General features: G+C 47.4%; 5 protein-coding genes across 9 annotated transcripts in view; 3 read left to right on the forward strand and 2 right to left on the reverse strand.

Annotated features, from left to right (window-relative positions):
* Nsfl1c (NSFL1 cofactor) overlaps positions 1–1,054 on the forward strand; it is a 15,650-nt gene extending 14,596 nt beyond the window's left edge. For both annotated transcript variants that reach the window (XM_042694630.1, XM_042694631.1), the window contains one exon: positions 649–1,054. In XM_042694630.1, coding sequence (XP_042550564.1) covers positions 649–811 — 163 coding nt within the window. In that variant the 3' untranslated portion in view covers positions 812–1,054. The remainder of the gene's footprint in view (positions 1–648) is intronic.
* An 11,268-nt stretch (positions 1,055–12,322) lies between these two features.
* Positions 12,323–37,416, forward strand: Fkbp1a (FKBP prolyl isomerase 1A). Of its 2 annotated transcripts, none has more exons than XM_042694586.1 (5): positions 12,323–12,481; positions 12,558–12,605; positions 27,869–27,981; positions 34,321–34,485; positions 36,338–37,416. In XM_042694586.1, exons 1-4 carry the CDS (start codon positions 12,445–12,447, stop codon positions 34,447–34,449), a joined length of 327 nt encoding a protein of 108 aa, XP_042550520.1. In that variant the 5' UTR covers positions 12,323–12,444; the 3' UTR covers positions 34,450–34,485; positions 36,338–37,416. The 2 variants fall into 2 exon arrangements, with proteins under 2 accessions (XP_042550520.1, XP_042550519.1); XM_042694585.1 differs by having other exon boundaries at positions 36,341–37,416.
* A 7,000-nt stretch (positions 37,417–44,416) lies between these two features.
* On the forward strand, positions 44,417–64,260 carry Sdcbp2 (syndecan binding protein 2). Its single transcript, XM_042694794.1, has 9 exons — positions 44,417–44,484; positions 54,577–54,649; positions 56,346–56,433; positions 57,192–57,292; positions 59,346–59,504; positions 60,299–60,474; positions 60,545–60,716; positions 63,483–63,574; positions 63,793–64,260. Exons 2-9 carry the CDS (start codon positions 54,596–54,598, stop codon positions 63,845–63,847), a joined length of 897 nt encoding a protein of 298 aa, XP_042550728.1. The 5' UTR covers positions 44,417–44,484; positions 54,577–54,595; the 3' UTR covers positions 63,848–64,260.
* A 2,340-nt stretch (positions 64,261–66,600) lies between these two features.
* Positions 66,601–104,022, reverse strand: Snph (syntaphilin). Of its 3 annotated transcripts, XM_042694793.1 has the most exons (5): positions 103,926–104,022; positions 77,314–77,410; positions 76,671–76,778; positions 72,403–72,552; positions 66,601–69,709 (listed from the first exon to the last, which is right to left on the reverse strand). In XM_042694793.1, exons 2-5 carry the CDS (start codon positions 77,361–77,363, stop codon positions 68,530–68,532), a joined length of 1,488 nt encoding a protein of 495 aa, XP_042550727.1. In that variant the 5' UTR covers positions 77,364–77,410; positions 103,926–104,022; the 3' UTR covers positions 66,601–68,529. The 3 variants fall into 3 exon arrangements, with proteins under 3 accessions (XP_042550727.1, XP_042550726.1, XP_042550725.1); XM_042694792.1 differs by lacking the exon at positions 76,671–76,778 and having other exon boundaries at positions 103,926–103,978; XM_042694791.1 differs by lacking the exon at positions 103,926–104,022 and having other exon boundaries at positions 77,314–77,495.
* Positions 104,023–113,799: 9,777 nt separating this feature from the next.
* On the reverse strand, positions 113,800–138,877 carry Rad21l1 (RAD21 cohesin complex component like 1). Its single transcript, XM_042694762.1, is given in 13 exon segments — positions 113,800–113,988; positions 117,183–117,260; positions 120,784–120,870; positions 123,423–123,537; positions 124,961–125,070; positions 125,269–125,495; positions 128,363–128,470; positions 129,366–129,461; positions 130,191–130,361; positions 132,771–132,877; positions 134,960–135,053; positions 137,047–137,176; positions 138,734–138,877. Coding segments are annotated over 13 exon segments (1,656 nt in total).
* Between the last annotated feature and the right edge of the window lie 2,437 nt (positions 138,878–141,314).

Genomic DNA, 141,314 nt, shown 5'->3' on the forward strand with positions numbered 1-141,314 from the left:
GACATGACCCAGCTCACTGACCTGAGATGCTGCCTCACTCATCACCCAGCATGGCTGCTGCTCACCCGAGGTGCAGCCTGTACAGAGTGGAGGAGGGAGAGAGCAGGACTACATTCCATACATTGTACAAAAGCAAGAGGCTGTTGGAGGGAGGTGGCTATCCTGCCATTGCAAAATTGAGGTCATAGGCACCTTGGTAGATAAAGGGATTCCTGGACAGCTTGCTGTCATTGTCCTGTGCCATTCTGGTCTACTGAAAGAGACAGTAGTCAATGATTGCCTGGAATTGTTTGCTTCCAATTCAGTGCCCTAGAACAGGGGAAATGCTGCCCTGTGGAAGTGTGGTCAAGATTAGAGGAAAGGAGACAGGGCTTACAGATCTGCACAGCAGAGGGTAGCTTGATGAAGCACTAAGTAAAATGAGAGAAGAGAGAATGAAGGAAGGAGGCCTTGGACACAGTAGGAAGTTGGGAGCTTTCCACATGGGAGTGTGGCTAGTCTGTGATGCTTTCTGGTGACAGCTTTGCCAGCTCTGGAGGAGTAGGCAGAGAGGGGGCTTTGTAGGTAGTCATCCTTCCTCCCCAGGGTGGGAGCTGTGGGCATCAGCAAAGGACTCTGTTCACTGCTTCCCATTTACCCCTTCTCCAGGATCAGCGACATCCGGCTCTTCATTGTGGATGCCCGGCCAGCCATGGCTGCCACCAGCTTTGTCCTCATGACTACCTTCCCCAACAAAGAGCTGGCTGACGAGAGCCAGACCCTGAAGGAAGCCAACTTGCTCAATGCTGTCATCGTGCAGCGGTTAACATAACTGCCCGGCCAGCCTCCCCTCTCTCCTGTGTTTCCCATGGCCAGCAACCATGCCTGTGGGGACACCCTCCTGCCCCTCCTGCATACCCAGCAGTCCAGTGCCACGTCTCCTCCGTAGCTCTGGGTTCTTAGACTTTGGTTGGACATTTGTTTTTTTTTTTTTTCCTTAGTTGCGTTTCTCGAGTTTTTGTGATGATCAATGGACTTTAAAGAAAAAAAAATAAAAAGAACCAAAAAAACTGAAGGGCTGTCACCACATGTTGTATGAGTATCCACAGAGGCAGCTTGATAAAGTCTTGCTTATCTTGAAGATGGGGACCTTTAGCTTTTGTAAAAATCTTTAGGTGCATGCTGCTCACCTGCTGGCATAGCCTTCCACCACCCCTAAAGGTGGCTTGTGGGGATCCCCTTCCTAGGGAAGGAAGTGGGGAGATAGGGGTTGCGGCTTTGTAGCTCTCATTCCACAGGAGCACACTCCCCCTAAAGTGTGAGGGCAGACCTGGATGCACACAACCAGACACTGCTGGGCCTGCACCCGCCAAGGTACTGCCCTACCCACCCCGCCCTGTTCTCACCAGCTCTCCCTGGTGACTCAGTTGCTGTCGTTGCTTTCTGTGTACAGTTCAGCCCAGAAGAACCAAAATGCCACTGAGCTGTTCACCAGTGATCTGGGAGTGGGTGTCCTCTGCCATAGCACCTCTGTTGGTGTCTGCTAGAGCTTTCAGTCAGACAGCTGAGGTGAATGTGGCATGAGCCTTTGGCTATGGTGTATACTTTTTCTCTCCCCACTTCTGACCAGTGCCTTAGGCTGCAGTTCTGGCCTGGTAAAGACCCTCTACCTGGCAGTTTGCTTCCTTGCTCAGGTCAGGGGTGGGGAGCCTCTTTCACCTTACTGTAATGACCCAGGAGTGAATGGATCCTTGATACTTACCATGTTCCCAGCCTCCTGTCCTCAGCCATTTACTTTTCTGCATTACTCACTCCAATCCAGGACCCTGCACAGGAGTGTACTCAGCTGCAAAGACTCATCCTGAGAACAGGCCTTGGCTTGATGCTTCCAGCCCAACAGCCACAGCAATTGCCTCCCATGTTTATTGCAGCAAGGTGGAGGTGACTGGAAAAACAAAATTGTCATCTTGACTATAAAAACCAGAATAAGAGTTGGATGCCAATGAGATCTGAGGATCACAGTTTGGAGCCAGCCTGGGCAGACAAGTCTGACTCTTCATAGATAACTATCAAAAAGCTGGAAGTTGCCGGGCACTGGTGGCTCACGCCTGTAATCCTAGCTACTCAGGAGGCTGAGATCTGAGGATCGCGGTTCAAAGCCAGCCCGGGCAGGAGAGACCTTGAGACTCCTATCTCCAATAAACCACCAGAAAACCGGAAGTGGTGCTGTAGCTCAAGTGGTAGAGTACTCGCCTTGAGCTGAAGAGCTGAGGGACAGCGCCCAGGCCCAGAGTTCAAGCCCCACGACCGACAAAAAAAAAAAAAAAAAAAGCTGGAAGTGGAAGAGTACCAGCTGTGAGTGGGAAAGTTGAAGCTCCAGTACTAGCAAACATAAAAAAGACCAGGAGCCAGGTACTGGCTCACACCTATAATCCTAGCTACTCAAGAGATCGAGATCTAAGGCTGATGGTTCAAAGCCAGCCCAGGCAGAAAAGTCCACAAAACTGGAAAGGAAGCTGTGGCTTAAGGTAGTAGAGTGCTAGTCTTGAGCAAAAAAGCTCAGAGACAGCACCCAGGTCTTGAGTTCTAGTCCCACAACCAACAAATTTTTTAAAAAAGCCAGGCGTCAGTGGCTTACACCCGTAATCCCACTTTCTCAGGAGGCTGAGATCTGAGGATCGTGGTTCAACGCCAACCTGGGCAAGAAACTCTGTGAGACTATTATCTCAATAAACCACTCAGAAAATCAGAAGAGGCGCTGTGGCTCAACTGGTAGAGCACTTGCCTTGAGCTTAAGAGCTCAGGGATAGTGCCCAGGCCCAAAGTTCAAGCCGCACGACCAACAACAACAACAACAAAAAGATGAGGTTTGCATATTTTATACTGAGCTCATTGCCTTTCTAAGTGCTATAGAGCTTCCCAATGCCTCACTTGGCAGTATCAACCTAATAGCCAGGGCACAATTGCTAAGTAATAAGGTGCTGCCTGGCAGCTCCTGGAACCCATGCTCAACACACCTACTCAGGCCCTGTGTACACCCTGACCCCTGGGGGCAACTGCAGGGTTCCCACATCACAGGGCAGGGGAACAGACTCAGCCAGTGAGGGAGCCTCAAGACTGCTAGCAACCTCAGAGACTCCACAGTGCCAGGCCTCTGCCTCATACCTGGCCACTTCAAGAGCAAGAGAGGCTGCTAGAGTAGAGAGAACTGAGCATTTAGAGGAGCCCTACACCCCAGGAGTCTGTAGAATTGCAGTGTCTCCTAAGGGCCAGAAGTAAACAAAGCAGCTGGACTAGGCTGTCTTGCATCCTGCTGTAGAAATGGACTTGGATAGAGGATGGTCCTTGGGTTCCACCACTCGAGAGAAGCAAGCAGTCAGGACCTCCAGGAGAATATGAGCCAGTGCTTCTAGCAGTGGACCAAGACCTGAAGATCCTGAAGACACCCCATTGCGAGGGTCAGAGCATCTTCCCAGCCACAAGAAGCCAAGAGTTGCTTTCCTACTCCTTCACCTCTCTGGCACCCTGGGCCTTGATATGGCAGAAGCTGTACCTTTAAGAGAAGTTCCAAGTCAACTGGCATGGGAATGAGGTGTGTTTTAATTTACATAATGTATGTACAACCTAAATATATCGTTTAAGTTGGTGTTTCTTTTCTACCTCATCCATTTGAGAGACACCCTTCCCTCCCCACAATGTAGTTCTTAGGCAGCCATCCTTCCTGACTTCCTGAATATAAACCAATAATTGATGCCTACTCTAAGACATTAAATTCCACTTTTACCTGAAGCCTTGAGAAGGACAAGCTCGAGACGATCACAGCACAGTGACACAGGGAAGCATGCAGTGCTCTTGGTTGTGTCTGAAGCAGCTGTGAGCAGAATGGTTACAGGAAGAGAGAAGGGAAGGCCCCAAGAGCTCTGGACAGATGGCCAGTTCCCCAACAGGATGGCAGGGCCCAGCACAATGCCTGGCACAATAATTAGTCATCATTACTAAAAACAGTTGACCCATTCCTGTGTTTGTCCAACAAGTATCTGCGTACAACTGTTGGGTAAGTGAATTTATGAATGGTGAATAGCTAACAATAGAACATCAGCTGCCATTATAAGCCCTGGCTACATGCCAGGTTCTAGTTTGCAGTCAGGTGAAGCAATTCATTTCATCTTAACAATGGCCCTGGGAGACAGGTGTGTTAATCCTGCTTTAGAGATGAGGCAGCAGGTTGTCTGGCTCAAAGCCAAACAGACATGGATGGGATTTCAATCTGGTCCAGGGAACTACAGACCTTTTGAATAATAGTACCATGGGATATTTTCCCTGGTGGCATACCCAGCTCCTTCCTGGGGCACTGTCGGGGCAGCAGTTAATCTCCATATGTGTTCAGCCTGTATGTGAGCCCCAACTTTGCCATTTTGCCTATGTAGTTTAGCTGTGCCTCAGTTTTCATCTGAAAAAATGACATTGGTGGTAGCAACACCTGACCTCCCAGATGTTGTAAGGCATTGAAGAGGTTGAAGGGCCTCTGGTGGCCCAGAGTCCTAGAGTAGGAACAGTTGGGGAAATGGAGCCGGTGGAGATAGCAGCATCAGAGGGCACCAATGTAAGCTGGACGCAGCCATTGGATGGCTAGAGAGATGACAGTGGTCAGGCACCCGGCTGGAGGGAATAGCAACTGGGGGGGCGGGGGGCGAGAGTCTAGAGTTTTCTCTAATGACCCCATAGGGCAGGCACTACAGGAAACAATGTACTGCTCCATTACTTCCTGTGAACCCCAACAAGACTGGAATTCTCCAGCCAGACTCTCCACCCCTCAGTCCTCATGGACAGCTAAGGCCCAGTGAGCTGCCTACTGGCATCCACTCATCCATCACCCCCACCAGTCTCCTCTTCCTACCTCACATGCAGCCCTCATGGGTGACAGTTGCATTGACCCAGCCCCAGAAACCCAGGCAGATTGAAGTGGGGGTGTTCAGGTCCTGGACATAGTCCCTAGCACCTGCAGAGACGTGAAAAAGGCACATGTTCTTTAGAACACCTTAAGTCTGGTGTTTGTGGGTGTGAAGTGAGTGTGAATCTGTGTGACAGCGAGCTTCAGTGTGTGTATGTGTGAGGGTATATCTGAGGTATGTGTACCTCCCAGGCAGCTCATTGGCAGGACATGAATGTGCACAAGGGCACTCAGCGTCACACAGAGGGCTGTCACACACCTGGCCAGGTGGCTTGAGGTCACAATCAGGCAGACACAGTGTCTTTAACTCAGATAGTGTTGTTTGCAATTTCTCTTGTGATTTGCACAGCAATGAAACCCCCCCCCCCTTTTTTTTTTGTCAGTTGTGGGGCCTGAACTCTGGGCCTGGGCGCTGTCCCTCAGCTCTTTAGCTCAAGGCTAGCACTCTACCACTTGAGCCCCCTCACCACTTCTGGCTTTTTCTGCTTATGTGGTGCTGAGGAATTGAATCCAGGGCCTCACGCATTGCAAGGCAAGCAATCTACCATTGAGCCATCTTCCTAGCCCGTGTCATTGTTTTTTGAGGGATATGAGTTTATTTTTTAAAATTGTGCCACACATTGGGCTGGGTAGGTGGCTCAGTGGTAGAGCGCTTGCCTTGCATGCATGAGGCCCTAGGGTCGATTCCTCAGCACCACATAAGCAAAAAGAAAAAAGCTGGAAGTGGCACTGTGGCTCAGGTGGGAGAGTGCTAGCCTTGAGCTGAAGAGCTGAGGGACAGCACCCACGCCCAGAGTTCAGGCCCCACGACCGGACCCAAAAACAAAAAAATTGTGCCACACTGATGCTGATGACTAGTATACATATATGATCATGGCTTTTCTCTTGAGATTAATATTGTGGTGTTTCTATATACTAAAATATTTCAATAGGACTAAGACCGTTAAGAGAATAAGGATCTTAGATGAAAATGGTCACTAATGGCTCTGGTGTTCTAACTCATGGAATGAATTAATTAATACTGAGCACCTGTGAATTATGTAGTATGGAGAGCACAAGGGTCTCTTAGAACTTAAGACTAATTCTTAGAACTTAAGACTAGTTCTCAATGAACTTAAGACTTCTTTGCATATTAATCCTTTTTTTTTTTTTTTTGTCGGTGGGGCTTGAACTCTGGGCCTGAGTGCTGCCCCTCATCTCTTCAGCTCAAGGCGAGCACTCTCCCACTTGAGTCACAGTGCCACTCCCAGTTTTCTGGTGGTTAATTGAATATAAGAGTCTCATGGACTTTTCTGCATGGGCTGGTTTTGAACCGTGATCCTCAGATCTCAGCTTCCTAAGTAGCTAGGTTTACAGGCATGAGCCACTGGTGCCCTGCTGCACTTTAATCTTAATTTTTATAATTTAACTTCTGTCTACCCTGGCCACCATCATACAAGACACCTCAGATAATTTCCATACTTAACTAAATCTATTTTAGAAGAATTCTATTTTTAAAAGAACTGTAGCGGATTAGTGTACTAAGAAAAAGAAAGAGGAGGAAGAGAGGGAAAGGAAGGAAAGAAGGAAAGGAGAGAGGGAGGGAGGCAAGAAAGGAGAAAGGGAGAGAGGAAGGGACGAATGGATGGCTTGAAAGTGCAGTCTGAATTTGTTTTTTATTTTTATTTATTTTTTATTATTATAAAGGTGATGTACAAAGGAGTTACAGTTATGTAAGTCAGGTAGAATACATTACTTTTTAAAATGTTTTTATTGCCCGGCACTGGTGGCTCACGCCTGTAATCCTAGCTACTCAGGAGGCTGAGATCTGAGGATCGCGGTTCAAAGCCAGCCCGGGCAGGAGAGACCGTGAGACTCCTATCTCCAATAAACCACCAGAAAACCGGAAGTGGCGCTGTAGCTCAAGTGATAGAGCGCTCGCCTTGAGCTGAAGAGCTGAGGGACAGCGCCCAGGCCCAGAGTTCAAGCCCCACAACTGACAAAATAAAATAAAATGTTTTTATTGTTATTACAAAGGTAATATACAGAGCGGCTACAGTTCCATACGTCAGATAATAAGTACATTTCTTTTTGGACAATGTCAGCCCTTCCCTTTCTCTCTCACAGGTTTTCCCTCCCATCCCCACTGAATTAATTTGTTTTCATGTGTCATTTTTGTCCCCATCTTTTAGTCTGTGTTTATGATGGCAACTAAGAAGTCTGATGGTGTCTGTTAGAGACTCTAAGCACCTCCCTGGCACCAATTCTTGCTTCAGCCACCATGATGAGCCTGTAAGAAAATGAGTCCTAAACAAACAGCATTGGACATAACTTAATCTATGCCTGAAATTCCTAGAAATAACTGGCCAATGTACTTGTAGCCACTGAATTTTTACATAATGCAAAGCTCTTGAGCTCACCTTATGAGCACTTAACATTTTAGTGTGCTTAACTAAAAGATTTTGGCATGTGTTTATGCACAGTTGAATATCTTTCGATAGTTCTTATTGTAGGGTTAATACAAAGATCCATTTCCAGAAAAGTAATTAAGCTGAGCAATAAAAATGCTATGCTTTTTGTAAATTTATGACCCAGAAAAATCCAAGCCCCAGATTCCTCTCCAGGAAAACTTGGGACAGAGCCTGTAATCCTGCTACTACGGAAGCTGAGATCTAAGGATCATGGTTCAAAACCAGCACAGGCAGCAAAGACCACAAGACTCTTATCTCCAATAAGCCACCAGAAAACGGGAAGTGGTGCTGTGGCTCAAGTGGTAGAGCACTCTGCTTGAGCTGAAGAGCTGAGCGTCAGTGCCCAGGCACAGAGTTCAAAACCCACTATTGACAAAAAAGAAAAGAAAAGAAAAAGAAGTTACCACAAAAATAGCAGGCATTGCATCTATTCTGCAGATGACATTTCATTTTTCCTTGTGGCTGTGTAGTATTCCACAATGTATGTGTAGCATTTTCTTTACCCATTCATCTGTTGTTGTGCACCTAGGTTTCCATCATTTATCTACTGCAAATTGTGTTACAATAAACATGGATATGTGAGTGTCTTTCTCCTATTTTGACTTACTCTCCTTGGGATAAGATAATGGCAGACATTTTTAAAGGTTACCTGAGAATGTTCCTTTTGGGACACACACCCTATGGTTCTTTCCTGTGGAGGCTCCATCTTTCTTTGTCAGGCTCTGACTGCTAACATTCCAGGCATCCAGTGTGCTCTCTCCTTTCAGGAATCCTTGCCCATTACACTACTAGTGCTCCAATTCCCAGGCCAGCAGCGTCACTTGGAAACTTGTTAGAAAAACAATTTCTCTGGTTACACCTCAGACTACTGAATTAAATACTATGAATGAAATCCAGCACTCAGTTCTACCAGAATGGCGCATTTCAGATAACCTCTGAGAGCCCCTGTGCCCTACAAGTGCAGACTCTTCGGGTCAAGATCTGTGAGCATAGATCGTATTACCCCAGAGACTTCTAGTTGCAAGTATCAGAAAGTCCAGTTCAAACTGGCAGCAAGGAGAATTTATTGGCCCACAAAATGGAAAATTTAAGAAGCTACTGAATTATAATCAGGGTTCTCTCTGAGTAACTGCACACATAAGGATGTGGAATTTCTTACCTCTGTGATATGACTGAATTGTGTCACCCCCATCCCTACCTCCACCCCCAAATTCCTCTGTTGAAGCCTGTTCACCAGTGTGGTGATGTTTGGCAATGAGGACTCTGCAGGGTAATGGGGCTGAGGTCAGGAGAGTGAAACTGACCCCATGTCCAGATCCATATACCCTTAGAAGAGGTACCTGCATTCATTCTCTCCCTGCCTCTCTCCCCTTCCAGTCCCCCTTTTTTCCCACACACTCACAGATGCAGCTGAATCTAGATAACCCCCCTTCTCCCCTCACCCTCCTTGTTCTCCTGTGGCAGATGACAGTAAGCTAAGAAGGGAAACTTATCAGACCCAACTGTGCTGGAACTCTGCTCCCAGACTTCCAGACTCCAGAAACATGAGAGACTGAAAAAGAATTATGTATAAAATAAGGACAAATGGAAAGGTAGAAAGCTTGACATATAAAGAACAAAAATAGCCAGGTGCTAGTGGCTCAAACTAGCAGTTCTAGTTACTTGGGATGCTGAGATCAGAAAGAGTTCAAGGCCAGCCCAGGCAGAAAAGTCAAGACTCCATCACAGCAGAAAAAAACTGGATGTGGTCACACATGCCTGTCAGGCATCTATGAGAAGCCTGAAATAGCAGATCATGGCCTAGGCCCTGACAGGAAGTAAGACCCTATCCTAAAACCAAACAGTACAGCTGGGCACTAGTGGCTCACACCTGTAATCCTAGCTACTCAAGAGGCTAAGGTGGAAGGTGGCTCAGTGGTAGAGTGCTTGCCTCACATGTGTGAGGCCCTGGGTTCGATTCCTCAGCACCACATAAGCAGAAAAAGCCAGAAGTGGTGCTGTGGCTCAAGTGGTAGAGTGCTAGCCTTGAGCTAGCGCTCAAGGCCCAGAGTTCAGGTCCCACAACCAACCAAAAAAAAAAAAGAGGCTAAGGTCTGAGGATCACAGCCAGCCTTGGCAGGTAAGTCCCTGAGCCTCTTATCTTCAGTTAATCACCAAAAAGCTAGAAGTGGCGCTGTCTCAAGTGGACTATCCTTGAGTAAAGACTATATGGAAGGGGAAGAAAGGGAAATGGAGGGGGCAAGGGGATTATGTAGATTCAGCTGGAGCTGAGTGTTGTGGGGGGACAAGGAAGGAGAGGAGGACTGGATGGGAGAGGGAGAGGCAGGGGGGAGAATGAACTCTGGTGCCTTTTCTCCTAATGACATGTGGATCAGAGATGGGGGTCTGTTTCACCCTGACCCTGCTTAGGCCTTATCTCCAAACATCACTATACAATACCCAAGCCTTGAGTTCAACCCTCAGGACCTGTGGTCCCCTCCCCCCTCCTTGTGTGTGTGTGTGTGTGTGTGTGTGTGTGTGTGTGTGTGTGTGTGTGTGAGCACGCGCACACGTGCTCTGAGTTCAAACCCCAGCACCACCACCAAAAAGGAGAAGGAAGGGAAGGAGGAGGAGGAGGAGAAAGAAGAAGAAAATATTAAAACTAAAAACAACAAATACGTCCTTGGAGGCTGGGGGTAGAGTGTGTGGTTTAGCAGACACAGGTCTTGGGTTCAATCTCCAATATCAAAAACAAAAGCAAAAACCTTTATACATGTTTATTAGGCAGATGTTCCTTGTGCTGTGTAACACACATCAACCCTAGAGTCCAACTCATCTCAGGCCTTGCTGCACGTTGTCACAGGTCACTGAAATGGTAGCCTCGTGCCTGCCTTCCTTTCCCCAAAAGCAGTGAGGAGGGAGTGCACATGTGAGGTGGTTAAGAAATCTTCATAGGAAGACATAAAGTCGACGTGGTGGAATGGCCACAACCTCAAGGGTTTTGACCAGATGCCCAAACAGAGCCATGAAGAGAACCTCCAGATCATAGGATGAAGATGAAGCAACCATCTTCCTGCTCCAGCTAGGCTTGGGGGAAAATGGAACCCAGGAATCCTCTTAGCTCCTGGCTGCTCTCTCGCTTCATCAGGTATCTTCTCTGCGTCTGATTTTCTCTGTGTGGTAGGGGCAGGGTCTAGGCTATGTTCCCTCATTTTTTTCCTTTTTTAGGGGTGGTGGTGGTGCTGCTGCTGCTGCTGCTGGTCCTTAGATTTGAACTAAGGGCTTGGGTACTGTCCTGTCCCTGAATTTCTTTTGCTCAAGGCTAACACTCTGCCACTTGAGTCACAGCTCTACTTCTAGCATTTTTATTTTTATTTTTTGGTAGTTCAGTGGAGATAAGAGTCTCAGGGAGCCGGGCACGGGTAGCTCACGCTTGTAATCCTAGCTACTCAGGGAGGCTGAGATCTGAGGATTGTGGTTCAAAGCCAGCCCAGGGAGGAAAGTCCATAAGACTCATCTTCGATAAACCACTCAGAAAACTGGAAGTGGCACTGTGGCTCAAGTGGTAGAACGCTGGCCTTGAGCTGAAGAGCTAAGGGACAGCGCCCAGGCGGAGTTCAAGCCCCACGACTGACCAAAAAAAAGTCTTGGGGACTTTCCTGCTGGGGCTGGCTTCAAATAGCAATCCTCAGATCTTAGATTCCTGAGTGGCTAGGATTAGTTGTGTGAGCCACTAGTACCCAGCCTATGTTCCCTCTTTTAAATATTTTCTCAATATTTGTTATAGACAGACCCCCAATTTTCACTTAGGTGTGTGTCCATCTAAAATGAAAAACGTATTCCCAAGGCTTTCACTTTGCTAAAGATGGCCATACAACTAAATTGTAGTCAAGCCAGGTGCTGGTGACTCATGCCTGTAATGCTACCTACTCAGGAGGCTGAGATCTGAGGACCATGGTTCAAATTCAGCCCGGGCAAGAAAACCTGTAAGATGATCTCCAATTATCCATCAAAAAGCTGGAAGTGGAGCTGTGGCTCAAGTGGTAGAACACTAGCCTTGAGCACACCCCCCTCCCCCAACCAGGCCCTGAGTTCAAGCTCCAGGACTGGCGCACATGCGCGCGCACGCACACCAAGCTAATGAGGTGTGAAGAAATGTAAGTGGCTCTGATTTTATGATCTAGAAGTTTCTAATCCATGTTCTTAAACGGGAAAGAGCTATGCTCTCTCCGTCCTCCTTTCCTCCTTCCCACTGTTGGATGAAACATGGAGCTGAGTAATCTTGGACCACACATATACCTCTAAGGATGGAGAGATACAAGCAGAAGCAGCCTGTGAGCTCCTGCCTGCGGGGAACACTCGAAACTGTTAAGAACCTTCCCTCTCGTTCCAGCGGATGATTTGTATCCTAACTAAAGGGCAGATTGCCAAGGCTCCCTCAAGCTCTAGGGAAGAAAGGAGACAAGGGATGGGAGGAGTGTCAAGAAGTTTCAGATGGAGTTTGCCTTAAGCAAAGAAGCTCTGAGTTCAAGCACCAGGCCTGACACAATAATAACAACAACAAGAGATCACAGTTTGGGTCAGGAGCTGGGGGCTCAAGCCTGTAATACTAGCTACTCAGGTTCGAAGCCAGCCCAGTCAGGAAAGTTCTAGAGACCTTATCTCCAACGAACTACTAAAAGTCGGGAGTGGTGCTGCGGCTCAAAACCCACCCCAAAACAAAATGAAACCCGCAGGAGCAAGTGCCGGGAGCCGGAGAAGCCTCAGCCCACACCTGCCTCCTGAGGAAGTCGCCATGAGGCAGGCAGAGGAGCGCGACACCACCCCAGCCCAGCCCAGCCCAGCTGCATCCGGGGCCCTGGGGCGTCCTGACTTCCGGCCCTCCCTTGCGGCAGCCGGGACTTCCGGGACGTGCGCGCCGCGTGGGGGCGAGCACGCAGGGCGGGGCGTGCGGGGGCGCGCGCGTGCGCAGGCGACGCGCGGAGGGAGGAGGCAGACTCGCCGAGTCGCCGCCAGGTTCGCTGCTGGTCCTCTCGCTCACCCGGTCTCGCCGCCCGCCCCGCATCCGCCACCGTCGCTGCCGCTATGGGAGTGCAGGTGGAGACCATCTCCCCCGGAGACGGTGAGTAGACGCCCGCGGCCCCGGGCCTCCGCGCATCCTCTCACCCGCTCACCGTGCCGTCTGTCTGTCTCCGCAGGGCGCACCTTCCCGAAGCGCGGCCAGACCTGCGTGGTGCACTACACCGGTGAGTCGGGCGGGCCCGCGGGGTGGGGGGTCCGGGACGGCGCCCCCTACCCCAGGACCTTGGGCGACCGGCCGCCGAGGCCCGGGGGAGTTGGGGCGTGGCGGCCGCGAGGCCCGCGTGGCTGGAGGCCGAGGCCTGGGCCACGCCCGGAGGGGGGCAGCCTGGGGCCTGCAGGACCCGGTCAGTGTGAGCCCCGCCGTGGTGAGCGAGGCTGCGGCTAGGTGTGGCCTCGCATATCCTCATCCGGATCTGTGCCCGGTGTGCTTTTTTATCGCACCCACTGCCGGGATGGGGAAACTGAGGCTTGAAGCGGCAGATGCTTGGGAATGGACAGAAACCTACTCGGAGATCCGGTGGGAAGGATTTGATCTACTTCTGTATCCCGATTGACTCTAGCCCCGTGTGGGCTCAGCGATGAGTAGGGCGAGGTAACTTCAGGCTGTAGAGCTTCTTGACCTACCCACCCCCTCCCCCTCCCAACTTAGAGTTCCACCTTCTGCCGGCTCGGAAGCAACCCACTTCCGAAGTCTTCACTGGGGCAGCACCTGGCCTTGGCGGGAATAGATGACCTCGGTCTTTTTTCCTGAACTACTCAGCAGTCCAGACCTCGCTCACAGCGATGGCCCAGGGTGGACCAGAAGCGAAACGTGCCACTGAACACCCCCAAGCCTACTGGGAGGGGAAGCTTTTCCTCATCTTCATGTCAAAGATAAGAAAACCGGAGGCCCAGGGAGGAAGTACATAGTGATTAAGCCAAAAGAAAATTTAGGTTTCTCACCCTCCACCACCACCACCCCGCGCCAAAATTTAAATATCAAGACTTGGGACCATCTTTTTACTCCATGCCCTTACAAGGTTGTATGCTGGGTTGTATGCTGTGGGGAAAGGGGGAGGGCTGGGAGCTGGCTGTGACTCCATAGCTGTGGGCTGCTGGCTCCAGGAAGGGGGGGGGCATGTTGCTGCCACAGTTGTTATGAATAACTTCCCTCCCCCTCCTTCCCCTTTCTTCCCCATCCCACCCTTTCCTCTGTTCCCCCTCCCCCTCCTTCCTCTGTTTCTTCTGCTCTCCTCCACCCTTCCTCCACCTCCTCCTCCTCCTGGGCAGTTCTGGGCAGACTGCTTGGGGACAACCCCTGTCCTTCCCTCCTTCATCTCAGGAGACTCCCTCTTTTTTCAGAGATGTGACTTCCATTGCAGGGGGAGCGACGGGGAAAGCTGCTAACATCTTCCCTTCCCAAAGCCTTTTTATTTCTCTAGTTCCTGTCCTTGAGTTGAAATGGCTGGGATGAAAGGCGTTAAGGGCTAGCTCCTTTAAATGCTGTCAGAGGAGGTGGGGTGTGGAAACTGCCTTTGGAGGGAACCTTCTTGAACAGGGCTGGAAAGTGGTTTGGATGTTTAACCAGCAGTCATTGTGGGACCACAGTCACCCTCTGAGGCTGGAAGCAGATAGGAGAAAAGCTCACCAGTTTGGCTGTTTATTTGATCAGCAAAGTGAGACAGTAACCTTTGATTTGCAGTGATTAGATGAGTGGACCGTTCTTCGAATCTGCAGCCCCTCTGCACCTCTTTGTAAGTAGCCACATGAGTCTACTGGCTACTCTTGTCCTCCTCACGCTTGGCTGTTTTGGTGCTGCTGAAGGCTGGACACCATTGTGTGGGTAGAAACACATTTCACCACACTGCTTGGTGAAAAGGCCCCACACAGCATGTCTGGAGCCTTTTCCTAGAAGAACAGATGGTCGTGGGACCCAGAACACCATCAAGGCTCCCAATGCCTCTTCAAGTCTGTGTTTTCCTCGCGGGTGGCACCCACCCACACGTTCCCAGAACAGCAGGACCCTGGCATGCATTAGGACAAAAGCCTTCTTTTTTACTTCATTTTGATAAGCCTTACAAAGACGTCTTAGTGGGAAGCCAGCTTTGCCTCATGCTTACAGAATAGGCTGTTCTGCTAGCGGCCCGGCAGCTTTGTTCCTGTGGGTCTTGCCCCCAGCCTCCCAGGAAGAACCTGTTTGAGACCTGTGGGGGAGTGAGAGGAAGGGTAGGCTCTGTGAGATTTCATCTGTAGCAGTTCAGGTTTTTAAATTACTGGGAACAGAATCCATCTTGAGAGCACAAGATCAGATGGGCAGGTTATCATAAAGATTTAGTGAGAGGGCCTATAAAGGCAGAAAGCCCATAGGCCCCAAGAAGCAGGAGAGACTCTGTGATGGATGCCTCTACTTCTCAGCTCGGGTTTCTTTCCCTGTGACCTCAGTCCTGTTAGAGATTTGTATTTTTCTGCTCTCCCAACTGGAGAGTGGTGAAAACCCACCCCTGCCCAGGTAGGTGTATGTGTGTTTGGCTCCATTTGACTATCTTGCTCAGATTACTAACTTTCCGAGAGTGAGGAGCTGGACTGGCCTGGGTTTGTCAGGTGTGCTCTCTTGATCATGTCTGCTCTGGCCAAGTGTCCCCTCTTGCTGGTTTGGGGGTGGGTCCAAAGAAAGAGCACTAGAAATAAGGTACTGGAGTTGTCTTCCCCTCCCCACCCCCTATGGCCACCAGTGGATAGAGCAGTTTGACTTTTATCTCAAGGATATTTAAATGCCACTAGTGGCTCCCATTGGTAGCCTTGATGTCATTCTCAAGGCTCCTTTGGTGCTTTGCATGACCTCTAGCAGAGCGTGGCATGAGCAGGGCTGCAAAGAAAGGCCTCCACCCCCTCCTTGTGGTGCCAGAGGGAAAATGTAAGCTTCACTGACTATAGCTAGGCAGCTCCAGGGAGGGTGACAGGCACTGATGGAGGTGGGAGGGAAGAAGTGGGAAGGTAACCTGCCAATTAAGCGCCTAGAGGATTGAGTAGATTCCCACGGCCCCTCCCTGGCTCCAGTAGCTTGTCATCTTTACTGTGGAGCTTGTTCTGACACACCACGAGGTTCGTGTCCCTTTTACTCAACATCAGCAGGCTGCGTGCCTGCCATTGTGAGAACAGCCTCAAATGGAGTGGAGGAATTCTTTTTTTTCTTTTTATCCTCTTAAAAAGCAGTTGGACTTCTTATCCTTGGGGATCAGGCTTAAGACATCCACAGCCCTTTGCCTTCTGACAGGAAAGCCAAGAGTCCCTCAGCCTCATCTCTGCAAAGAGCCACCTGCTGGCCTGCCATGGCTTCCAGAGCAGGTGTGGCCGCTGGGCTGCAGCCCCCCAATCCTCTTGCTCTTCCTTAGCCTTTTCAGTCCCTCAGCAGCTGTTTCTCAGTAAGTGACAGTGTCTGGAGGGTGGTGTTGGGGCAGACTGACTGGAGCTGTGTGGATGGGCTATGAAAAAACAACCATCCAGGGAGGGGATGAGACCAACAAACTAAGTGGACTAAGACCTGCTGTGGTGAGGCTTAACTGATGGAGAGGACGTTAGTATGGCAGCCTATGTAACACATCAGGTACTCAGAGATGCTGGGGAGAAAGTAAAGCTGGAAGGGGAATTTGCTTGTAATGAGGATGGTAGGAAAAGGGCTGTCACAAGTCATGTCTTACCACTCAGAAGGAAGTTAGAGACTGCATTGTGGCTATTGGAAGAAGAGAATTTGTATAGGGCACAAAGGCTGAAGTAGATTGTGTAAGGTGAATGTGGTGGGAAGTGAGAGATGGTAGAACCTGGTAGGTTGAACAACACATTAGACTTCCCGAGTCAGGTGGCAGCCAGTAAGAAGTACACGGCCTTAGGCTATAAACCTTTCCTTTCTGGCTCTTGTGGGGGTTGTGGAGGACCCAGGAGTCTGGTTGTATGTGTGAGACTATGCCAGCCCAGATCTTGGGCAGAAGTGGTGCCAAGTGAACAGTGACCCTCAAAGAGGGTGCAAAGGCCCTTTGCTGGGTTCAAGTCCATTACTGCAGAGTTGTGGTCTGGACAATGAAGTTCCCTCAACAGGGTCCTACATGGACCTGAGATGGATGGAGTTAGCCAGGGCTAGGACTGCCTCCCACTTCACATGTGGAGAAATAGATATCCAGAAAAGGGATGGAGTGCTGTGTGGCTGCATGTATGGATGGACATGGCCTCCAGGTTATGTTTGTGGCAAAAGCTATCGCTTTTCCCTTACGTTTGGGGCCAGAGGAGGTTATTTGTAGGGCTGGGGTTGGTCAGTCCTGTTTCTCCTCCAGTTCATCTTAGCACATTGTGGTGTTGGTACTGTGCAAATGCTATGTTCCTCTGGGAAAAGTGCCCATATCCTTCTCTTCCAGAAAGAGAGAGGAAGGCTCCCTTGTCTTAAATGAACCAAAGGCTCAAAGTATTCTTGTGTGTGTGCAGCTTGGTGTGGGAAGGGTTTCAGAGAAAGAAAAAGGAGACTGGAACAAATCTGTGTGCTACCACCTAAATTCTGCAGTTTGGGGCATCTTGTCCTCCATGCCATTTCTTTCTACTTGCAGGATGTGCATTCCCATAATCTGGTTTGTAAACATCCTGGCACCTCACCTCAGAAGACTTGACCTCACCCTTGGAAAGGAGGGCATTCTCTTCATCCTCCTACTTTTGTCCCGTCTGGAAAAATTTAATACGCTCTAAAATCAGACTCTGAGGCTACCCCAATTGTAGTTTTTTAAAAGGATCATTATTTTTGTTCATACCTTAGCTGTACAAGGAGGGTTTCTCTGTGATATTTCAGTTCACAAATACAACATACCCCCACTATGACTCTTATCCTCTGGTTCCAGAGTTGTGCGTGCGTGCGTGCGTGCGTGTGTGTGTTGGTCCTGGGGCTTGAACTCAGGGCCTGGGTGCTATTCCTGAGCATTTTTACTCAAGACTAGCGCTCCACCACTTGAGCCACAGCTCTACTTTGGCTTTTTGGTGCTTAATTGGGAATGAGAGTCTCATGGACTTTCCTTCCTGGGCTGGCTTTGAGCATTGGTCCTCATATCTCAGCCTTCTGAGTAGCTAGGCTTACAGGTGTGAGCCACCAGCTCCTGGCTTACACAGACTTTTTTTTTTTTGCCAGTTCTGGGGCTTAAATTGAATTCAGGGTCTGGGCACTGTCCCTGAGCTGCTTTTGTACTCAACCACTTGAGCCATAGCACCACTTCCAGCTTTTCTGTTTTGTAGTACTGAGGAATCAAACCCAGGGCTTCAGGCATGCTAGGCAAGTACTCTGCCACTGAGCTATATTCCCAGCCCACTTCACAGACTTTTTAACAGTCAGAGCTGGTTTTCATGAAAGCTTGTGGAGTTACTGGGCCTTGGAATTTTCCTTCCTGTCCCAAGAGCTCCAGTCACGTTGGCCAGTGATGGTTTTCATCAATGTACCAAGCCTTTTTTCCTAGGGGCAGGTGACCCCACACTGCCCCGTTCCCTGTCCCATGGCAGGCTTTTTCCTAATCTTACATCACCGTTTACATGACACCTCTGGCCCTTGACTGATGTTATTCCTTATACATACGTGCACACACGCGCCTCTTATTCTCCCAACAAGAGAATTAGAGTCGGAGCTAATCTCTTACATTGCCTTTGTCCCCACCAGTTCTCAGTTCCCCAGAGGCCAGAACCCACTAGTGCTGTCCCTTGGGGTCACCCTGTGCTTGCTGCTAATGAACAGCATCTTAGTGGGTGTTTGAATGGGAATGGGAGAGAGGAAGCCCACCTTTCTGTCTTGGTGGTACAATATTTCTGGTTTTTTTTGTTTGTTTTGTTTTGTTTTTGGTCGGTCATGGGGTTTGAACTCTTGGCTTGGGTGCTGTCCCTGAGCTCTTCAGCTCAAGGTGAGCCCTCTACCGCTTGAGCCACAGAGCCACTTCCAGTTTTCTAGTGGTTTATTGGAGATGAGAGTCTTATGGACTTTCCTGCCCCAGCTGGCTTTGAACCGTGATCCTCAGATCTCAGCCTCCTGAGTAGCTAGGATTACAGGCGTAAGCCACCGGTGCCTTGGCTTATTTCTATTTCTTTTTTTTTTTTTTTTTTTTTTTTGTCCAGTCATGGGCCTGAACTCTGGGCCTGGGCTCTGTCCCTCAGCTCTTCAGCTCAAGGCTAGCGCTCTACCACTTGAGCCATAGCACCACTTCCGGCTTTTTTCTTTTTGCTTATGTGGTGCTGAGGAATCGAACCCAGGGCCTCAAGCATGCAAGGCAAGCGCTCTACCACTGAGCCACCTTCCCAGCCCTATTTCTATTTCTTTTAGGGTAGAATGTGTAAGAAAGGATTTGCACCTCCTTGGGCTTTGCTTAGTCCCTTCAGGTTAGGGGGTTGTGTCCAGGCACCCACTACGCACAGGTCAGCAACCAAAGCCTGCCCTCAGTGACAGAGTTAGGAGATGGAGCCTCACTTTGCCTTAAAGGACATATTCAGCTACAGAGAGGTACCTGGAGTACAAATAACAAACAGTGAGCCTGATTCATGTGCAGAGATGTCCATTAGCCAGTAAGTACTGGGGAAGGGGCAGGGAAAAGTTGAGACGGGATTTTGGACCAGCAAAGGCCTCCGTGAGAAAGGAACCTTTAGGCAGAGACATGAGGAATGCTAAGTGAATGCTGCTGTTCCACTTGACTGTTGAGAACAATGTAGGCAATGCAAGTACAAAGGTTCTGGGATGGGAGATTTCCCGGTGTGAATGCAGAACATAAGGAAACCATGTTCTGGGGTAGAGAAGTCTTGAGTAATTCGGTGAGGTCAGAGAAATGGTGGTGGTGGAGGTGGAGTGGAAGCTGTAGTAAGGTGTCAGCCACTTTAAGGGCTTCTTTTTTGAATGAAATGGGAAGGGTTTAATCCCACAGAAATCCAGTCTGATTTGTATTTTAAAAGAGTATCTAATTGGGCACCAGCCTGTAATCCCAGCACTCAGGAAACTAAATTCTTTGGGGAATGGAAAGTTGAAGGTCAGCCTGAGCTATTTTGTCTCAAAGGAGAAAGGAAAAAAAAGAACTGGGAGAGTGAGGGAAAGGGGGACATTGTCCAAAAAAGAAATGTACTCTTTACCTGACTTATGTAACTGTAACCCCTTTGTATAGCACCTTTATAATAACAATAAAAAAATTTTTTTAAAGCCAGTCCCTGTTGGCTCATGCTATAATCCTAGCTACCCAGGATGCTGAGACCTACAGGATCAAAGTTTGATGTCACTCTGGGCAGAAAAGTTGACTGGACTTCACCTCTAAAATAACCAGCAAAAAAGCAGAGCTGGAAGAGGGATTCAAGTGGTAGAGTCCCAGCCTCACAATCACAAGGTCCTGAGTTCCAATCCCAATACCTATGAAGAATGAATGGATGTTTGGCTGCTATATCAAGTTTATGTTGCAGGAGAGCAAGGGCAGAAGCAGAGACTGGAGAGGGGTAATGATCCTCTGGAGCAAAGAAGCATGCTATAAACCATTAAACCCTACCTACCATTACACTTCCCAGCTAGCTGCTGTTGTGACACAATGTAGCAGTCATCTTCTATGTATTAGGATTAAGAGGGAAGTTGAAAGACTTGCCTAAAAGTGTGCATTCCCCTCTGTGTTCTTTGTATTGCTGTTGGGATCTTGCCCGTTTTTCCTATCTTGGGTTTTGCCTTGGAAAATAGACTTTGGGTCATAGAATCTGAAGGGAGTTAGCCATGCCCCGGGTAAGAAATGTGCTGTCAGTCCTTGCAAACTCCAGAAAATGACAGTGAGGGGGAAGCTGGTTCCTCTCAGGTAAACCCTTGAGCTTTGGCCACACCATCGTGGAAGGTCCTCAGCCCCAGTTGAGAAGGTTACATTAGAATTCACTTGCAGAGCCTCAGAAATGGAACACAGTAACCTTTAAAGCCTTTTACCTGCCTAAGGGTAAAATCTTTTCCGCCATTATGATTGGACAAGTGCATGGTGATCTGTTAAACCTGAAAGCCGTGTGACTTCTCCAGGCAGAAGCCATTTCCTTTCCTTCCAGTGTGTGGGGAGGTGGAGTTACCCACTTGTCTTTGAATTGGCTTTTTTTTTTTTTTTTAACTATAGTGAGAACTCATCCAAATACCATATCTTGTCAGATGTGATGCCAGAACATACAGTGATCTCACTCCAGTGGTCATTCACCAGCATATTTGGGTGACTCACCTGTATTACATCATTCCAGTTGGTCGGCTCAGACCACTTCTCGTCATACAAATAATTCTTGAGTTATATGCTGTTTAGTTACTTCATCTGGTCACAATGAGCATAACCACCGTGACCAGGTTGGGAAACAAATGCAGCTAACTGCCCCCTTGGAGAATGTAAAACTCACTGTGGGACTTGAGGAGCCAAGAGGGGGTGGGAGCTTTCTGCATAGCACTGGGCTGGGGTATGCAGGCTGTGGGCAGGCATATGAGTTTCTAGAAAGGCAGTTAGGTGAAACGTGGTTCAGAGAGCTTGTGTATCTGATTAGGAAGGGGATCAGCTGTGAGGCCTTGGGCCGAGCAGCCATCTGGGAAGGTACTGAGTGACTTCAAATGCAAATCTGCAGGCTCAAGCTCCTCAGTTTGGCTCTTCTACCCCACTCAACAGTTGCCCTGATTGTACTTTGGAAATGGAACTGTATGTTGAAAGTGGAATTCCTCTCCTAACTGCAAATGATAGAGAAATTTGGAAGGTATGGGGCTTGGGATGCTTTATTGTTTAGGGTTAAGTTTTTGCTTTTTAAATCTTTAATAAAACCTTCCAACCAGGCACTGATGAGTCACATCTGAAATCCTAGCTACACAGGAGGCTGAGATCGAAGGATCTTGGTTCTAAGTCAGCCCGGGCAGGAACAAGTCCACGAGACTTTTATCGCTAATAAACTACTTAGAAAAAGCCTAAAGCAACAATGTGGCTCAAGCAGTAGAACACCAGCCTTGAGCACAAAGAACTCAGGGATGGTGCCCAAGCCCTGAGTTCAAGCCGTAGGACCTATGTAAAATGTGTCTGTGAGAAGCTGATTGGTGAATAGCTGCACACTGCATTGTGACTTGTGTTTTCTCTACAAGTGCTGAAGCCATGAGGTTCTAACTGCTGCCTTCACTCACCTCCCGTGACCTGTGTACACTTAGGAGAAATCCCTTTCACCAGGCAGAGTGCGCTGGAAATGACTGCCATTTCTTTTGGGTTATTAGTGAAATGGTAACCCAATAGTCATAGTAAATTTTAGGCCTGGGCCTGGGCCACTGCTTCTGTTGGCTGGGACCAAGAGCCAGGAACAGCCAGTCTGGGATTAATCTGTCTGCTCAGTATCATCTGCCCTGCCTTTGCCTTCTGCAGATTCCTTCTGAATCAGAACCTGCTCAAAAGCTGGAGTGAAACCTAGCATGGAGAAGGCCCTGGGTTCCAGCCCAGCACTGAAAACAAACAAGCAAACACAGAACCTATACACAAAAAGAAGTTAGCTTCAGTGGGAGAGACAAGCTCTTCCCATACCCTCTTTTGTTTTATTTTAAGCCTTGTTGCTCCTTCTCCAAGGATTTGAGTCTGGTTCTTCACCTATGAACAGCTAAAGAGTTTGAAAGGAGACCCAGGCATAGGTGACCTCAACCCTACATGCAGCCAAAGCTTTCGGTCTTTGGTCAGAGATCCCTATATGTTCACAGGTTCCCCCCGATAAGTGACTAAAGGTGCTGAAAGAAAAGATGACCATTCTGGGATTCCTTCTCAGCTGCTTTTTTACCATATAGGGAAGAAGGTCTAAATATGGAAGCCTCCTGCTTGTCCTGCTGATTCTTAAAAATCATGCAAGTGAAGCAAATCCAAAAATGCTTGAGTGCCAAGGGTTAGTTCAGCTGAGTGCCACGGGGACGTAGTGCCGAGCCCAGCCCTGTTGTGACCCCGAGCTGCATTCAGCCCCACGAGCCAAGATTTCATATTTGCAATGAAGGAGATGAGCTCTTTGAGGGCAGGGCTTCTTGGTCATACGGCCTCGCTTGTGCACAGTGGGAAAGGAGGGGGACGGTGATCCACACAGGGAATGCTGGTAATGCGTTCTGCTAAGCTGGGCCTTTAGCGCCTGAAGAATGCCAGCTGTCATGTGGGGACCGTAGCCTTAGTTGCCTCCTCCCTGCAGATCATACTTTCTCTAGGAAATGATGGTACTAACTTGGCAGGTGGCTTCATAGTTCAAGGGCTCCAGGTTCTGGCGCAGAGATGTCCAGAATTAAAATTGGAGCAGTTGCTGCGACTTGACCTGCTGCCTGCTCTGCCTGCTCCCTCCCAGATAGAGGAAACTCTTTTTACCCATTGCCAGGGTGGGTGTGAAGGCTGAGCAATCACAGGGTTTTAGTAAATGTCACTACATTTTAAAGTTTTCTTGAGGCACAATTGACATCTGGTAGACTGTACCTATTTAAAATGTATAGCTTTATAAGTTTTTCCCCTAGTCCTGGGGCTTGAACTCAGGGTCTGGGCACTGTCCCTGAGCTGCTTTTGCTCAAGACTAGCACTCTATACCACTTGAGCCACAGCACCATTTCCAGCCCTTTCTGTTTATGTAGTACTGAGGAGTCAAACCCAGGGCTTCAAGCATGCTAGGCAAGCACTCTACCAATAAGGCACATTCCCAGCCCTATAACTTTTTTGCATGTGTCAGTACTGGGGCTTAAACTCAGAGTCATACCTTCAGCTTTTTCATTCCTGGCTGGCACCCTCCCACTTTAGCAACATCAGTACTAGTCTGGGGTTTTTGTTGTTTTTTTGTTTTTGCTCGTTAATTAGAGATGGAATATTGTGGGCTTCTCTTGCCCAGGTTGTATCAAACCATGATTCTTAGGTCTCAGCCTTTGAGTAGCTAGGATTACAGGCACGAGCCTCTGGCCTTTGGCCAGTTTGATGACTTCAAATATATCTCTTTCCCTTTGAAATACCCCTTTCCTGTTCTCTCCTAATCCCCTCACATGTGCCTTTCTATTCTCAGAAGTCAGTTTGCATTTTCCAGGTAGATGGAATTATACAGTATGTACTCTGTCTGGCTTCTTTTACTCCCTATAACTCCTTTCTCTTCCATGTATCAATTTTTTTGTTTCCCCGCTCTTTTATTGCTGAATAATTTTCTATGTATGAATATACTTACCCACTCACCAGTTGGTAGATGTTTGGGTCGGTTCCTAGTTCAGAGTTCTTATGGCTAAACTTGCTTTGCGCATTTGCGTACAAGCATTTGTGTGGATACATTCTCTGGAATAAATAGCTAGGAGTGGAATAGTCTGGACAGGGGGAGAGGTGTGTTTAAACTACCAGGCTGTTCTTTAGAGGAGGAGCTCTGTGTTGCATCCCATGAGCAGTGGAGAATTCCTGAGTCTCCACATCCTAATCTATACCTGATGCAGTCCATCTTCTCAGTTTGATGGGTTCTGATGAAGTGATAATACATTTTTAGATTGTGTGTGTGTGTGTGTGTGCGCGTGCCTATGCCTGTGCAGGGAAGGGATCCTGAGATCCTGAGTACCAGTCTTGAACTCTGGGTCTAGGCATTGTCCCTTAAGCCAGTGCTCTACCAATTGAGCCACAGCTCCACTTTTGGCTTTTTGATGATTAGTTGGAGATGAGTCTCACAGACTTTCATTCCTGAACTGGCTTCAAACTTTGATCCTTAAATCTCAGCCTCCTGAGTAGCTAACATGATGGGCATGAGCCACTGGCACCCAACTTTGTTGATTTTTTTTTTTTTTTTTTTTTTGTTGGTCGTGGGGCTTGAACTCTGGGCCTGGGCCCTGTCCCTCAGCTCTTCAGCTCAAGGCGAGCGCTCTACCACTTGAGCTACAGCGCCACTTCCTTTGTTGATTATTTAAGATAGTGTCTTGCTTCTTTTTTTGTTGTTGTTGCTGTTCAATTCCTGGAGTTTGAACTTAAGGCCCCAGGTGCTGTCCCTGAGCTTTTTTGCTAAAGGCTAGCTCTTAGCATTTGAGCCACAGCTCCATTTCTAGCTTTTGTTTTTGTTTTTCTTTTTTTTTTTTTTTGGTCGGTCATGGGACTTGAACTCTGGGCCTGGGCGCTGTCCCTGAGCTCTTCAGCTCAAGGCAAGCACTCTACCGCTTGAGCCACAGCACCACTTCCAGCTTTCTAGGGGTTTATTGGCGATAAGAGTCTCATGGACTTTCCTGCCCGCGCTGGCTTTGAACTACGATCCTCAGATCTCCCTCCTAAGTAGCTAGGATGACAGGCGTGAGCCACCAGCGCCCGGCTGCTTTTGTTTTTCTTTTGGTAGTTAATTGGAGGTAGTCTCATGGGCTTTCCTACCCAGGCTGGCTTTGAACTGCAGTCCTCAGGTCTCAGCCTCTTGAGTAGTTAGGATTACAGGCGTGAACCTCTAGTACCTGACCTAAGGTCTTGCTGCTTGTTGGGGCCTAGACCACAATCTATTTCAGGCTTCTCAGAGATGCTGGGATGACAGGCATACGTCACCACATTCAGCTTCCCTCTGTTGAGATGGAGTCTTGCTAACTTTTCCAGATGGGCTGGCCTTGAACTGTGATCTTCTTGATCATACCAGTTATGGTGCACTCAGCTGCAATTTTGACTGAGAATCTATGTCAAAACAAAGCCGCTTTTTTCTTTTTTACTATAGGTAAGGTTGTGTGGTTTTTTTTAAAGCCGTTTCAAGTTCTCAGCAAAATGGAAAGAAAGGTAAAAGGATTTCTGAAATACCTACTAATCTTCAATATGTATAGTGACAGATCCACATCATAATCACCCAAAGTTCATACATAGTGTTATGTTAGGATTTGCTCCTGCTAGACAGTCTAGGTTTACACAAATGTGTGATCTGTATCTACTGCTATAGAAACATAAAAGTTATTTTTACTACCTTAAAACTCCCTCTGCTTCACACTTCCCCTCCTGGCAACCACCAGTCTCTTGGCTATCTCCATAGTTTGGAGATTGTGGAAACCAAGTCTTGAGGGAGATAGTTCGGGGGTGGTTCACTGGAATGACTATCCTTTGGTGTTCCTGATGTCTGGTGGTCCCAGGGTGGCTGCTGTGGCTCTAGACCTCACATCATCACACAACATTCAACAAGAAATAGAGGTAGGTCTTTTCTGGAAGAGGTGTACATGGTAGGTGAGGTGTAGTACCTAAGCTAAATAGTTCCTTCTACCCAAACTGACTCACCTACACCAGACCTGGTATAAGGAAAGGCTTAGATCATTTCTAGTTCATTTCCTAGGCTGGAAAGGTAATCAGAAAGAGGAATGAAGGGGGCTGGGAAGATGGCTCAGTGGTAGAGCACTTGCCTTGCATGCCTGAGGCCCTGGGTTCGATTCCTCAGCACCACATACGCAAAAAGAAAAAAGCCAGAAGTGGCGCTGTGGCTCAAGTGGTAGAGCGCTAGCCTTGAGCTGAAGAGCTGAGGGACAGCGCCCAGGCCCAGAGTTCAGGCCCCACGACCGGACCCAAAAAAAAAAAAAAAGAGAAACGGGGGCTGTGGATCAGGACTGCTGTAGCCTTAGCACCAGATGCCTCTCTGGGCATGTCTTGCTGGGTTTTATCCAGCCAGTCTGCAGTCAGTCTCAGAGACCTCACTTCTGTCCTGGGCCTCAACTCAAGGTCTCCTGAGAAGAGCAGCAACCAGTAAGAGGCTATTTCTGGTTATCGGCCTCCTTCATGGTTCATAGTCCCCATTGCGCTAAATAAAGCTGGAGTCCAGCCCCACCGGTCACAGAGCCGGGCACTGGTAGCCTCATGTCTGTTAGGAGCGGTCTCACAAGGTGCCTGTACAGGGGAGGGATCCTGAGGACGTGTCTGCCTCCCACCTTGGCGAGTGAAGTGGAGCTCAGAATGGGCTGGTGTGCAAGGAGAGCGGAGCACTGAGGCCTGAGAGAGCCGCTCTGGCCCTGCCCTCTGCCGCCGCATCTTGTGTGTTAGTAAAAGAACAAGTGTGTACCTCATGTCAGCGGTTCTGGGGTGCTGGTCCTGCTTCTGGCATGGAATCAGGGGTAGATCTGCCCCTGATATCTCCCCTAGCCCTCAGCTGCCCCAGGACATCTGGCTCCTCTCCTGCAGCCCTGCCTCCCATTTCCTGTGTTGTGAAGCCTGCAGGTCTGGTGGCTGTGGTACAGCCTTCTTCTACTTGCAAGTCGATGTGGAGTCCTGGAATTGTGCCGGGCTTCCCTCCTCCCCTGAGCACAAGCAAATGTGTTTAGGCGGGTCATTTGGGTGATATTTAGGACACTGGTGGATGCCACTCTCAGCTGCCAGGAAAATGCATTCCGTGTCTGTGCTGGTTCAACAATCAGCCGGCCCCTGGCAGTTTGGGGTTGCAGTGGACCTCCAGGTCAGCTATCCATCGGAGGAGCCAGGGCTGATAACGCTTGTGACAAGGAAGTGGCAGATGTCTGCTGCAGATGTCTTTTCCTCCTTCCTCTCAGCACTCCCCCCTTGGGTCTCCATCTCTGGGTAATAACCTCCCCCTTTTGTTGGCGGGCACTGTTCCGGTCTGCCTGGCTCCTGGGAAAGCATCCAGGAGACAGGGACGTGGTGTTTAGATTTCTAGTCTAGCTTTACCCCTTCATCAGGTTCTGTCACTTCTCTGCGCCTGCCATGGGGGTGGCGCTGCAGGGGGCGGGGCATGAGTGCGCGCCAGAGCCCAGCACCTGAGGAAACGAGTGGAATCCGTGCCGCTGCGTGCTTTCATTTCTCTAGTTACATTTCACTTTTTCCAGGAGGATTGTGATAACTCCGGAGTCAGCCTGTGTCCAGGTTCCTGGCACCAGAAAGCTGGGGAGACTTGTTGACCACATCTTTTCCCCCAACCCTGTGGGGCTGGTGCTTGTGCACGCATGCTCATGTGTACCCTCTGTGTGAGCACCAGTTACCCAGCCTGGAGAGTGGCAGCAGGGGCTCGTGGTTGGGTGGCAGGAGGGAAGAGAGGTTTGGAGGAGCAGTGTACATACACCAGTGCCTAGAGATGCTGGGGGATTGGGAAACACTGTTTCCTGCATTGTGAGGGTTTTTTGGGGGGGGGGGTTGGGGGGGTGGAGTTGGTCGGTCATGGGGCTTGAACTTGGCCTGGGCACTATCCTTCAGCTCTTGCTCAAGGCAAGCACTCTACCACTTGAGCCACAGTGTCACTTCCCACTAGGAGTTCTTGTGTCAGCAAGGGCCCACAATTAATCCCAGTTGCCTCAGAAGGTGAAGCCTTTGTGAAGACTTAACTGCTGGGGTCAGGGAAGGCTTTGCTGCAGTCCCCTGGCTACCCAGCAAGGTCACAGCCTGGTCTCCAGCACCCCGCCAGGCCCTTGGTTCCTGGTGTCTGGGATGGGCTCTGCCCTGCTGCCTTCTGACTCGCCTTGTGTCATTTCTCTCGTTGCTCATGTTACCACTGCCCTTTTTCACAGGGATGCTGGAAGATGGAAAGAAATTTGATTCCTCCCGGGACAGAAACAAGCCCTTTAAGTTTGTGCTAGGCAAGCAGGAAGTGATCCGAGGCTGGGAAGAAGGTGTGGCCCAGGTAAAGAATAAAGTCTCCTCATCCTGCCCCATCTGCCTAATAACCTGACACATGCCCCCTGACAGATTGTATTGTAGTTTCTGTATATGTGTGTGTCCACCCTGCTGCTTTCCCATGTTTACACACACATCGTTCTGCCCATTGCTTTACTCTCCTTTATCTCTGTGCCAGGGTACAGCTACACAGTGCTCCCTCAGTGGATGGGTGACGATTGTTATACCAGAGCCCTAATGATGCCCACTGAAGTAATCTCTAATGTCTTAAAGTAGACATTTGTGCATGTTGGGATCAGACATCTGGAAAGCAGGGTGAGTGGCCCAAAGGCCACATGTAGCCATCGTCTCTTAGCAACTCTTGCCAAGTTGCCATTCCCGGGAATCGGGTCTCAGCGGGTACCAGCAGGTTGTAAAGGTGCTGTCCCCCTTGGCACCAGCAGTGCGGTGTGCTGCTTGACTGGCTCACGGGACGGTAGGAAATGCTCTCTCATGTTGTTCTAATGTGTCTGTCTCTTTGTCGACAACATGTACTAGACCACTTCAGAGGTTGGAAAAAGGTCATTCTGTTTGTCTCGAGTGTTTCCTCACCTCTTCCTTCACAATTTGTGGAAACAACTCTTATTTGCCAACACTGCAGAACTCCCAAGAGACAGTAGGGTACCCAGGCTTGCCAAATTTCAATTGGACTCTGTCCTTCGGGGTGGCTGGAAATTTTGCCTTGGCTTTTTAACTACGTAAAGAGATGTTTATGGTAGGCTGAAATCTGGTGTGGGGGAGCTTTATAATTATACTCCATATGGCATATAATGAATCTTCCTTTTTTTTTTTTTTCTTTCTTCCTTCCCTTTCTCTGCACACGCATGAGGGCGTGTGTGTGTGTGTGTGTGTGTGTGTGTGTGTGTGTGTGTGTGTGTGTGTGTGAGTACACTAGTACTGGAGCTTGAACGCAGGACCTTGCATTGGCTTTCTTGCTTACAGCTGACACTACCACTTGAGCCTTGCCATCAGCTCAGCATTTTGCTGGTTAATTAGAGCTTGAGTCCCTCAGATTTTGCTGCCTGTGCTGGCTTAGAAGCACAGTCCTCATATCTCAGTTTCCAGAGTAGCTAGGATTACATGCATTAACCATTGGTGCCTGGCTAAAAGGGAAGGTTTCAGTGGATCTCTTTTTCTGCACACTTTAGCTCTAAATACCGTGTAGTTTTCAAACTCTTTAAGCCTTCCCCTTCCCAGGTTGCTGCAAGGTCGTTGGTTGGCAGTGCAAGGAGGAGACCCTGACCCTGTGTAGAGATCTGTGTGGTTTCCTTCCCCTTCCAGCCATGTTCTTCCCCCCATCTCCCATGATCTGGCTATCCCCATCCTCCAGACCATTGTACAGCACAGCCCATTTTCTGTGACTGTTCCAGCACTGGAACAATAGCTTGGGTTGCCCTAACTGCCGTTGGGCAGTGTCATCAGCCTACTTTATGACCCAGGCTTGGCAAGGCTTGAGTGGCAGTGGAGATGCCCACACTCCCCTTGGCTTCAGTGTCACAGCTCTGTCACTAGTAAAAAGTCTGAAGAGTTGGGGAACTAGGCAGTACATCTTTAAATTCTCCTCCTGAAATTAAGTCCCCTTCTGTTTGACTGTTTGGGTTTGACATGTGTTCATATGTAGAAGCTGCTACAAGTCATGTCTGGCAACTGCCATTCTTCATCCAGCACCATGACCTGGGCATCTTCCTATGCAGGCATATTAAGCCACAGTGTAGGCATGCTGTGAAACCATTCCTTTGTCACAGACTTTCAGATTGTAGCAGAATATTCTACAGGTACAATTACTGAGTCAAAAGAGATAATTGCTTCGTATTTCATTAGGTAAAAACCATGGCTCGTGTCCCTCCCCCAAGGTATAACCCCTCTTTTCTTTTTTTTTTTTTTATAACCCCTCTTTTCACGGTATTTGATGTTGGTGTAATTTGTGGAGGGGAAAAAACAAATTGTTTAAATAGGGATACATGTGGACCCATTACAACAATGAGGTGTACAAGACATTATGTTGAAAAACGAACTTTAGGGCTGGGAAGTTGGCTCAGTGGTAGAGCGCTTGCCTTGCATGCATGAGGCCCTGGGTTTGATTCCTCAGCACCACATAAGCCGAAGAAAAAAAAAGCTGGAAGTGGCGCTGTGGCTCAAGTGTAGAGTGCTAGCCTTGAGCTGAAGAGCTGAGGGACAGCACCCAGGCCCAGAGTTCAGGCCCCACGACCAGACAAAAAAAAAAGAAGAAGAAAAATGAACTTTACAACTTTGGCATAGGGGGGCGGGAGTGTGTGTGTTGGGGGAGATGGGAAGGGATAATAAGGGGGGAAACAAAGGAGGAGGCAACAATGCTTGATAAGAAATGTACTCATGGGGCTGGGAAGGTGGCTCAGTGGTAGAGCGCTTGCCTTGCATGCATGAGGCCCTGAGTTCGATTCCTCAGCACCACATAAGCAAAAAGAAAAAAGCCAGAAGTGGCGCTGTGGCTCACGTGGTAGAGCGTTCGCCTTGAGCTGAAGAGCTGAGAGACAGCACCCAGGCCCAGAGTTCAGGCCCCACAACTGGACCCCCCTCAAAAAAAGAAAGAAAGAAATGTACTCGTTACCTTGCCCATGTAATTGTAACCCCTCTGTACCGTATTTTCACAATTAAAAAGCAAAGCCGGGTGCTGGTGGTTCACGCCTGTAATCCTAGCTACTCAGGAGGCTGAGATCTGAGGATTGCAGTTCAAAGCCAGCCCGGGCAGGAGAGACCGTGAGACTCCTATCTCCAATAAACCACCAGAAAACCAGAAGTGGCGCTGTAGCTCAAGTGGTAGAGCACTCGCCTTGAGCTGAAGAGCTGAGGGGCAGCGCCCAGGCCCAGAGTTCAAGCCCCACGGCCGACCAAAAAAAAAAAAAAAAATCAAACATAAAAACCATAGGTTGTACGGCTAGGAAGGTGGCTCAGTGGTAGAGCGCTTGCCTTGCATGCATGAGGCCCTGGGTTCGATTCCTCAGCACCACATAAACAGAAAAAGCCGGAAGTGGCACTGTGGGCCAAGTGGTAGAGCCTAGCTTTGAGCTGAAGAGCTGAGGGACAGTGCCCAGGCCCAGAGTTCAGGCCCCACGACAGGCAAAAAAAAACAAAAAAACCATAGGTTGTGTGTGTGTGTGTGCGCGCGTGCATGTACACATGTGCACACCAGTTCTGGAGTTGGAACTTAGGGCCTAGTCACTTGCTCAAGGCTAGCACTCTACCACTTTAGTTAGCCTCAGCCCCACTTTCGGCGTTTTTGTGGTAAGAATCTCAAGGAGCCTGTCGCCAGTGGCTCACGCCTCTAATCCTAGCTATTCAGGAAGCTGAGATCTGAGGATCGAGGTTCAAAGCCAGCCCAGGTAGGAAAGTTCATGAGACTCTTATCTCCAATTAACCACCAGAAAACCAGAAGTGGTGCTGTGGCTCAAGTGGTAGAGCATTAGCCTTGAGCTGAAGAGCACAGGGACAGTGCCCAGGCCCAGAGATCAAGCTTCTCCCCCTCCCCTCTTGAGGAGGGCTGGGAATGTAGCTTAGTTGTAGAGTGCTTGCCTAACATGCATGAATCCCTGGGTTCGATTCCTTGGTACAGAAAAGGCCAAAAGTGGTACTATGGTTCAAGTGGTAGAACGCTAGCCTTGAGCACAGAGAGGCTCAGGGACAGTGCCCAGGCCCAGAGTTCAAACTCGTTGACTTTTCTGCCAAGGCTGGCTTTGAATTGTGATCCTCAGCTCTTAGCCTCCTGAGTAGCTAGGATTATAGGCGTGAGCCAGTAGTACTCAGGAAACCATAACTTGTTACCTCTGCTTACCACCTTAGTCTGACATGTCCCGATTTCTGAGAGGAGCTACAGGAAGAATGGGTTCTGAGCTGCATTAGAAAATGCATTTCCCTCCTGCCTTCCTCTTCAGTCACTAGCTTGCATCCTGGGTCAGAGAGCCAAGAATGCATATGTGCTGTCTAAAAGTAGAAGTAGGTGAGGATGGAAAGGCAGCAGAAAACCTGCTGGTTCAGAACAGAGACATTTGCACTTCTGTGAAAATACAAAAACACCAATTTCATTTTCACAGTGAAAAATTTCCTTCATCTTGGACACTCCACACTCCACCTTGTTTTCTGCCCCCTCCCCCCACCCCCCAAAAAAAAGCAGCACTGGAATTGCTGGTACCCTTCTGAAGGTATTTGTGTTGATGGAGTTTTACTTACCTATTAGAAAGAATGGCCGAGTGCCGGTGGCTTACACCTGCAATCTTAGCTACTCAGGAGGCTGAGATCTAAGGATCGAGGTTTGAAGCCAGCCTGGGCAGAAAAGTCCCCATGAGAATCTTGTCTCCCATTAACCACTCAAGTAAGGGTACTAGCCTTGAGCACAAAGAGGCTCAGGGACAGTGCCTAAGTCCTGAGTTCAAGCCCTACAACTGACAAAAGTATTAAGATTATATCATTTGTAGGGTAATGGATAGCCCTAAAACAAATGATGCCAAGTGAGGTAATTCAAGCTCAGACAAATCATGCCTCTTTTCTCGTATGTAGAAGCTAGATCTGATCATCTACATAGGACTCTTGGCATTCACACAGACTAAAGGAGGATACACTTTGGGGAGAAACTGAAGGTATAACCTCCGTGAGCATTTAAAATATGATTTACCGAAATCAATTTCAGGAAATGGAAAGATGGGTTTTGTTGTCATTGTTGTTTGCCAGTCCTGGTGCTTGAAGTCAAGGCCTGGGTGCTGTCCCTGAGCTGCTTTTTACTCAAGGCCAGTGCCCTACTACTTAAGCCACAGAGCCACTTCTACCTTTTTCTGAGGAGTCTCACAGACTTTCCTGCCTGGGCTAGCTTTTGAACCACCATCTTCATCTCTCAGCCTCCTGAGTAGCTAGGGTTTCGAGCATGATTAGCACCTGGTTAAGCATAGTTGTTGTTTTGTTGGTCATGGGGTTTGAATGCTGGGACTGAGCACTGTCCCTCAACTCTTCAGCTCAAGGCTAGCCCTCTTGAGCCACAGTGCCACTTCTGGTTTTCTGGTGGTTTATTGGAGATAAGAGTCTCATGGACTTTGCTGTCTGGGCTAGCTTTGAACTGGGATCCTCAGATCTCAGCTTCCTGAGTAGTTAGGATTATAGGCGTGAGCCACCAGCACCGGCCTTATTTATATATATATATACACACACACACACAAACACACACACACACACACACACTTATTTATAATACTGTTGATGGTAGTGGTTTGTTTTTGCTTTGGGTTTTTTTTGCGGGGGGCACAAAGAACACAAAAAGGAAAGGAAGAAGAGGGAATAGACGTAGTCATGCTATTCTGTATGCACTGTGGAAAATGAGCTATGTAACTTGTTGGCAGGAATAGGAGAGGGAATCTGGGAGAAAGCAAAGGAAGAGGTGACATTGACCCCAAAAAATAAATGTACTCATTACCTGACATAAAAATGGTAACCCATGAATGAATGAATACCTTGATAATAATAGAATTATATTAAGAAAAGGAAATGTTTGTGTATACACAATAGTCATGTGCAGCACTGAAAAATCCCCCAATACCATTTTATCCATGTTTTCTTTAAGTCAAAGATTTGATCTAAGTACATTGAGCCCTCTGTATTCAGAGTTCCTGTGTCTGTAAATTGAGCCAACCACAGATTGAAACTATTTGGGGAGAAAGAAGTTGCATCTGTACTGCGGGCACACAGAATGAATGGAGGCCAGGCTAATCCTGGGAGTGTGTCCACGCTTCAGATAACTTGAGTCTTACTTTTGTTTTTCTTGGCAGAGTAATGTAAACTTAAAATGGGGAAATATATTTAATATTTTATACTAAGCTTTAAAAGGAAACCTGTTGTCATAGCATATGTACCTTGATGCAGAGACGGTAATAATAAAAGTTCAGAGACACTTGCATTCAAACAAGAAGAGAAAAAGAATATAGGGAGGGTGGATATAGGCACGTGCATGCATGCTGTTTGTAAGAGACTCAAGCATCCGCAGGTTTTCATCTGGTGGATACCCAGGGTACGACATGCAGAGCACCTGTGCCCCTAAACCCCTGGCCTCTGACATGTCATTCTGCTCGCTGTCCCATCAGTAAGGAGGATCGGTCAGTAGTCTTTAACTGCTGTTGGGGGCCCGGGAGGCTGTCCGGTGCCCCGGCAGCTGCAAAGGCACTACTTTGTCTAGTCATCACCGTCCTGCACTGCCCAAAGAACACACATGTCACCATCTTCAGTTTTGCTTTCATGGGGAGCAGAAGCCAGTCTGGCTGAGATGAGAGCTTCTTTCTTACTCTTTTCACAGATGAGTGTGGGTCAGAGAGCCAAATTGACTATCTCTCCAGACTACGCTTACGGAGCCACCGGTCACCCTGGCATCATCCCACCAAACGCCATTCTGGTCTTTGATGTGGAGCTTATAAGACTGGAATGACAGAAATGGCCTCCTCCCTTAGCTCCCTGTTCGTGGGTAAGGAAACCCTGCCAGGAAACCTTTGCTCCTCCTGTTACCCACTTTGAATGGGTGGCACAGGACTTTCTTGTTCTTCTCTTACTGAGTCGTCTCCCCCTCCACCCCCACGTGGTAAGGAGTGAATTAAAAATGGCCTGAATGTAAAGGTGGACACATCTTTTTTTTTTTGGGTCCAGTCGTGGGGCCTAAACTCTGGGCCAGGGCGCTGTCCCTCAGCTCTTCAGCTCAAGGCTCGTGCTCTACCACTTGAACCACAGCACCACTTCCGGCTTTTTTCTTTTTGCTTATGTGGTGCTGAGAAATCGAACCCAGGGCCTCACGCATGCAAGGAAAGCGCTCTACCACTCAGCCACCTTCCCAGCCCCAGGTGGACACATCTTGAAGGAACTTGTGGGATGGCAGCTGTTTATAAAGTGTTTTTAGATGTAGCTTATTAACTAAACTGAGTTGAGGTCTGGAACCATAAAAGCATGAATGACTTTGCTCTGCTATGCTTCTAGAAGCTAGGCGGGAAAACACCTCTGACACATGCATTATGTCCAGCTTGTTTGGCTCTCAGCCATACAGTTTGAAGTTACTGCCTGTGAAATGATGGAGAGGTGTGGCCACCTTCACTCCTCTTTGGGGAGCAAGCCCAAGATGCTCCAGGTCCACCTGTTACCAATGAGCAGAGTGGGCAAAGAGGCCCCAGGACACTTGTGAAGTGGAAAGATGTGCTCAGATCAGACAGCCCTGGGAAGAAGGGACCTGAGTCTGTCTTCCTGTGCAGCAGGTGAGGACCAGACTCAGGGAGAAGGACTCTCAAGGTCACATCCAAGCAGTGGTAGAAGTGGGACCAGACCTATTTCCCGAACCCATTGTGTACAAACTCCATGTCATAGTGGCACCTTTTCACAAAGGGGTTAGAATCCTAAACATGTGAATGCCATGTTTCTTGTCCAGATTTGGTCCAGACCTTCCAGATTGCTCCCTTTAGTCTCTGCATCCAGGAAGGCACAGCCAGGGGCTGGGAATGAATACTTTCATTTGAATGCTTGTCTTGCTGGGGGCTTCTAGGAGAAGTGAATCCAGGATCAGCAGCATTCCCTCCCAGAAGCCTGGAACCCTGTGGTAAACACACAGCCAGGCTGTGTACTGGCTTGTTTGTCCTTCCTGCCAGGAAGAAATCCCCATCACTACAGAAGCTCTGACTTCGCTATAGTCTACATCTGGCCCAGACGCTTTTCCCACTCTCTGAGATCTGAGTCATTTGAACATAAATGCTGTTTAGGGAACAGACTTTCTGTAAACTGGTTGGGCTAGAGGATGGGAAAGGAAAAGTCAGTGGCTGTAGGCACATTAATGCCACTGTTACTGCTGGCCAGAGAATATCTCGGAGCTGCTTTTTGTAAAGGTCTCAAAAGCCAGAGGGCATCCTAGAGAGCAGCAGATTTAAATGAATGCTGTAGACATTTTTCCAAGTTTATCCTCCAGGACAAATACCAATTCAGGTCTGTGGCTTACAGACTGGACTACACATGAAAAGATCTAGGAAGCTTTTAAGGCTAATGGGGAACTATATGGAGAGCAGCATGGGGGATAACCACCACCTTCTGTCCTCAGCATGCTAAACTTAACCTGAGGTTAACACAAAAGAGCGAAAGAAGCTACGTGAGCCAATTTAACAGAAGGACGCTCACCTGGGAGTCCAGCAGCAGCCCATCTGGCTCTCCAGCTGGAAGGAAGGTGGCTTGGTCCAGAAAGACCTCTCAGCTACTGGGGTGGGGCTTGGCAGAGCAGATGGCATAGTCCCTGTCCCCACAAAGAACAGTGAGTTGCTAGAACTCACAGATTGATTTTCTGTTCCCAACAGATCTGCCATGGAAGGATCTGGTGCCTCCAGACGCTGCACACGAGTCCATATGGAGCTCTTCCTGATGCCCCACTCCACTCTATAAACATCTGCCCCGACTGAACGTGTTCTGTCACTCGGCTTTGCTTCTGACACCTCTACTTCCTCCTTTCTTCCTCCTCGTATGTGTGTTTACCTGAACCATATGCCATGAACCTCGTATTTTGTTTTCATTTTTGGGGTGAAGATTCAGTTTCAGTCTCTTGGATCTAGGTTCCAATTAAGCATCTTGTCAAGTATTAACAGCACAAGTGATATGGGTTAACTTTAGACTAGGAATTGGTGTGGGGGTGGGGGTTGCAAGAATCTTTATTTTATTTTATTTTTTTGGATGAAATTTTTATCTATTATATATTGAATCATTCTTGCTGCTGCGCTGCAAAGCCATAGCAGATTTGAGATGCTGTGGAGGGCTGAATTGTTCTCCAGTGTGCGAGGTCCTTCTGTTCAATTGATAACCCTGCCCAAAATGGAAGGGGTGGGTGGGAGGAGCCTCTGTGAGTCCCTCCGCCACCTCGGAAACCTGCCTTTCAAAGCAGGCCACTCACTGCAATGTTGAACACTACAGGTATCCGTCCCTGGGCCGGCAGGGGCCTCTGAAGCCTTCGTGACTGACTTCTTTTCTTTTCTTTTCTTTTTTTCATCCTGTGGTTTTTCTAATGAATTTTCAAGACTTTTGTAATCTCAAAACTATCAAGCTCCACTTCCTAAATTCTAAGAACTTTAATTGAAAGTTTCAATCGAAGGTGCTGTTTGTAGACTTACCACCCAATGAAAGCCCAGCAATCATGACAAATCCTTGAGTGTTCTCTGAGAAAATGATGCTGGTCATCCCAGCTGCAGCATCTCCTGGGTTTTGATGCTCGGCTCTTGGCTGATAGCAGTTTCCCAGCTTTCCCTTCCCTGGCCCCTCTCACCCTCTGCTGTCTGGTGTAGTGATTTGGTGAGAGAAATTGTCGCTTTGTTCCACTTCCCCACCCTGCACCACACATGAGTTTTATTATTGCAATAAAAGTGCTTTATGCTGGCTTTTCTCAGCAAGTCATCATGGTGGTTCCTTAGGGGACAGTGGGAGTCTCCAAGGTTGTGTGCTGGCAGAGCAGCAGCCAGGGGCCACCTGGGGGCTGCTGGGTTGGAAGGTCAGGTCCTGAGACATACAGCAAAAGAACTGCTTGGAGGTCAACTGGGAGAGTCAAGGATCTCTTCCCTCCTCCCCAACTCTGGGTTGAGCACTGTGCTGGGTTCTTTGGTGGCACAGCCAGAAGGTATTTGCTAGCTAGATTTTGGACTCCACAGCCCAGAGCAGTGAAGGATATATTTGTTATAAAATATGCAGTCTGTGATATGCTCTTGGAGCAGCACAAAATGGACTAAGCCACATTTTCCCGTTTCCCATGTTCACTGGCCAAAATGAACCTGGAGAGCCAGTGACCTGACTCAAGCAAGACCTAGGGACAGGCTGAGCATATAGCCAGGCTCTTAATAAAGGAAAAAGGGCCCAGCCAGAAATAGTTTGATGGCTTTACAGTGTTTTGCATTTCTTTCCCTTTTTTTTTTTTTTGCTTTGGAGAAGCAAACCCAGGACTATTCATAGTTCTGAATGTCAGGGAAACATTTTTAATTCCACTTTCATCTGACAATGCTTAAGACACCAAATTGCCATGCTTTGAGTTTTTCCTTTTGTTAAATGGACCTAAGATCAGAGTGGGAACCCAAGTGGTCATAGTGACCAGGGAACTTTAAAATGCCTTCCAGCTGTAATACATTAAGGTTTGAAATGGATGGTTTAAAACAGCCGCTCCCCACTCCTACCTACTAATGAAGACTGTGACGAAAGTTTGTCTCCTACTGGCCCCATGTGGAAATGGCAAGCCACAGAAAACTGCACTCCTTTCCTCTTCTGAAAGGTTCCCAAGTGGCTCATGCCCTTTGCAGCTGATGAAGGACAGATGGCTGAGTGTACTTGAGATGAGTTCGTCTCTTCCTGGCTTCCATGAATATCTACTAGAAGGTTTGCCAATGCAATGCTCCATATTTCCTTTGTGTATTCTATACCTATTCTTGCAAACTTTTGAACCCTGCTAGAGAGAGTGAATTGTAGAAATGTTTCCCTCACCTCAAGTTTGTGAACAAATAAGTTTTGTTAGTTTGATCCTGGATTCTAAAAGTGGATGTATGACACAAATGGTAAAGTGCCAGCCTTGAGCTTAAAAAAAAGTGGAATGCAAGGCCCTGATCAAGTCCCAGAACTGCGCGCACACGCACACACACACACACAACACACCACACATGGGAGGGCACCAGTGGTCCAAAACCAGCCCAGCAGGAAAGTCCATGAGACCCATGTCTAATAACTATCCCCAAAACTAAAGTGGAGCTGTGGCTCAAAGTGGTAGGGCACTGGCCTTGAGCAAACAAGCTGAAGGACAGCACCCAGACCCTGAGTTCAAGCCCTAGGACTGAAAGACCAAGATTCATGGCTCAAGTGGTAGAGCACCAGCTGTGAGCAAGCAATCCAAGTAAAGTTGAGAATATATATCTATCTTAGTTCAAGGCTAGTCTGATGACTTAGAAATCTGTCAAGATAGAGTAAGAGAAAAAGAAGTGAGTGTATGCATAGGTACATGTGCACAGGCACATGTTTGATAGTACAGCATATGTCTAGAGCCAGACTGCCTGGGTTCAAATCTTTTTCACTATTTACCTTGGTGATTTAAACTCTGTCTCAGTTTCTTCTGTAAAATGGAAGAGGTAAGGGCTTTGAAGTTAGTCTCTGAAAAGCATTTTACTCAGTTCCTGGCATAGTAAGTATTCTGAAAGCTTGGTTCATTTTACCATCAGTCCAGAAGCCTCTTTCTCTGCCTAGGAACTGCCAGACCCCTCCCACCGGCCCCAGGCTCAGGAACCCCAGCCTTCTGCTGTCAGGAGTCCCATTGTTCCTGCTTTCTGGTGTCCAGCTGCTCAGTCGCAGCCACCAGGAAGGCACAGCCCAGCCTCCCCTCTTTCAGTAAGCATGCTTAGCTGGGCACTACCTGCAGGTGCACCCACCCCAGATAGAAGCCATGGATTGTAGATCCCCAGATTGCACTCTATGACTGTCTCCTCCCTGGAAAAATAGACAATGGCGAAATCCACCCATCAGCACAACTGGGGGTTAATTGGAATGGGGCAGCAACCAGGGCTTCATCTCCATCAGAGCGGCCCTCACACCTAGGCCCAAGTAGGTCCAATCTGATTTCTCAACATCCTGGTGCTTCTCCCTGCCTAACCCCAGATTGCTCTCCCACATCAGGCCAAAAGTAGGTGAAAGGGTTGGTTGGGCAGCTTTCCCAGGCTGGCAGCAGGGCAAGACCTAGATTCTGGCTTCTCACTAATTGCTGTGTGACCTGAGGCAAGGTCCTGCCAGTCTATAGCCCATTTTCCTCTAAGGGTTGCAGGAAAGCAGTGCTACTCTTCCTGGGCTGTGAGCTGCCCAGATCGCTGGGGTTGTCCTGGTGCTGGGTCTGTTTGTCTCATCTGTGAAGAGGATGTTCACATGAATGTGCTGGGCACCTAGCGGGTTCTCCTGCCTTCTCATCTCTGCATGGAGGGGGAACTGGGCCAGCAGGTCCTCTGCTTGTGCTCCACAGTGCCCCTCTTCACAATGGGGATTCTGCCTCAGCATGGTGAATTTCAGGGCCCCAATATTCAGTCCACAGCAGCTGATGCTAGGATGGTTTGGTATGCCTTCCTTCTCTCCCGGTTCCTCGCCCCCCAGGCATCCTCAGTGTAGGCTCTGGGCTCATCTGGCACCTGGGATGACCATTTATGTATTTCCCAGGTTCCACGTTCCAGGCACGTGGTGGGACCGCACTTCCCTGCCCCTTTGTGATCAGGCTGAGAAGTGACAATCTGACAATGTTTACTTGTCAGAGAGACCACTTTCCCTCTGCCACACCTGATAGCCATTGAGATGGTAGCTGCTCCCCCTGTCCCCGCCAATCCCCCAGGCCTGGAGGAGAGACAGACACCCCTGCAGCTGCAGGAGTGCACAAGAAATAACCGTGTTGAGGGCCACAAGTGCTCAGGGCTCACTGTTGCTGCAGCATGGAGCCTGCCTTTACAAATACAAGCCTTGTAAAAGCAACAGCAAGCTAATAGGTGAGAGAGGATGTAGAGGTTGTTTTGTCTTTGAAGCCCAAATGCCCACATGGGACATAGGCACTGGGGCCCAGCAAGTACTTGGAGTGGTACTGACGTGGCTTTGGTGGGCCTAAGAAGGCAGAGTTGGGGAACATCTAGGATATTCCATCTAATTTGATCCTCAAATATGGAAACTGAGGTCGAGAGAGCAGTGGTTTAATGGTATGGTCTGGCAAAGAATTTTAGAATAGAACCAGATTCCTGATTACCAGGCAAGAAGACTAAAACCTGGTAAGAAGTGGGATTCTCCATTTAGGGCTCTTGCATATTCTCCTATAGGTAGATACCTTCAGGCCTGGGAAGGAAGAACTGAAAAGGGCAGAGTCAGAGAGATCAGCCTAGCCAGAGCCCTCAGCACACCTGGCAAGGGCGGTTGGACTGCTCGCTACCTACTCAACACCCATGTCCTCCTTTCTTACTATAAGAACTTCAGTACTCCAGATGATGAGCTTTGTCTCCCAGCCTATGTGCAGCTCTGCATGGCCGTACAATTCAGTTCTTACCATCCAATAAAACTGGAAGGGCCACCGAGGACATTTTTGGTGGGCTTCCTTAGCTGTACAAAGTAGAGGCCCAGGCTCCTTTGTTCAGTGCTCAGGCAAAGCCTAATTTTGCCACTCCTGGCTGTGTGGCCCTGGACAAGGAAGGAGCTAGTCTCTGAATCTGGGGATTGCAGAGAAGAGCAGAGATGCTCTTCGGCTGAGTCCTAGCAGAGCACCCAGCATGAAGGAGCGCCATTTCTGTCATCATCCTGCTGCAGCTGCAGTGACATCTGCCTGGGTTGGGTGGCACTTGCAGACTCTTTGCAGGGGGACCGAGTGCACAGCAGTGCTTCTTTGCCCTTCTCCAAATGGAGTACCTCCATTTGCACTTGAGCCAGAGGACATGCTGTTTGTCACTGGCAGTCAGTGAAACATAGGAGACCAACATCCGTGGAATCCAGCTGTGTCCTAGGCATTTTACCCAATTCCTTTAATCCTGAGACAAACCTGAAAAGCAGGGACACATGGAAATGGCAGCTCAGAGAGGTGCAACATCGGGTTTGGGACTCGCATGTGACACCTCAATTCAATCTTTCTTGTTAAGTCAGAGTGGATACTTACAACTGTAGTCAACCTTTTATTTATTTATTTATCCAGTCAGTTTTTACTGAGATCCTGTCATGGGCCAGGCACAGTGCTAGACCATAGAGGTAAGAAGAAGACCACAGACAAGGCCTGGCCATGAGGATGCCACCTCATGGGCCAGCTCCAGGGAACAGTCGCTGTGTGCAGCATTATGATGGAAGGATTCTGAGTAGCTGCTGGGCCCCGTGGGAAGGAGTGCAAGCGAGCCATGGAGGCTGTTAGGGAGTTGGGGCCACCCATGTTTTACATCTAGTCATGATGTTCTTGATAAACTTGAACAAAGCAGAAATACAACCTGGTCGGATTTCAGGTTTCCGTTTTGATTTGGAAAACGTACCATTGCAGATCTAGCAACCAGGTCTAGCCCTCAAGGAAGCGAGGATCTCACTGGTACATGTGAACAATACAAGATGGTTCTTAAGACATGGAACAGAACAGTCTGCTGGAGAGGTGAAAGCCCACAAGGTAGTCATGTCCCCATTGCTGTGATTCATTCCTCCTGCTTGGTTGCAGGCTCCTCACGAGCCAGCAGTGTCTCCTCCACGAGGACCAGTGTGGCCTCTGCCACGCAAGGCTGGTACAATCTGCCCGGGCACATACAGGGCCTGTGACGTGGGCCTGCTTGGCCTGGCACACAGCCCCGATACTCACTCCACCCAGAGTGGGTGTGCTGTCAGACCACATGGGACTGGCCCAGGATACATGTCCTGCTCCCTCCCCAGGCACCAAGCATGACAGGCACCTTGTCCAACCAAATCCACCGAGAATCCTCCTCCACTGTTTAGTGTGACTTTCACCTGACTTACTGGGTAATACATGGAATTTTTTTTTTCAAAATTTAAGAGGCACTAAAAATGTGCTATAAAGAGAAAAGTCCATCAGGTGCTGATGTCTGTAATCTGAGCTACTCAGGAGGAGGCTGCAATCTAAGGATGGTAGTTCAAAGCCAGCCCAATTAGGAAAATCCATGAGACTCTTATCTCCAATTAACCACTAGAAAACCAGAAGTGAAGCCGTGGCTCAAAGTGGTACAGCACTAGCCTTGAGCAGAAAGACTCAGAGACAGTGCCCAGGCCCTGAGTTCAAGCCCCATGACCAACAAAAAAATAAATCAAAAATCCCTTTCCACCCCAACACAAAGTTCCTTGATTCTCCTAGAAGACAACCAGTCAAATGTCCTTAGAAGAACTAATGTTCTCCTTCCTTACAAAAATGATAAGCAAGAACTAAAACATGTAAGAACATTAAAAAAAGTTACAACAGAAATCTTTTTTAAAAAATTTGCTGGGCACCGGTGGCTCACGTTTGTAATCCTAGCTATTCAGGAAGCTGAGGTCTGAGGATCGCTGTTCAAAGCCAGCCTGAGCAGGAAAGTCTGTGAGACTCATCTCCAATTTACCACCAGAAAACCAGAAGTGGTGCTGTGGCTCAAGTGGCAGAGGGCTCGCCTTGAGCTGAAGAGCTGAGGGACAGCGCCCAAGTCCAGAGTTTAAGCCTCACGACAGACAAAAGAAAAAAGAAAAGAAAAAAATTATTACCATGAAATATTTACAAAAGTAAAAACTGAGAAATTGGGCTGGGAAGGTGGCTCAGTGGTAGAGCACTTGCCTTGCATGCTTGAGGCCCTGGGTTCAATTCCTCAGCACCACATAAGCAAAAAGAAAAAAGCCAGAAGTGGCGCTGTGGCTCAAGTGGTAGAGTGCTACCCTTGAGCAGAAGAGCTGAGGGACAGCGCCCAGGCCCAGACCTCCCCCAGAAAAACAACTGAGAAATTCATTGTTGGCTAGAGTGACATTGCAGCAGACAAGGCTTGCTTAGCATGTGAAGGCCTTGGGCTCCCTCCTAGAACCTCCAAGGGAGGGAGGAAAGCTCTCCTCCAACCCCCCATCCAGAGCTACAGGTTTAGCATTTGGGCACACATCCTCTTAGAGTGTCTGTAGTATATATCACTTTGAAAACAAAACAGAAGAGCAAACAGTATCGATTCTTCCATGGTCTCATCAGTATCTCATTCTCTATGACGTAAATGGTTTGAGATTGTCTACAGATGATGACTAATAGCCAGTTCACAGAGACATACAGGCATATGGGATTTCCACAATGTCCTCACTGGAAGACTTCTTCTACAGGAAATGCTAGGTCCAGTCTATGGCTACTTTTGTGTGTGTGTGTGTGGGGGGGGGGGGTGTCATGAGGCTTGAACTCTGGGCTTGGGTGCTGTCCCTGAGCTCTTTAGTTCAAGGCGAGCACTCTACCACTTGAGCCACAGTGCCATTTCTGGTTTTCTAGTGGTTTATTGGAGATAAAGAGTCTCATGGACATTTCTGCCTGGGCTGCCTTTGAACTGTGATCCTCAGATCTCAGCCTCCTGAGTAGCTAGGATTACAGGCATGAGCCACCAGTGCCAGGCATATGGCTACTTCTTAAGCCCCAGGTTACCTACCTAAAGGTCCTCCTGTCCACTCAACAAGAATAGCTTCCAATCTAAATGCACATTTCCTTGAGAGGCCTAGAAGCCCTTGTTCCCACCCCCTCAGCAGTCAGCTGGGCAGGCTAACTCTACCTTAAGACCTCAACTAAGGCAAAGGTCTCTGGTGGGTGTGGTGACTGCCTTGTTTATTTAGCCAGCGGGCCTGACCTGGGCCCAACCCAGTCCAAGGTGAGTCACCTGAACCAAAGGCAGGCACCACCCTTTCCAGATAGGAACCCAGCTGGGCCAAGAGCCATCACCACCTTCCAGAGGGAAACAGACTGTCTTGGCAGCAACTGGAGGACACAGCAGCACCTGACTTGCAGGTAAGAGAGGCCTGTTCTATAGCTGGCATTGGTTGAGTTCTGCTCTTGCCCGGTCTTCTCTCCTTGTCCCTACCCTTCTGAGACTTCCCAGTGGTCTCCTTTCAAAGTGCTTCCTTCCAGGAGTACAGTGTGAACTGGACTTTCCTCTCCTCTGAACCCAGCCCCAGGCCTGGTTTGAGGGCTACCATTTTTTTTTTCAGTGCTCCAGCTTCTATTCTGGCTTCCAGTCTGTTTCCCAAACATCAGCAAGGGGCTTATTCAATGAGAGCTAGGCCTTGGCACTCATCTGCTGCTCATCACAAGATCCTGGAGATGGCAACCACTCTCACGTCTTAAAATAGGGTTATCAGCCTGGGTAAAGGGGGAGCTGCGGGCAGACACAAAGAGCAGGGAGTCCAGGCCTCTGCTTGTTGCTTCTTTCGCTCTGAAGCAGATTCTCTACTTTAGCAGCGAGGGGAAATGTGCTGGGGAAGTGGCCTAATGTCCTCACTTCTCTATGACCTGGAGACCTCTCTGGAGGCTGGATGTTGAGAAGGAAAATGAGGGATTAGGACCTGTCCCCAGCACTGGACGTGAGCGTAGAGTGACCCATCCTGGCTGCATCCCAGTTAGTAACCTCCCATCTCCAAACCAGTTAGGGACCAGATAAACTGAAGGTGGGCCATGGCTCCCATGGCTCCCACTCTGCCCCCAGAATCCCCCAGTGGCTCCTACGGCACTGGAGGAAATGCCCAAGTCCTCGCCAAGGCCCTCAGCCCCCACATGCCCTAGCACTATTTTGCTGGCCTCCTCCACTGCCGCCTCCTCTGAGCAGCTGACTTTGGTCAGCAGGTGCTCCCACCTCGGGGCCAGTGGGAGTGCAACCAGCTGGTGCAATGCTCTCCTCCCTACCTGCCCATTCAGATGCCCCCATCCTCCACGAGGCTCCTCTGGTCCCCGACGCTCCCTGTGCTCCATCTTTTGCTTCCTTCTCTCCTCAGTGCTTAACAGCTTACCAAGCCATGGAGCTCTACATTAGTAATCTCCTTCCTCTAGGACCCATCCTTTAGTTCATACCTCACTCACTGCTGACCCCGAAAAGGCTACTTGGAAACAGGGGAACTCAGGAAATATGTGAGGAGCGAATAGCTGTTACTGCCTTTCATGAGGTCGATACTGTGCGAATGCTTTCCATACAGATCTCTTTTTTTCATACAATCTGCCATACCCAGATAACTGTGATGCAAGTCTATATTATAAAAGAAGTGACATCCAAAAGGGGCAGTTCCCTCTAAAGTCCTTGTTCCTGCCCTGCCTCCCTGGGCCTTTGTTCGGCAACATCTGCATTTCTTGAAACCCACAGCTTTTCCCCAGTAGGCAGGCGGTACATCCCTAGGTGGTGGGAGGTGGGGCTTGGGGGGGGGGGGGTGTACACTGGTGGCCTAGCAACAGCCTCTTCCTTTCAGACTCAGCAGATCATGGGGCTAATTTGGCCTTCTAGGAGCTGTTCCCCAATCAGGCTCACCCACACTGTCCTCCCACACAGCCTTCTGAAGGCTGGGTGAGTTGTCCACAGGACAAGTGGGAGTCTTGGAGCTTCAGTTCTTCAGAACAAAGTGTTCTTATTCTAGGTTCAGGTGGGGGCTGAGGACCCTTTTTCAGCCCTGTTCATCCCCCAAGACCCTGCATTATTGTGGGTGTGGCTACTGCTCAGATCAAGCAGTCTGGAAGCTCTGGGGTAGAGATCTGCCAAGTAGAAGAGGAAGATTCCTGGGGGAGGGGTGGGAGTGTTAGGTGGATGGTTTTCTTTCAGGAGCGAATTCATCACAGGAAGCCATTAGCACCTAACTGAGTAAACTCTTCCACCATCATACTGGAGGAGCCAGGCGGACTTTCCATCTTCCTCATCAGGGCTATGTTTTCTTCTCCCTTCCTAGGCCAGTGTTATTTTTCAAAGGTGTTGCTACTAACCAGTTATAAATACAAGATGGAATGGGAAGAATGATTGTATCTAGATATTTGGGTTTTCTCTTCCCTCTATTTTCCTTTAAGAAACAGTAACTTAATACCCACTGTGCCAGCACTGCGCTCAGAACTGGATATTCATATAACTGAGTGGCAATTTGTGAACAGTGAGGATAATGGCAAATTTATCATACCATAATGGAACTGCAATCTCCCTCAAAATGTGGGAAGCATTGCTGTGTGGTTTTGGGGTATGTGTGTGTGAGTTAAGGGCCAGTACTAGGCTTTGAACTCAGAGCCTGAACACTGTTCCTTAGCTCTGTGTGTGTGTGTGTGTGTGTGTTTGTGCATGCGCCAGTCCTGGGGATTGAACTCAAGAGCCTGGGAGCTGAGTCCCTGAGCTTTGTTGTTGTTGGTGGTGGTGGTCGTGGGGCCTGAACTCTGGGCCTGGGTGCTGTCCCTCAGCTCTTCAGCTCAAGGCTAGCGCTCTACCACTTGAGCCACAGCGCCACTTCCAGCTTTTTCTGCTTATGTGGTACTGAAGAATCAAACCCAGGGCCTCATGCATGTGAGGCAAGCACTCTACCACTGAGCCACCTTCCCAGCCCCTCCCTGAGCTTTTTTTGCTCAAGTCTAGTGCTGTACTACTTTGAGCCATATCTCCATTGTTTTGGTGCTTAAGAGGGAAAAAGAATCTCACAGACTTTCCTGCCCAGGCTGGCTTTGAACTGCAATCCTCAGATCTCAGCCTCCTGAGTAGCTAGGGTTACAGGAGTGAGCCACTGGCACCTAGCTTTATTCCTTAGCTTTTTTGCTTAAGGCTAGTGTACTACCACTTGAGACACAGCTCCACTTCTGGCTTTGTGTTCTTCAAGGGGCTTAAACTCAGGGCCTGGGTGCTGTCTCTGGGCTTTTTTTTCTTTTTTCTCAAAGCTAGTGCTCTACCATCTCCACTTCCAGCTTTTTAGTGGTTAATTAGAGATAACAGTCTTTTGACTTTCCTGTCTGATCTGGCTTCAAACTTCGAACCTCAGATCTCAGCCTCTTGAGTAGCTAGGTGATACTGGTGCCTGGTGAAGTCAGTGTTTAGGAGCATTTGTGAAATGATGAATGGGTACTCAAGCTATTCTGGTCCAGATAAAGGAGGCTCACCCATGCTTGGAGGGATGTGTGTGTGTCAGTGTGGGATGAATCAGAAGGAGGTAAGGATGACATCTGTGACAGAGGGGGCAGCACCTGTCAAAGCATGGCAGCATGAGCCAGCAGGTTGAGTTTTCAGATCAGCAAGTCATTTGGAATGAATGAAACGCTTGGTGAGTGGGTGAGGTGAAATGTGAGACTTTACCAGAGCTGTCATGAAACCTGCAATGCCACTGAAGCTTGAGATTCATCCTGGTAAGAGCCAGGCATGGCATCAAAGGGAGGGAAAGGCAGGAGGTAAGGTGAGCTCCCACATTTGTGGCTCAATCTCCTGGGTGTGGCGTGGCTGCAGTGAAGGGGCAGCACGGCCGGGGAAATCCTTCAGCATAATCTTCTGGAGGTAAATAAATATCCAAAGGGCAGTTAGACCTGAGGTCTGGTCTCCCCATAGCTGCAATGGCACATTTCACTCAAATGAGGAGTACATTTTCCATCCTTCACCGACAGTCAAGATGTTTTGTCTTTGTCCAGAAGGCTTCCTTCCTTTCCCTGTCCTTTTTTTTTTCTTCTGTACCTCGTAGACTCAATTACCGGATTCCCTTATCACTGGCAGTGGGTCTGATTTCACGGTGGGAAGTGATCTGCCCAGCCAAGCTCGATTCCCCTTCTTCAGCAGCAGGAGCCTGATCTGCGTGGGGTGGGTGGAGAGGGGCGGTGCGTCTGCAGCGCGTCCACTGCGTCAGGAGTCAGGCCTGGTGGCTCACGCCTGTAATCCCTGGAGGCGGAGATCTCGGGTTCGTGGTTCGAAGCCAATGCGGGCAGAAAAGTCTGTGAGGCTCTTTTATCTCCAATTAGCCACCAAAAAGCCAGACGTAGAGCTGTGGCTCAAGTGGAAGAGCGCTCGCTTTGAGCAAAAAGCAGCTGGGGGACAGGGTCCGGACCCTAGCCACGCTGGGGTGGGAGGAGGCAGAGGGGGAGGGGCCTGGCCATGGGACGGTAGGGAGGGGAGCCCCCCTTCCCGGTACCCGCGGCAACGCGGGGAGGCGCTGCGCACCCCCTTCCCTCCGCCTCGGATCGGAATCGCAGTCAGCACCCAGCGGCTCCACCGCGCCTGCGCAACCCCCAGGCGGCGCCTAGAGGCCAAGGGGGTGGGAGCGTGCGGCCAGGAAGGGGAAGGCGCGGAGCCTGGCCTTCCCCGGCTGCTTCCCCTGCAGACCGCTTGAGGCTGGATGGAATCTGGCAACCCACCTAACCACGCCACCCCGACGGCGAGGAGTCCACCATCGTCAGTACCGCCGTCCCGGGGCATCCTGGGAGCCTCGCGGGCTGAGGCCGCGCGGGAAGCGTACGCACACTCTAGGGGTGCGCATGCGCCCTGGTCGCCGCTGCACGCGGGTGGGGCGCGGGACGGTGTCTCTGCGCAGGCGCCGTAGCCCAGCAAGCCGATGCAGCTCTTCTGCCGGGTTCGGTGGCTGTGATTTGTTTTTGGGGGGGGAGGGGGATCGTGTGACAGGTGGCCGGGTGTGGAGGACCCGCGGTTCGGGGGCACCCCAGTGCAGGCAGTATGTGCCTGATTGCTTCCATTTCTCCAAGCTAGCACTTGAGGCAGGGAGAAAGGGCGGGTTTGTCCCGGTACTGAGTCCTGCATGGTTGCCTCTGGGTAAAAAAAAAAATCGAAGTCAGATATGATGGTGCACACCTGTAATCCTTGTATTTGAGAAGCAAGGGCAAGAGGATCATGAGTCCGAGGCCAGTCTGGACGACATAGTGAGACTCTGTCTGAAAACAAAAACCCAAATCAATGGTACACCTCCTTTATAAAGGAGAAATGAGAAAAATGACGGCGGTCTATGGTAAAAGAAAGAGCATTGCGCGATCTATAATAAAAGACTGTGCATTGCCCTTGTGAAAGCCCGGTGGATTTCAACTGCTCTGTGCTTGTGCCTGGCTTAGGAGTTTAGATTTAATAGGAGGCACAACTGAACTGAACTTTACTGAGAATTTACATTTGGCTTCTGAGTCAAAGGGTGCATATGTTTGTCTAGTAACATGGAGTCACTGTGACAGCTACAAACGATGGTAGATATGAGTGGGCGTGCTGTTGTGACTCACCTGTGAGTCTGCAGTGATTTTCTGAAATCATGAAAAAAACATAACCTCCCTTTGTTGACTTGAGTACATGTATTTCTGCAGAGCAGCATATATGAAAACCAGAAATGTTTTGTTATGCTTGTATACAACATATAAGCAGGGATTTTTTTTTTTTTTTTGGGTCTGTCCTGGGGCTTGAACTCTGGGCCTGGGCGCTGTCCCTCAGCTCTTCAGCTCAAAGCGAGTGCTCTACCATTTGAGCCACAGCACCACTTCCGGCTTCCTGGTGGTTCATTGGAGATAAGAGTCTCACAGACTTTCCTAGCCTGGGCTGGCTTTGAACACCAATTCCAGACCTCAGCCTCCCGAGTAGCTAGGGTTACAGGCATGAGCCACTGTACCTGGCAAGCAGGGATTTTTTTTTTTTTTTTTGGCCTGCTTGCTTGCTTGCTTTTTCTTTTTTTCTTTTTGGCAGAACAGTTAGAGATTATACAGGATAGCGGACAATTAGAACTGTCCTTTCTGTTACAAGAAGTCCATATCTAAATGCCGGCACTGTTACTCTATCTGGTGAAAAATCAAAAATGCCCACACAGGAAATCTACTGATTTATTCACATCACAACTTTGGCCAATTATATGTGCTCAGCATCGCCCAGTGAGCAGAAATAGTGTTGGAGTGTGTTAATATTCTCCCCACCTCTGGTCCTCAGCTCCGTCCAGACCTGAGCTCCTCCTTGCCCTAGAGCTCCTGCTATACAGCTGGCCACTCCCTCTCTCCACCCAGACCTATCTGAGCATGCGCCTACCTCAATACCTGTCCCCAGTCCTACCTGCCACTTGGATAGGGACAGATGCCACATGCTCCCGTTCCAGGGAGATGTGGCCCCTCTAATAAACCTTAAAATATTTTTTGTCCTGTGCCTGCTTGCCTTCTCGTGGTCCCTGGGAATGATCATGAAGGATTATACAGAGTGGACCTAGCCCTTGCCCCTATGAAGTGGGGTGCAATGTGAGAAAATGCCCAGTTATGAATCACTTAATCTGATAAATAGTTGACAATAGATGCAGTACAGACCAGTTCTGAATACACAAGAACCATCCAGCTGGGCAGGGGTCACTTGGCCTGGAAAAGCCAACCAGAGTAATAGTACCTGATTGGGATACAGAGGAGAGAGCTGTATGGCACTGTAGACACTGATGAATGAACTGCTGGATGATTAGAGGTGACACCTCTGCTGGAAGGAAGCCATTCTCCACTATATAGTGAACTGCTACAAGGCAGGGAAGACAGGCTTCCTGACACCCCTCCAACAGGGAACCTGGCCCCCATTTAGGATCCGGAAGTGTTGAAAGGGTTCCAGTCTAGAGCAGTTTCTCAGAAATGTCCATCCTAGAGGGCAGCTGCTCGGGGCTTCAAGGTTAGAAAATGGAGGGTCGATGTGGCCTCTTAGGTTCCTGTTTGTTGTTACTGCATGAGTCTGCTGGCCACGCATATCTTGGTAGATAGTTACTGCTGAGCACTGTGCCAACATTTTTTAAGTCCCTGAATGGTACACTGAGGAAAAGTCCCCAAGCAAAGGGGTCTCTTCCTCTTACCAGCCTGAAGGAGGTTAGGGCTGGACTCCCTCCTTTGGAAATCCCTGTCTCTGGATGGTCATTTCACCACAAAGGTCAGCCTTGGGCAAGGATCTGGAACTTGCTGCCTCAAGGAGCCAAAGCAGGTGATATAAATCAGTGAAGGTCTGGCTGGATCTTTGGAACCGGAAAGTCAAGGTTAGCCCCATGTGATTTCTGCCTTTTCCTTGCCACATTTTTTTTTTTTATATATAGAAGTTAGAAATGAAGAATTTCTTCTTCCAATTTTTTAAATATTGGCATGGATTCAAAGCTAAAGAACAGAATGAATCTGGGAGAGGCTCATGAAACATATTTGGACTTCTGGTCCTTGGTTTCACCCTAGGAAGTTCTGAAGTCTTAGAATATTGGAGTTTTGCTTGATGAGATTGCAAGTGGAAGTCTAAGCCAACTGCTTGAAGTCTGCCAATATTACTGCCTGGCCTCCATGCTCAGGGCTGGCTCCTCTACAGCCAATAAGAAGGCTCAGTTTCTGTCCTTCTGGGACTCCCAGTGTAATGAGGCAGTGGGCCAAGTAGAGGAAACTACAGAGGTAGTGGATAATCAACAGGGGGCAAGGACAGGAGGTAAGGGATACAGGGAGCCCAGATCACGGCAGGGCCCTCTGATCTGGGACTTGAAAATTATTAGGGGTTAGCAAGAAACAGAGAACTAGAGGCAGGAGAAAATAATATTATCCAAATATCTGAAAGTCGCTCATTGTAACCAGGGGTTGGGAGAAGGGTAAGTGTCAGGAGAGCCAGGCTGTACTTGTCCACAAGTGTCACTGGGGGCTTAGACATCAGTGACTGCCTGGTGTGAGAGACCATGGAGACTGGTGGGAAATAGGTGTGGTGATACCCACCTGGAATCCCAGCTACAGAGGGAACTAGCTACTTTGAGTTCAGCCTGTACCAGGCCTAGCAAAACCCTATCTCAACAACTAAAAAGAAGCTGGGTGCTGGTGTCTTAACACCTGTAATCCTAGCTACTCAGGGGGCTGAGATCTGAGGATCAAGATTCAAAACCAGCCTGGGCAGGAAAGTCTGTGAGAGTCTTATCTCTAATTAACTACCAAAAAAACCAAACCAAACCAAACAAAACAAAACAAAAAAGCTGGAAGTAGAACTATGGCTCAAGTGGTAGAGTACTAGCCTTGAGCAAAAAAAAAAAAAAAAAAGCTCAGGGACAGCCACCAGGCCCTGAGTTCAAGCCCCAGGACTTGCACACACCAAAGAAACAAAACTAAGAGACCAGGGTGAAGGTGGAGTGTGTGTGTGTGTGGGGGGGGGGTAGTGATTGTATGGCTCAAGTGGTAAGGAATGGTGGGTTGTGGGGCACCCCCGGGGTCTGCAGCTACTCATCTGTGCGGCAGTTTCAGTTCAGAGGGCCCCCAAACTTCCTATTTTTCAAGATCACTGGGACGTTAGACTATTACCCACATCATCTTGAGACTGGCACTTAGATCACTCATTTGAACCTTAAGGTCTGCAAGGTCAAATACAATCTTGTGGGCAATCAGATGCAATTGCTGGAGGAAGCAGGAAATCCTTGTGGCCCCTTTTAGGTAAAGTAGGCTAGATTCAGCAAGCAATGGGGAGCCACTGAGAGTCACTGAGCACAGACCCATCATCCTGGCTTTACCCTGGGAAAGACCTGATGGCTGCCATCTAGCGAGCAGAAAGAAGGGCGACAGTGACCGATTTGGTGGGGGGATGTTGTGGCACTAGAGAAGGACAGGGAAGAGAGGGGGTTTGATGAGACGTAGAGGCACAGTGGGTGTGGGAAGAGGAGCTCATCAGCTAGGCCAGAGGGGACAGAGGGACAAGGAGCAGTGGGGCATGGATGTCCTGCCAGTCACTGGGGAGATGCCAAGCAGAATTGCTCCTGGAGAGGGGATGGGACTCATCCCCAGCCCTGCTTCCACCCACTCGGCAGCCTCGGCCACCAGCAGGCATTCCTTTGGTACGTGCACCTGTCACATGTGGGCACATGTGTCCCAGGACAGTTGACAAGTGCAAGGTGGGAGGCTGCCCTGAGCCTATCCCGGAGGGAACTGACCTCTCTGGAAAGCCTGTCCAACTGAAGCTAAGGGTGAGCAGGAGGTGGGCAGGGGCATCTAGCTAGAATGGATTGTTCCAACAAAGGGCAGGTGTGAGAGCCAGGGGTGAGTGGGTAAAGGGAAAGAAGCTTGAAAGACGTCTCGGAAGGAAAGACGTGAGGGAGGGAAGGAGGGAAGAGGGAGTTGCGTAGGAGGAAACAGTCAGAACCTGTCTGGGCATCTTGCTGTGGGCTCTATTGATTCAGTGCCCAGCACTAGTAATCTAGACACTGGTAGCTCCTGCCTGTAATCCCAGCTACTCAGGAGGCTGAGCTCTGAGGATTGTGGTTCCAGGCCAGCCCAGGCAGGAAAGTCTGGGAGACTCTTCATTCCAATTAACAAGCAGAAAAATGGAAGTGGCACGGTGGTTCAAAGTGGTAGAGCACTAGCTTTGAGTAAAAGAGCTCAGAGACAGTGCCCACGCCCAGAGTTCAAGCTTCACCAAAAAACAAACAAACAAAAAAACCCGAAAGCATTAGTAAATGTTCACAGCACCCCCTCTGCCTGTAGGTCCTCCTTCATGTGGAGCAACACTGTTGAATTTAAATCCTGCCCCAGCTTGGTGGGATTGGAGGTGCTGGAGCTAGAGCTCAGGGCTCCGGCATTGTAGGCAAGTGCTCCACCATGAGCTACCCTGCCTCGTGCACAATATTTCACTTCAGCTAAGATCCAGAGCTATTTTGGAAGTATTCAGTGGCACTTATATGCCCAAAGGTGGATGGAAGGTGGGACTGGAGGATTTCAGTGTCGTATTGCCTGTCTGATTTATTAAGGTCTGACCCACTTGGGGTGATGGATGATGCTGTGCAGACCCTCACCTAGGGCTGGAAGGCAGCTACCCAGTTTACAACGGTCAGGTTGGATTTGGGGCTTGAGTGATCAGACCTCATTAGGCCATCTGACTTTTAACACAGGGTAGGGAAGGTTGGAGCCCATGACCCTGCCTGTCTGGCCAGCCTGTGGCCCCTGCACCTCCATTCTACAGCCCAGATTCAATGCAGCGTGGTGTGTATAAACCTCAAGCAAGAGAGCCAAACAGACTGACTCTAAATCCCAGCTCTTATGTGTAAAGTGGGATTATGAACCCTCACAGTGCTCTGATGCATCTCAAGTGGCAGGAGGTGGATGTCTATGCATCCTCTCGGTGGCTGGCGGGGGGGGGGGGCATCCTCATCTCTCCTTACCCTCTCCATTCTGCAGGGTGTTTCGAGGAGCAGCCATGTCAGCCCTGTACCCGTCTCTTGAGGACCTGAAGGTAGACCAGGCGATCCAGGTAAAGCTGGCAGGCGGGTGAACTGTGTTGCCTGGCAGTGGCCTTGGGGTTACTGCAGGCTAACTAAGGGAGATTCCTCCTGGTGGATGGGGACCCTCAGCAGCCTCAGAGACCCCTGTCCTGCCCATCCCTGTCCTGACACTTTCTTTACAACCCTGCCTCCACACCCAAGGGCCAGCTTCCACACAATTCCAGCCCAGCAGCCTGTAGCCTTCCCTCCTCCCCACAGCCTTGTGGTTCCAGAGGACTTTGAGAATTCGGGTATTCCACTGCGGCCTTGGTTGGAGGTGGCTTTTGACACCTTGGCTGCTGTGAACAGTAAATACATGGTCTTGACCTCAGGAGACTCTCCTCTAAGAAAGAGGCACATCAAAATACACACACAGCTGAGTATAGTGGCTCACACCTGTAATCCTAGCTACTCAGGAGGCTGAGATCTGAGGATCAAGGTTCAAAGCCAGCTCAGACAGGAAAGTCAGTGAGACTCTTATCTCCCATTAACCACCAAAAAGCCAGAAGTGGAGCTGTGGCTCAAGTGGTAGAGTTTTAACCTTGAACAAAAAGCACAGGAATAGTACTCAGGCCCTGAATTCAAGCTGTAGGACTGATGTGCACATGTGCACATGCACACACACACAGTACTTTTTGTTGTTATTGTTGTTGGTCAAGGGGCTCGAACTCTGGGCCTGAGCACTGTCCCTCAGCTCTTCAGCTCAAGACTAGTGCTCTACCACTTGAGCTACAGTCCTACTTCTGGTTTTCTGGTGGTTTATTGGAGATAAGAGTTTCACAGACTTTCCTGCCCAGGCTGGCTTTGAACCACGATCCTCAGATTTCAGCCTCCTGAGTAGCTAGGATTACAGGCATGAGTCACCAGCACCCAGCTACACAACACTTTTTAGTTGACACAGGGTCATTATGTGCATTCGTGGGGTGCACTGTGACATTTCAGTGCACTTATAATCAATGTGCAATGGTCGGTGAGGGTGAATGGCATATTTATCACCTCAGACTTTTTTTTTTTGGTGCTGGTACTAGGGCTTGCTCTCAGGGCCTGGAAGCTGCCCCATAGCTTTTTTTGCTCAAGGATGGTCTCTACCATTTGAGCTACAGCTCTATTCTTGTTTCCCCCCTCCTCCCCCCAGCTAACTAGAGTCTCCTGGACCTTCCTGCTTGGACTGCCTTTGAATGTCAATCCTCAGATCTCAGCCTTCTGAGTAGCTAGGATTACAAGCATGAGCCACTGGTGCCTGGCTATCATTTCTTTTTACTGAGAACATTTAGAAGACTCATTGTTAGCCATTTTGAAACATTCAATTATTTATTGTCAGCCATAGTTACCCTCCTGCACAACAGAACATGAGAAGCTAGATTCTTCTTCTTCAGATACAGTGTCCATCAACTGTCCTCCCTCCACCTGCCTCCTCCCTTCCAGCCTCTGATAACCATCTCTTTTTTCCTTTTTTGAGACCAGGACTTTAACTTGGTATCTGACACTTTTGCTCGCTGGCTGACACCTTACCACCTAAGCCACACCTCCAACTGCCTATTTCTCTTCTATTAATTTTAAAACTTCTTTTAAAACAGCATGTATTCATTAATTAATAGCAGAGGCGTTCACTGTGCTATTTCCATCGTGCACATAATGTGCTTTGGTCTCAGCTGCAGCTAACTGGCACTCTTTGCCCTTTCCCAGGCCCAGGCCCAGGCTCAGGCCAGAGCCTCACCCAGGACGCCTGCCCTGCCCGCCCCAGTCCCAGAGGCAGCCACCCCGCCTCCTTCAGGTGAGCCTGCCTCAGTGGCCACCCCCTGACACCACTTGTTGTGTCTGCCAGCGCTGGAAGGGACTTGGAGTCTCCACTCACAGGGCTGGGGTGTCCCTCTTCACCCTCACCTGAAGATGTGCTCTCTCACCTCTGCTGGACACTTATTTCTGAACCTGCAACTCTGTGGGCTCTACATACACCTGTCACTCACCAGAACCCTTTGAGGGGATACTGGGAAAAGTAGTGAGGCAGTAGTGGCTTAATTCGGGGCACCTGGCCACATGAAGTGACTGGGATGTTCGTGTGGCTCCTAGAAGTGGTCCGGGCACTTCTAGAATCCTGATTGGTGATAAAATCTTGAATTCAGGACCCTTCTTCTCCTCCCCAGTGTGCTGAACCCTTGGTTCAGGGGCCTCCCCCTTGGCTTTCTAATGGCCTGTGAACTCCTTGAGGTCCTGCACCTGTGCCATATCCGCTGTGTGGCTGGTAGAAAGTCAGCTGAATTCAGTGCTACAGTAAGACACAAGGGACTCCATGTTCCATGCTGCTGGAACAAAAGTAGTTCCTGCACCTTCACACACACCCCTGTACCTCAGACCTTCTGCAGAGATGATCCACATCCCCAGAGAGCTTGAGAAACAGGATACCAGGGAGAGGGGTGGGGTGGGGGGACACAGTGTTCTTGAGAGCGAGCAGTAGCCCTGGGCTCCCGTCTTACATGGAACATGCTGGCTAAGGATGTGCCCTCAGGTGACATCTCTCTTTCTCCTCATTAGTTTTGTACCCAAACCTGGCAGAACTGGAGAACTATATGGGTCTTTCCCTCTCCAGCCAAGAAGTCCAGCAGAGCCTGCCTCCGACTACAGAGGGTGACAGCGTAGGTACCCGCCATTTCCAGCCTGGGGTGGGCCCTGGATGTCCCCATCCTCTTCCTCTTGTTGGTCTTGGTGGGGATTTCGCCATTTCGTATCATCTCTGCCCTTTGATCTGTGGCTCCCGGCTGCTGGCTTGACCCAGCTGGACCAGGAGGGATAACATTGAGCACCAGACTGCTGTCAGACTGTCTTCTTTGGTCTGATTCATCTTAACTCTCCTCCTTGCACCTCCCAGGGATTATAGATGGGTACCACCCTGCCCAGCTGGTAATTCAATTTGAGGAAAGTTTACAGATTTATTGTTGATTTTTTTACTTCTTCAATTTATGGATACAGAAGGTCTCTGTGTTTTAGATCTTCTTTGTTAAGGTGTAGCAGTACTTTGTCTATATTTGACATATGGTATTTTTTACACATTTTCTTGAATTTATACTTATTACCCTCCCCCCTCCCGTTTTAGTGATTATGTTTTAGATCTTCTTTGTTAAGGTGTAGCAGTACTTTGTCTATATTTGACATATAGTATTTTTTACACATTTTCTTGAATTTATACTTATTACCCCCCCCCCCCCCCGTTTTAGTGATTATAAGTGGCATGTATTTTTATTTATTTTGCTGGTCTTGGGGTTTGAACTCAGGGCCTGGGTGCTGTCCTTGAACTCTTTTGCTCAAGTCCAGTGCTCTGCCACTTTGAGCCACAGCTCTGGTGGTTAATTGGAGATAAGTGTCTCAAGGACTTTCCTTCCTGGGCTGGGCATAACCTCTATTCTCAGATCTCAGTCTCCTGAGTAGCGAGGATTACAGGCTTGAGCCATCAGTATCTGGCTAGTCTGTGTTTTTGTTTTTGTTTTTGTTGTTGTTGTTTTTTATCAGTCATGGTGCTTGAACTCTGGGCCTGGGCACTGTCCCTCAGTTCTTCAGCTCAAAGCTAGCACTCTATCACTTGAGCCACAGTGTCACTTCCAGTTTTCTGGTGGTTAATTGGAGATAAGAGTCTCACAAACTTTCCTGCCTGGGCTTTTTTTGAACCTCGATCTTCAGATCTCAGCTTCCTGAGGATTATAGGCATGCGCCACCAGCACCTGGCTCCTTGTGTATATTCTTAAACACATTTGAGCTTTTATACAAAAGAATGTCATGCTTTATGCTTTATATCCTCTATTGATATTCCATTGCTAAGATTTAGACTATTGCTAAGTGTAGTTAGAATCTGGCTGGTCTGTGCTTTTAATTTCAGGTACATTTGGGTTTGGGTTTGGTGGTGGTAGTGTTGTTGTTTTTGAAATGAAGTCTCACTGTTGCAGAGGCTGTCCTTGAACTCTGAGTTCAAGTGGTCTTCCTGACTCAGCCTCCCGAATAGCTAGGACATGCACCACTGTGTGCAGAACCATTGATTTTTGTGTGTTGACTTTGCATCCTATGACCTTGATGAGCTCATTTATTAAATCTAGAAATCACTTTGTAGACTCCTTAAGATGTTCTACTATACTGCCATTCACCTAGGGAGGACAGCTATATTTCTTTTCTGTTCCATATGCTTTTTGTTTCATTTTCTTGCCTTATTGCATTGGTTAGCTATTATAGTCTTGTGTTTAATGTGAAGGTGAGCCTGGACATCTTGTTCTGAATCCGATAAGGGAAATTTTGTTAACTTTTACATTATTGGATTAATTTTTTTCCAAAACAAAAATTGGATCAAGTAATCCCTCCTTTTTTCCCTCTCCCATTGATCACTATTTACTATGAAATCATGTTTCTATTGTAAAGTCATCTTTTCTTGATGCTAATTTCCCACACACACCCTTTTTTTTCTGTAACCAGTGAGGTCCCCTTTCTGGTGACCCTTTTTCTTCATTTTGTAAGGGAGTGACTTTGTTGCCCTCTAGTGGCCTCGTGAAGTCAAATTCCTTGCAAGCCCATTCTGGGCTTCTCAGCAGAGAAATATGTGGTACCCAGGAACTGTCGCATCCCACTTTGCCCCTCCTTACCCAGACCCCAGGGACCCCTAAGGCATAGCCCCAGGAGCCTGGCTCACCTGTTCCCTGGTGTCTGCAGATGGTAGTTTCTGGCTCCTGGCCTGGCCAGGTGGTGGCCCCTTTGTCGGGGAACAACCTGGGCGTGCGTCGTGCAGAGATCAAGCCCGGGGTGCGTGAGATCCACCTGTGCAAGGATGAGCGTGGCAAGACCGGGCTGCGGCTGCGGGCCATTGACAAGGTAGGCCCGCTTAGGAGTCCCTCCAAGGGGGTGGGCCTCCTTAGTGCTGGATATCGCCAACCACATCCAGTGGTCCGGCTTTGGGTCACCATCACCCTGCAGGCCAGGACTGGAGGTCCAGCAGGGGCCTCCTCACCAGGAGCTGACAGCCTTGTCCACAGTAAGGAGGGTGCAGAGCAGGCCTTGTAATCCTGAGACTCCCGGGCAGCAAATACCCTGCACCTGCCTCTCCTGTGCTCCTGATGCCCAGAATCTCCTCTTCCCGATTCCCCAACTCACAAGCTTCCTGAGACTTTATTTTTGTACCAGTCCTGAGTACTGTCCCTGAGCTTTAGTGCTCAAGGCTAGCACTCTACCACTTGAGCCACAGCTCTACTTCCATTTTGGTGGTTAATTGGAGATAAGAGTCTCATGGGTCTTTCCTGCCTGGGCTGGCTTAGAATCGTGATGCTCAGATTTCAGCCTCCTGAGTAGTTAGGATTACAGGTGTGAGTCACCAGCCACTGGCTTGCTTAGGACTTTATAGACAGTAACAGCCAAGAAAGCCTTTGTGAGAGGCAGTGCAGTAGAGTGGCTTGGGGAGAGGCCACCTGGCTGGTGTTGACCTTCTGTTCTTGTACAGCCTGTTATGTTTCCTTCCCAAGAAAAACACTCAAGCATCGGGCCAGCCCTGCACAGCTATGGTCCTGTTACCCCACAGGCTTGAGATGACCAGGAGTATGGGGAAAGCAACCGTTGGTTGTGGTCTGAGCTCTCTAGCCAAGGGTGCTGATTCTGGGACCCTGCTTCCCTAGGGGCTTTTTGTCCAGCTGGTCCAGGCCAACACCCCTGCCTCACTGGTGGGCCTGCGCTTTGGGGACCAGGTCCTGCAGATTGACGGGCGTGACTGTGCTGGCTGGAGCACAGACAAAGCCCACCGAGCGATGAAGAAGGCATCAGCTGAAAAGATTGTCATGGTTGTTCGGGACAGGTGAGTAGCCAGGCCCCAGGGGCCTCTCAGACCACACTCCTAGGCCAAGCTCACTGTCCCTCTCTTCCAGGCCATTCCAGAGGACGGTCACCATGCACAAGGACAGCTTGGGCCATGTTGGCTTTGTCCTCAAGAAGGGGAAGGTGGCGTCGGTGGTCAAGGGGAGCTCTGCAGCCTGCAATGGGCTGCTGACCAACCACTATGTGTGTGAGGTGAACGGGCAGAACGTCATTGGGTTAAAGGTAGGTTGTGACCACACACTGCCACAGATAGCAGGCATTGGGAGAGGTTGGGGTAGCAAGGCTTTTGTCCGCACAGGTTGCACGGGCAGTGGGCCCCACCCAAGCCACTGCTGCCTAAAGTTTCAATAGGACCTGCATCCAGCACTCCGTCACTAGCACAGAGAGGGACAGAAGGAGGGGTGTGGCTACCTGTGTGAGGACACAAATAGCTACTGGCTTTCTCGGTGTGGTACTTCTAGTTGCACACTTACCCCATGCACTCAGGGTTTCTTTTAGAAACTGGTTCTTTGTTCAAAGGTGGTGGGGTAAACCTTATCTTTTTTTTCATCTTTGTTGGTCAGGGGGCTTGAACTCAAGGCCTGAGCACTGACCCCTGAGCTTTTTTCAGTCAAGGATAGTGCTCTACCACTTTGAGCCACAGCACCACTTCCGGTTTTCTGGTGGCTAATTAGAGATAAGAGTCTCAAGGATTTTCCTGCTCAGGCTGGCTTTGAACCATGATTCTTGGATCTCAGCCTCCTGATTTGCTAGGATTACAGATGTGAGCCACCGGTGCCCAGCTCATGAATTTTATCTTTGGAAAGTGTTCTAGGAGCCATGCCATTGATGTGGAATGCTTAGGATGCCTTCCAGGACAGCAAAAGTCATGTGGTTTTGGTCTTGAACAAGTGGGAGTGGTCTTATTTATTTTGGTGGTACTGAGGTTGAAAGTCAGGACTTCACACTCACTTGGCTTGTTGCTTGCTTACTCAGCTGACACTTCTACCACTTGAGCCATACCTCTAGACCTACTGGTTATTTTGGAGATGAAATCTACTGAACTTTTCTGGTCTAGAACCATGTTCCCTTGTATTGCGGCCTCCAGGGTAACTAGGTGTCTAGGCAGGTACCATTAGTGCCTGGGGAGAGTGGCTTTATCCTGACTTGTTGCCTCTTGGACGGAGAGCAGTTTTTTCTTTCTTTTTTATCCTGGTTCTGGGGCTTGAACCAGGGGCTTTTCCTTAGCTGTTTTTTTGCTGCTCAAGGGTAGTAGTCTTCCACTTGAGTCAGCTTTGAACTGGAGAGAAGAGTCTTTCAAACTGTGAACTGGGAGCCTCAGATCTCAGCTTCCCGAGTAGCTAGAATCACAGGCATGAACCTCCAGCGCCTATCTCTGAGAGCAATTCCTAATCTCAGATATGGGGTGGAGTGAGAGTCCTTCTCCTGTGGCTGTAGGTTTAGTGGTGTGGAGCAGGACTCCTCCAGCAGATGTGGCTGGGTGGTTGCCTATCACTCCACAGCTGGTACCAACCATTCCTGCCACGTGCTTCACAGTCTTCCCCCACCTTCCTTGGAGGCTTGTTCTGGTAGCTCATGACCATTGTGATCAGGAAGTCCTTCCTATTATCTGTCTAAGAGGATCCTTCCTGCTATGTCCTCGGTCTTTCACTGGACAATCCAAAGGAAAACCCACTGGACTTTAAAAGTTGAGTCAGCAATACCAATTGTGAGCAGCCAGAGTGCTGGGCTATTCCTTTGAAAGGAACCGATTCTGCTGCTGTGTTTCTGTCATCACATGGATGGTTCAAGGCGTCATCATGAGCTTATCAGCTGCTCTACCAGAGTAAAGCAGAGGGATAAAGCTTGTCCCTTTACTGAGTTGCTCAGATAGTTGTGCTTTTTTTCTTTTTGTCGGTTGTGGGGCTTGAACTCTGGGTTTAGGCACTGTCCCTGCGCTCTTCAGCTCAAGGCAAGCACTGTACCACTTGAGCCACAGCGCCACTTCCAGTTTTCTGATTTATTGGAGATAGGCGTCTCATGGACTTTCTTGCCCAGGCTGGCTTTGAACTGTGATCCTGAGCTCAGCCTCTTGAGTAGCTAAGATTACAGGTGTGAGCCACCGGCACCTGGCTAGTTGTGCTGCTTGAGATCACTCAACTCCCAAAGTATGTGTATGTCCTCTCCCTGTGGTCATTGCTAGTCCTATCTCCCATATGTAAGACAAGGACACTCAACCAGATTACATCTACATGTAAAGGGCAGTAGGCCTTGAGAAGGACAGAGTTCTGGCCTCAGCTGTAGTGATGGGCCAGCAGGCTTTACTGGGAGACTTTTAGATTGTTTTCTTTCACAATCTCAGTGGCTTCTGCAGGCTTCCTCTCTCCCAGTCAATGTTTTCTTGCTGTTGTTGTTGTGTCATTCATGGGGCTTGAACTTGGAGCCTGGATGCCATCCCTGAGCTCTTTTGCTCAAGGCTAGTGCTCTACCACTTTGAGCCATAGTGCTACTTCTGGTTTTCTGGTGGTTAATTGGAGATGAGAGTCTCCTGGACTTTCTTGCCTGGGCTGGCTTTGAACTGTGATCCTCAAAGTTAGCCTCCTGAGTAACAAAGATTATAGGCATGAGCCATCCATGCCCAGCTCTTGAAGAAGCATTTGAGGAAGACTATGTGGCTGGCTCAGTGTGTGCCATTGGCTTGTTATTCTCTTGTGTCTTGAGCTACAACCCAAGTGTGACAGGGCCCAGGGAGGTGGTGATGCTGTGGGCCAGGTCACACAGCTGACCTCAAAGGGGATGGTGGGGTGTGCCATGCTCCTGGACACTGAGATCCTCAAGCAGGAGATGCATGGCCTTGCTCCAACAAGATCCTACGTGCTCCTCACCTGACAACCCTAGGAACGCAGGCAACCTGGCCTCTGTAGGCAGTTGTCCATGGTGTTGAATAGCAGTGGCCACTCTGACTGGCTGTTGGCTGTCAAGGTAACCATTCACTCACCTTCTTTGTAGGACAAAAAGGTCACAGAGATTCTGACCACAGCTGGAGATGTCATCACCCTGACCATTATTCCCACAGTGATCTTCGAGCACATGGTCAAAAAGTAAGACTGCACCCCCACTCTACCTTCCCCTCCTCCCAGCACCTTGGCGCCCACCTGCCCCTCCCTCCAACCCTGCCCCTCCTCCCAAGGTGGCTTCAAGTGACCACTTAGAAGTAAGAGGCGAAGATAATCCCCTGGGTTGTGCCTGCTCTGGGGCGGGGAGGCAGCGGGAGGAGGGGCCACCAGTTTCACGCCACTGTCTCCATTCTTCCGTCTAGGCTGTCCCCAACGCTGCTCCACCACACCATGGACCATTCCATCCCAGATGTCTGAGGCCACTAGAGGACATCTTGGCTCTCCCTTCTCCTTGCAGGGAAGGGCAGCTGTCCTCAGATGACAGGTTGCGGCTGGCGTGCTGACAGAGATCCAGGGTTTGAAGTGGGGGGCAGTAGTGTTCCAGGTGGGTGGACATCAGATGGCATGAGTCTGTCCTTGGGGCCTTGACATCCTAGCTGGGCCCAGGCAAGGGCAGGGCAGTGTTCCCAAGGAGCCATTCTCTGAGCTGTTTACATGCAGAACATGCAGGTGGGCCTGCCCAACACTCTTGTCAGAGTTGTGGCTGGGTCCCTTTCAAAATTCTACCTCTACCAGGAAAAGCAGCTACAGGATTTGGGAGAGCAGAAGTTATGTTGTGAGAATGTTTAAATTTTTCTTTTATCACTCTTCATCACAGACTGCATATATACAGTTCGAACCCTTTACTGTATTTTAAATAAAGATCTTAAATATCCTGTTCCCAAAGCTATTGAAATGTTCTAGAATTCTCAGTGCTGTGACACGCAGTAGAGCTGCTTCTCTACCACCCCCCCTCGACCCCCGCTTTGGTGCCAGTCTTGGGGCTTGAACTCAGGACCTGGGTGCTGTCCTTGTGCTTCTTTTGCTCTACCACTTGAGCCACAGCTCCATTTCCAGCTCTTTTTTTTTTTTGGTGATTAATTGGAGATAAGAATCTCACAGACTTTCCTGCCTAGGCTGGCTTTTGATCCCAAGATTTCAGCCTCCTGCATGGCTAGGATTACAGGTAAGAGCCACCAGTGCCTGGCATGCTTTTCTTTTAAACAGTGGTGAAGAGGCACCAGGCCTTTCTTTCCTAAGCCATCTCTGGGAGCAGTGGTGTGCAGGGGTCTATCACAGGTGATCACATGTCACATGCCTGCCAATCTGCACAGAGATGATATATGGGGTGGGGGGAGCGTGTGGGGAGGACTGGTAGGAGCATTGCACTAGTTTGGGGGTCTCCTGTATGAATCACTCTGGCTGCAAAACTGGCCTGAGAAGCTAGAGCCTGTCAGAAAGAAGGGACTGCAGTGTCCAGCAGGATCTGACACTTGGGGGGGCTCTTGGAAGAGAGGATTCTAGACCCCGTACCTGACCTAGGTGGACAGCGCTTTCCCAGCACCATGTAGCAGAGCCTTGTGGGACTGAACCAGCACCCAGCCTGCCACTTCCTTCTGTGTTGGGCAAGGATGGTGTGAGCTCCTCCCCTACTTCAACTTAGAAAAATGACACAGTACAGAGACAAGCACAGAGGCCAAGGGGGCTTGCTGTGTGCTCATGCTTTAATTCAGAGCTGTCTGCGGCAGGTACAACTCTGTGTGAACAAAAGGACAAAGGAGATGAGAGTCAAGACCCCTTCCCCTCCCCCCTCCCCACATACCCTGAATTCTCTGCCAAGGGGATGATGGCCTAATGTGAGTGTGCTGTGACCCATGTGTATGGCCCCTAGGTTGGAGAGGGAGTTGTGAAAGGCCCCTTAGGAGGCTTTGAGTGTAATCCCACCCTCCCTCTGCCCCAAAGTGCTGTCAGATGCCCTGTGCTAGTGTTGACTGGGAAGGTGTTTCAGTGAAAAGCTAGGTTATGACATGGGTCCTAAGTTCTACTCAAGGCCAGTTCTTCGTACAGAAGTTGAGCTCAGCCCCTGAGTTCTGTCTCAGGCTGCATGAGAGAGATAGCAGGGTCACTGGTCCTGGCCTCAGAGCTAAGAAAGAACCACTCTGGCCACTGGGCTCCAAGGGACCAGTAGTGAGGAAGCTATGTCCCAGGACACTTCCTCAGAACCTGGTGGGCACCAGCTAGAGACAGGAGAGGGGAGCCCTGAAGTTTCTTCAGAAGCTGAGGGCAGGAGGAGGCATTGAGCTGAAGGGAATGGGGAGTTTGGGGGGATGGCTAGGGCCCCAGCCCCAGTTCTTGCCTTTCCCAGCCAGCCCCTTGTTCTCTACCCTGATTTGTCAGTGTTGGCAGCCCTGGCCAACAGGTTGCTGTGCACCTACCACTGGGAACCATAGGGGCAGTGCTGTCTCTTTGCATAGATGTGGGACACTGAGCATGTACACACACACACACACACACACACACACACGCACACACCGAGGAGCCAGGACAGGATCACCCACCCAAGAGGCCCTAGAGCCTGTCCCAAGGCTGGTGGGTGAGCTGCTTTCTTCACCAGCAATAAGAAAGCCCACCAAGGCCTCACCAAGAATCCACAAAGAGCCAGGTGCTGGTGGCTCGTGCCTGCAATCCTAGCTTACTCAAGAGGCTGAGATCTGAGGATTACAATTCAAAGCCAGCCCAGACAGGAAAGTCCGTGAGACTCTTTATCTCCAGTTAATCACCAGAAAACTGGAAGTGGAGCTTTGGCTCAAAGTGGTAGAGCGCTAGCCTTGAGCAAAAAGAGCTCAGGCACAGCGCCCAGTCCTTAGGCCCATGACAGTATAAACAAACAAAAAGAATCACTAAAGGCCGGACCCTCAGTGGCGTAGGCTGGGACTCCTGGTGACCACATAGACAGGTCTTGGGCTGGGGGGGGGGGGGGGGGCGGGCGCTGAGGGTAGATGGCCACCAGCCTCACTCACCTTCCCAACAGCCTTCACAATGATACCCGCACAACAGGGACAGCAGAGCCCAGCCCTGTCCATGTCCACCCAAACACAAGACACAAGAGGAAGGCCACAGACAGCAAGACATGAACAGGAGCAGAGGGCTGCAGAGCTTGACTAAATTCCACAGGTGAAAAAGAGGATTTCCCCCCCCTCCGTGGTCAAATATAGTTCATACATTTATTGTCTCAGCAAAGCTTTGACTGTTTCTAAGGAGATGCTCTGCAGCCCCAGGAGTACACGGCACAGGAGGCTGGGTCCGTGGCTAATCCTGGCCTCTTTGGATTCATTTTGTCCCTCCGTGGCACAGCCCCAGTCAGGTCCCAGAGGCATCTGGGCTGGGTCCAGCTGGGGCTGGGTGGTGCTCCCCCCCAAGATGGCTGGTCTGAGGCTCCGGTCCAGGTGTGGGGGCGGGGGAGCTTTAGAGGCACAAAGTGCGTGGCAGGGAAGCTCACATCCCAGGGGCTGGGCTGGTGGCCCACTGCCAGTGCATGCAAGTGCCCCTTGAGGAGGGCATGGAGCCTGAGTCAGGCAATGACCGTCGGGGCAGCAGGGGGAGGGCAAGCAACCTTGGCAGACAGCTCAAGTGGCCCTGAGGCCAGAGGGGTGAGTGAGACGCCAGGTTCCAGCATCCCAAATTGGGCCTAACCTCTGGCAAATAGGTGTGCTGCCCAGATTTTTTTTTTTTGGGGGGGGGTGGCCCTCGCGAAGGAAGAGGGCTTACTTGGTAAACTAGTCATAGGCATTAAACATCAGCAGCTTTGCTGGGACTTGGATGTGATCCCAGGGGAGGAAGAGACAGTGAACCGACCCAGCCAGGGCTGGGAGTGGCAGCAACAGGGTCCACCCACCGGCCACGCCCTTTCTCGCACGCGCGCGACGCATGCCCAGGGCACCCTGCTTTCACCTGGACAGACATCATGGCTTCAGTACACCTGGAGATTCCCCAGCCTCCTCTGGGGGGCAGACAGGTGGAAGATTTAGGAACCCTCATCCCAGAAAACAAGCAGGCACCCCAGGGGAGGTCCTGCAGGTGGATGTGAACACAAGGTAAAGTGGAAGTGGGGTCTAGGCCAGAGGGTATCCGGCAAGTCCCAGGGACAGTGGCAGCCTCTGGCTTTTTTAACCAGCTGAGGATTCCTGAGTCCGGCACCTTCCAGACTGCAGACGAAGGCCGCCTTTCCCAAGGCAGAGGCCTCTGGAGCTCCCTGCCAGCCTCTGCTGTGTTGGCCTCACTGCATCAGCCTCCGCCATGTCGGTGGTGCTAGCCGTGGTGGCTGGGGCTCTGCATGTGCTCCCAGCCTGGATTGCCTTGAGTTTAGTGGTCAATAAGGGGAGACTGAGCTGGCACACCAAAGCTAAGAAGAAAACGGACGATGTGGAGAGCCTGGGAGGACGGACAGACAGACAGACACAGAAGCCACCCTGCTCTGCGCCTCCTGCTCAGCATGTTTTTTCCTGCAGCCTGGTGTGTGTGTGTGGGGGGGGGCATGGCCGTGCTTCTGCATCGCAAGTGGGGAGAAGGCATGTGGTGGGGCCAGAGTTCTAACCCAGGCCCAGAGGTTCCAGACCCTTCTCTGAGTCCTGGGGGAAATGGCTGACTTCATCTGAGGAGCTAATTCTGGCCCAGAAGCACAGCAGAGGGCAAGGGGGTGGTTTGAGACAGTGGCCTGGCAGGGGGAGGGCACTGGACAGAGATGGTACAGAGAGTAGAGGGACCCAGATAAATGCAGCCAGACTCCCTGAGCAAGATCCTGTCTGTCTGAAGGGCCAGGTGAACAGAGGGCCAAGCTGGGGACCCGGATCAGCTTGTGTTGTCTGCAGTTTGTCCAGTTGCTGTGCCTCCTTGCCTGGGACCTCCCTCACCCTTCTTTTCTCCCAGAGTTTTGGGGTGCCTTTCCCAACTCCTTCTTCTAGCCCGTGACACTGTTAACTTCGGGGGCGGGGGAGAAGGGGGGCAAAAATGAATTCAAACCCCAAACTAAATAAATATGATGATGCCCATGGCGCTGTGTGAAGGGGAGGACGAACAGCATCACTACAATCAGTGGTCAGTGCTGGCCTAGACCCGCCTGCTCAGAGCTGGGAGCCGCTGCCCGCTGCGCTGGGGCCCGGCTGGCTCAAAGAGCGGCAGCTGATCCTGCGGATGGAGTGCAAGGCCACGGTGCAGCAGCCCCGCAGCAGGGAGCTGATGTTGTAAATGGGCTGGCCCTGGCGCCGCTGGGAGCGGCAGAGCCAGGCCACCGTGGGCACCGCTGGCACCACCACGGCCAACAGATCCACGATGTAGTGGCGGCTCCAGTAGCTCTTAGGCTCCTTCTCGGCCGTGGCTGCGGCGGGAGCGGCCTCATCTTCTTCTTCCATGGGGCACACCACGCTCACAGACAGCCCGGGGTTGGGGCTGGATCCTGGCTGTGGGTGGGCAGTGGGTCCTCGAGTGATGGGCTCTGAGGCTTCCAGCTCATCACCCACTGTCACCACCACTGCCGAGTTGGGGTCTCTAGGCTCCGGGGGGTGGGGATCCGGCTGCCGGCATTCAGGGACTCTCCCGCACCCCTGGGCCTGGCTCACTTTCTCCAGGATGGTGTGCAGGTCAGGCTGGTATTGGACCATGTCTGTCTGGATGGCCCGCTCCTGCATGCAGCTGGCCTGCACGCCGGCCTCCATGCCACACAGAAGCTTCTCATAGGTGTTGCTGGCAGGAAAGCGGGCACCCAGGCTGAAGGAGCTGTGCAGCGAGGCCTCCTCAGGGCCACAGTCCACCCCAGATGACAGTAGGCTGCTGGCCTCCAGGGCGTCCGTCCGGCTCAGGGTGTCGTCGGCAGCCGCGAAGCCGCTGTCGGCTCCATCCTCAGCCGAGGCGCTGGGGGGGTCTCCCGGCTGGGGGTCGCCACAGACGGCTGGGTCGCTCAGCTTGGTGTAGGTGGAGCTGCGGGTGAGGGAGCGGGCTGGGGAGCCGCCCGCCGACTCCCCGGTGCCCTCCTCCTTGGCCGTGCCATTCTGGGCCACCTCCATACTATGCAGCAGCGTCTCCAGCTTCTTGTTCTGGATGTTGATGTCCACAAAGTACTTCTGCAGCCCCTTGTCCTTGTCAATCAGGTTGTTCTTGACTGTGTCGATGACCTGCTTGAGCTGTTTGATCTCCTTGCGGGCTTCCTTCAAGGCCAGCTGGGCCTCCACGCGGTGACACTCCTCCTCGATCCAGTCCTCCTGCATGCGAGACAGCTGTGTCTTCAGGTCATCAATCTCCGTGTCCCTGCCGGCAGAGAAGGCACGCTGCTCACAGCCTGCCCACCTGGCCACTACCACCACCTGGGAGAGGCAAGGAGGGGCACAGCGTGCCCGGGGCTGTTCCGTGGTGGCTCTCAGTTAGATGAGGAAGGACAGGAGGACAGACAGATGCCTCTTCTCCTTCCTCCGCCAACTTTTAGGGGGCGGGGGGCGGGGAGGATTATGGGGTTTGAACTCAAGAGCCTGCATGCTCTCCCTGTGCTTTTGTGCGCAAGGCTAGCACTCTATCATTTGGAGCCACAGCACCACTTCTAGTTTTCTGGTGTTTCATTAGAGATAAGAGTCTCATGGACTTTCCTGCCTCTCTTCCCCTTCTTTTCATCCCTACCTGGAGGGAAAAGGAATGGTAGCTGGGGCCACTCCCCCACCCCCAACCTCCTCTCCCTCCACCGCCTAAGCCAAGCCCCAGATGCCTCAATCCTCACATTCGTCATCCAGGGGAGAGACTAAACAGATGTATGACTGATCAGTGACGTAGCTGTAAGAAATAAATCTCATGTGAAACAGTGGACATGAGACAAAAAAATCTTTGCTCTGTGGAAGATGTAGCTGGCTGGACACCATGACACATGTCTGTAATCCCAGCTACCAGAGAGGTGGAGATTGGGAGGATAACCAGCCTGGGAAAGAAGTTATCATGATTGTTCCATCTCCATGAGCAGAGCAAGGATGGTGGTGCACACCTGTAGTCCCCAGCTTATGCAAAAGGCATAGGTAGGAGGGTTGGAGGAGGGGGGATATGAGAACCTATTTGAAAATAATGAAAGAAAAAGGGTTGGGAGGGGCATGGCCCAGTGGTATAACAGCTGCCTGCCTAGCAAGTTCAAGGCTCTAAGGTCAAACCAGTACCATTAAAAAACAAAACGAAACAAAAAAAGAAAAGGAAAAAAGAAAGGGGCGGAGGATATGGCCTCCTACTAAAGCAGGTGGTGGCATTCTGAATGGAGTGACATCTGGCCAGAGGCCCCCGGAGAGTGATGAGGTGAGAGAAAGGACCCCCTTTGGCGTTGGAGGGGAAGAGCTGATAATTTTACTCCATCCCTAAGGGTAAGAATTGGAGGAATCCAGGGTGGCTCTCTTGTCCATGCTGGCATTTAATTCTCTATATCCATGTCAAGAGGAGAAGCTAAAAAGATGGTGGTGACAAGCATTGCTGAGCTTGAGGGAAGGGGAGCGCCAGGCAGGGAAGCAGGGCAACAGGAAGACAGGATTCCACAAATTCTGGGGCTTCTCCAAGGCCCTTTGCTCAAAGAGTGCAGGGGGTACAGGGGAGGGAGGACAGTAAGAACACACCCACAAGTCTGGAGGTAAAACCAGGGAGAGACAAGATAGAGTACAGACAGACAACAAATAGCAAGAAAGAAGAAAGACTGTGAATGATTTCCCACTCCAAACCAGACACTCACTGAATAAACTGTAAAAGGCCTGGCCCTCACTGGATTGTTTAAAATTGTGTGTGTGTGTGTGTGTGTGTGTGTGTGGTTTGTGTGTATGTATGCCAATACTGGGGCTTGAACTCGGCCTGGGGGGCTATTCCTGAGCTTTTTTGCTCAAGGCGGGAGCTCTCTCACTTGAGCCACAGCTCCACTTCTGTCTTTTTGGTAGTTAATTGGAGATAAGAATCTCTTGAACTTTCCTGTCTCTGCTGGCTTTGAACTGGAAGCCTCGGATCCCAGCCTCTTGAATAGCTAGGATTAGAGGTGTGAGCTACTGACCATGCCCAGCTGCATGGTGCTGGGGGATGGGGGGGATTTATGAGTTCAGCTATGACTGTCGCCACCCAGGCACCACTGACTTGTCGCTCAGACTTCCAGGAACTGGACCCAGGAAGCCCACTCCATAGCATGCTGGCCTGCGCTGTGCCTTGCCTCTCCCTACCTAGACTAGCCAGCGTTGGCACCCAGCCCTGCTCAGGCCGCACAGCCCACAGGACATTCCATTTGAAATGTGGTGTGAAAGGTGAGTTTGCAGGCAGAGGGAGCTGCAGCAGAGACACAGCACCCGGAAGCACAGAGCTGGCAAAGCACCTGGCATCTGCCTGAGAGGGAAGGCAGGCTCGGGAGGGAGAGGATGCCAGAGCAAGGCAGGGAGACCAGGAGGACCACTCAGGGTCTTGCCAGGGTGACAGGCAGGGTGAGCAGGGACAAGGTGAGAGAGTGCCCATGGCAGGCCCTCCTGCCAAACCACCCAGGGCTACCGTCTGCTGGGAGCCGCTGGGCTGACCCAGACAAGAAGTGGAGAGACGGGATACTTGGCCCCAAGGGACATTAGTGTAGAAGACCAAGCGGAGTCCAGCCATCTTCAGGAAAATGACAGGAAATAGAAATAGAAATGGAAGCTCTGAGGGAAAAAGGGAGAGAAGAACGTGAGAATGTTCCTGCACTTGGAAACCAGGGCAAATCCAAACTTGCTCTGGTCACAGAATAAGTGGTCACAGATGGGGCATTATGACATGACCAGAGTGACGGGGCAGTAGAAAGGTCAAAGGCTGCCATTGATAGGGTGCATGAAGAGAAATGGAGAGCAGGTATCAGGGGAGTAAGGCCCCTCGTGGGTGGGGATGAAAGTAATGACAGAATCAGTGAGTGGTAATGGCCCAGAAAGTCCTGGGACTACATGACAATGTGTCCAGTTGCGTACTCTGGCTGGGCTGCTCACCGGTCCTGGAGCCGGTCCTGTGTGTCCTTGAGCCGGGCTTTCAGGTGCCGGATGCACACCTCCTTCTGTTGCAGCGGCGTCAGGTACTGCTCCGGGGTGGGGGGCTTGATGCCGTGGTTGTCGCTGCAGAGCGTGTACTTCATGGAACGCCTGCAAGTGGACGCCGTCAGGCGGGTGGGGACGGAGGCAGGCAGGGCACAGGGGCTGCTCCGGGAGCAGAGGACCCCAGCCTAGCCATCTTCTCTGTCCACGAGCACCGGATGGCTCCAAGCAAGGCCTTCTGTACAGGGCCACATGTGGACAGGTGGCTTTTAGGGGTGCTCTTCGGAGTGGACCCCATGGTGAGGGACACAAGGCTCCTCTGGTGAGGGAAGAAGACACATCCTAGGCACACATGTGAGCCCTACACCTGCAAAGCGCTTGCCTGGAGCCATCTGCCCCATCCTGGCCACAATGCTGGGTGAAGGAAAGCCTTGCAGAGGGACCGTGGCTTCAGAGAGGTTCGGTCCCCTGAACTGTCAGCCAGTCCCAGTAGCACTCAGAGCCAGGCCCCTGGTCCTCAGACCACGGATGAGGGTGTGGGCTGGAGGCAGGGAGGGAGGGCAGGCTCAGAGTAGGGGTTGGAGGTGGAGGGGACATGGCCACTCCTCCCCAAAGCTAAGAACTTGCATGGCGCAGGGGTGGAGACAGCAGATGTGTGTGTGTGCAGGGACAGGGTCTCCTTATATACTCACACACTTTCCTATAGGGTATGCATTATGCCTGCGTGTGTGCATGTGTGTGCACGTGCATACATGTGCACCCATGCACGTGTACACACACACACACACATATACACACAAGGAGTGTGGTAGGAATTAGGAAGTCTGTGGATTCCCAGTTCATACCCACACACCTGTAGGTGTGCACACACACCTGTGGCTATGCATCCTCATCATCTTCCTGCCACCATTGTGAGCAACCCCCTGGGCCAGAACACTAGCCTGTGTGCACGCACACACACACACACACACACACACACACACCCTCTGGGACACCTGTGAGCACACACAGGGACAGCTTCTGGGGCTCCTGTCATCCAGGTCCCCTGGGTGGCAGCAAGCTGGGTGGGCTTTGCTCCCAGCAATCCTGACCCACCCGTGTAGGGAGAAGGAGGCTCTACCTGAGTGCTGTGTGTGTGGAGGGACAGGCTTTCCAGCACCCTGATTCCACAACAGACTATGGGACAGGTTGCCCCACCCACAGCTTCCTGGCTGCTGGCTCTTCCATTCCTTGAGAGGACTGCTTAGATCTTGGCTTCAAACACTAGGCATGGTCCCACGCACTAGAGACTCTGGCCTGCGGGTGCCCTGTTCCGCTCCAGAGGAAGACGGCACCCAGGCCTAGGGAAGCCTGATACTTGGTGGGGTCAGCGATGACAGGCCCTGGCAGGCTCATTTTCAGAAACAGCCAAATTAGGGACATTTTCAAAAGCTTTGTAGATACTCAGGAGGCTGAGATCTGAGGATCACAGGTCAAAGCCAGCCTGGGCAGGAAAGTCTGTGAGGCTCTTATCTCCAATAAACTCAGAAAAAGCTGGAAGTGGTGCTGTGGCTCAAGTGGTAGAGCACTGGCCTTAAGCAAAAGAGGCTCTAGACCATCACCCAAGCCCCTGAGTTCAAGCTCCAAGACTGGCCAAAAAAAAAAAAAAAGCTTTGTAGAAGCTGCATGATATTTAGCAAAGAACAAATATTTGTAGATCATAAACTGTAGAAGAGAACTTGAATTAAACATGGAAAGCTGGAGAGAAATGATTTTCTTCTGTGTACTTACTTTGACGGCCCTGGGTTTTAACTCAAGCTAAGTCATGTCCCTTTCTGGGCAAGGGGTAAAGGGTAGCCTAGGCCGGGCATTTGGGCTTTCCTGTCTATTCTAAGGTATCTTTTTCCAAAAGAGAAGCAAGCCACACAGTAGCTCTAAGCTGGCCCACTAGGGCTGTGGCTAGAGGGCACAGATATGTGACAAGTTAAGGGGCCTCTTTCCCAGTCTGCAGTGGGGCCAGGTAGCTGGTGGTGCTGCAGGAGACAAGATTACTTAAACCAGAAAGAACCAAGGGCTACAGGAAAGCCAGTGCTTGAACTTTTCTGAGTAAAAAAGCAGCTCTGAGTACAAGCCCAGGGGTGTGTCTCTGGTTTCCATGAATATTGTTTCCCAATCTAACATTGAATATACATTTTTAGCCATTAGCTTTGACTTTCTTAAAATATTATAATATCAAATTACACAATTGGTATATAATTGTATATTTATAATGTAGATCTTCATATATTTTTATAAGTACACTTGAATATTATATATTTATATGCAAGATTAATAAAATATGTACTTGCATATGTAATATATATATATTTAAAACAGAAAAATGCTGGGCACCAGTGCCTCACGCCTGTAATCCTAGCTACTCAGGAGGCTGAGATCTAAGGATCATGGTTTTGAAGCCAGCCCAGGCAGGAAAGCCCATGAGACTCTTATCTACAATTCACCATCAAAAAGCCAGAAGGGGAGCTGTGGCTAAAGTAGTAGCATGCTAACCTGTAGCATAAAAACTCAGGGACAGCGGCCAGGCCCTTCAAACCCCACATTCTACATACACACATAAATACACACACCCCTGAAAAGATATGCCGCACACTGCTATACGGCAAGGGTCTCAGTTACATCCTGAAAAGCCTGGCTGTTTGCAGTGAGGCCCTAACAGAGCCAGCTGGCAGGCAGCTGTGGCACCGGAGGCAGGGCAGTCCCCTGATGTGGCTTCCCACAGAAGCCAGGCTCAGCCCAGGGGTGGAGACTGGCCAAAGGTTTCTAGGTATGAGATGTGTTTCAAAAGCCCACTGCTAATGAAAAGCTGACTGAATACTTTTCAGAATGTAAGTTATCATGGCCTTCTTGTGTCCCCCAGGCTCTGGGGTGGGTTATGGGCAGAATACCAGGGATGCTACAATTGCCTGTCCTCTATCATTCATGACCTAAGAACTGAGGCTGCAGCAGCTCCAGCCATCACTGCTGTCAGATGACATCCCCTTGGCTGAGAGGGGCAGGAAATCTTTCCTGAGAGTGTTCTGACTATGGAGATGCAGGCCGGCACTTTCTCATCTTCTCTTGCTCATAACCTTCTTGTCAGATCAAAGGCAGTGCCTCCTACAAAGGGCAGCACCTGGCCATGGAGTATGTGCAGGTGACCAGCAGGTACCGACACAATCTCACCTCCGGAACTCCAGGTTATTCACTCCCTTTTACCCCTAGAAACAGGAAGTGGCCCTCAGAGACAGGAAGTGGCCCTCAGAGATGGGAAGTAGCCCTGAGAGACAGGAAGTGGCCCTCAGCTAAATTCAAAGCCCTGCCAGTCTCCACATTTTCCTCTCATCTACTTTGTATATCAGCACTGGGGAAAAGGACAATGCCACCATTCTTGCTCTCACTTTGTCTCTTCGGGGACCCTGCAACTCCCCTTTCCCCACTCCTCCAACCTGATCTTGCATTTCAGGTCTAGGTCCATTGGATCCAACACTACAACTCAGCTCATGCTGCCTTGGTAGGATACTTTCCTTTCCAAACAACGCCACCTCTGCCACCCTCACAGCAGCCCGAGAAGAGCAGACTGACAATGTCACATCCATGTTGCCTTCTTCACCAGCAGAACCCCAGCTTTGTTTGGGGTGACACCATACAGGAGGAAAATACAAACTCTCTGTCTGCATTAACTGGCTGGAAGCTAGAAAGTCACACAATCCAGTGCCAGCCAGCAAGATGCAGGCGGAATTTCCTGGGGAGTGTGTACCTGGCTCAGAGAAAAAGAGCCCCTCATAGGGGCTTTGGTCTTTGTAATCATTTTCCTTCCTGGAGGGATGACCTGGTGGCTGGTGGTTCAGCAGCCATCTTGTGATGAGGACAAAGGCTGTCAGCAAGGATGGTAGGGTAGGAAGAGGGGAGACCTCTGATAGTCTAGAGAATTGCCTGCCTCTGACTCCTTATTCAGAAAGCATCCCCATCTCCACCCCTGGTTTGTCTAAGCCACTACATTTGCTTGTGAACAGCTAGACATCAACATCCATCTTATAGACATAAACTGAGGCTCAGAAGGGAGAAGGGACTCACTCCAGGTGACATAGAAATTGAATGTGCGCCAAGTCAGGATGGTCAGGCACCACGCTGCTCCCTCCTCCCCTGGGCACCAGGCTCCCCGGCAGCCAGGCCAGGGCCAGGGCCAGGAAGGAGGGAGGGCTGCTTACCTGGGTGTCGGGCTGCTGTCGCTGCCCTTGCAGGAGCCGGAGTTGCTGCTGCTGCTGAGGGAAGAGGTGCCGTAGGCGTCTCGCACGCTCACAGGTGGAGAGGTGCGCCTGGAGGCGGGGAGAAGAGGCAGCTGCTCATTCTGGCTGGCAGGCAGCTGTGGGCACTGGGCGAACACTGCCAGGCCGCTGCGGCCCAAAGTGCCCCCGCTGGGGGTCGCCACGAGGTAGGGGAGAGAAGCAGGCGGAGAGGGGATGCACAGACAAGGGTGAAGAACAGACAGTGGGAATCAAGATGGAAAGCAGGAGACTGGCCAGCCCGGATCCCCAGAGGCAAGAACACAGGCTCTGTCCGCCCTTCCTACAGGCTAGCCACCCCCAAGCCCAAGGAAGGAGGGGAAGCGTAGGGACGGAGGAGAAGCCCATGGAGGTGAGGATCAGGGAGGCTGGGGGGAGCCCACTGGTTTATCCTAACATCCATATTATTGGACCCTCCCTACTTCCTGGGGCAGGTGAGTTTAGCAAGCCCATTTTAAAGATGGGAAAACTAAGGGCGTGATTTGCAAGTCATTAGCAGGTAAGACATGGGGGCCCACCCTCCCTCCCACCCCAGAGCCCAAGGATCTGAGCCACAGGGGAGACTCACCTGCGGGATCCAGCAGAGGCCCGTCTGCTCCCCGGCAAGGACATGGCCATGAGGCTGCGGGTCCGGGTGAGGGGTGGGATGGGCGGTGTCCCCGGGGCTGAGGAAAGAGGGCGAGTTGGGGGAGGCGCAGGGAGGGCCGGGCCGGGCCACGTCATCCTCTCGCTGGGGCCGCTGCCTGGCATGGCTTCTCCTCTGGCCCTTCAGCAGGACACCCCAGACCAAGTGAGAGCCTGGCCGAGCCTGGTCACGGCGGCCTTCAATGGACTTGGCGGGGCTGGTACACGGGCTCTCGCCACCTGACTTAAAATCACGGTTGTCAGGAGTCTCGGGGATAGCTGGAGGTCATCAGTCCAGTCTGACCCCAGATGATGGAACGTGCTCCAGGAAAGGAGGGCGGGGGGTGGGCAAAGGCTCCGCCCACCGTCACAGGGCCGCTGGTCTTCTGCTTCTCCCCGGGTCCCTGCCCCTCAGACCCCACCTCCCGCCGTCCAGTCCTCCCTCCTCGGCAGGGGCTGCAGGCTGGAGGACGCCCGGAGCAGGACCAGGACCCCCAGATCAAACTGGCTTGGCTTCGCGGTGCATCACCTTCCCGGGGGGGAGGGGGGGAAGCGTGGCTCAGGACTTCCTGTCTACAGGGGAGACAAGACAGACCAACATACCAGCACACGTGTAGAGACACGGAGACACACAGGAACATGAGAGGTACACGCCCCGCCATTCCAGGATGTGCAGCACATGACTGCAGACGTGCTCAAGCGCCTCTGGCCACGAGGCAGAACATGCAGCCGGGCCCCCTTGCCCCGTGCTGCGCGCAGGCACACGCATAATGCAGACATACATGCAGATTCTGGTACATTCCAAGAACGTAGGGCACAGGCGACAAAGCCGACAGGGATGAGAAACAAGGGAGCAGAAGCCCTCCTAACTTGCTGCTGGGGCCCTAGCTGGAAATAGCCATGCTTAAGTGGTTGGGTCAGCTCAGGCCACTGGCTCCTTTGGCCTCTTTCCTGGGTGGGGGCCGGGACCTGAGGGATGCCAGGCTGGGCTGCGGCTGGGGGAGGGGGAAGGGCTATGGGAGAGGTAGAGGCTGGGCTCTTTGCCAGGGCCTGGTAGTCCCCAGCCAGCTCCTGAGACAGCCCGCCTTCTCCTTCCGTGCTCCTATCAGGGACCACAGATGGTAGCCTGGGTTCTAGAAGCTTGGCTGCAGATGCTGTGTCCTGGCACCCCTCCCACCACCCTCCCAAGCCCCATGCTGGGAGAGAAGCATTTATGCGTTCGCCGAACCCCACTGCACAGCAGACCCCGTGCCACACACGTTACGTACATTACGTCACGGACTCCTCCCAACAACCCTATGAGGAAGTGCTATGGTTAGTCCCCAGAGGCTGGGTTGGGGCTCAAGTCACCCCCAGGTGTGTGGAGGGCCAGATCTGCCGAAGGGGCTGGGTCTGGGCCCCCATCCCGGCCTTCCCTGGCCTCCCAGGGGCCAGGTCCTCCCTCCTGAGGGGACAAAGGCACTGCTCAGATGGCCCGTTTCCTGGCTGAGACACAGAACGCAGCCTGTTCCTCTGGAGGACCTGGACACAGCCAGCATTGTCCACCTGGAGGTGTTGGGTGCCGCGTTGACACCACCTCTGTCACCTGAGCTGCTGCTCCAGCTTGTCAGTGCTGGGCCTGTGTAAGGAGGGGAGACGGGTGTCCAGGAACAACAGTGCCAACTCCACAGCAGGGGCTGTGGGCAGGCATGGGGGTGGGGCCAGCAAAGCGCCTCATACCTGGGTAGGATGCCACAAATGGCTCACAGCCTCCTGGGTACAGGGCGGGGGGGGGGGCAGAGGGGGAGGATTCAAGGATTGTTTGCCACTAGTTAAACGTCTCTATGGTCAGGTGACCCTGAGGGGTGCGTCTGTGTACCCGGACGATAGCTGTGAGCAGGCTCGGTGCTCACATGGCTGCAGGGCTGACTGCTCGTCCTTCTCCCTGGCCTCAGGGGCCCTCTTCCATCATGGCCCTCCCTCCTGGCTTTTGGGAGGCTGCAGGAAGGAGGCTGTGCCTTCATGAGGCCTTCCCAGTAGAGGAAAGATACACCTCCCAGGTGGGCCTCTGTCAAGCCATCTCAAGTAAAGCCCAGGAAGAGCTCCAGGCCCAGGTTCCCTGGTGGCAGGCAAGATGCCAGGCCTGCTCAGAGCTCTGGGTGGCCTTGATACAACTAAGGCTTTGTCCCAGCTGTCCCGGCTACTACCTTGCTTGGCAACCCTGTGCCTCCTCCTCTTGAGTTCCCTCTTCCTTCCTCCCTGCCGCCAGGGGTGGGGGGTGGGAAGGGGGTGGCATTTGTACCTGGATGCAGACGACAGTCTCCTGGGAGGCCATTCATTCAGGGTGGAGGGTGGAAGTGGCATTTGCCTGGCGGGCAGGGGACCTCATGGGAGGGCCCCAGGTCCAAAGGGAGCCACCTCTCCACATCCTACTGTGAAGCCTCAGCATTCACCCGGCGTGTTCTCAGGTCCTCCCTCCCATCTGGGGCCCAAGGAAGGAGGCCTGTTGCCGTGGTGTTTGTCACCATGCCACCTGCTCAGCCTGGAGTCCCACAGGCCTGTCCCCCAGGCAGCCACAGGCTCTTGGAATGGAATGGAGGGTGGAGAGAAAGCCCTCAACCAGAGGCAAAGAGGTCATTGACTCCATCTCTCCACTCAGAGGAAACCTGGCCCCTGGCCCCTCCTCCCCCCATTCCTCCTCCTCCAGCCCAGCCCATGGCAAACAGGCCATTGTCCCCCTATAAGGCCCAGTGTTTTCTGAGGACCTACAGGAGGGAGCCAGGGACCAGGAGATGGAGGGATGAAGAAATTGGGTCAAACAGATCTGGGCTCTAATCCCAGCCCTGTCATCCTTGCTTGTCTTGAGCAAGTCAGGCCACTTCTCTGAGCTTTAGGGCATGCGCTGCAAAGTGGGGCTCTGACAATACACCCCATGTGGTTACTGCGAGAATGACATAAAATAGTGCGTGTATGAGGCCTGGGACAAGAGATGGTGGGGAAGGGAGGAGTGGGGAGGTGGGGCGGGAAGAGATGGTAGGGGAAAAACAAAGGAGGGGTAACAATGCTCCACAGGAAATGGACATTACCTTGTTAAAGTAACTGTAATCCCTCTGCACAGTATCTTTACAAAAAATATATATATTTAAAACTTATTTTAAAAAAGAGTTGAAAAGGATTTTTTTTTTTAAAGAGAGAGAGAGATACTCAAAAAATGGGAGTGGCCAGGATTCTAGAAGTAGTTAAGTGGAATGTGATAGGACCTTCCCAACAGAAACCTCATCCAAGGCTTTGCAGCCTTCAGGGGGTCGGGAAAAACATCTTCCAGCTGGAAAGTTGTATTGGGTCTTGAAGGATGAATAGGAGTGCACCGGTGAAAAATGAGGAGCTGCTCAGCCAAAAGCAATGCATAAGGCAACAGCATGGCTGCTAGAAAACGCAGGTGCCTGGTGAGCAGGAGAGGCAAGTGGACCGGAGGACAGGGCATAAGTCACACAGAGCCACTTAAGCCAGGATCTTGACGTGTGGGCATTAGGGGGCCATGGATCCTGGTGTTCTCCCATCTACAAGTGTCCTGACTCCCTCTGTCTTTCTGTGGTGACCCTCAGGACAGCCCTGTGAGTTGCCCTGTCACTGCCCAGTCCTTGTGGCTAGGGCCCCTTCCCCGCCCTGTGGTCCCAGGGCACAGGACTTCTCTATGCAGGATCAGCCCTGCAGCCTGTTCCCTAAGGAGATCCCTGGCACTTTCAGTCTTGTCCACTCAGCAGGGCCACACCTTGGGCAGAAACTCAGGAACAAGCCCCAGGGAACTGCCTAGGGACAAACACAAGCTGTAACCCAAGGGCCGAAGCACAGGCTCGTTCAGGCGTCAGGCGGTCTTGTCTCTCAGACTTCTGCACCTAACACACTCGGATCCCAGGCTTGCTCACAGAGCAGTGGCCCTCCCACTGGGTGCATTCAATGACTAGGGCACCTGGGTCTCAGTTTCCCCATTTGCCAAGTCAGGAAGTGGAATTCCTTCAAGGTACACTAAGTGTTTGACTCCATCTGCAATCTGGAGGCACTCAGGCTGAGGGGGTTCACCTAAGATTCTAGCTAAGCAAAGGTTCCTGTAGGCTTATCTGGCAATGACCTCTCTTCAAAGTATCAGCTACCAAGGAAACAGGAAAAGCAACTGGAAAGTCTGTGCCCAAGGGCTGTGCAAGGCAGCGCATTGTAGTGGGTCCTGGGTGGGACCCTCTCCCCACCAAGGCAACCCCAGATCACCAAACAACCCCCCTGCCCATCAAACTGCAGAGTGCCTAGACCGCTAATGCAGAGGAGGCTACAAAAGATGGACAGGCCTGGGTGTGTGTGTGCCAGCCACCCAGAACGGGCTCCAGGGCTGCTGGAGCACTACTCAGGTGCTCAGCATGGAGCTTAGGCCTTCAAACCACCCAGACAGGGCCTGGCTCTGGGGTGCTGAGGCTCAGAACCTCCCTCTCGTTTCATCTGAGGAAGTTCCTCTTCTAGTGGTTCTATGTGTGGGAGATGTGAAGGCTAAAGGGGATCATCAACTTGGTTGAATCGACAAGCACCTAGCAGATCAGTGAATCAAGGCTCTGGAGGGGGGCTGGGAAGGTGGCTCAGTGGTAGAGCGCTTGCCTTGCATGCCTGAGGCCCTGGGTTCGATTCCTCAGCACCACATAAGCAAAAAGAAAAAAGCCGGAAGTGGCGCTGTGGCTCAAGTGGTAGAGCGCTAGCCTTGAGCTGAAGAGCTGAGGGACAGTGCCCAGGCCCAGAGTTCAGGCCCCAGGAGGGATCTGTGAGGGGTCTCCAGGTACTAGGGGGGAAAAATCCAACCCCCCTAAATGCAGGTAGTACCATCTCATGAGCCTAAGGGCTGAGAAAAAGAAAGCCCCCCTCCCTGTCTGTCTGTCTGTCTGTCTGTCTGTCTGTCTGTCTCTCTGCTTCCTGGCCACCTTAATGTGAGCTGTTCTATTCCGCTATCCCCTCCCCATCTGGATGTGCTGAAACCCCTAAACGTTTGAGCCAAAAGAAATGCTTCCTCCTGTATTCTGTTACTGCACTGCAAACGGACTTACACAGAGGGATGAAGTAAGACTTTTACTTTAGCCATCCTCGGACTTGAACTCTGGGCCTTGAGTGTGCTAGGCAGGTGCTCTGCACTTGAGCTATACCCTCAGACTTTTTCTCCTTTTCCTTTTCTTTTTTTTTTTAGGGTCTAAGACCAGGACTCACACTCAGTACCTGCCACTTTTGCTCTCTGGCTAGTGGTTTACCAACATGAGCTGTGCCTCCAACCTCCCTCAGCCCCTGCCCCCCCTTTTTTTTTTAAAACTTTACTTATTTTTCATGATAGGATCCCTTTTGGGGGAGGGGAGTCTGGACCAGCCTTGGACTGTAATCCTCCTGTTGGCACCTCCCACACAGCTGGGATTATAGGTGTGTGCACCATCACATCTGGCCACAATTATTCCTTAAGAGTTCAGGGCTGATGGCCTGGGTCCATGGTAGAGTGCTCAACCTAGCATGAACAAAGCCTTGGATTCCAGCCCCAGCACTACAATTTAAGGGGGAAAAAAGTGGAGTACAGGTTAAAAAAAAAACCTATGTAATATATACTTTGCATAATGCAGTAGGACTTCCTATCTGCTAGGATGGCCATGAAAAGCCGACAGTCTGGAAGGGCATGGAGAAGCTGGGATGCTCATGTGTTGCTGGGGCTGAGGTGAAACAGTGAAGCTGCCGTGGGGGAAGAGCCGGGAGGTGCCTCGAACAGTTGTACAGAATGGGATGCCTGAGCCAGCAAATTCCCTACTCAGTCTGCCCCCTAAACGTTAGGGTCAGGCATTCAAGCAAGAGCCAAGCAGGATGGATTGGAGCAGCACCTTCCCAACGGCCAAGGGGCAGAGCCCACATTCCACCCATCACCACAGGAATGAGTGAACACAGTGCAGGATCTCTATGCCCTGCGAGACTTAACCAGAGAAAGGGAGGAGGCACTGGCACAGAAGATAGCATGGAGGAACCTGACACCAAAGACCATACCATGTGCAACTCTATTTGTCTAAAATACCCAGCCCAGGTGACTGCAGAGATGGCAGAGTGTCTGCCAAGGGGGAGGGGAAGAGGGTAAAGGGGCTAGGGGAGGATTTCCTTTTTGGGGGATGAGGGACCCCCATTAGTTTTGGTCACACATTTTGTGAACATACAACCCCCTGAGTGGTCCAGTCTAAAGGGGACGAATTTTAAGACATGTGAATTCTATCTCAATTAAAATACTTCGAGTCTACAGAATACATAGTGTAAAAGAATCATTGTACCAAGGTGGTCCAGAAAGGAGTAAGGAATGGCCCAGACTGGCTCAGCGGGTGGCAGCAGGCAAGAAGAGTCGGTACTCGCCCTCTGCCTGAGTCTAGCATAGGCCTAGGTGCCTTTGGGGTCTCCTGGCCCTATGTTAGACTAGAGGAGGCAGCTAACAGTGGCTGCCCCTGTCCAGACTCCCTGCAGAGGAAGCCAGGCAGTGATCAATGACCCTGAAGTTGTTGGGCTAGAAGCGTAACAAAGGGGGCATCTCGGATGCCAGACTGAGAAGGCCCATGTTGCTCCTGTAACATAGAGGCCTCATAATTCCCTGGCCCTGTTATAGGAACAATGTCTACCTTTCCTGCCAGCCCCAAAGCACAGAGTGGGGAGCAGGGGGCCAGGTCCCTGAATCCTGGGCCCCTCCTGTTTCCATGAAGCAGGGCCGTAGAGATAGGAGGCCAGCACAGTGCAGAGCCAGCTCACACAGAATTCCTCCAGCGTCTCTGTCCTCACCACAGCAAGTCAGTCTGTCCCTGTTCCTCTAAGAGTCAGTGTCATGGGCAAAGGAGAACCTCCAATCAGAGCCCAATTGCCACACACCCCTGGCAGCCAGGATGATGTGTATGTAAGGGTCTCCACTGAGACCCCCTGTAGCTCCCAGCCTTGTTCAGGGCCTCTCTGGTGACTCTGGCCCTGTGATCTAAGTCTCAGCTACCCTACATGTTCAGTGGGAACCACATCCCTGCCCTGCCGGGCTTTGTGGGAGCCTACCAAGAATGATACATGGAGAGAATAATTCTTGGGAAATTAGAGGCCTCATCACTTCTTGCTCTTTTTTATTTTTTTTGGTGCTGGTCCTGGGGCTTGAAGTCAGGGCATTGTGCACTAGTCCTTGAGCTTTTTGTGTTCAAGACTAACACTCTACCACTTGGACTACAGCTCTACTTCTGGTTTGGGAGGTAGTTTATTAGAGACAAGAGTCATACAGATTTTTCTTCCTGGGCTGGCTTTGAACCGAATTCCTCAGATCTTAGCACCTGAGTAGCTAGGATTATAGATGTGAGCCACCAGCATCTACTTTACTTCTTGCCTTTTGTTTTGGTGCCGGTTCTGGGGCTTGGACTCTTGTGCTCTTTCTTAGCTTTCTTTTGCTCATGGCTAACATTCTACCACTTGAGCCACAGCTCCACTTCTGGCTTTTGTTGTTATTGTTGTTGTTCATGGGGCTTGATCTCTGGGCTTGGGCGCTGTGCTTGTGCTCTCTGGCACTCTACCACTTGAGCCACAGCACCACTTCTGGTTTTCTAGTGGTTTATTGGAGATAAGAGTCTCACAGACTTTCCTGCCCAGGATGGCTTTGAACCATGATCCTCAGATCACAGCCTCCTGAGTAGCTAGGATTTCAGGCGTGAGTCATGGGCCCCCAACTTTCTCCCTCAAGGAGTTGAAGTAGGTCCTGGACAGCCACCTCTGCCAGGCCAGGGCTGCTCTAGGGCAATGGCTGGCAGGCCTCTTGCATGGGTAATTGCTGCAGAAGGTCCTTCTCTCCATCTTCCCAGCTGCTCCAGGACGGCCCCTCTGTAGACACCAGGGAGAGGTGTGGGGCAGAGGGGCCATAGTGCCAGCCCCAGCTTGGCCGCCTGGCAAGTGGCTGCCGGCAGATGGAGGCCCCTCAGTAGCCCTGGCCACGGCATATGTTTCCCTGGGCTTCCTGACTGATAGAGCTGTCAAGCCTAGCCGCTCTCATCATCTCTCCTCCTGCGGCCCCAGCTCTGATGTCATCTGAAGGGGAAGATCGTGGCATTTTGAGACCCGTGAAGTCTCTCTTCTAGCAGAGCTTTGCCTTGGTTCTTTGGGAATCCCTGAGTCAATTCACCCACTTATCCCACTGTTTAGCCCAAGTATCAACAGAAGCTAGGATGGAAAGGATCTTTGGTAGAACTGACAACACTGTCATTTTATATGGAGAAACTAAAACCCAGGATCACATGAGAGCATGTTTGTAAAGAGCCTCTAGTGACAAGCCTGCTACTCTAAAGCCTCGACCTCTCACCTTCAATGAAAGTCAAAGATCAACAAGAGCAAAGCATGGCTTTTCAAGTAAAGAAGTCTTCAGATGACAAGCAGGTGACACCAAAGCCCAGGGAAGAGGGGTGACTTCAGCCTGACCACCAAGTGCAAACACAGTGGCAATGATGGGGTTCAGATTTGATGTGGAGCTTCCTAGCTGCCAAAGTGCAAAGAGAAATTATGCTCAGTCTTGCTCTCATGGTTTAGGGGAGAGCAGGTAGCAGATTCGTTCTTTGAAAGACATGAAGATACCCCTTCAAATGAACGTTGAAACATTTTGTGTGGGATTGATTGCTGCAGAAGCTTACCCCTTGAGAATCTAAAAGGAGTGCAGTAAGACAGAGGATAGTGTCCCACAAGCGCTCACATAAGTATGTGCCATGCTTTCTTCGTAGAAGAGAAAAGGACTCATGAACATGCGGAGATGCCATCAGATGGGCAGGGACCCACAGTCCCTTTCCACAGAGACAGAATTCTCCCAACCTGAGTGCCTTCCAAACAGATACCATCAGTAACACATACTCTCTCTCTCCCTCTCTCTCATATCTAGTATTTCCATGACAGCCTAGTCTAACTGTCACATTTTTCTAGGCAGAAACTGAGGGCTTGCCAAAGGCCACAACCTGAGTGAGCGCGTCAGGGGACAGGAGCCAGAGGGCTGAGCCAAGCTCATTCTGCTCCCACCAGCAGCTCCTGGCAACCACTTCTGTTGGAAGCCTAGTCTCATCTGTCTCTCTTCCTGCAGCTCCTGGGGCTGAGCGCCGAGCCCAGCGATGGGGGCCCAGCTCAGCCCACATCACACCGCTCATCTCCCCTCTCAGAGCAGTGTTTCCTGCAGCTGCCGGCGGTCCTGCTGTGCTCAGCAGCTGGTCCCTGTCCAGCTGATTTCCAATGGCATGTCCCACGTCATGCTGGATTCTCTCACCTTCGGCAGGGTCTCGTGTGGCTCACACTTGCTGCAGAGGGGTGGGTGATCAAAACCATCCTCTCTTGCGGTCTACCCTCCCTGGAGATGCTGTCTTGCTTTAGTTGAGCAAAGGTGAACATTAAAATTTGTACATTTATTTGTTTTTTTTTTGCTGGTGGTCCTGAGGGCTTGAACTCAACCATCCCTGATTTCTTTTGCTCAAGGTTCTAACCACTTGAGCTACAGCTCAACGTCTAGCTTTATTTCTTGGCAGCAGCGGGCGGGTGGGAGGTGTCATTTATTGGAGATAAGAGCCTCATAGCCTTTCCTCTCTGAGCAGGCTTCAAACTGTGATTGTCAGATCTCAGCCTCCTGAGTAGATACGATTACAGGTGTGAGCCACTAGTGCCCAACAACAACAACAACAAAAAAATGCTTTCGGAGGTCCACTTCAAGGATAAAGCCTTTGTCTTGGAATGAGTTTCATCCCTTCTCTGTGAGGTCCACTGATCAAACAGAAGCAGCCATGGTTAAGGAATCAAGGATGCCAACATTTGCACTTCAGCTTCTACTAGCCACCAGCCACCATCTCCGTAACGGGGGGGGGGGGGGGGGGGGGGGGGAGGAGGAGGGCATTACTCCCCTAGGACAGTTCTCATTTTTACTATAATTCGTATTTTATCTTTATCCTAGTCCAAAAATCTTAACCTGAGATATTGTAATAGTTTGTATTTGTTCCTGACAGCTGAGCATTTTTTTTAACCTTCTGAGTTTCTACTGGCAAAAATAAGAAAGGAAGGAAGGAAGGAAGGAAGGAAGGAAGGAAGGAAGGAAGGAAGGAAGGAAGGAAGGAAGGAAGGAAGGAAGGAAGGAAGGAAGGAAGGAAGGAAGGAAGGGAGGAAGGAAAGAAGGAAGGAAGGGAGGGAGGGAGGGAGGGAGGGAGGGAAAGAAAAGAAAAGAAGGGGGGTTGGTAGCTCATACCTATAATACTAGCTACTAAGAAGGCTGAGATCTGAGGATTGCAGTTTGAAGCTAGCCAGGGCAAGAAAGTCCATGAGACTCTTAGCTCCAATAAAATACTCAGAAAAAGTGATGAGTGCTAGCCTTGCACAAAACAAGCTCATGGACAGTGCTTAAACTCTGAGTTCAAGGACAAGGAAGGAAGGAAGGAAGGAAGGAAGGAAGGGAGGGAGGGAGGGAGGGAGGGAGGGAGGGAGGGAGGGAGGGAGGGAAAGAAAAGAGAGAGAAAAGGAGGGAGGGAGGAAGGAAGTACAAACTAATGTCTACCAAATAACACAAATTTGGGATATTGTCACTTGGGTCTACCACCTCAAAAGGAATATGTACAAAACACAACTGCTTGGTCTTCAGAAAGAAGGAAGTTCCTGTGGCTTTATTTATTTCAGTGGATAGCAATGCCAGCATTCCAGGCAGCTGGGGTGCCACCCTAACCCGCATTGAGAACTTTATGCCTTGCTCTCTGCGTACAGAACTTCCAGTGCCTCACTCTGCTCCAAGCCCTCCCCACTTCCTGGATGCAATACTCTCCTAACAGCTCCCCTCTCTCCCCAGTAATCACATCATGAAGCCCCTCTGCTCAAACCCCCTCTGCCAGAAGCCAAGCCGTTACTTTGGCTGGTGTACCTGAACGTCCTTCTTTCCCTCCCCTTATCTCTCTGACCTCAGCTACTTCTCTCCCTGCAACTCTGCTCTGGCTACCCTACCTTCTCACACATTTTCACCTCAGGCCTTTGCACAAGCTTATTCTTCTACCTGAACGTGCTGCTCCCAGACAGATCCCTGCCCAGTGTATTCACTTCCCACGTTAGGCCTTTGGTCTAGTTTATTTTCTCAGGGAATCACCTCTGACCTCCCTCCTAATTTAAGAAAACAAGTCCTCACTGACAGCTTGCTCATATTTTCTCCCATACTTCATTTTTCTCTATAGTCCATAGCAACCTGTATCATATGGACACTATTTATTTATTATCTTTAGCACATAAGCTCCAGGAAGGCAAGGAAGTGCACCCATTTTGATACTTATTTAGCCCACAGTCCACCGGCTTTTACCACTCGCAGAATGGATCAGTGGACCTGCATGCATCTGGGTTAATGCTGCTCCCCAGGTAAGTATGGGCTTTGCGTCAAATCCATGAGGGGCAGGAAAGGCTTGGTGGTGCTTTGGTTCTATGATTATAGTCCTTGCTACACAGGGTCCTATTTAGTGGGCTAGTTTGTCCTGCCAGGTTGTGAGTGGGCACCCTCAGGGCTCAGGGGAGCCTGGAGCACAACACACTCATGCACTGGGCCCTAGAGACAGAAGGAGAGCTGCCCCTTACTCAGTACCCAGCAGGGGCCAGGGACCATCCTCTGCACCACATCTATCCTCTCCCCTCTCACCCCTCCCACACGCCAGGGCACACCAGAAATGCTTTGTCTACTGTATCTTCTTGGTTTGAGATAGGTCTTGTGACATAGCCCAGGATGGCCTTGAACCCTTGATCCTCAGCCTCCGAAGGACTGGAATGACTCGCATGGGCCGCCACACCCAGTGAGAGCTCAGAACTGACGCTAGCACCCCTCCAGCCCTCAGAGAGACGAAGACACACAACTGCAGTCAGCCATTACTTTTCTCGGATCTGTGAAGGAACCTATTTGCTAGAACTTATTTTTAATCCCAAATTGCTACTCGTGCCTCCTCCACAGCGGTTCGCAGACATGCACACAGGACAAAGGTTTCCAGGGCCCGGGGTGCAGGTTCTGGGAGAAGGCGCCCTTCTTATTTCAGCCCCTGTACTCTAAGTTGGCGTCTGGATGGAGGTCACACACTGCCACGCTTTTTACCTTTTGGGTGGTGATGTTGTCATTTTATAAAAGGCCCACAGATGACTGCTGACATGCTGCCTCGGGTTCCTGAACGGGAAGGCTCTGAAGGGCTGGGGAGATCAGGGTAGGGCACTGGCCCAGCACCCATGAAGCCCTGAGTTCAACTCCAGTACTGCAAGCCTTAAAAGGGGTGTTGACAAGGATGTCAGGGCCTCTGAAAATAGGAATTCCTGCCTCCCAAACGTCCAGGTCCTCCTTTTCTCTTCATGACAGACCCTACTTTTGTCCAGGGGTGACAGTGTACACACACACACACACCCTCCTCCATGTCTACAGGTACACACACACACACACACACACACACACACACACACACACACACACACACACACACACACACACACACACACACACACACACACACACACACACACACACACACACACACACACCCTCCTCCATGTCTACAGGTGCAGCGGCAGCTCAGGCCTAGGCGTTGCGAGCAGCAACACCTTGGCCTTGAGAACCTGGCCAGTGGCCTGTTTACTTGCAAGGACTACAAGAGAGGCAGGCACCATGGCTTCGGGGACTTGGACTTCTCCTAGGAGTCTGGAACACAGCGGCATTCAGAGTCAAGGCTTCGCAGACACCTGCTGAACAAAGCCAGGCAGCTGGCCAGGGACCTTGGCATTCCAGACCCTGTGAAGTCACTTTGCGGACACCTGGGGGAGGGGCTCTGGGAGTCACGCCCTCCCTCAGGAGAAAGCCTGGCGCAGCAGAGAGGGCACCTGGAGCAAGAGACAGCTCTGCTATCAAGTCACACACCCAAGCCTAAGGACACACACCTGCGATTTTTCTTTTCTTTTTTGGCCAGTCATGGGGCTTGAACTCAGGGCTTGGGCGCTGTTCCTGACATTTTTTAATTTATTTTTTTGCCCAAGGCTAGTGCTCTACCACTTTGAGCCACAGTGCCACTTGTGGTTTTCTGGTGGTTAATTGGACATAAGAGTCTCATGGACTTATTTGCCCAGGCTGGCTTCAAACTACAATCCTCAGATCTCTGTCTCCTGAGCAGCTAGGATTACAGGTGTGATCCACTGGCACCTGGCAGTTTCCCCAATCTTTTAACTCCAGTGGACATTCTCCCACCCCTCAGAGCCTCCCACCCACTGTGGTGCCACCTTAAAGACCAGGAGGAGTGGGGGGGGGTGGCAGAAGTGTTGTCCCAGCACTAAAAGGCATGGGGTGGGGGTGTGGGGGCAGACAGAGTAGGTTCTCACTCTCTGGAGATCAGCATTCTGTGTGGGTTCTGGAAACTTCCATGAGCAAAGGGAGGGTTCTGAAAGATGTGTACTAAGATCTTTCAGGTGCCTTCACAGCTGGGAGTGGCACTGAACACAGAAGCAGGAGGCCAATCTTTCTCTCAGGCTGTTTTTCTTAGTGTTTTTCACACAAAAGATGAAACTCCTTCCAGGCCTTGCAGGACGATACATACATCGGGAAGAAATATTTGTGAAATATGTATTTGACAAAGAACCCACACTTCAAATGGATAAAGAAGAACTCAGTAAGACCACTAACCTAATCTTTTAATTGGTAAAATATATGAACAGAGTTTAATCAAATAAGTGGATGCCAAATAGGCCCACAAAATAACACACAGCCTTATTATACCGTAGAAGATGCGCATTACTGCCATGTACCTATTTCAATGGCTAAGGTGGTCAGGTATTTGTGGCTCCACCTATAATCCTAGCTACTCAGAAGGCCGAGATCTGGAGAACTGTGGTTTAAAGCCAGCCTGGGCAGAGAAACCCATGAGACTCTATCTCTAATTAAGCAGCAAAAATGCCAGATTAGAGGTGTGGCTCCAGTAGTAGAATAAGAAATCCAAGCAAGTTATAAAGTCCTGAGTTCAAACCCTAGTACTGGCAAAAAAAAAAAAAAATTAAAGACAGACTATCCTAAATGTTGACAAAGGATATGGAAGAATCAGAACTCTCATGAACTACTGATGAGAATATAAAATGGCACAAACACTTGGAAGTCTCTCAGAAAATTAAATACATATTTACTAAATAATATGGCCGTTCTACTCCCAGGTCTTTATACAAAAAAGCTAGAATACTATTATGTTCCTTGACAGATTTACACACAAATGTTCAGATGAGCTTATTGTTTTGTTTGTCTGCCAGTCTTGGGGCTTGAACTCTGGGCCTGGACACTGTCTCTGAGCTCATTTTGCTCAAGGCTAGCATTCTTCCACTTGAGCCACAGCGCCACTTCTGGCTTTTGCTGTGATTAATTAGGGTTAACAGTCTTACAGACTTTCCTGTCCAAGCTGGCTTTGAACTCGATCCTCAGATCTCAAGCTCCTAAGTAGCTAGGATTACAGGTGTGAACCACTGGCTCCCTGCACAAGCTGTTGTCGTTGTTGTTTTGAATTTTTGTCACTTGTGGGGCTTGAACTCAGGGACTTGGTGCTACCCCTGAGCTTCTTTGTGCACAAGGCTAGTAGTCTACCACTTAGCCACAGTACCACTTCCAGTTTTTGAGTGGTTAATTGGAGATGATGGAGACTTTTCTGTCCCGGCTGGCTTCAAACCATGATCCTCAGATCTCAGCCTCCTAAGTAGCTAGGCTTATAGGCATGAGCCACTGGCATCTGCCTTCTAGCTTTTTCCCCCAGAAAGTCCTGGGGCTTGAACTCAGGGCCTCAGCACTGTCCCTGAGCTTCTTTTGCTCAGGGCTAGCACTCTACCATTTGAGCCACAGTGCTACTTCTGACTTTTTCTGTTTATGTGGGACTGAGGAATCAAACCCAGGACTTCATGCATGCTAGGCAAGCACTCTACCACTGAGCCATACTACCAGTCCACAAGCTTGTTTTTGTAGTAGCAAAAAAATGAAACAAAACAAGAACAAATGTCCACCAATGGATGAAAGGATAAACAACAGTCTATCCATACAATGGAGTATTACTCAGCAATAAAGCAGAATTAACTATGGTACGTAAGACATGATTCTCAAAATGCTTATGCTGAAGAAGACAGGCCTTCCAAATGCATAGTGTATGATTCCTTTGATAGAAACTTCCAAAATGCAAAGCAATCTTTAGAGATAGAAAGCAGCTAGTTGCTCCCTGGAGAGGAATGGAAAAACAGCCTGAGTGAAAGGAACTAATTAGGGCAAAAGGAAGCACTTGGGGATGATGGACATGCTCATTATCTCAACCATGGTCATGGCTTCATGAGGATATATGTTTGTCAAACTGACCAGAACTATACTTTAAATATATACAGCCACCCAGGTGCTGGTGGCTCACACCTGCCATCCTAGCTACTCAGGCAACAGAGATCTGACAATCTGAGGTTCGAAGCCAGCCAGAGCAAAAAAAGTCAGAGGCAGAGCTGTGATTCAAGTGGTAGAGTGCCAGACTTGAGTGAAAAGGCTTAGGGACAGTGCTCAGACCCTGAATTCAAATCCTAGTACCAACAGGCATGTACACACACACACACATACACACACACACACACACACACACACACACACACACACACACACACACACACACACTCTCTCTCTCTCTCTCTCTCTCTCTCTCTCTCCCATAAGAACCTGCCACGTGACCTCTAGGCTGAGGATCTTTGCATGCCAGCCCTGTGCTGGCCACTGGGCTGCAGAGGTAAATCCACCACCTTCCTTGCTCTAGGAAATGTTTAGCTCGCACACTTTCCACACTCAAGGCAGGGTCTGTGCCTGCTCCTCCTTCCTCTTTGGCCTTCATTGCATTGCCAGACTCACCACCTCCTGGGAGAAAGTCTTCACTGAGCTCACTATGCCAGCAGAACTCTGCCTTTTATCTATACTAAACAGACAGTCAGGCTGAACCCCAACTGATTTCTAATAATTAACTAATGGGCGCGGAGTCAAGTCTTCACAGAAGCATGGAAATTCGGGGCAGGAAAGAACTTGCAGCCTTCAGGGCTCTACATCCACATGACTGAAGCACCATTTGTCTGAGTGACCTTCCTGTCCTGAAGGTACCAGAGCCTGTAGACTCCTCCAAGGAGGCGGAAGCTGAGATCTTTGGAAAATATGGACTTCATAAGGTTCCTTCTAACTATGGATGGAAAGAGACTGGGATTCATTAAGCCCCTACCAGAAGGGGAACACTGTGTTTGGGGCTTGAACACATATGGGTGTACTAATACTATTTAATTCTATGTGGGCTTTGCTCTTTGGGACTAGGATTAATTATGATGCCCATTTGTGTGTGTGTGTGCGCGCACATGCACGCACAGAATTACTGAGGCCTGGTGCTCTTGCTCAGCTTCTTTGATCACAGCTGTCACTCTACCCCCTTCAGCTACACCTCCACTTCCAGTTTCTTGCTGGTTGTTTGGAGGTAAAGGTCTTGTGGATTTGTCTGTTTAGGCTGTTTTTGAGCCTTGATGCACAGATCTCTTAGCCTCCTGAGTAGCTGGGATTACAGGTGTCAGCCACCAGCACCTGGCATGATGCCCCGTTTCTACTAAAAAGGCAAGGGAGAGTCAGAGAAATGAAATGACTTCCCATGATCACAAAGTCAGTCCACAGTAGGAGGCAAGGGAGCAGTCTGGGGCTTCTGTCTCATGTATGCCCTCTGCTGTCGACCACTCGGGGCAGGACAAGAGCCAGCACCACTTTGGCTTGGGTCCTGGTTTTTCTCACCTGGATGGCTGACCTTGGGGCTGCCTTACTAAGACTCATCTCCTGGCTGTCCTAAGGAACTCTGAGGCCTAATCTCTCTCAGGTTCAGAGTCCCATGGAGAGGCCAGAGGGATCCCATCTTCAATAGCAGAGCTTAGCTAATGGTGAAGGGCTTGGGCTCTGGGGGGAAGAGCTAGGGGAGTCATAAGAGGATCTCCAGTAGCTCACGCCTATAATCCTTGCCACTCAGGAGGCTGAGATCTGAGGACTGCATTTCAAAGCCAGCCTGGGCAGGAAAGTTTGTGAGACTCTTATTTCCAATTAACCACCATAAAGCTGGAAGTAGAGCTGTGGCTCAAGTGGTAGAGCACTATCCTTGAGCATAAATGCTCAAGTCTTGAGTTCAAGTGTCAGGGCCTGCATTAAACAAAAGTGGGGGGATCTCTGAAGAGCATCTGACCTGGGCCTTGGGATGGATCTTAATTTTGGTTGCAGCATTAGTAGCGGGGAGAACATTTCAAAGGCAGAATGGAGCTAGTCAAAGTCCTCGTGAGCAAAGGCAGCCTTTATATTCAATGTACATTATGCAAGAATTGAATTATGTAACTTGAGGGTGAAGATGGGAGGGGAAAAGTGGGGGAGAACAATAGAAGGGGTGACACTGATCAAGACACATTGTACTCATGACCTGACATGGAACTGTAACCTCTGTACAACTACCTCATCATAAAATAACTTAAAAAGTCACTGTAGAAAGGAATAGTACGGAGGGAAGTCACTGACCGGGGGAAGATTGCCTGTGGCATGACTTAGGGACTTTGCTGGCATATCAAGCATCAAGATGCTGGGTGCCAGTGGCTCACGCCTGTAATCTTAGCTACTCAGGAGGCTGATATCTGAGGATCACAGTTCAAAGCCAGCCCAGACAGAAAAGTTACTGTGAGACTCTTATGTCCAATTAATCACTAAAAATTCAGAAACGGGCCTGTGGCTCAAAGTGGTAGAGTGCTAGCCTTGAGCAAAAGAACTCAGGGACAGCACTAAGCCCTGAGTCTGAGCCCCACAAACAACAAACAAACAAACAAGCAAACCCCAAAGCATCAAGATGTCCTTTTCCACCTCTCAGCTGACTGCTCAGGCCCAGGGTTTACTCTTAAGAGCCCAACTAAGTGCTGAGGAGGGAGCAATGGACAGGCACATGCCTCCTCTGAAAACAGGATGAGGGCAAGAAAAAGGAGAGAACAAAGGGACAGATTGAGGGATGAGCAAAGTATTCTCTCCCAATATTCTTGAGGCCTGTGAGGTCCCCCAACCCCAGGCTTGCATGGAGGGAAGCTCCATGGTTAACCTGGATAAACATCAGGACTCAGACAGGTATAGAAGCCTCAGAAGCCCTTGGAGAGAAAGCAGCAGGAGGAAGCAGTTTTGAGGGCACAACTTTCACATAGAGGCTCCCCACAGATCATCCCATCTCCTCCCAGGCAGGAACAATCGATCCCTCTCTAAAAGATGAAAAAATGGCCCAGGGGGATAAACACATTGTGTCTGAAAGTCTCAGGCTAACAAAGTGGTAGAGCTGGAAAGGAGCCAGGCCTGACTCTGAAACTAGTGCTCATCCAGAACTCTGGAGCTCCCAGGAGACCCAGGGGCACTTCAAGGGTTGGAGCCAAGGCCCCTCCCTGCTGGCCTGGTCCCTTCTCCCCCAAAAGTGAGAGATGGTCTCTGTCACACAGCTTTGCCTCACTGCACAGCTGAGGTTTAACAGGCTTCCCCCTCCCACTCCCCCACTTAAGCTAAATGTCCAAAGTGCCACTTTGGAAAGGGAGGGAGGAGGGGAGTGGGTGCTAGAATGAAGGCAGGAGGGGGAGGATAGGAAGCAAGATGGGGAGAGATCTCAGACTGGTCTCCCTAGGAGGTTCTGGGGAAAAACCCCAGATTTACTGTGCCTCCATTGCCCCGGGGAGCTGAGAGCTGCCCCTGTGCTGGGGGCAGTTGACCTGTGACCCTCTTCTACCTTCCTGCAGCCCAACCCTGCCAGCTCTTCAGATCCTGCTCTAGATCCTGCTTCTCCTCCAGGAAGCCTTCCTGATACCCCACCCTAAAGCACCATTACTTTGACCAGCCCTGTACTAGAATTCCAATCCTGTGTCATTGGCAAGAGGAGAGCCTATGGTCACTCTGCCTCATTGTAAGAATTGTTTTAGGAGTTCTCAGGCCTCAGTGTGGAGCCCAGGGATGAGCCAGCTCTCAAAGTATGATGTCTTGTTAGAAGGTTGTTACTAAGAACACACTCCCTTGAAACGTGTCACAATCTGCCCCCCTTGTGGGCACTTCCAATACTGGTCTGAAATCTGCCCTCCTGGGGTGTGGGAAGCCATCCTCTCTCACCTGTGACTGAGCTTCAGATACCTGTGGATGACATCTCCACCCCAGGCGAGTGCTGGCTACAGAGTGGGAAGCCATGTCCAGTGCTGGGTTGGAGTCCTGACCCAGCCAACTGGGTGGAGATGTCACTTTGGGTTAGGTTCTTCTTTCCAGTACTCCTAGTTTTTCCACCTGCAAAACTCCTTCCCTCACCCCGTAGCACTGTGTCTTACCTATCCTTTGTATTCAACAAATGGTAGAATTAGTTGTTGTTGTTTTTTTATCTCAAGAATCATGTATCTGGAGGCAGATCCACTTAGAGGAAAGAAACACAGCTTTGATGCCCGACAGACCAGCATCTAGGAATCAAATGATTTCTCATCTCCCAACTTCCGTGTCCTCACTTAGTGGTGTTTGTTTTTAGTGCTGAGGATCGAATCCAGGGCCTTACATGTAAAAGCGTGTGCTCCATGAGTGAGCTCCACCCTCAGTCCTGAGTTGCTTTGCTGCTGCTCTTGTCCTCTGACCCATCTGTATTCTGCCTTTCTTCAGGGTCTGCTTAATTTCCAAGCCAACAATGACAGGGTCACTTTAGGATAAGGCTGACACAGCACTGAGGGCAGAGCCCGTCTCCACATCTGCCCTCTGCAACAGGTGTTCGGCTGGCTAGCACCTACCACTCAGAAGCACACGGTTGAATGACATCATTGTTAATACACCATACATTATATACTTATATACCATCCACACATCCATCTATCCATCTTCTTTCCAGCTAGGCTAGAAAGAACCCCCGAAAGGGAGGCAGCACAGCTCACTGCCTGCAGATGGCTAGACACTCAGTATATTCTAGGGGAAAGAATGGATGCAAACATTTCTTAGCATTTTCTGCCATGGCCTGAATATATCCTTACCACCTTGGGTGCTGTGTGTGTGTGTGTGATGAATATTTGATCAGCTGGAGCCACAGGAATGTAAACTGCCATCAGTGGCTTGAATCTGAAGCCCAGAGGCCCAGAAGCATGTCGGTGGGGTTCCTCCTGTCAATTAGGAGCTCCTCTGCAATCCTTCTCTAGAATGCTCTAGGCACCCTCTGCAACCAGAGTCCAACCTCTGCTCCACACAGCCACGTGGCAAAGCGGCATGTAGACAGATGGCTGTTGGCCAGATCATGGCTCCACCCAAGCAAAAGGCAGTAGCTGTGTGTCGCTGCAAGGCCTAGCTTCTACAAACAGGAGCTGCCCCTCCCTAGCACAGGGCCTCCAGGTGTCTCTCCTCACACTTCTGGCGTCTGCGCCAGGTTTCACAGGCCAGGTGCCAAGAGCCCTCTTCTGAGGCTGCCCACCAAGCTTCCAGAGGCACGATGGTAGGGAGGCCTGGTTAGTGCCAGTACAGAGGTGTCTGGGCGCCCCTGTCCCCAGATAGTTGTGACAGTACTGCCAAAAACGAAGGGACACCATTAAAGGCCTCCGATTTGGGAGGGCAGCAGCAAACCATCGCAGGCTGCCAGGGTAAGACTAAATTCTCAGCCTGGCAGACTAGGCTTGTTCCAGCTTCCCTGCCATGTCTCCCTCCTCTTTCTCTGCCCTCCTCTGTGAACCACCTGACCACTTCTGAGCATTCTGTGCCCCTCGGAGGTCACCTGTGGATGGCCTTTCCCAGGTGTGGTTTACTATGTGTGTTTGAAAACGTTGCTTTGGTTGGCTTCGTTTTAAATTAAGGGAGGTCCCAGCAATGATCCTGACTTCTCTCCTCCAGATCAGCCGATGTGAGAGCTCTGGGCCCACGTCCCTTGCGAGAATGACAGAGCAGGGCAGCAGCTGTCCAGTGGGCATTTGCTGAGCACTACGGCCCCCAAGAGCCTGTCTGGTCTGCTTGGTCTTTGTAGACAAGTACAGTTGAGGCCCCTGATTTAGGTGTTTTTCTAGGAGTACAGACCTCCTAAAAATCTTGGGAGATAGGAAGCATTTTCCCATTTTACAGATGAGAAACAGAGGCCCTGAGAGTAAAAAGAAGTAGGCAAAGATTCAGACCCAGGCCATCAGACTCTACAGCCAGCACAAGGATACCACACACCTGGGAAAATGAGTAAAATGTGAACAAGAAAGTGAGGAACTTTCTCTGTTGCAATGCTGGAGAGAGAACCATGGTCTCATGCACACAGACAAGTGCTGTTCCCCCGAGCTACATCCCCAGCCTGCAGTTTTTGTTTCTTTGTTTTTTCAAAAGCAAAATGTAGTTAGGTATGGTGATGCACATCTGTAATCCCAGCTACTCAGGAGGTAGAGATGGGAAGATCACAAATTTGAGGCCAGCTCAACAAAGTGAATACAAGATTCTATCTGGAAAAAGAAAAGAAAAAAAAAGCAGAAGGAATGAGGAGCTCAAGTGGCAGAAGGTGAGTTCCAGGACCTGAGTTCAATCCCAAGCACCGTAAAAACGAGAAAGAACGAAGAGCAGACTGTATACAATTTGAAGTGGTTCCTTTTGTCCTGACATGATAGCTTTTTTTTTGTTTTGTTTTTAATTTAGAAGTTAGAGGCATTCAAAGGCTCTGTCTCCTACTATGTAGTAGTAAACAGAACTCAAGATGCCATTTGAAATGACCTTATCTAGAGAAATGGAAAACTGGCCAACTCAGGCTAGATTCCGAAACGTACGATCTCTGTGAATCAAGTCCAGAACTGCTATCCTTACTGCTCCGTGCAGCAGAAGGCTGCTCCTCCTGCTCCTGGTTCAAAGCACACTGCAGTCCATCTATCTGTATTTCCATCATCCTGTCTTTGAAGAGGTGGCTTTTGAGTCAAGCCATTCCCAAGCCCTCCCTCTCCAGCAAATCCACAGAGCTTTGTTTCTGTTTGTTACGTGTATCTCATTCTTTCTCAAGTTACAGTTATCTGTACCTTGTCTACCCTTACACTCCCCCTGAAGTAGCTAGAGAGAAGAAAGTGTTGCTGGATGGCTAGCGTGTCAGATTTTGAAAAGCCCTTATGGATGTCCATTTAGCAGGTCTGGAAGGCTAAGGCCCTCACCCCAGGCTACCCAGTGTGTCCATGGCAGAGCCAGAGTGAGGAACAAGTCTCCTGACTCCTCATTGCTGGCTCTTTCCACAGCACCCGGCTGCATCCCAGACTCTCCTGGTTTTTGTTTGGCTCAGCACCTCTATCCAGAGGACAGTGCTGGGCATGTGACAAACACTTCAAAAATGCCCATCCATTAAAGATGCAAAGCAGTCTGGGAACACAGGCTTCTTCCTCTACCAGGGCCCTCAGCTCAAACCCGCATCAAACCTCTACTTGGTGCCAGCTGTCCAGCAGATAAGAAAAGGCCCACGGGCCATAGTGGCCTAGCTCCAGAGATATCCCATGTGGTACAGACATGCAACTCCCACCAGACAGCATGGTATCCCAAACCTGCCGACTAGTCCTGGGTAAATGTCCCCACCTCTCCAGGCTGAGCTGCAACTCTAATAGATGGAATGTTCGGGACCCAGAAGGAGAAACCCCCAAGCCTACTGGATGGTTATAGACACCAGATGGGCTTTCCAACCAGAAATTTCAAAGTCTTGCTTCTAGAAGTCTGAAGGACAGAAGCTTTTGGTCTAATTGGGACGAATGGATAGTTCAATTGAAGCTGCCACAGAGTGGGAATGAATGGTCCTTCCTATTGTCTGGCCATCTTCTGAGCTGTGAGGAACTAGAACCAATCGGTCTCTAGCACTGTTTGTAAACGTCAAGCTATGTAGAATCCTGTTGTAAGCATTATTATTATTTCCAGCAATCAGCACAAGAAATAAGATGATAATGGCATTCTACTCCCATAGCCATGGTGTCAGACCCATCAGGAGGACAGACCATCTCCCACCTTCTTTCTGCTCCCCTGTACCCTTGGATCACTATGCCACACAACTCCTAGACATCTTTTCAAAACCTACATGTTTGGGTATCTTTCTCCTTCTGTTAGATGTGAAAATTAGGGATCATTTCTTACTCTCTCCACATCCTGTACTCTTGGCCTAGAGTATGGAATGTTATTGGCTAGAAAACAATAAATTCTGAGCCATGTTCATCAAGACCAGAAATCCCTTACACCCCAGTATTGGCGTAAGGTCACAATTGAGGCCTTTTAGATCAAAATGTCACATATAATCCAATAGAGGGATGGAGCCACTGGCTCACCCCAGGTTACCCAGTCAATGGAAGGGCTCAGATGAGAAGCAATGCCCCGACTTCCAATCCAATGTGCCTCCAGCTATACGTCCTCTAAGATCTAGAATACATTAGCTGTAGAACCCCGGACAAAATTCTTGGCCTGCCTGCTCTGGCTTCTTCACTTGTAAAATGACTTGAAAAGTACGTGATTGAGAACACGCAAAACAGCAAGCACATAGGAAGCACTCAAAAGCTGTCTGTCAGGACTGTCATTTGGACCCAGCCATTCTCTTGGGTAAAGAAGCACCCATTTCCCCATCAGCCAAGCAGAGATCCTGGTGAAAACCCTGCAGTTCTGACTCACACACTCTTCAGCTCAACCCTGCCAGTCCTCTGCAGCAGTCGCTTTGGGAAAATGCTGGCTCTCTCATCTTGAATCCTTCATTCCCTTACTGGCTTGAAAACCCGGTGTCAGGGCACAAGGGCACACATACTGCTCACGACTGCATGGTTTGTGTGGGCAGTCGGTGGAAGCTTTAGAAGCGCATGCGCTTCCTAAGCTGGAGAGGCCCCAGCTCCATCACTTCCAGCTGTGCAGTCGTGAGCTCATCCCTTTCACTCTCTGTGCCTCCGTCTCCTTATTTTCAAATAGGTATCGTTTGTTATGAGGACAGAGAATGGTCCAGGATTCCATAAATGATCCAAAGAGTAATAAAGCGTTGCCCACCTTTCTTTTAAAACATCTATTTGACAAAATTCCAGAACCAGAAGGGGCCTTAGGGATTAACTCGTCCCCAATCCCCTCCGTATAAAAATAGGACATGGAAGCTGGGCCTGATTGACCCAAGGTCATACAAGGAGGCTGGGGTGCAAGAGGGCCTGGGATCTAGGTCTCCTGACTTTTCTACCGCCTGTCTAATTTGGCTCACTTGATTCTTCTGACCTTCTCCCTTCCTGCTCATGCAGCAATGGCTGCAACTACTCCTCAAATCCTCATCCCTTCACAGTCTCATCTTACATCAGCCAGCACCATCTGGACCCCTGCTTGCCAACAGCACCCCCTTCCCCCAGGCACATCTGGTTCTTCTGGCCCTCGTCAGGAAGCTTAGAGGAGCTGGAAAAATACTCTTCAACCACTGGCAATGGCCAGAGTAATGGTACGAGTGACAGTAGCAGTTGTGATAATCAACACCTGTGCAGTACCCTATATTTCGCAGTCCTCTCACCTGCTGCAGAAATACGTTGTACTTTCTCCCCAACCTGGCTGGTTAGAGATTACCACCTCTCCTACCATATTCAATTCAACACTTACTAAGCACTTACTTTGTCCCTAGTCATGAGCCAGAGACTAGAGACACAGAGGAGCCGCCTGGGCCTCTGCTGAGAGGCGCTCACAGTCTAACGGGGATCTAGGACAGAGCAGGGGACATGATGATTCCTTTTGGCCTATATGATACAGCAGCAAAATGTTCCTCCCCACCCTGTGGGCAGCCTTTATCTTGCTTCAAAAGGCAGAAGGTATCTGTGGAACAAACTAGAACAAAAAAAGCTGGTCGGTAGGTTGAAAATGACAGCAGGAAGGAAGATGAATAGGAAATACGGGCACCCAAAACTTAACTCCCTTGTCTCAGGGACAGTGGAGCGAGGGGCTCCAGGGAGGCCAAGAGAGCTGTAGTGGGATTCATGTAAAATTTGCAAGACTTGGTCCCTTCTTCCCTAGCAGCACACAAGATGTGGATGCCTCTGTGCCCTTGGAGACGCCACAGGGAGGGGAGTGGGGGTGCAAACCCAGGGCTGGGCTCTACATGATGGTCCTTGCGACCATCATTTCCTAAAATGATGTCACAGCCAATGTTTGCAGCTCCTGGGTGCTGCCTCGGCCTGGTGGCTCAACACAGTCCAGCGTTTGTTATTCTCTGGCAGGGACACCTTCCACAGAGGTGTGGGAGAGACTGGCAGGGTAAGGGAGGACTAAAAGCAGCCTCTCCCCCTAGTCAGTCAGTCTGTCTGTCTCTGTCTCTCTGTCTAAGTATTGAGTCTCTGAGAGCTTACTAGGTGCCAGGCACAGGCACTATTTCAGGAGCTTCCTCACATATCTCATTTAACCCTCATGACAACCCTCTGAGGCAGAGCCCTCCTCCCCAGGTTTACAGCTGGAGAAGTCCAAGCTTGAGAGCAAGGAGTAATGCCACAGTTCTGGAATGCCACAGCAGGACCGACAGGTGCTTCGAGTTCCATGAGGCCAAGGTCAATGTTTTCTCTTGAGAAGTCCAGAGTTGACAGACATCAACCAAGGAAACCCCCAATCACTCCATGGTCCTCAACGTAAGTTGTTTCAGGAGAGGGGCTCCCCCCACAACATGTCAGAGCAGCCCAAGTGGCACTCTATAATCCTACAATTCCTGCCTTTAATAAATCAGCAGACAGACACCTACGCCCAAAGAACTGTAAGATGGCTACTGTGACCAACTAGCTAGTTAAGGGCCTTAAAGTTAAATCTCTGACACCCTCCTCACAGAGACCATCTTTTTTTTTTTTCTTCTGTGAAGCTCCTACTTCCCAACCCACACCACCAGATGGGCAGCGAAGGCCACGGAGGGAGGCGGCATGTGATCAGGCCTCTCCTCAGTCTGCAGGGCTGAGGCAGGGAATATGGGCTTCCCGGGCCAGCAGGTGTTGCAAGCCAGCCTGGTTCTCTGCTGGGGAGGGGGTCCCCGCGGAAGCTCCAGGAAGGCAGATGTCCTACTCTAGAGGAATGGGTGTTGCCCCCCCCCCCGCCCTTCCCGGATCTACTGCAGGGAGGGCTCTGGTGCATCCCAGAGGGGAAGATGGGAAGGAAACAGTCATTGGCACTTGACCTTGGGGTGGGTGTGGGTGTTCAAAACAGACACGGGACGCTTCGGTGTCTGCCCAAGGCCAGAAGAGGGTCGGGCGGAGTGGGGAGTTGCTGAAGACCACCCCCTCCCCAACCGCCCACCCTTGGGCGTCTGGCCTGCATCCCGCAGCATCCCGCGGGTGAATCTCGCGGCTGCGCGGGGTGGGGGCGGGGGTGCTGTGGAGGATGCAGGGGAGTGAAGGGTGGGGGACGTGAGTCACGATGGATTCCCCCTTCGGCTGGTCCCCCCTGAGGTTCTGGCGCAGCGCGCGTCCGCCAGCCCCCCCCCCCCACGCCCGGGTCGCCGGGCGGGGGCGGGCGGAGGCGGGGAGCGGCGCGGGCCCCCCCCCCCGCCGCCCCATCCCGCTCGGCCGCGGCCTCCTCACCTGGGTCCACTCGCCCACCGCAGTCCCGCCGGCTCGCACGACTCCGGCCCGGCTTGGCGCAGCGCCTCTGCAGTCGCCGCCGCAGCCGCAGCCGCCCGGCCCCGCGCTCAGCAACCTGCGGCGGTGGGGAAGGAGGGAGAGACCGACGCGGGCGGGTGAGCGCGGGCGCGGGGCCGCGGTCCGCAACTCCGCGGCCCCCGCCGCCCCCGCCGCCCCTTCCCGCGCGGACTCGGGGCGCGGCGGGCCCGCGGGTCCCCCGGGGGCCCTGGCATCACCTGCGAAGGCGTCCATGGCGCTGGCTGCCCTGGCCCCGGACGGCCGCCGCGCCGCGCCGCGCCGAGCCCCTCGCTGCTGGCGGCTGGCCGCGAGCTGGCCGGGCGCTCGCCGGGGCGGGGGCTGCCGGGAGGGAGGAGGGAGGGGCGGGGAGGTGGATGCCGGCGCCCAGCCAGTCGGCGGCCGCCGGCAGCTGCGTAAGCCGCCGGGCCGCACTTTCCTTCTTAAAGAGATAGTTGATCGCCCTCCGGAGGGCGCTGCTGCGGGGACTCCGGGGCGGGGCGGGAGGCGCCCTGGCCCGCCGACACCCCGGCCCCGGCCAGGCCCTGCCGCTCCGGGGGTCCCGAATGTGGGGCGGCTCGCAGAGACACGTACGCCCCCCTCCCCAAAGCAGGGCTGCACCGCAGGGCGCCCCGGGCGGGCGGGCCGCGCCTGAGCCCCCGACGCCGCCGACGCGGGAATTACTAGGACGACAGGACCAACACACTTAGCCGTCGCGAGCTGAGGTGTTTGCTCGCGACGCCCCCCGCCTCCCTCCGTCTCCCGGCTGCTAGGCTGAGGGAACCCGGGAGCCACCGTCCGCTTCCAGCTCTGGTTCAGGAGGTCAGGCTTCAGGGACTGGGTTCTTCCCTGGCCCACGTGCGGAAGGGAGGTGGGGTGGGGCTCTCGTGAACTCAGAATCAGCTGGTGCTGTTGTCACCTTTGCCATCTGACCTCCTGTTCCGCAGCTTTACCTGCACCCGCACGGCCTTCCTGGCTGAGGCCTCGGCTGGGGCCTTCGTACTTGCTGTCCCCCTGCCTAAAACACTCCGGATGCACACGGTTTGCAGCCTCACTCCTTCGCCCCTACCCCGGGGGCTAGGCTTCAGCTAGGCCTTCCTAGATCACCTGCATAAAATAGGTATTTCTTCTTCCCCCCCCGCTCTTACCAACATATGGTATATTTATTATGAGTTTTATCATCTCACTAGAATAGATACTTTGTGTGTGTGTGGTGTGATGTGGCTATGGTCCCGAGGCTTAGAACAGAGCCTAACATATAGTAGGTGCTCAATAAATAACAGCTGAGTGAATGAGCAAAGTACATTATGCCAGGCTCTAGTCTTAGCCAGGTACCATCTTAGATGTCCTTTTGTCTGAAGGCTCATCATTAAGTCTGTTCTTGCCGAAGCTGAACTCATACCCTCTCCTCTCACCCCGTTGATTTTCTTAGAAACTTAAACATAAATTCATTGTACAAGGGGATTTCATCATGATATTTATGAACGTATAATGTATTTTGATTAAATTTATCCATTCTCCCTTCCTTACCTTTTTAAATTTTTTGCTGGGTTTTGTTATGCTTTTTTTTTTGTCTGTTGTGGGGCTTGAATTCAGAGTGAGGGTACTGTCCTTGAGACCTTCTGCTCAAGGCTAGCGCTCTACCACTTTGAGCCACAGCTCTACTTCCAGTTTTCTGGTGCTTAATTGGAGAAAAGTCTCATGGACTTTCCTGCCTGGTCTGGCTTTGAACTGTGATCATCAGATTTTAGCTTCCTGAGCAGCTATAATTACAGACATGAGCCACCATCACTTGGCTATGTTATGCTATTTTTATACATATATTTAATGTACTTCTATCATATTCACACACACTTACCTTCTTCTTTCCTCTCCCCTCCCACTTAGCTTCCCCCATCAAAACATTCCTCTTTTACAGTCATTCAAGCTGAGAACCAAGAACCTCAAAAGTAACTTCATTGACTTTGCAACATTGTCCTAGTGAGAAATAGATATTTATAATGTACATGTACACATTATTTAGAATTTCCTTTTTTTTTTTTTTTTCTTTGGGTCCAGTCATGGGGCCTGAACTCTGGGCCTGGGCGCTGTCCCTCAGCTCTTCAGCTCAAGGCTAGCGCTCTACCACTTGAGCCACAGCGCCACTTCCGGCTTTTTGCTTATGTGGTGCTGAGGAATCGAACCCAGGGCCTCTGGCATGCAAGGCATGCGCTCTACCACTGAGCCACCTTTCCAGCCCCCCCTATTATTTTTAAAGTCATCTTTTTCCATGTTTCTATTTCTACTTTACAGTCTTCCCTCCCAACAAATGCCTATATGCCTTCTGACATATTTTTCCCATACATCCAATTAAGTTGAATTTTCCTGTCAGATGACTATCAACTATCACTATATTATACATTGTGAAGAAACACGTCAGAGCAATTGTACCAGGAACTGGAAATGATTAAAAAGGCCATGTGAAATGTTGAGGCCTACAAAAACCTAAAGATATATTAGCAAGTTAATTGATGAATTGTCTGTGTCAAAATGCCCACCTGAATTATTTCTTCTCTTTATAGGCAAAACCAAAGGAATACATGTAATCACTGTATGTTTAGCAGAGAAAATTTCTTAGGTTGTTAAAATTTTCTTGTGTTTTTCTCCCCCATGTTTTATTTTGAGTAGTAGTTAGAAGACTACATTTCCCAGAAATCTCCTCTAGGAATGTTCCCAAAGCAAGAGAGCTTCTTCGCCCACATTATTCCCATCTGGAATGGTATTAGCCAGCAAAGAATTCTCCTGAGCATCAGAAAGCTAGTGATGGAGAACAGACTGTTTAGTGATAATGTAAATTACAACAAATGAGGATTATAAACATAAATAAAATTATCCAAAGAAATCAGTAATTTTGTTTTGGACTACCTAGGAAATAAATTTAAGTTTCTTTTAGTTTCAAAAGCAGTTTTCATTCCAGTTCTAGGTAAGCACCTGCCTCCCACTGATTGTAGCAATAAAACCAGTACAAAATACATTCTTGAGGATTCTGAGGAGAAAATAACAGGCAAATTAGGGCGGAAGGCCAGAATTTGAAGAAATGGTGAAGTAGTGGTGAACTTAACGTTTTTACTTCCTCTGATAACTCCCAGCCTGGTCTCAAAGCAGAACAAATTCTTAAACTGGCAATCTACAGAGAAAGTTCCCAATTACTACCTGTACCCCACTCCCTGAGCCTAGGTCTTGCTTAAAGATTAGGAGACTTCTGATGCTTACGGTGAATGGGAGAGATAGTTTTTCTTTTCTCTTTAAGTCTTTTCTCTATTTTCTCACAAACCAGGTCCAAGGTAACCCTGCAGTAGTGGCTGTGATGGCAGGAAGCTATAGGAATCTAAAACTCAAGGGCATGGCATGAGTGGGTGGCGAGAAAGTTCTCCAATTAAAGTAGCTTCCTGAGGGAGGGTAAATATTGCTGATTTTTTCTTTTCTTAAGGTCTGAGACCAAGACTTAAACTCGGGACCTGCTGCCTTTTCTCATTGGCTAGTGCTCTACCAACTGAGCCAGGTCTCCAACCCCAGTTGCTGGTATTTGTCTCTTTTGGTCCTCTTACTGCCTAGCTCTCTATGCAGATAGTTTTTGGAAATAGGAATCAAAACAGAGCACAGCAGCTAAAAGTTCAGGTTCCAGCTTTCTGGTGAGCTTCAAAGATGATAAACCAAATTAACAATAATGACGTAAGCAATATTTTGTTACTGTTGAAAACTAAAGACCAAGAAAATAATCTTGAAAAAGCAGAGAACAATGATGTGCTTGTTATATAGGAATAATGTAATTGGAACAATTGTGATTTCTTATCAGAAATCTTAGAAGACAGAACAAATTTAATAAAATGAAAAGTTAAAAGAATCAATATCATTTAAAATATGTTCTTTGAGCAAAACAGAATTAGATAGAAAATGTAGGCGGGGCACTGCTGATATCTGAAGATCGCAGTTCAAAGCCAGCTGAGGCAGGAAAGTCCGTGAAACTCATCTCTAATAAACCACCAGAAAACTGGAAGTGGGGCTGTGGCTCAAGTGGTAGAGTGCTCGCCTTGAGCTGAAAATCTGGGGGATAGCACCCAGGCCCAGAGTTCAAGCCCCATGACCAAAAAATAAATTATATATATATATATATTTTTTTTTTTTTTTACAGAAAAATAGCAAGAAAATCACTCAAAAACTAAACAACACATTTCTAAACACTTTGCATGTCAAAGAGCATGTACCAAGGCAAATTAGAAAATAATTGAATAAAAGTAGAAATACAACATATCAAAAATGTACAGTAGAGCTAACGCAGTGCTTGAAGGGAAATATATAGCACTATGTGTTTATATTAGAAAAGAAGGGAGATAACAAATCAATGATCTAAGTTTCTATTTCAATAAAACCAGAGAAATAAAAGCAAAATAAGTGTATAGCAAGCTCCAAAGGAAAGAAATAATGAATATAGAAGCAGAAATCAATGAAATCGAAAGCAGGAAAACAAAAGAGAAAAATCCACAGACCAAAGTATGGTTCTTTGAAAAGACCAATAAAATTTCTAGCCTTTAGAGCAACTGAAATAAAAGAAGATATAAATTAGTAATATCTGGAATGAAAGAAAGAATTATTACTACAGGTTTTATAGACATTAAAATGATACTTAAGGGAATACATGAAACAACTAACATTCTATAAACTAACCAAGGTAGATGAATTTGATCTTGAAACCAGAAACTACCAAACTCACTCAAAATAAAACAGAAAACTGATACTCTTACAGCTATTAAAATCTTAATACTTTTTTTTTTCCAAGCCCTGCTTTATTTTTTTTTTAATTTAATTTTATTTTATTTGTGAACATACTGTACAGAGGGGTTACAATTACATGGGCAGGATAATGTGTACATTTCTTACCAAGCATTGCAGCCTCCTCCTTTGGTTTACCCTTCACATCCCTTCCCTGCCTCCCCCCTCCCCCCCAATCCCAATCCTTCTCCTTCCCCCCACCCCACCCCCCACGGACGTTGTAAAGCTCGTTTTGGACATGACAACTTGTACTTCTCATTGTTGCAACAGGTCCACCTGTATCCTTAAACAACTGGTTTTTCCCCATCTCCTCCACAAGTTATACTGACATCAAATATAGTGAAAACAGGGGTTATACTGTAGGGGAGGGACATACAAAGCAACAAAGAGATAATCTTATAAATGCGTTAGAAACACATGCATGAAAGAAAAAAAACATTAAAATACATATCTAAGGGTTCATTTTCCTGACATCACATTATCTGACCTTTTCCGCTTGACTCATACTAGATATTGCAAATAAGGGAAACCATGGGACCTATGTTTCTTTGGGCCTGGCTTACTTCACTTAATATAATTTTTTCCAAGTTTTTCCATTTCCTAACAAATGGGGCAATGTCATTCTTTCTGATGGAGGCATAGAATTCCATTGTGTATATATACCACATTTTCTTGATCCATTCATCTACTGAGGGGCATCTGGGTTGGTTCCATATCTTAGCTATGGTAAATAATGCTGCAATAAACATTGTTGTGCTGGTAGCTTTAGTGTGGTCTTGTTTGTAAACATTTGGGTAAATGCCCAAAAGTGGGATTGCTGGGTCATAGGGGAGTTCTATGTGAAGTCTTTTGAGGAACCTCCATACTGCTTTCCAAAGTGGTTGAACAAGTTTACATTCCCACCAACAATGAAGTAAGGTTCTTTTCTGTCCACATCCCCTCCAGCATCTGTTGTTGTTAGAGTTCTTGATTTTTGCCGTTCTAACTGGGGTGAGGTGATATCTCAATGTTGTTTTGATTTGCATTTCTTTTTTTTTTTTGTCGGTTGTGGGGCTTGAACTCTGGGCCTGGGCGCTGTCCCTCAGCTCTTCAGCTCAAGGCGAGCGCTCTACCACTTGAGCTACAGCGCCACTTCCGGTTTTCTGGTGGTTTATTGGAGATAGGAGTCTCACGGTCTCTCCTGCCCGGGCTGGCTTTGAACCGCGATCCTCAGATCTCAGCCTCCTGAGTAGCTAGGATTACAGGCGTGAGCCACCAGCGCCCGGCTTTGATTTGCATTTCTTTTATGGCTAGGGATGTTGAACATTTCTTCATGTGTCTATTGGCCATCCTTCTTTCTTCTTCAGAGAAGTTTCTCTTTAAGTCTTTCGCCCACTTATTTATTGGGCAGTTGTTTCTTTGAGGATTTGTTGTTGGGGGGTTTAATTTTTTGAGTTCCAAGTATATTTTAGATATGAGACCCTTGTCCGTTGTATGGCTAGTAAAGATCTTCTCCCAATCCGTGGGCTTTCTATTGATCTTGCTAGCTATGTCATTTGCCCTGCAGAAGCTCTGCAACTTTATGCAATCCCATTTGTCCAACCTTTCTTTGATTTGTTGTGTTTCTGGGTCTCTATTAAGAAAATTTTGGTCTGAGCCAAGGAGACCTAGGGTTTCTCCTATTCCATCCTGTAATGTTTTCAGAGTGTCTGCTTTGACTTCAAGGTCTTTGATCCATTTGGAGTTGATTCTGGTGCAGGGTGATATATAAGGATCTAGCTTTAGTTTTCTACATGTAGTTAACCAATTTTGCTAGCACCATTTACTGAAGAGGCTGTCTTTCTTCCATTCTATTGTTTTAGCTCCCTTATCGAAGATTAGATGGCTATAGGTCTGTAGGTTCATTTCTGGGTTTTCAATTCTATTCCATTGGTCCTGAGGTCTGTTCTTATGCCAATACCAAGCTGTTTTGATTACTATGGCTTTGTAGTAGAGTTTGAAATTTGGTATTGATATTCCTCCAGCAGTGTTCTTTCCATTGAGTAGCACTTTTGCTATTCGGGGTCTTTTATTGTTCCATATGAATTTTTGGATTGCCTCTTCTATTTCCTTGAAGAATGAGGTTGGAATTTTGATAGGTATTGCGTTGAATTTGTAGATAGCCTTGGGAAGTATTGCCATTTTCACGATGTTAATCTTTCCAATCCAGGAGCATGGGAGGCTTTGCCATTTTTTTAGTTCTGTGTTGATTTCCTTTTTCAAGATTTTAAAGTTTTCATCATAGAGGTCCTTCACTTCTTTAGTTAATTCCTAGGTATTTTATTTTTTGTGGGGCTATTACAAATGGAGTTGCTTTCCTAATTTCAGCCACACTTTTCTCATTGTTGGCATACAGAAAGCCATTGTAAAATCTTAATACTTTTAAGCCCTTAAGCATAAAAATTTCTAGATCTAGATGCTTATGTGGTATAAATTATACTAAACTTTTAAAGAATAAATAATAAAAAAAGATCTATGGAATTTTCCAGGTAAGAATGGGAAACACATTTCAAGTTATTTTATAAAGTCAATATTATTCTAACACAAAAATCAGAAAAGATAGACACTAATATCTCTTAAAGCATGGATACAAGCCAGGCGCTGGTGGCTCACGCCTGTAATCCTAGCTACTCAGGATGCTGAGATCTGAGGATCGCAGTTCAAAGCCAACCCGGGCAGGAGAGACCGTGAGACTCCTATCTCCAATAAACCACCAGAAAACTGGAAGTGGCGCTGTAGCTCAAGTGGTAGAGCGCTTGCCTTGAGCTAAGAGCTGAGGGACAGCGCCCAGGCCCAGAGTTCAAGCCCCATGACGGACCAAAAAAAAAAAAAAAAAGCATGGATACAAAAATCCTTACCAGGACATAATTAGCAAGATCAATAGAAGAAAGCTCGTGGATTGGGAGAAGATCTTCACTAGCCATACAATGGACAAGGGTCTCATATCTAAAATATACTTAGAACTCAAAAAATTAAATCTTCCAACAACAAATCCTCAAACAACTGCCTGATAAATACGTGCGTGGGCTAAAGACTTAAAGAGAAACTTCTCTGAAGAGGAAATAAGAATTACCAATAGACACATGAAGAAATGCTCAACTTCTATAGCCATAAAAGAAATACAAATCAAGAAAGACAACATTGAGATTCCACTTCACCCCAGTTAGAATGGCTATAATCAAAAAAATCAACAAATAACAACAGAAGTTGGAGGGGATATGGCCAAAAGGGAACCCTACTACATTGTTGGTGGGAGTGTAAACTTGTTCAACCACTTTGGAAAGCAGTATGGAGGTTCCTCAAAAAACTCCACATAGAGCTCCCCTGTGAACCAGCAATCCCACTTTTGGGCATTTACCCAAACAATCACAAACAAGACTACACTAAAGCTACCAGCACAACTATGTTTATCACAACATTATTTACCATAGCTAAGATATGGAACCAATGCATATGCCCCTCAGTAGATGAATGGATCAAGAAAATGTGATATACATAAGTATACACACACACACACACACACACACACACACTGGAATTCTATGCCTCCATCAGAAAGAATAATATCGCCCATTTGTTAGGAAATGGAAAGACTTGGAAAAAATTATATTAAGTGAAGTAAGCCAGACCCAAAGAAACATAGGTCCCATGGTTTCCCTTATTTGCAATAACTACTGTATGTCTAGGACAAGCAGAAAAGGTCAAAAGCTATGTTCATATGATGCTATAAGATGATGTTAAGTGAAATGAACCCCAAGATAGGGATACAAATGGTCTTTTCTTTCTTGCTATTGTTTTTAATGTATTTATAATGTACTATGTGATTTTTTTTTTTGTTTCTTTCGTATGTTCTTCCCCCATGGTATAACCTCTGTTTTCACTATATTTGATTCTGGTGCTCTGCATCTTATATATACATTTTTCTAATTTGGGGAGGGGAAGGGAAATAACAAAATGCATAAATAAGGATATAGGTTGACCCATTGTAACAATGAGATGTACAAGACACTGTTGAAAATGAACTTTACAACTTTGGCAGGGGAGGGGGAGTTGGGGAAGAGATGGTAGCGGAAAAACAAAGGAGGAGGTAACAATGCTAGATAGGAAATATACTCATTTCCTGATCATTCAAAAACAACAATCAAATTCACTCACTAGTATGACTACAATAAAAAAATGGACAATAACAACTGTCGGCAAGGACAAAGAGAAGTTGGAACTCTGAGATTCATTGTTGGTGGAAATGTGAAATGGGGCAGCTCTTTAGAAAACAGCTTGATTAAAAAAAAAAACAAACATCAGCTTGATAGGGGCTGGGAAGGTGGCTCAGTGGTAGAGTGCTTGCCTTGCATGCCTGAGGCCCTGGGTTCAATTCCTTAGCACCACATAAGCAAAAAGAAAAAAAGCTGGAAGAAGCGCTGTGGCTCAAGTGGTAGAGCGCTAGCCTTGAGCTGAAGAGCTGAGGGACAGTGCCCAGGCCCAGAGTTCAGGCCCCATGACCGGACCCCAAAAAAAAAGAAAACAGCTTGATGGTTTATCAAAGTTAAACATAAATTATGTGACTTACCAGTTCTACCTCTATACCCAGGGAAGATAAAAATATTTACACAAAAACTTTTCCAACAATGTTAATAGCAACTTTATTTGTATTTATAATATAGGTTTTGAAAAACTCCTTAAGTGTTTCTCAGAGGTATATCTTATTCTTACAATATATTCTAAACTTAAACACAACGTTCAACTCAAGGAAATGATACTTATACATTAAAGTAAGCTAAATTAAAAACAATGCTTAACTATGATTATTTCTGTAATCATGCAGGTTTCCAATTCTGGCTATGATTATTCTGACTTTACGAAGAGGGAATAGGAGATCACCCTATCTGAGAAATAGATAAGACCTTCAGCCACTTCCTTGTCTCTTCTGCATTAAACTGAACAATCTAAATAGAAGTACTAGTGATAACATAAGCCTGAATGTTCTGGATTTACTTTACAGGTCATGGAACCTTGGTCCCACTGTTGCTATAATATCAGCATAGGGAGCACTCTGGCTCAGCTCAATAGCCTGTTGTTTTTTTAAGACAAGAAAGCTATAAAATTTGGCAGCTGCTTGTTTCCGGTCACTGTTTTTGCAGAGCTCCATCAAACTAAAGGACTGCATTCCCTTCTTGTTAGATTCCTGGGAAAATAGAAAAGAAGAAAGGAAAATAAAAGAGGGGGGGGGAACATTAGAAGTAAAGCAGGTTATCAGTTCATGATCAACAACAAAATACTGAAATTTTTGATAAGTGACTATGATATCCTCAAAAGGAGAAAGATAAATGACTCTAATAAACCTATTTTTAAAACACAGTCATTATTAAGCATAATGCGGTTCATTGAGAAAATGTATGCAAAATAATTCTAAAGTGTTACATAAATTTACAAAGAATTTATAAACTTATAAAGTGCCATACAAATGTTGTCTTTTTTTGTTTTTTTGTAGGTAGTAGGGCTTGAACTCTGGGCCTGGGTTCTGTCCCTCAGCTCTTCGGCTCAAGGCAAGCACTCACCACTTGAGTCACAGCGTCACTTCTGTTTTTCTGGTGGTTTTTATTAGAGATAAGAGTCTCACAGACTTTCCTGCCCAGGCTGGTTTTTAACCAGGATCCTCATATCTCAGCCTCCTGAGTAGCTAGGATTACAGGCATGAGCCACAGGCAAGTCTTTTAAAAATTAATGTTTAAAAACGCCTCTTATGGCTGGGCGCCAGCGGCTCATGCCTGTAATCCTTGCTACTGAGATATGAGGATCTCGGTTGAAAGCCAGCCCAGGCAGGAAATCTGTGAGACTCTTATCTCCGATAAACCACCAGAAAAAACAAAGTGGCGCTGTGGCTCAAGTGGTGATTACTGCTTGCCTTGAGCTGAAAAGCTGAGGGACAGCACCCAAGCCCCACAACTGGCAAAAAAAAAAAAAAAGCCTCTTATGGAAACTGCAATTAATCTAGACTTGTAGAGAGAAAAAAAAATCATAGGACTTTGACAGGTTTCAAATACAGCCAAAATGACCAGCCTATCATCAGGCTTCTTCTCTTAAAGGAACTACTAGGGGTAGAATGACTATAAAACAACCTTAGTAGTAAATGTAGAAAACCATTTGGAAGTTTCAGTGGCATAAGATCGTAACTATGTGAACATCTCCCTAGTTTCTTTGTACGGGTTATAAAAATGCTGGATTCATCATATGGTACCTGTGAATGGCACATGAATAACTGAGATACAATAGGGTATTCAATAGTGGAAGAAGATAACCCCTTTTTTGAGGACTAGGACTTAGATTTCTACAGAATTAATTTTTTAGTTAGAAATATGGTGGGGGATACTGGCCAATATCCCTATGCCTATTAAGAAACACTTTTGGAAATGTCATTACAAGTTTTTACAAGTCCCTGATACTTAAATTAATGAAAATATTTTGTTGTACTTTATCTCAGATGTGGCAACCTCTAAAGATGACATAAGCCAAGCTTCACTTATTTCCTTCCTTAAGAGACAAGTGTGGATTGAGTGGCTATTTCCCCTGGGATAGGTTTTCCAATTTCAAGAATTCTTTTGAAAAACCCTGACAGGACAAATACGTGAGATTGAACATATGTGCTTATTATTTATTTCCTTCAGAAATACCCTACAGTGAATAAAAGTGACAAAAGCGATAAAGACAAAGAAAATGAAAGATATGACTAAAAGAAGCTGAAACCTAAATATCAACAGGGAGGGAAAAGGCAACAACAACAGAAAAAGCCAATTTGAGGTACAGAACCTTGGAAAAGGTCGTGAAATGGAGACATTAGAGTGTCATGGGTAAGAATGAAAGGTGAACCTAAAAACAGAATTCCTTAAGAGTCTAGGGAGAAATTAGACTCTATGTTTAGCTACTCTATAGCCTCACAGAATCAGGGACAACTATGCATGTGACAGGAGGCAAGAAGGTTTCTTTCCAAAGATACCAATCCTTGAGGCTCTGGATTTAGAATACCAGCTATGTAAGTAGGGAAGAAGTATTGAATCACAAACTGGGGGATTGAGCAACATTCCACACCTGCTCTGAAAGATGAACAGTGCCTGTTTTACCTCCTGTTGGTTCCTAAGCCACTAGTGTTATGCTTATATATTCTGGTCTGCAGATTTCATAACTGCTCTGGGAAAACCATCCCTTCTAGGGGGCAGAGGGGGAGGAGAAGCCTTTTAGCTAAAGGTATCTAGAGAAAAGGCACCGCCTATTTAACTTACTCTAAAGACTGTAAGCCTACATACAAGCCCTAACATGTAACTTCTGATTCATTTTTTTGTCTTGTTCTTAGATAAAACAGATAAGGCCGGGTGCTGGTGGCTCATGCCTGTGCCCCACCTACTGCTCTTTCTTGATAGTTCAGCCTTAAATTTTATTAATTGGCACCCGGGGTGCCAGTGGCTCATGCCTGTAACCCTAGCTACTCAGGAGCCTGAGATCGGAGGATCACGGTTCAAAGCCAGCCTTGGCAGGAAAGTATATGAGACTCTTATCCCTAATTAACCACCAGAAAACCAGAAGTAGCACTGTGGGTTCAAGTGGTAGAAGTGCTAACCTTGAGCTAAAGAGCTCAGGGATAGTGCCCAGGCCCAGAGTTCAAGCCCCACAATGCCCCCCCCCCAAAAAAAAGCAGTAAAAACATATCAGGTAGGAATCTGGATATAAATAATAAAAGGAACAGTCTAATATAGTTACATCTGGTAAATTGGACTCAGTGAGAAGGCAGGGAAGGTTAAAAGACTTCAATCTTTTCAGCCTTTTAGCATAGTACTATTGGATATGTTGTTATGGTAAATATGCAAATTAAAATTTAAAAATGAGTTATCATTATTATGGGACATAGATACTAGGAGCATAAATGTAGTTAGAAGTGTATTAGAATATGCTACCATCAAATGGTATATTTTAGCAGTAGGTACATCACTCAAAATCACCTCACTCTAGTGGAATTTGTCTTCAATCAAAACATAAGACAACTTGTTCTGTTTTCATAAATATATGTGATGAAGTCAAAATTTTATTTATTTTCTTAGGATTTAAAAAATTGTTATTATGCAGGTGATGTACAGAGAAACTTTTTTTTTGCCAATTCTGGGGCTTGAATCAGGACCTGAGCACTGTCCCTGAGCTTCTTTTACTCAGGGCTAGCACTCTACTACTTGAGCTACAGCGCCCCTTTCTTGCTTTTTCTGTTTATGTGGTTCTGAGGAATCAGAGCCCAGGGCTTCATGCATGCTAGGCAAGCACTCTACCACTAAGCCACATTCCCCAGCCCCAGAGGAACATTTTAAAAAGAAGAGTTGATAACTTCTACCATCTTACCTGTAGTTTATTTAACATCTGGTGTGATCTTTGATTACATCTCTCTTCCTCCATAATTTCTTCACTGCCCAATAATTCCTGTGTGATTGATAAAATATTTCATTTAAGCAAATCTTACGGAATGTCTACTACTTCCAAAGTTCAGTGTTAGCTGAAACAAGAAACATAACTATAATGTGGAAATCCTGCCAAATAGTTTATAGTCTGAGAACAGAGAGAATAAAAGTAATATACATATAGATCAATACATTGTACATATGCCCTCTCTTCTAATATAGTAATCCAAAGTAGGAGATTTTGCAGTCTTTATTGGTAATGAGTCTCAAAATGTTGTGCCTTTGTGTATTTTGAGAAGTAAAGTTAGCAAAGACAACCACTTTCAATTAGGACTATCTTTTTAGTCAATCTGAATCCAATTGACAGCAGTAAATATAAAAGTGTAGAAAACTGTAAAGGCTTTTATCTGACCTTAATGATACCAAGTTCTGAAAAGATGACAGAAATGATGAAAGGGATAACACGTTAAGACGCATTGTACTTGTAAACTGACATGTTGAATTATAACCCCTTTGCACAACTACTTAAAAATAGTAACATTATAATAAAAATTGCAGGGCTGGGAAGGTGGCTCAGTGGTAGAGCGCTTGCCTTGCCTGCATGAGGCCCTGGGTTTGATTCCCCAGCACCACATAAGCAAAAAGAAAAAAAGCTGGAAGTGGCACTGTGGCTCAACTGATAGAGGGCTAGCCTTGAGCTGAAGAGCTGAGGGACAGTGCCCAGGCCCAGAATTCAGACCCCATGACTGGACCAAAAAAAAAAAAAAAGAATTATAATAAAAATTGCAGAGCTAAACTTTGACCAATAGCAAGACAATGAAAAGGTTATATGATCTAAAAAAAGATCTAAAAATAGGTACCATGACAATTGGTTTAGAAACTTCATATTTCAAGGGTGACTTATCCAAAATAGGTTAACTCATTGCCTGCTATTAGAGTTATCTGAATAGAGTCATTGTTTTTGGTCTTCAGAAATACCTCAAGATTTGAACCAGCAAAGTTGAAGTCTCTTTACAAGAACTCACTCTAATCTACTACTAACACCTTATAAGCCCAAGAACAGAAATTGGGCTTAGGAAGGTATTGATAAAAAGAACAGACATAAGCTGGGCACCAGTGGCTCATGCCTGTAATCCTAGCTACTCAGAAGGCTGAGATCTGAAGATCATGTCCTGAAGCCAGCCTGGGCAGAAAAGTCCCTGTGAGGGGCTGGGAAGGTGGCTCAGTGGTAGAGTGCTTGCCTTGCATGCATGAGGCCCTGGGTCTCAGCACCACATAAGCAGAAAAAACCTGGAAGTGGCGCTGTGGCTCAAGTGGTAGAACACTAGTCTTGAGCTGAAGAGCTGAGGGACAGTGCCCAGGCTCAGAGTTCAGGCCCCACAACCGACCAGAAAAGTCCTGTGAGACTCTTATCTCCAATTAACTACTCAAAATCCAGAAGTAGTGCTGTGTCTCAAGTGGTAGAGCGCTAGCCTTGAGCACAATGAGGTTCAAGGACTGAGCCCAGGCCCTGAGTTCAAGCTCCACAACCAACTGGGGGAGCGGGGGGGGGGGGGGGGGGGGGGGGGGGGGGAGGACATAGAAAGGCTTGGGAACAGAGAAGTGGCACAGACAACATTTTTCCTACTGTGGCTCTGACCATAGCACCCAACAGCATTTGTGGTACTTTAACACATGCCTGTTTGTCTAGCTTCATGCATAACCCAGATCTATTTCTTCAAAGTGATTTCAATTTCACGGACCTCAACAAAGTGATTTCAGAAAGCTCCATCGTTCTTCCTGATATTTAAAATAACTTGAGGATACAAAGACTCTTAGACTGAATCCAGGAGCTGCTGGGCCCCTATTCTCACCAGCTATACTGACTTTTTTGGTCTTGCTTTTACTACACATCTTTTGTTACATCCCAGAAAGACTGATCCAAAAATATTGTCTTTTTTTTCTTTTGAAGTTTTCCAATTCTCTAAAACCACAATTTATTTCTATTTCCTTCTAATCTGTCCTTAGAAAATAAATTCATTCAATCATATTTAGTGATTAAATATTGTTAAATGGTATTTCTGTAGAAAGCTCTTTGTTAAAGATCCATGCAAGTGTAACTTTGCCTAAAAGACACAACTAACCAGGAAAAATATGAGCTCAGAATAGTTTGTGTATTTTGCTATTATCTGTCCATTTGATCTGGACATCCTACAACTGAATCTTTGCTGTGGAAAGCCCAGTGGATTGTTGAAATGGCTGAACTTGTGCTCCATTGTGGTTTGCATGAATGAAAATAAATTGTGTCTCTGGAGGCAAGAGAAAAGTGAAATGAACCACATAACTCCTACCTCAACTGATAGGATATTTCAGGTAAAATGTTTAGGCTACTTATTATTAGATTATCCAAAGAATTTAGCCCAATTTACATGGATATAAAAACAATTTCATGGTTGTGAAGCTCATTGTAAAGACAATGTGCTTTAAAAATTAACATCAGTCCTAAGTAGGTTATTATTTACTAAAGAACTTTTTCTAAAATTCCTTACAATCTTAAAAATGCCATTAGTACTCTGAGCCAAGTACCAGAGAAATAAGGAGTTCACAAACACAAAATGAGTCAGTGGACTCAAGATTTGTTTTGTTTTGTTTTTTGGGTCTGGTCGTGGGGCCAGAACTCTGGGCCTGGGCACTGTCCCTCAGTTCTTCACCTCAAGATTAGCGTTCTACCACTTGAGCCACAGCGCCACTTGTGGCTTTTTTCTTTTTGTTTATGTGGTGCTGAGGAATCGAACCCAGGGCCTCATGCATGCAAGGCAAGCGTTCTACCACTGAGCACCATCCCAGGCCTGGACTCAAGATTTTACTTCTATCACTGCTATCAACACATGCCCTGTGAACAGAACATTTTCTTTTCCTTGATTTTCAGAAATCTTCTACAGATATAAAGCTTAATCCTATAAAATGCTGAGAAAAAACATCTACAGTATTTTGTGCATGATTTTCTTGGTCCTGATTTGTTGGTTGGTTGGTTGGTTGATTGGTTTGAGACAGACTCTCCATATGCAGCCCAGGTAGGCCTCAAACACTTAAGTCTCTTGAGTGCTGGAATTAGAGTTTCTATTCAGTAAATAAAGTCAATCTCCAGATGCCTAGCTTATCCTCCTATTATAGCATTTTTTTTTAGAGATAAGGATAACTTCAAACAGTGATTCTTGACATTTAAAAACTTATCACTACCTTTGAATCAGCATTAAAAATACCCACTTTCCTTTCAAATTATTTGAAGTTTCAAAATAAACTAGGAAATAAAAAATGTCAGAGAAATTCTGCATGTTTTATCAAGCTATTTACAAATATTCCCTCAACTCAAAAGTCCTCTTGTTCTATCTTCCTAAATTTTGGGATTAAAGGCATTTACCACACCTAGCTAAACATATCTGCTGAGATTATGAATTTAAATTTAGAAATGAACCTGACAGCTCTAAAAACCGAACTTTATGTAAGATACAAAATTGTATGAAAAAAGCTTTAAAGAAAATCCTCAAGACTACATGCATGTTTACCAATTCAAAAGGACAATTTTCTTGGACTGAGAAGACATTCATTGAAGATGATTCCTCAGCAGCTGGAGGAACCAATTCAATAATACCCTGCTAAGGGAAGTTAGAGAAAAATAGATAATTATACTGGTGATTGTAACAATCTAATTATGTTAAAGACTTTTTATCACATAAATGCTCAGTTCTCAAAATTTTATTTGAGATATCCAAGGTAGGCAGTACCTGGCTTAAATACTCCTTTTGTTAAATATGCCTTTCCCAATGAAGAACTTCTTTGCTATCTATCCTTTTCCTTCCTATTTCCCTCTTTACTGCAGGCCTCATGTCAGAAGTTTCTACTGTGCTGCTGAGGTCATGGCCCTTTTTTCAGCATTTTTTTCTAGACACAGATCCCAACCTTTAGTTTTAAGCCAGTACTAGGTAGCAAAGAAAAATGACTTGCAGAGGGCGAGCAGTAGCAAGGAGAGAGGGAAGGAATATTACTATCCTACCTAGGGCCCTGATAAGATACCTGCCAACATTGCTGGAGCTATTGCTGACACCATGTTGTCCTCTAGAGGGAGCAAAAACATAAAGGTAGAAGGAAACAGAGAAAGCCAGAAATTCTCCATGCCTCATCATCTCGTTTACATTGTAAATAAACTGTTGACTCCTTTGTGTGTGTGTGTGGGGGGGGGGGGGGAGGTACTGGGAGTTAAATCCAGGGTCTTACACTCTCACTTGGCTTTTGTGCTAATGGTTGGCATTCTACCACTTGAGCCATGCTTTTTGCTTGTTAATTGGAGATAAGCATTTCATGGATTTTTATGCCTAGGGTTGGCGTAGTCTAGTTAGGCTGTCTACTTAGGCTGACTCTGAATCTCAATTCTCAGATCTCCTAAGAAGCTAGGATAATAGATGTGAGCCACTGGGGCTCAGCTGTCAGCCTATCTTTAACCTTTCATCTTTAACCTATCTTCAAGCTTCATTCCCCAGTTACTATCTCTGATCTTCATTAAGAGCTTCCTTAACACTATTTCTTTTTTTTCCACTTCAAATTATATTCATTCAGTGAATATAAAGAATTATATTTGTGGGACCTTATTATGTTCTCCCTGATTCTCTGAATTTTCTACATTTTGGATATTCTCAAATTTGCAGTTTCTGTACATAAAATTCTGTTTTTATGAAGATTTGAAAATGATTAATCAGAATTTTCCTGGCTTTTAAAATTGATGGTGTTTGGGCTGGGAAGGTGGCTCAGTGGTACAGCGCTTGCATGAGGTGCTGGGTTCAATTCCCCAGCACCACATAAGCAAAAAAAAGAAAAAAAGCCGGAAGTGGCGCTGTGGCTCAAGTGGTAGAGTGCTAGCCTTGAGCTGAAGAGCTGAGGGACAGTGCCCAGGCCCAGAGTTCAGGCCCCACAACCGGACCCAAAAACAAAAACAAAAAAAAACAAAAAAATAAAATTGATGGTGTTTCTATATTTCACTATATATTTTATTTGTTCATCATTTTGACAACAAAATAAAAATTAAAGCAAGGCATATGGTAAAGGAGTAAAGGTTAAAAAAACAGGTACATTGATTCTTTCCTTCTTTTCATATCAAGCACATAGGAAAATATATTTTGTTAATATGTCTATGATAACTGTGCTCATCTTCCCTTCCAAAAATCATAAACTAAAAAGAGATTGCCTAAGCCGGGCGCTGGTGGCTCACGCCTGTAATCCTAGCTACTCAGGAGGCTGAGATTTGAGAATCGAGGTTCAAAGCCAGCCCGGGCAGGAGAAACCGTGAGACTCCTATCTCCAATAAACCACCAGAAAACCGGAAGTGGCGCTGTAACTCAAGTGGTAGAGCGCTCGCCTTGAGCTGAAGAGCTGAGGGACAGCGCCCAGGCCCAGAGTTCAAGCCCCATGACCGACAAAAAAAAAAAAAAAAGATTGCCTAATCACAATTTCAATAGGTATGTTTAAAGAAATGTCCAAGTCCAAATGAGGAAGACAGTTCTGGTAACCTACTGTAGTAATATTCAGTGCATTACACTGTGAAAGTGTCTTTCCTCCAAAGATAGTATGGGTTAACTTTAATTCCTTAGGTAGTTACCAAAATACAGTGATGACAGAACTAACTTTAGAAAAGCATTAATATTTTTTTGGCTAATGTTTACATTTATACAGCTAATAAAGTAAGAATTGAGACAATATTTGAAATCATATTGTTTCATATTGTTTATAACTATGTGTTTAAATAGCTATGCTTTCAAAAATTATATTTCTGAATAAAATTAATTATTTCTGTGTTTGTCATAGACTTTGAAATAGTCTTTCAGATTAAAGATTAGCAAAATATAAAGGTCTAAAAGATATTGTTTTAGAGGTAGATGGGTAAATTTATTTATTTAATTTTTGGGGGGAGGGGGTCCGGTCATGGGGCCTGAACTCTGGGCCTGGGCGCTGTTCCTCAGCTCTTCAGCTCAAGGCTAGCGCTCTATCTACCACTTGAGCCACAGTGACACTTGCGTCTTTTTTTTCTTTTTGCTTATGTGGTGCTGAGGAATCGAACCTAGGACCTCATGCATGCAAGGCAAGCGCTCTACCACTGAGCCACCTTCCCAGCCCCATTGTTTTTGCTTTTTTAAATATTCTCTGGTTATCTTACCTCAGAGTTAATATTTTTATTGGTATCCTCATGAGAGCCACCCTTACATTCATCAGTCACATCCTTCAATGTCTGGAGGTGATCTAATTCTTGCTGTGTATTTGGCTCTTTCATCGTAAAGGTTTCTAAATTATCAAGGGAGTAAAGAATATTAAAAAAAAACATAACTTTCATATTGAACTGGGATATAGTTGTTAATAAAACTTTGGACAGATAACTTAGAATTCAAGAATATAGGCTTAGTGCACAAACTTTCCTATGGCTTCTTTTTTCCTTCTCTGACTCATCTCCATTCTCCATCCTCTGCCAACAATCTCTTCCATACTCAATCACACACAATTATACTCATGGAACAACATGGGTAGGTCAAGTTCATTGTGGTATATTCAATATATTCTCATGCTTTCAGGAAAGGTTACTATGAAGGGAGACTCACTCATCTCATAAGTTGGTTTTAACTTTATAATTGTCACAACAATAAACAGTAATTATTAATAATCCTGGAATCCTCTAGTTGGATGACAATATTTATGTCTCAGGTTGATTGTATTAACTTAGTACTCTTCTTACTCCTATCTGATTTTCTATTTTAGTAGTGTTAAAGTGAAACATTATCCTTCTAGATACAAATATTTTCTCCTTTTTTGGAGGAGTTCTGAGTACTGTTTTGGGGAAGATGAGAAAGAGAAAAATGGTTTACAAACATATGATAAATGATATATATGATGACTGATACATATTATAAATAATATTACATATAATATATACCTTTTTGACACTTGGGATTGAACTCATGGCCTCATGCTAAGCAGATACTACCATTTGAGCCACAACTCCAACCCTTTTCACTTTAGTTATTTTTTCCAGATAGGGTCTGAAAAGAAGTACTCATGCTTCTTTCCCAGGGTGGCCTCACACCATGATCTTTTTTTTTTTTTTTGTCAGTTGTGGGGCTTGAACTCTGGGCCTGGGCGCTGTCCCTCAGCTCTTTAGCTCAAGGCTAGTGCTCTACCCCTTGAGGCACAGTGCCACTTCCGGGTTTTCTGGTGGTTTATGGAGATTAAGAGTCTCATGGACTTTCCTGCTCGCACTGGCTTTGAACCATGATCCTCAGATCTCAGCCTCCTGAGTAGCTAGGATTACAGGAGTGAGCTATGGGCGCCCGTCTACACCATCATCTTTCTACATATGTCTCCTTTGGCTGGTATTACAGTTAAGAACTACTATACTCAATTGTTTGTTGAGGGATGAGTGTCTTGCTAACTTTTTGCCTGGGATGGCCTTAAACCATGATCTTCCCAATCTCTGCCTCTCAAGTGGCTAGAATTATAGGTACACCACCATGCCTGGTTGTTTGATTTTATTAATGAAGACTTGGAGGTGAAAATTAATGCCAAAAGCAGAAAAATAAATATTTTAAGTTCAAATACTCATTAAAGTTAGTATTTATAATTGAAAATATGGAATTGGAAACCCTTTTAATTTTTAAGTATAAAATAAGATTTTGGATACCAAAAAATTCTTCACAGCAACAGAATTAGGAAGTCTCACCTATGTTTTGGCTTCTCACTTCATTCCTTACTGACTCCTTCTGTATAATTTTTCTTCCAATTTTAAGGACAGAGGACAGAAAGCACTTTGAAAACAACTGTAAAAACATACATTTTTGTTTGTTTTTGTACTAGTAAAGCAAAACAGTAAAAACAAGCATATATGATAAAGTAAAAACTATAATTCATACACACATATTAGCAAATTAATTTTTTACATTTGAATTGTTGTAAATATGGATTTATTTATTTGTAAACAAACATTGCACTCATGTAAAAAGGATGGAAACTATTACCATTTTCAACTCCTCATGAATCAATTCCTGGGTAGCAGTTGATAGAAGTGTATCCACTCCTCCCTTCTTCTTCCACATCATTAATTTCCGTGTAGGAGGTGCAAGTTCCAGAACCATGAGTGTGTCAGTAAAAGAATTCAGTTGTTCATGCATAGCTTGGCTACTGATCTCCTTGACTGGATCTATGATCAGTCTCCTTTTTTTGCTTTTCCTTTTCTCAGCAATACCTGAATATGGGGGGAGGGGAAGGGGAGACATAATCTGGGTGCTCGTGGTTCACACCTGTAATCCTAACTACTTGAGTGTCTGAGAATGGAAGGATAATAGCTTGAGGCCAGCCAAGGGGAAAAAAAATTCATGAGATCCCTTCTAAAACCATAGTTGGGTGCAGTGGTCCATGCCTGTCATCTCAAGCTAAATGAGAGGCTGAAATTGGGAGGATCTCATTTCCAAAATACTCTGGGCAGAAAAGTCTGCAAGACTCCATTTCTACAGAGGGAAGCTGGAGTGCTGGCATGCACCTGTGATCTCAGCAATGATGAGAAGCCTAGAAATAGTTAGGTGGCAGCTCAGGTGCAAACCTGAGCAGGTAATAGTGAAAGCCAGGGCTGTGTGACTTAGCAAGCTGGAGGCCCTGAGTTCAAATCTCAGTACCACAGAAAGGGAAAAATAAGCCTGTGTTAAATTGTAGGGCTTTGTATAGTAATATACTAGACATTACATATCTAAGAAATATGTATCACAAACACCTGCAGAGTTTCATTGGAAAGAAATTTTTCTTCTATTCTTTGAAAAGACTTTGCAAGTATTTTGTAGAGTGCCTGAGCAGCCAAAAGCTGATATGTTTTTAAAGCTGTTGCTTCAAAGTGTATAGGGGGGACTTTACTGACCTCCTAAGTAGAAAACTGAGCATGGCTACACTAAGAGAGGGAAGTTAACCTATCTAGAAGTTCCTTTAAATGCCTATGTAAGAGGATACTTGAGACCTTAATATTTATTTGTCCAGTATGATTTTCCTCTACCACTGACATTCATATATAAACTCAAAGTAGGCAGCTAGGTCCATGGAATTTAACTCTTAGAGAATTTTACCAGTAAAAGGAGAGCAGAAGTCAAGACATGGTACTCACTTGGTTTGCTTGCTCATGGCTTAACTCTCTTGACCACATAAGCCATGCCTCCAGCTCCACTTTTTTTTTTTTTTTTTTTTTTTTGGGTCCGGTCATGGGACCTGAACTCTGGGCCTGGGCGCTGTCCCTCAGCTCTTCAGCTCAAGGCTAGCGCTCTACCACTTGAGCCACAGTGCCACTTCCGGCTTTTTTCTTTTTGCTTATGTGGTGCTGAGGAATCGAACCCAGGGCCTTAACATGCAAGGCAAGCGCTCTACCACTGAGCCACCTTCCCATCCCCCAGCTCCACTTTTTTGAGATGGAGTCTCACGTACTTTTTTTTGCCTAGACTAGCTGCAAACTGCAATCCTCAAGTTCTTAGCCTTCTGAGAACCCAGGATTATAAGTGTTACCCACTGGTACCTGGCTTAAGATTTTCTTTAGTAAAGCAGAAAAGAGAAGGAATTAGACTTCTCAGATGAAGATGTTAGATCAGATGGAGCCAGGAGCAACAGGAACCTGCTTGTTGATATATTTTAGTAAAATTCTGGAAAAACATAGTAAGACCTCAAGGAGCTGGTTGTGCAGCTAGGAAAGTTGGCTGGCTACAAACTGTAGTTGTACTCATAACTGGTGTGGCTGGTAACCAGGGGCTCATTTCTATATCCTCACTTTATACTTCTGTTTTCCCCAAAACTTTAGTATTATCATAGCTCAGGGCAGATAATAAAGCTATGCAGATTGATTTTTCTACCAGACTTATCTTTTTTTGGGGGGGGATCCGGTCGTGGGGCTTGAACTCTGGGCCTGGGCACTGTCCCTCAGCTCTTCAGCTCAAGGCTAGCGCTCCACCACTTGAGCCACAGCACCACTTCCGGCTTTTTTCTTTTTGCCTATGTGGTGCTGAGGAATTGAACCCAGGGCCTCAGGCATGCAAGGCAAGCGCTCTACCACTGAGCCACCTTCCCAGCCCCCTCTACCAGACTTATGAACTAAAGACTTAAAGTTGAATTCAGTAAAGAAAGCAATTGAATACTTTATTCCTTACAGGCCTGCGGTATAAACTAAAATTTGTATCAGTTTATACTACTTAAAACCAAATGTTCCAATAATACATACATATATAATATATATATATATATATATATATATATATATATATATATACACTCTGCACATCTATTTATCTTAATCAAATTGAACCTTTTTTGTTTTTCACTATGTAGTCCAGGCTGACTTCAAATTTGCTATCTAGTTTCAGACTCTATAGTGCTGGGGTTACAGGTATGTGTCCCATGCCTGGCATAGATCAAAACATCTTTTTTGATTTTAAAAATTTTTATGATGATGATGATGGTGTAGTTGTACAATTTCATAAGTTAGGTAGTGAGTATTATGCTTCTTGGTCAATGTTACCCTTTCCTTTGTTATCCCCTTCTTTCCTTCTCCTGTCCCTACTCTCGAGTTACATAGTTGACTGAAACTTTTTATTTATTTATTTATTTATTTGCCGGTCATGGGGCCTGAACTCTGTGCCTGGGCAATGTCCCTGAGCGTTTTAGCTCAAGGCTTGTACTCTACCACTTGAGCCACAGCGTCACTTCCAGCTTTTTCTGCTTATGTGGTGCTGAGGAATCAAACTCAGGGCCTCATGCATGCAAGGCAAACACTCAACCACTGAGTCACCTTCCCAGCCCTTGACTGAAACATTTTAAAGTCAGGAATCATGTCTTATTCATTCCTATGTTCAATACAGAGTAATAATTTATTGAATTGGACCTGGTTTAAAAATTTTCAGTTTCTCAAACTATTCATGAAATAGGGCTGAACATAACGAAAGACTGATCTCAAACTTTCTTTACATTCATCTCCTATCATATAACAAATGCCATTACTAGACTACCTTCCATATACCTTCACATATCTCAAAGTAAATAAGATAGTAGTATAACAAAGATAAAAATAAAAACATGAAAACCTCTGACCTGAAACATCAATTGGAGCAAGAATAAATTCTTCTTCTTCGTTTGATGTTGGTTCATCCATTTTTTCATTTTTAGGTAGATATATATCATCTGGATTATCTGGTTCTACTAATTAATGACACCATAAAAGTATAAAATCATACGATTAAGCTGTAACTAGAATACTATACGAAAATTAAAATGAAAACTAATTGAAGATTTATGTTGCCAACTGGGGCTGAATCTTAATCCTTAGAATCATATATTAAACAGGGGTAGAGAGGCTCAGGTATTGGGATCCATAGTATTTAGGTAGTCAACCACTCTCTTTTACACATGAGACATCTAAGACTGGGCTATAGTCATCATAGAAGTAAAAACCAAACAGTAGAGCAACCTTAATAAATGATGCATATAAATTTAATATGTCTTCTTGAATATTTATATTTTGTTAAATCACTTGGTCCATCAAGATCCATATCTTGCCTCTTTTTACATTTTCAATTTTTATTGTGTCAAAAAGAAATATAACATCAAAAATTGTGAAAACTCAAAATTTGGCTAATTATACTTTATAATTATGCTTTTAATTCTTAAGAAAAATCAACCTAAAAGACCTCATTTCATCTGAAACACTTTAGTAAGAATTTCTAGGGAAATTCTAGTAAGGCAAATATCATCACATTTGCAACTTCTCTCAAATTGTAGTAGATTGACAAATGCAACATATAATTTTTCTTACCATATAGCATATGTTACTTTTAGGATTTGAAATAATTGTATTTTGGCTGAATATTTAAATGTACTCTTATATGAAACCCAATGATGCCTAAATACCCTTTATTGTACCTTTCTCACACTTAACTTTCAATTTTATATTGTCTTTAAGAGACTGAGTTTGAGAAACAATGTTCTTTATTATCTTTCACTATACTATGTTGCTACTTAAATTCATAAGTTCTTAGGTTTCATTTGACTATTAGTATCATTTCACGTTCAATACACACAAAAAATCTCAACATACTCAGTATATTACCCTGAGACTCAGAAGTTGGTAAAACTTCTTCATTCCAATTCATCTCTTCTAACAGGTTATTCTCACTGCCTCGTAATATGTTGTCTTGAAAAACACAATAAATACCTTTGTCATAGACTGGAATATTTCATTTGGTCACTAAACATTTTTTAACATTACTTTATGCAAGTCATTGTAAAGGGATAACCAAACTTTTAATACAAACTAGAAATTATATATTATGTATATATATATATTAATATGTATGTGTGTATATGTACGTGTGCATATATATGTGCATATATATCTCTCATGTTAACACCAGGCTTTGAATTTAGGACCTCAGACACTTGCTTGGCTTTTTTGCTCAGGGTCAATACTAAAAATACATTCGATATAAACAGTTAACAATCTTTAAGCTATGTACATTTAATTTCCCCAGTTGTGTCTACCTCATTTCTAAGATTTTACACTAGTATTAGACAAATATAAAAATGATAATATAAAATACCAGAAAAGTTCCTTCAGATAATATATAATACCAGAAAGATCCCACAGTTGGTATTAAAGAAGGGATATAGTAGTCTTATTTTTCCCCTCCAAAAACTTAGGTATTTGTAAAAATAAAAGGAAGCAGTAATTCCCAACCTATATGGAGAATGTGTTTAAGCACATGATTATTTATCAGGCCTACATATACCACAGACTTGAAAACTTGTGTAAAAAAGTAGTTAACCTACATGATATACAAACATCTGTTTTGATGTAATAATCCACTAAAATATTGTAGAAATTTGAAATAAAGATTTGATTTCTATATGACCAATTGCATACCGATCATTTCTCCTGCACTTCCTTCATCTCCAAATCCATCTCCATTGTCATAAATAAAAGATTTTTCTCCAGTGAGGCTTCCAGAATTATGTTCAACTAAAGGACCACTGGAGTTCAGTAATATGTTGTCACCAAAAATGCTATGGCTTCTGGGAATGTCAGTTATTGCCCCTAAATAAATGTATATATGTATCATTAATGTTGTTAGTCATAGAAATGCATACTTTTATAGTTAGAAGGAAATTAAGGTATTATCTAATCTACCTAATGTTAGAAACAAGGACAATAAAAGCAGAAAAATATTATTTGAATTATTTAACTGAAGACACTGAGTTAATCAGTAGGGACTAGATTTCTAGTTTAATATTCTCCTATATATTATATATATATATGAAAAATGCCAATAGTTGTGGCATAGTTTAATAATTTCTTAGAAGGTAGCAATACCCTCAGAGTAACTTCCTGTACTTTAGCTAGGTCAATTTCTGCTTAGTTATTATTTCTTATCATTTCAAGGACAATTGCTTGAACAGTTTAACTATAATTACAGTTTTCGAAATAAAGACTATATCTGCCTTCCTAATAGGAAGGTAGGAAAAATATTAAAGAACAGGCTTACAAAATTCATTCAATAATTATTTATTGAATATGCCAGAAGGTGGAGATAGACAAATAAAAAGGACAAACCCAGCCAGCTAACATTTAACTAAGTTCTTATTATGTGCCTTAGATTGTACAACAGATGATACTATTATAACCTTCATTGTACAAATGAAGAAATACATCACAGAGTGTTTTTGATAGTCACCACACTCTAATAAATGACAGAGTTAGGATCTGAATGCAACTGTAACTCCAAAACCTGCATTCTGATAGCAACAACATTACATTGATAGTTTCAGAGGACCAGAAGTCAGCTCTCACACTTTCTCTCTTGAGTTTGAATCTAGGAATCTAAAACTCCAGAGGTCAGATGTTGGTCTTCTCTCTCCCCTCCAACAACACATGTTAGTGTTCAACAGTAAAGAAAATCAAGATATATCACTCACATCTCCTCTACCCCCATCTTCCTCTCTCCTCGCCCTCCCCCTTTCTCTCTCTTGCTCAAGGCTAGTGCTCTATCATGTGAGCCACAACTATATATATATTTGTAATTGAACTCTCATAGATTTTCCTGAACAGGCTGACCTCAAACCATAATCCTCAGATCTCAGCCTCCTGAGTAGATAGGATTATAGGTATAAGCCACCAGCTGCAGGCTAAGCTACGTTGTTTTGACAGAAGAGTTGAAAAAAAGCAGTCTCATTATATTGAAGAATTGCTCAATGGAAAACATTAAGTGACATTCTCAGAAAGAACTGAGAGTGTGTACATATCATCCAGGTGCAACTTGGTAGCTCCTGAAAGAATAAACAGCCTTGGTCAGTCAGGAGGCCATTATATTCTAAGGATTAAGCATGAAAAAAAAAACTAAAATAAAGCTGGTTATGGCAGTGAGTGCCCATAATTCCAGCCTTTAAGAGGTTGAAGCAGGAGAATCTGGAATTTGAAGTCAACTGGAGCTATAGAGCAAGTTTAGGCCAGCCTAGACTATGGAGCAAGACCCTTATCTCAATAATAATCTGACATTATAGAAAATAAACAATAATTATATTCAATTTTATATTCAATCTAGAACAGGATAATAAACATTTCTTAATGCATGGCACCAGTGGCTCAAGCCTGTAATTCTAGATCCTTGATATTGGGAGGTTTGTGGTTCCAGGCCAGCCTGGGCAGAAAAATTCATGAACTCCTGACAGCTGACAGCTGTCAACTGACAGCTGAGTGTACTGGCACACAACTGTTGTCCTATCTACAACCAGAAGCCAAAGAAAGATGACTGTGGCGCAAGCACATTCAGAAGAAAGTGAAGCAAGAGGAAATGGTGCTGAGGCTCAAATGGTAGAGCTCTAGCCTTGAACTGAAGAGATCAGGGACAGCACCCAGGCCCAGAGTCCAAGCCCCACGACCGACCAAAAAAAAAAAAAAAACAGCAAGAACCAGGCCCCTGTGGCTCATGCCTGTACCTGTAGTTCTAGCTACTCAGGAAGCTGAGATCAGAGGATCACAGTTCAAAGCTAGCACAGGCAGGAAAGTGTGTGAGACTTTTAACTCCAGTTAATCACCAAAAAGCTAGAAGTGGAGCTCTGGCTCAAGTGGTAGAGCACTAGCCTTGAGCACAAAATCTCAAGGACAGTACCAAGGCCCTGAGTTCAAGCACCAGCACTAGCAGGCGTGCATGCGTGTCCATGCATGTGCACGCACGCGCTCACACACACACACACACACACACACACACACACACACACACACACACAAATTACCAGCAAAGAAAAATGCTTGAGGCATGGCTAAGCATTTAAGAGTGTCTTGGCATTAAAATTCATTTTTAAAAAAATCAAGGAAGTTTTTTATTGGAAACTACAGTTATACATAAAAATTTTCATTGTATAGAGACTTCTACTGGCATTGTTTTAGTATATAAATGCAAATATAACTGATTAGGATTTGCAATTCTGATTTCTCAAATAGTCTCACCAAAGCTCACAGCTTGAAAAACTAGATAATTACCATAGTCTTCTTTAAGTGTAATTTCTTCTGGTCTGCTCTGGTTCTGAGTAAAGTATTCTGAAACATCAATAGTGCTAGAGAAATATAAGTTTGAGGAAAACATATGAACAGAACACAATACTTTTATAGCATACTTAAAAAATTCTAAAACAAAAGTCAGGTTTATTGTAAAATATAGGAGATTTTATGAGTAGTATTATTTATAAATACAACAAACTTCTAATTTATAATATGTACAAATAATTTCTAGGTTGTCAAACCCAGTATTTGTTCTTAGACCTTGTATTATCAATCAACAGCATTTAGAAGAGTTGCTCACTCCTGCTATGTTTGAATGCTTGTGTCACCTCCAAACTAGTTTTTGTTTCATAATCAATTTGTACATTCAATGTACAAATATTACTACATTTAATGTAGTAATATTTCCTTCTCCTACTGAAGCAATTTTAAAATTTTTAAATTATTTTCTAACTCACATTTGTTATACACAAGAAGAAACATGAGAATTAAAGGTATTTTGGTAGGTGGTGAGGTCTTTGAGAGGTGCCTATGTCATGACAGCTCTGAATTCATGCATGAGATTAGACTGCTGTCCTGTACTTTTCATCTAATGAGGCTACAGTGAGAAGACTGCTTCTATGACCCTGGAAGCATACCCATACCTTCACCAGATACAAGATAGGCTAGCACCTTGATTTTGGTCTTCCTCAGCCTTTGGTGATACTATAACAAATTACATTACATTGGGTAATTTATAAACAACAGAAATTTATTACACATTTCTGGATGTTAGGCAGTCCACAAATTCAGTGTTTAGTGACACATCCTAGACATGGCTGTATTCTCAGGTGGTAGAAAGTGCAAGGAAGATTCTTCAGGCTGCTTTTATAAGGGTATTGATCCTATCCATGAAGGTTTTCACAATCTAGTATCCACTTTTTAGTGCCATCGCCTTGGGGATTAGGTTGCAATTAGGTTACATTCCTTTTCTCTCCCTTTCTTAAATTTGTCACTCCCTAGTTATCCTAATTTCATTAAGTAGTAAAGCCATTTTAATGCTCAAAATCATAGTTACCCTTCATTTCTTTCTCTTAAGAGTTATATCCAATTCATTTGCAAATCCTGCCTTCCACACATATTTATAATTTGACTGCTACCACCTTGCTAAGATGAAGCTGGGAACTGATCACAAAAACTATCTTCTCTCAGTTGGTCTTCTTACTAAAATAATCATTTAGGCTTCTCTGCTTCCTTTCCCCACTTAGTCAGCAGCCAGAGGGAGCACGTTAAACTTAAGTCAGATCTAGCCACTCTTCTATTCTCTATTCAAAACCTGCCTGTGCTTCTTCTCTGAGTAAAATAAAAGTCCTATTGTAGCTTACAACATACTACATTGGCACTTCTCTGACCTCATTCCCTCATGAGTTCACACTCCAATCTCACTTGCCTCTTTGCTTTTCCTTGAAAAATGTCCAGAGTGCTTTAGCGCCTTCAGGTTTCTGTTCTTACTTTATCAGCAGGTCTTTTCAAAACCATCCCATTAGTCATTAGTTACTTCTAACTTTTCTTCATATTTGAAATCTGAGCATCTCCTAGAATATTTTATATTGACTTGTTTGTTTTTGCCAGTCCTGGAGCTTGAACTCAGGCCCTGTACACTGTCCCAGAGTTTCTTTGTGCTCAAAGCTAGCACTCTACCACTTGAGCCACAATGCTACTTCTGGCTTTTTCTGTTTATATGGTACTGAGGAATCGAATCCAGGACTTCATTCATGCTAGGTAAGCACTCTACCACTAAGCCACATTCCCAGCCCCAAACTTATTGTTTGGTTTTTGTCAAGTCTACTCCAGATAAAATGTAAACTCCATGAAGCCAGGAGTTGTTTTTTTATTCACTGTTATCTTACCAATGCCTAGAACAGTGTCTGGCATAGGAAAGCCATCCAATGAATGAATGAATGATGAATATACTGTCAGCATTGCAAAAACATTAAATATAGTGATACATTTTGTCTGCTAAACTTGGAAATTTCACACAAATTTTGTGTCAGCTATATGTGTACTTACTCAGGTATTACCTACATTATATTTGCTTTCACAAGATCTGAATATAAAAACAGTGAAATATCAAGAAAATCAATAGGAAAATAATTTACTCTATATTAAAGGTGTCAAAATCATGAAATTCCTCTTGCAATGTGATAGTATTGTAAGCTGCTTCAAAATTCCCTTTTGGGAGATCAACCAGTCCTGAAAAGAATATGAAAAAAAACACATTCAATAAGCAATGATGCAAAATAAAACTGAACCTTTACCCTCTCATTAGACTGTTGCTTAATCTCTTTACTGGTTTCCCTGAACCCACTCTTGCCTCTCTGCAGTCCATTTTCTATAAAGCAACTAATGGTAATAGTTTTCAAAAGCAACCACTTAGTTAATTCCTGTGGTTTTCTTTTCTTTTTTTCAGTCTTGAACTCAGAGCCTCATGGCTTTCCCTTATCTTTTTTTTTGTTGTTGTTGGTCGTGGGGCTTGAACTCTGGGCCTAGGCGCTGTCCCTCAGCTCTTCAGCTCAAGGCGAGCGCTCTACCACTTGAGCTACAGCGCCACTTCCGGTTTTCTGGCGGTTTATTGGAGATAGGAGTCTCACAGTCTCTCCTGCCCGGGCTGGCTTTGAACCGCGATCCTCAGATCTCAACCTCCTGAGTAGCTAGGATTACAGGCGTGAGCCACCAGCGCCCGGCTTTCCCTTATCTTTTTTTGTTCAAGGCTCACAATTACCACCTGAGCCACACCTCCACATCTGATAATTCACATGTTTAAAATGGTTAAGCAACTTACCTAGTACATTAAAAATATGCTAACTTCTACTAAGCAACCCAAAGACAGAGATGGGAGAGGAGGAATGAGAGGGAAAGGGGAAACAGCCTACACTAAGCAAAATGAAAGAAATGTAAACATCACCTGATATAGAAAAAATAATATTTTTTGGGGGGGGGGGTTCCGGTCCTGGGGCCTGAACTCTGAGCCTGGGCACTGTCCCTCAGCTCTTCAGCTCAAGGCTAGCGCTCTACCACTTGAACCACAGCACCACTTCCAGCTTTTTTCTTTTTGCTTATGTGGTGCTGAGGAATCGAACCCAAGGCCTCATGCATGCAAAGCAAATGCTCTACCACTGAGCCACCTTCCCAGCCCCAGAAAAAATAATTTGTATTGTCAAAGCTCATAGAATTCACAAACTGTATAGACCATGATAATGACAATGTGCCTTGTGAAGGTTAAAATGTGTTTGTGACTTTAAGTATCACTATTCCACAATACTGTGAAATATGTGAAATTTATGTAATCACCTACTTTCAATTTTAAAAAAAGTGAGAGAAGGGATGGGTTAGGAGCAATGGGTGACAATATTGTCAGACACCTTGTATTCATATACTGTTTTGTAGAATGGGAACTTCTTTGTACAACTACTTAGAGATAATAAAAAAAAAGAAAAGCAAAATAAACCGGAAAAAATTCTAACTTCTACCTATAAGTATTATCTAAGGACAACTTCTTCTCAGCCTGGCATTTTCATTCCCTGAAAAAGTCAAACATTTTGCATCTCAAGACCTTGTTCTTTCAGTTTAATCTTCCTATTATGTCATATGTTGGGGACTTTTTACATGGCTGGATAATTCCTATTTTTCAAGCTTAAATTTAAATTATTTTCTTAACTATCCCCACTAAAGTGAACTTGTCTGTTATTTTGTTTCAATGTTCAGAATAATAATCTATAATTATTATAAGTTTTAAAAATATTTCCATTATTTGATATCTTACCAGATTGAAAGGGACCTTACTTGTTTGCCCTAATATCCTAGAATGTACCGTATTTGACACAGAGTATGAGATCAATAAAATATTTGTGGAATATATAAATGAAATACTTAATGAACAAGTATACTATATTTGGTTATGAGCAAAAGTTTAACTAGAGATTTTACAAAAATATTCTAAACAAAGAACACAAAAATGATCAGTTCTGATTCAAGATTGAGAAGGGAGTCTCAAGAGCTGTTCTGCCCAGGCTAGCCTTGAACCACATCACAGCCTCCCAATCACAGCCTCTTAAGTAGTATTGCAGTATGAGTCCAGCACATTTCCTGAATCTCTATACTCACCTAGAATTACACAGAAAGAGACAACCCCATACAAAAACACAAATGGGAACCAAGAAGAGACAAATATATATTGAACATATACCTGGTCGAAATGTCATCTTCATTTTAAGAAATGCTTCATTGCAATCTGCCAGAAGATACTTAGCCTTCCTATTATAGATCCTAACAATTCCTAAAAGAAGATGTCCTGAAGTTCGAAGTGCAATTTTCACCTTTCAATAATTAAATAGAATAATAAAAAATTAGATTAACAAGTTCTACTCTGAAAGTCTAAGAATTTATTCTCTTTAAAAAGCATTTTGTACACTTAAAGTAAACCACTTAGCTTTTACATCACTTTGTAGAACAATTAACTTTTTTGGCTACTCAACAAAGGTAACCTTATGTAGCATTTAAGTGAAATAAGCAATTATTTATTTTATTTTTGTGCCAGTCCTAGGGCTTGAACTCAGGGCCTGGGTGCTGTCCCTGAACTTTTATAATCAAGGCTAACACTCTACCACTTAGAGCCACAGTTCCCTGTCTGGCTTTTTAGTAGTTAAAAGAGTGTTGAGGACTTTCCTTCTTGGGCTGGCTTTGAACCTTGGTCCTTAATATCAGCATCCTGAGTTGCTAGGATTGAGCAGGTGTGAGCCACTGGTGCCCGACTATGTTATTATTAGTATTATGGGAAGAAGATAAACTCAGTCAGGCAAACTTGAGTTCAAGCATTAGCTCAATTACTGAAGCAGTCACTTAACCTTCTTGAACTTTAGTTTAATAAAAATGCTAGCTGGACACTGGTGGCTCACACCTGCTACTCAGCAGGCTGAGATCTGTGGATTATGGTTCAAAGCTAGCCCAGGCAGGAAAAGCCCTAAAACTCTTATCTCCAATTAACCACCTAAAAACTGGGAGTGGATCTGTAGTTCAAAATGGTAGCGTGCTAGCCTTGAACAAACAAAACAAAACAAAACAATTCAGGAATGAGCACCCAGGCTCTGAGTTCAACTTACATACTCAAAAAAAAAAAAAAAAGCTAGAATTTACTGTATACTTATATTGTGTCAAGCATTGTCCAAAGAGTTTTTGCCTACATTATTTAATTTCTGTTTCTATTTACAGAAGAAAAAGCACTGGCTCAGGTAGGTTAAGTGATATGAACAAAGAAAGGCAACTGTTAAGTAATGAAGTAAGGATTAAACATAAATTTGACCAGCTTAAAAGTTCCTACTAACCATCATACTTCATGAGTCTAAAGGAGCAGATTTCATAGGCCGATGAAATTAAATAAATTAATAAACATAAAGTTTAGACTAGTGTCTAACATATATAAGACTTTTAATTATACTTGATAATATCTGAAAAACACTTAACCAATAAAAATATTAAGATTATTTTAATGCAAATTCTAGTAGTTGTTTTATAGTGTTTTATAATAATAATATTTTACTCTTTTAGTTATAATCAATTCTTTCTTCTTTTCTCATTCATTAATTCATTTCCTAGTAAATACTCACTAGGTACCTACTCTTTACATAGTATTTTGTTAGGGAATAAAAAAGGATTATAAAATACATGGCCTTTGTCCTTCAGAATCCAATCTATTTTTGATAAATATATGAAATAATTATCCACAGAAATTATCTTTATATTCAGTTGTTAAATGCAATAGGAAAAAAGATATAAAAATTGTACTGGAAATATATTTTATGATATATGCATTCTAATTCCCTTCCTCTCCAGAAATCATGACAAATATAAACTAACATTTATAATCAGTAACCTACCTTAGGTGAAGTAATTTTTTTAATGCTTATGTCTAGATTGCACTGGAATACATGAGCCTTTGTGAGTTTCTTCTCCCAGTGAGCTGCGAGCCATATTTTGGCCAATGGCCCACGTCTACTCATAAGCACATGAGTGTAGAACATGTTGCCTGTATTCCTTAGTTTATATTTAAACAACTGGGGAGAACATAAAAAGATGCTTAAAATTTGATAAGCAAAACATTCCAGCTATTTTCATTTTATATTTTACAGCTAGCAAAACCATATCATTAATTCTACAACACTCAGATTACCTTTTAGCTCAATGCTAATGCCCATAACCCTAGCTACTCAGAAGGCTGAGATCTGAGGATTATGGTTAGAAGCCCACCAAGGCATAAAAGTCTCTGAGAGACTCTTATCTCCAATTAACCACTCAAAAACTGGAAATGGAGCTATGGCTCAAGGTGGTAGAGTGCTAGCCATGAGCAAAAGAGCTCAGAGATAGTGCCTAGGCCCTGAGTTCAAACCCCACAACAAAAACAAAAATCTATCTCAACAAAGGGTGAACAAATACAGCAATGGTACTCACTAGACACTATGTTGAAAATAAATTTTACAATTTGTGGGCAGGGATGGTAGGGAGAGAGCAAGGGAATTGTCCAAAAAGAAATGTACTCTTTACCTGATTTATGTAATTTTAACCCTTTTGTACAGTAACGAAAAACAAAAAAACCATTTCCAATATAAAATGATAAATAACAGAGCTCTAATAGACTGTCAGCCACATCTGGTTTAAATGCATACTACTAAATGATTTCTTCTTTTATGCAATAAAGATTTTATTTTATCCAAAAAGTATTTGAATTCTCTTGTTGCTAGCACAGTTAAATAAAACTTAAAAAAAATTAAAAAACAGTAAAGAAGGAAAAGCTGGGCAAAACTAAGAAACAGGTAATTTCCTTTCTAAAACTTAAGAATTTTTTGAAGTATTGTATCACTTATTTACATCCAGGTGTTGAAATTCATTGTTCTCTTCCAGATGCTCTGGTTTGTCAACAATATATTGATTTTTGAAATAACAGAATTACAAAAGACCATAAAGTGAAAAACAAAGGAGACAATAGAAATCAGAAGCAAGAAATGAAACACTTAAACTTTGAAATAAAAATAATAAAAGAACATCTTCATGTAAATCATAATGAGGATTTTGTGTACATTTCTGGAAACTATACTATTGAGAACAGTATAACATTCAGTTGCAAAGGAATTTTATTTTTTTTTTGTTGGTTGTGGGCTTGAACTCTGGGCCTGGGTGCTGTCCCTGAACTCTTCAGCTCAAGGCCCAACGCTCTACCACTTGAGCCACAGTGCCACTTCCACAAAGGCAATATTTAGGAGAGAGATTATAACAAAGTTGCTTGACTCCCGGAGAAGAATTAATGCTTACATACAGGCAATCTTAAACTGCCACAATGGTAGCTTTTGTAAAGTTTCCATAAATAAGAACATTGGGCTAATAAGAATACAAAGTTAGCCACAGAATTAAAAACTTAGGTGAATTTTGATCGATGCCCATTTCCACCGCAAGAATAAAAAGCATCGTGCCTAAACTTTAAGCAATTTACAAACCACATTCTCCCGTAAGACAGCTAGATTATGATATTTATGGCTTATGTTTTGTGTTGACTGCACTTTTTGTGAGTGTATTTTGGTTAATTGGAATAAATTCTAAGATATCTTTAAAAATGTCTTGCAGATGTGTGAGGTCTTTACAATGACTAAAAACTCCAGTAACCCTATGACTTAGCACTTTTGGAAACATTGATACTTTGGAGCATATGATTTCCCTAGATCCTCAGTACAGCAAAGGCCTTGGAAGGTCACTTTTTATTTCAAGCTAAGTAGGAACCAGGCCCCTTTCTCAGAAGGGCGGTGGGAGGGGCAGGAGCTGAGAGTGGGAGGGGGAAAGGGGCGGGGCAGGGCGAGGAAATAGGGCGGGCATTCCAGTGAGGGAGGGAGGGAGGGAGGGAGGGAGGGAGGGAGGGAGGGAGAGAGAGAGAGAGAGAGAGAGAGAGTGTGTGTGTCTCGTTGTGAAGGGGCGGGGCCAAGGGCGGCCGTTGAGGAGGGGAGGGGCGGGGCGCAGGCTCTGAGGCGTGGCGGGGCGGGGCGCAGGCTCTGAGGCGTGGTGGAGGCGGGGCGCAGGGGCGGCCGTTGAGATGTGGTGGGGTGGGGCGGGGCGCAGGCGCTGAGGCGTGGTGGAGGCGGGGCGCAGGCGCTGAGGCGTGGTGGAGGCGTGGCGCAGGCGCTGAGGCGTGGCGGAGGCGGGGCGCAGGCGCTGAGGCGTGGCGGAGGCGGGGCGCAGGGGCGGCCGTTGAGATGAGGCGGGGAGGGGCGGGGCGCAGGCGCTGAGGCGTGGCGGAGGCGGGGCGCAGGGGCGGCCGTTGAGGTGAGGCGGGGAGGGGCGGGGCGCAGGCGCTGAGGCGTGGCGGAGGCGGGGCGCAGGGGCGGCCGTTGAGGTGTGGCGGGGAGAGGCGGGGCGCAGGCGCTGAGGCGTGGTGGGGCGGGGCGCAGGCGCTGAGGCGTGGTGGAGGCGGGGCGC

This window comes from Dipodomys spectabilis, unplaced genomic scaffold (genome assembly GCF_019054845.1).
Source record: "Dipodomys spectabilis isolate Male_0828 unplaced genomic scaffold, ASM1905484v1 ptg000175l, whole genome shotgun sequence".
In the NCBI taxonomy this organism is placed as follows: Eukaryota; Metazoa; Chordata; class Mammalia; order Rodentia; family Heteromyidae; genus Dipodomys; species Dipodomys spectabilis.

Excerpts from the sequence above, each read along its gene's own strand:
- Fkbp1a (XM_042694586.1), top strand. The coding sequence starts at position 12,445 with ATGGGAGTGCAGGTGGAGACCATCTCCCCCGGAGACG. Across the intron at positions 12,482-12,557 it reads GACCATCTCCCCCGGAGACG|GGCGCACCTTCCCGAAGCGC; the intron begins GTGAGTAGACGC and ends CTGTCTCCGCAG. Across the intron at positions 12,606-27,868 it reads CTGCGTGGTGCACTACACCG|GGATGCTGGAAGATGGAAAG; the intron begins GTGAGTCGGGCG and ends CCTTTTTCACAG.
- Sdcbp2 (XM_042694794.1), top strand. The coding sequence starts at position 54,596 with ATGTCAGCCCTGTACCCGTCTCTTGAGGACCTGAAGGTAGACCAGGCG. Across the intron at positions 56,434-57,191 it reads AGCCACCCCGCCTCCTTCAG|TTTTGTACCCAAACCTGGCA; the intron begins GTGAGCCTGCCT and ends TCTCCTCATTAG. Across the intron at positions 59,505-60,298 it reads GGCTGCGGGCCATTGACAAG|GGGCTTTTTGTCCAGCTGGT; the intron begins GTAGGCCCGCTT and ends CTGCTTCCCTAG.
- Snph (XM_042694791.1), bottom strand. The coding sequence starts at position 77,495 with ATGCCAGGCAGCGGCCCCAGCGAGAGGATGACGTGGCCCGGCCCGGCC. Across the intron at positions 72,553-76,670 it reads GACAGCAGCCCGACACCCAG|GCGTTCCATGAAGTACACGC; the intron begins GTAAGCAGCCCT and ends GTCCACTTGCAG. Across the intron at positions 69,710-72,402 it reads CAGGACCGGCTCCAGGACCG|GGACACGGAGATTGATGACC; the intron begins GTGAGCAGCCCA and ends CTCTGCCGGCAG.